The sequence below is a fragment of the Mustela nivalis genome (genome assembly GCF_964662115.1).
Source record: "Mustela nivalis genome assembly, chromosome: 8".
Lineage (NCBI taxonomy): Eukaryota > Metazoa > Chordata > Mammalia > Carnivora > Mustelidae > Mustela > Mustela nivalis.
The window spans coordinates 53,990,009-54,121,145 of NC_139027.1; the positions used below are offsets into that span (position 1 = coordinate 53,990,009).

Below are 131,137 nucleotides of genomic sequence, written 5' to 3' on the forward strand. Positions count from 1 at the left end.
TTGAAAAGAGCCAGATGGGTTGTGGTAGGTAGATGATGCCTACTGACATCTCTAAGATGATACCCATTGACACATTTCAGCATTCATGCCCTGTGAAATCCCCTCACCCTCAAGCAGGGGGTGGTCCGGCTGTCTCACTTGTAATAACTAGAATATGACAGAAATATGACATGTGTCACATCTGAGATTAGGTTAAAAGAAGACTACGGCTCCATATTGGGCATGAGTTCTAGGTGTCTCATTTGGTCTAGAGCCATCAAGCTGCCATATTGTGAGCTGCACTATGGAGAGGCTTTCTTTCTTTCTTTTTTTTTTTTTTTAAAGATTTTATTTATTTATTTGACAGAGAGAGAGATCACAAGTAGGCAGAGAGTCAGGCAGAGAGAGAGGGGGAAGCAGGCTCTCCGCTCAGCAGGGATGCTGAGGGAGATGTGGGGCTCGATCCCAGAACCCTGAAATCATGACCTGAGCCTAAGGCAGCGGCTTAATCCACTGAGCCACCCAGGCGCCCCTGGAGAGGCTTTCTTGACAAGGAACTGATGTCTGGCCAGTCACCACGCAGACCTAAGGCTTGCATCAGCCATATGAATGAGCTTAGAAGTGAGCCTTGAGACAACCTGGGCCCTATACGACCGACACCTTGACTGGAGTCTCGTGAGAGATCCTAACCCAGAGGCTCCCAGCTAAGCCATGCCCAGATTTCTGAACCCACAGAAATTTAGAGAAATAAGTGTTTGCTGTTTGGGGCAACATGTAGGCCGTGATCAATATTAACATACCCACAAATACTTGATTCCTTTGTTTAACCACCGCCACCTCAGTCTCATTCAGTTTCTACTGAAACTTAGAATAGAGGAGTCACGGGTTCTGTGAATTCAAGGTCGCATGAGAGTTAGGCTCCTCAGGACTCCTGCTTACTCCCAGGTAGTCAAACTGAGGAGTTTTATGTAGAAAAGCAGGTACATTCACCAAAGGAGTGGCCTGAAGGCTGCCGTTCCCTCACAGGGAAATCACTACCTTCCTGTGTTCGCAACCACTCAGGGTAGCACCTTGCAGCCTTGTGGGCTCCACAACCTGGTTTTGCAGCTGAACGAGGCCGGTCCACCTCTTAACAGAGGACTCCTATCATTCAGGCACATGAGACAGAAGCATTACACCAACATTTCCGTGGACAAGCTTAAACGAAGAACTCTAACTCCCGTGGGATCTGGAACAGGGAGATCCCCAGGAATCAGCTGCGCTCTCTGGGTAAACTTCTTGGGCAGCCATGGAAGTGGAGTAAGTTTGCTTGCTTGGTTGAAGGCATCAAAGCAAACATTCATTCCATCCATTATCGATTGCTGCATAAAAATTACCCAAACTGAGTAGCTTAAAACAACAGCCCTGAGCCTCTGAAGTGCTTCAGAACTGAAAATGCTTACGGCCGAACCTGGCGGCTCTCAGCAAACAGCGACGGTCACATTCATCCATCATCCGCGTTCCCGCTAGTGCTTCGGTGTAAGAGGGGCCGCGCGGAGCCTTGGACGGAGTGCCAGCCTTGGGAGCAGATACCCTGCGCTGCCATTTATTATCCGTACTGTCCACGTCCACTGCGGGCTGGGAGCAGCACTTGGCTTCTGTCAGAGGTATTTGAGAAATGAGTGGATGCCCTAAAGTAGTATTTGAAAGCATCCACATGCCAAGAGTTGTAAAAAAGCACTAGCAATCTAATACACACTTGCTCAGAGGCTAGAACTGGATGATTCCAACTGCTGAATAGAAAGGGTAATTAGGCAACATGACAGAGGCGTTCATTATGGCTACAGGGACAATCATATCACAATGTATAAATATATCCAATTAACCTGCTGTATGCCTTGAATTTACACAAGATTATATGTCAAGTACATTTTAAATGCATGTCAATAAATAAATATAAAAATAAAAATGAAAACTAGACAAGTCTAGTTAAATAATCACCTAGAGAAATCCAAGGATGATAAACAAAAATAGACCTTGAGGCTGGAGGCATTTTAGAACCAGGGGTTGCAAACTCACATGTCTGCCTAGAAGGCAGTGTAAACAAATGAATCCTCACAAGGGCAGACAAAACCAGACTTGAGGGTCATTTAACTTCTTCAGCTCTTCCGGTGGGAGCGGAAATCTTCAGCGCTGCTGTTCATGCTGGCTACTTGGTGAACAAGCCATCAGGGTAGCGCGGCTCGTATGCTGGGGCCTGTGAGATGCTCTACGCTTTCCCAGCCATCAGCTGCCAGTGTCCCCGGGAAACGGGAAATGATAGAGTGTTGGGAGCAGAGGCTGGGCTCCCTTGCCACAGAGTTAGAGAGGAGTCTGAATGCTGGTGCTACAGTGCTTTAGCCATTTAAGGTGTAATTCTAGATCCATGTGTTAACTCTAATATTTGTGCATCACAAGGAATAATTATGTGAAAGGGGGCTTTCAGACGATCAGTCTGTTATGGACATAGAATCATATGACAGAGGGGTGTATCAAAGTCAAAGAGAGTTATTAAATTCATAGGTCCTAAAAGAGGAAGGCACAATGTCTGTGGGGGACCACTGGCAAGAGCATCAAGGGAGTGAGCTCAACCGAACAAGTGGGGAGCCAAGAGAGGGTGAGGACCTGTGGACAAGTAACTTCACTGTGGTCAAGGTGAATTACACAGCCAAAGGCATGAAGGGATTACATCAATGCAACTGAATGCCACTAGCTCACAGGAAGGGAAGAAGGGGAACCTGTGGGTGCCTGGATGGCTCAGATAGTTAAGCATCTGCCTTCAGCTCAGGTCATGATGTCTGGGTCCTGGGATCAAACCCCGAGTTGGGCTCCCTGCTTAGTGGATTTAAAATTAAATTATTCTGTAATAATCTCCTTGGTAGCAATGAACTTACAGAAGGGAAAAGACTTACTCTCATTTTTTTAGGGATGTTGATGAGAAATGTCCACTATGGGGGTCATGGCATTATAACTGACCATGAAAACAACAAGATATATACCTGCCAGAAAGCATGAGAATTAGAAATCATTTTAAGAAGATGGGGAATTTGCTAAGTCTGAATGCAGAAGGTGCATTTCCTTACATTCTGTGAGGTAGGGCTTTTCGTTTACATCAAATGACCAATCTTCTAAGTTAACTTAACTCTATTTTAATTCAGGTTTTTTGTTTGTTTTTGGTTTTGTTTGTTTTATGTTTTTGTCTGTGCAAACAAATGAAGCAATAGCTATTAGTGTTTTGGCTCCATTTATAGAAGAAAAATTGTATATAAACATTTTATATTGGTGTCTTCAAAGGATTCTAATCGAAAGTCAGTTGAACTGATTCCAATAATGGTTTGATCAGCTTTTTTTCAATACTTACAGACTCATAGTAAAGCTTGTGGAAATTCATTCTGACAAAGGCAAACATTTGACATTATAGTAAATGTTATTATAAATTCAAGTAATAAGTTCAACATTGGTGACAAAATTATATGGGGTTTGTGTGTGCGTGTGTATTGATAATCAGAATTTCAATGCAGCACATTATCAAGGCAAAAACTATGTTCTTATTAAATAAAGAAACCTATGGAGTAGAATTCTATCTCCAGAATTGGTTTTGTTGCACACATAATTCAATATTATACTCAAATTTCAATATTTTACAAAACACATAGAAGCCACAGTTGTCAACGTTTATAAATATAAATATACATAGAATAGCAGGATTTTTAACATTTAGTTACTGCTAAATTAAAAAAATGTCTTTAGCGTAGCAGAATGTTCTCTACTTTGTGTTATCAATCAGATTTTAGAAATGTTTGTATCTTTAATTAACAACTTTGTCAACTAAAGTTACATAAAATTGTATAAAATCTTTTTAATAGGACCTCTAAACTTTGGTTGCATTTTGAGTATAAACAATTTCAGATCTTCTGTTAAAGTATTCAGTGACTGTAACAGCAAAACAGATTAAATCTTAAAGCTTTTAGAAAATTACAATTATTGAAAACAAAGTTTATAAGCAGAAATACTGAAGTTTGTCCCTATGAAAGCTAGAGAATCTAAAAAATTTGAGTAAGGGTTTTAACTGGTATTCTCTGATTGGGCTTTGGAATGTCTCTACTTCTAAGAAGGATTTTTTTTTTTAAATTATGATAAAATATATAAAATATTTACTATCTCAACCACTTTAAAGTGTACATTTCAGTAATGTTAAATACATTCACTTTGGGGCGCCTAGGTGGCTCAGTGGGTTTAGCCTCTGCTTTCAGCTCAGGTCATGGTCTCAGGGTCCTCAGCCCCGCATCGGGCTCTCTGCTCAGCAGGGAGCCTGCTTCCCCCTCTTTGCCTGCCTTTCTGCCTACTTGTCTCTGTCAAATTAATAAATAAAATCTTAAAAAAAAATACATTCACTTTGTTTTGCAAACCATCTTCAGAACTTTTTCATCTTGCAGAAGTGAAACTCTGTCCCCACAAAACAACAACTGCTCGCTTTCCACCTCTTCCCAGCTCCTGGCAACCACCACTCTGCTTTCTGTCTGAGTTTGACTTACTCTACCACCTCTCCTAAGTAGAAGCATAGAATCATATTTGTCTTTTTGTAACTGGCTTATTTCATTCAACATAGTGTCTTCAGGTTTCATCCATGTTGTAGGAGGTGTCAGAATTTCCTACTGTTCTAAAGTTGAATAATTTCCATTATACGTATATACAACATCTTGCTTATCCATTCATCTGTCAATGGACATTTGGGTTGCTTCCACCTTTTGGCTATTGTGCATAATGAGGGCATGGAAATGTCTTTAAGACCCTGCTTTCAATCCCTCGGGCAAATTCCCAGAAGTGAAATTGATGGATCCTATGGATATTGTATTTAAAATTTTTTGAGGGACCACCATAATGATTTCAAAAGCAGCTGTACCATTTTACATTCCCACCAAACGGCAAAAGGGTTCCAACTTCTCCATGTCCTCACCAAAATTTATTTTCTGCGTTTTTCTGCTGCTGTTTGTTTTTTGAAAGTATCCATCCTAATGGGTGAGAAGTGATATTTTCCTATGATTTCAATCTCCATTTTGCTAATGATCACTGATGTTGAGCATTTTTTCATATGGTTGTTGGCCATTTGTAAATCTTCTTTGGATAAATGTATATTCAAATCCTTTGCATGTATTTATCAGATTATTTGTTTTTTGTTGTTGTAGAATTGTAATGGTTCTTTATATTCTCAGGGTATTCACTCCTTAGTAGATACACGATTGATTAATAGGTATTTTCTTCGATTTTATAGGGTGCCTTTTCACGCTGTAGGTTATGTCCTTTGATGCACAGAAGCTTTACATTTTTTTTTTTTGCTTTACATTTTTATGTAGCCCAATTTATCCATTTTTAATTTTTGTTTTCTGGGCAGCTCCCCACCTGCTCGGTTAAACCCACTCCCTTGGCGCTCCTCTCTCGCAGCTCCCTGCGTGGCACAAAGTTGATGCATCACCCAGTCGTCCCCAGTAGAGGGCGCCGGAGAGCAATGAGGAAACCAGGAAAGAGCAGGTGAAGGCAAGAAAACTTGAGAAAACTATTTGTTCACATGAGCCAGCATAAACAAAGACCTGAAGAGGATATGAAAAATCTAGGCAGTTCAAAAGAAATGGGGTTCGGAGGCTCTTGAGAGCAGCGGTCTGCTAGAGCCTTCATTCATTCCCTCAGAAAGAAACAAGCCCTCTTGGGGGTGACACATACGCAAAGGGACAAAGCTGGGCGCTAATTACGGTGTGTCTGCAACGACCAGTCATCCTCCGGAAGTCAGCTGTGAAGTGGAATGTAGAAATAGCACAGGTAATCGGATCCACAGATTGCTGGGATGATGCAAACACATTATTCTCTCCAAATTAAAGCACTGTATTCGCGTCCAGAGCCTGAAAATGCATTTTCTCAGTAAAGGTCAAGAAAAGCAAACACTGCTTGAATTTAATTAGCAAGCCAGCTGTCAGTCACTGGCAGTGACAGAGGCAGGAAGACATTTTGAGGCAGGAAATGAGCTAACATTAACATGACAAGATCCTTGCACTTTTAATCAAGAACTCCTGTTTCAGAAATACTTGATTTGTTACGGACAGAATGACACCAAGTTGGCATATATTTTATTTCCTGAGTTCTCATCCTTTTAACTAGCATATCTATCAAAGGAGAATTTAGTTCACTGAAAGGAGGGATTCAGTAAGGCCAGTCACTGTATTAATCTGTCATTGATTGTCCATTCTAAATTAGTGCCCTGAAGCAAGATTAAAGCACAAGATAAAAATCGGACCTCCTGGCACTTTATTTTGTTTATGAGTTGAGGTGTGAGAGAGCCGGTCAAGACATCATGATGGTGAATGGGTTCTATCCTTGAACCCACTACTATTAACTAGCGGCAGCTTCAAAAGGTAGAAGGGACTTGGTAGGTTGGAAGGGAGTTGTTGAACTATCCACTTAGATTGAATGAGGAGAAGGCCTCAGTCACCTGCCATCCCTCTTAGAGCCACACGCTACTACTAATTTTTATTCTGTAACTTGGGAGAATTTGCTTAAACTCTCTAATCTTTAGTTTATCAATCGCAAGACAGAAGAATATTCAAAAAGGGGATTACTAGCAATGGTCTGAAGTTGGCAGCCCCTGTGGGTGATTTTTATGTTGTTCTTTCTGCTTGTCTGTTTTCTCTGTTTTTTTTTTTTGTTGTTGTTGTTTGTTTAAGAGAAAAAAAAATGAAGGACTCTAATTAATTATGAAACATTAAGTAAATACAAATCTCTGAGTACCTAGAGATACTGCTGCCATTAGTACTAGGTAAGTATTTTTTTAAAAATCAAAAGAAAAAGAAATTTAAAAATCAAAAGAAAGAAAAAGCTCATATTCACCTAACTTCTTCTTCTAGAAATTTTTGGAAACACTTATTCTACCTTTGGAGAGGAACTATATTTCATTTCCAGTAGAGAGAAAAATCTCTATAGTAGAATATCAGCTAATCAATGGGAAAAGAATGAGAGATTTAGGAAATCACCATTTTCTAATCCCCCCAGTGTAATAATTGATTCAGGTAAGGATCATCAGTAGATCCTGAAAAGCAACATCTCACAGATAATCTGCAAGTGAGAAAACATCACTTTGCAATGAAGAGATTAGGTGTCACCCATCAATAATGGGATGGCTTAACATGTGCTTCCTGAGGCAATGTTTTTGCCAAAAATGTTTTACTGAATCTGATCAAGCTTTTGAATCTAACTCCCAGAAGACAGGAAGTACAGTGGATAGAGGAACATGGTAAATGACACCACAGTAAAACAATGAGATCAATACAAAATGTGGGAGTTTCTACCTTGTCTCTTAAAAAATAGCTGGAACCACTCTAGACCTAGTATAAAGAATTTTTTTTTAAGATTTTATTTATTTATTTGACGGAGAAAGACACAGTGAGAGAGGGAACACAAGCAGGGGGAGTGGAAGAGGGAGAAGCAGGCTACCCACTGAGGAGGGAGCCCAATGCAAGGCTTGATCTCAGGACCCCGGGATCATGACCAGAGCCAAATGCAGACACTCAATGACTGAGCCACCCAGGTGCCCTTCACATAAAGAATGTAAACTACAACAAGCAAAGCATGAATCTTGATTTGATCCTTGTTTAAAAAACAAACAAAAACTATAAAAGGTGTATTTAAGATTATTGAAGAAATTTGAAAATGAACTAAATTTGATTAGATGATATTAGTAAATTATTATTAATTTCCTCAACTATGATAACAGTATTTTGATTCTGAGGAAGAATGCTCTCAATTGTAGAAGATAGACACTGAAGTATTTATAGCCAAAGTGGCATACTAATTTTAGCTTATTTTCTAATGGCTTTGTTTATACACATACACACACACACAGATAATGAAAATATGGTACAATGTAAATTAATGTTGAATTTAGGTGGTGAGTATTCAAATACTCTTTATGCTATTATTTCAACTTTTCTGAAAAGTTAAAATTAAAAAGATTTTATTTATTTATTTGACAGAGAGAAAGCAGGAGAGCACTAGCAGGGAGAGCAGCAGGCAGAGAGAGAGGGAGAAATAGGCTCCTCACTGAGCAGGGAGCCCAATGCGGGGCTCAATCCCAGGACCCTCAGATCATGAGCTTAGCCGAAGGCAGTGGCTTAATCGACTGAGTCACCCAGATGCCCCAAAATCTTATATCAATTTAGAGGAAGGAAAACATGGGGATGATTTCTTTTTTCCTTTTTTTTTTTTTTTTTTAAGATTTTATGCATTTACTTGACAGACAGAGATCACAAGTAGGCAGACAGGCAGGCAGAGAGAGAGAGAGGGAGAAGCAGGCTTCCTGCTGAGCAGAGAGCCTGATGTGGGGCTCAATCTCAGAACCCTGGGATCATGACCCCAGCTGAAGGCAGAGGCTTTAACCCATGGAGCCACCTAGGCACCCCATGGGGATGATTTCTTAAATGTCAAAAGAAAGTGATGAATAGCTCTATCCTAGTTAATCTGAAAACAAAAGAATCCTGTTCGAAAATATTGATTATTTCAAGTTGATCTCATCCTTTTAAATTTTTAATTTTGTTTGTGTTTTATAGTGTATATAATATATTAATATAGTGGTACATATAAATACTTTATATCAAGGATTTACATAAATACTTGATATTTACATAAATACTTGATATGAAGAAATGTGCATGCTCAAAATTTCCCGCTTGTGTACTATGCATCAATAATATTTAGAGACTCCTTCCATGCCTGCAGTTTCTCATGTTTCCAGGTCAACTTTTAAACTTCCACCAAGGCAAGTAAAATCATCCAGCTGCAGGATTGCAGAGCAGAGAGGATGTAAGCAGAGTGAGCAATTAGGATTTGTTAGGGAGGCTTCAGTCAGGATTGAGTGTTTTTTGGAGGGGTCCCACTTAAACATCAGAAGTTAGAAGGGTAGCTGCACCAAGATTGAGTAAAAGTTGGAGAGAGCTCTCCAGCCTGCATGTCTGTCTTCAAAGACTTTAACTTTGTCTAGGGAAAACTGGGAATCTGTGAAAGGTAATCGAGATGTTTCCTACAGCAAAGCTCCCCAGGCTCTGACTCTGACTGCAATATTCCCTGGAAGAGCACAATGATTTTCTGGGGGAAAGCAACAAGTGGCAGCGACAAGTAGATACGTCCTGACTCCTCACAGGGTCCTCCAACCCACACATCCTACAACAAGGAAGACTGATGTTGGGAGGAGGCTGGAACCGGAGCAAGATTAGAGAGTGCTGTCCTGGAGGTCTCAGAGATCTACATGAGATGGATTTGGGTGTCATATTGATGGTTACTATAGGGCTCTTTGGGTTAAAAAAAAAATCTCCAGAGTGGTCGTCAGCAGACTTCTTTTTCTCTCCTGTGAGTGCCAGATTGCAGGTGCTCTAACTGCTGAGAGTGAGGCTCTGTTTCTGGTCTAAGAAAGAAAATAGGAAATTGGAGGCGGGAGTTGGAAGAGAGGGAGCAGGGGATTGTCTAGAGGTCAGAAGATGTCACTCCTCCCTCAAATATCCTCAACAGATTTCTAGAACCAACAGCGGCCTTTCCCAAAGGGAATTCTGATATTATAGGATGTTTATTAGGTGAGGCTCAAAAAGGAGTACAGTGGTGATCAGTTTGTGAAATGTTGGACTACAGGGGCTTCTCAAAGACCCAGCATAGCCTTGCATAAGCAAATCCATATGGTTGAAATCTTCAAAGTTGGGCTTATAGTATTTACTATCTCTGGAACTTATATAAGCCTGATTTTTTTTTCCTTGGAGCATTCTGGAAATTCTAGAATATCCATTCACTCTTTCATTCAACAAATATGTGTCAATAAGCTATAAGTGTGGCAGACATTGTTCTTGGCACCAAAGATGCATAAACAAACAAGACAATGTTCTTTCCCCAAATGGAGTTTATATTTAAGTAGGAGGGCAGCAAGTAAACAAAACTGGAACTATGAAGCAGTATAATAAGGGCTATGAAAATAAAGTAGGGAAAAGAGACTGGGAATGGTGTGAGGGCTTGAGGGGGTGGCTATTTTAGATCAGTAGTCAGAGAAGACTCCCTGCAGAGTGATATTTGAGTAGAGACCACGAGTGAATGGCTGTGGCCATGTGAAGATCTAGGGGAAGAGTATTCCCAACACAGCATCAAGTCCAAAGACCACAGGCCAGGAGGGAGCTTGAGGAGTTCCAGAAACATCAAGAAAACCAGAGTGTTGAAGGTAGAATGAGCAAGAGGGAGACGAGGGGCAGAAGACCAGGAGTGTTAAGGGAACTCTACCTTTAGTAGAGGTAGGTAGAGCCCACCATGAAGGGCCAGGTCATGGGAATGTTCAGGGAAAAGCTGAGCAGATGCAGACTGTGAGTTCAAGGGCAAGTTCCTGACATTCCTCTTCTCCCTCTAACTCCTTCCATGAACCTTATCTTTCCATCCCTTAAAATAGTGACACTCAATATCTCCCCCAACTCTCTTTTTCCTAATATCACTTACTCCTTTGGTGATGGACATGACTAGTGTTCACTCCATTTGGTTCTCATCTTTTCTGGGCACCCCTTTCAGTGGGCTGGACCATGTGCCTACTTGTGGCCAACAGCCTGTGAGCAGCAGTGATGAGTTCTCTTCCAGCCTGCAGTGTTGGATTTGCAGGGCCTAATCCCCCACTTTCTCTACTCCCCTGGCAGTCATGGTTAAGAAGGTCCCAGGTTCCAGATGGTACAATGTAGGATGATGGAACCTCTGAAAGCCTGGGATGTCAATCTGTCCTGTGTTAGTGACCCAGAAAGTCACCTAACACAGGTAATCTTGGCTTAAAAAAACTTTCCTGTAATTAAGTCACTGAGATTTTAGGGTTATCCCACTATAACCAACCTAACTGAATGGTGCACTGACATAACAGAGTGGTTCTCAAAATTTTGAGCCTTAGGACTCCTTTTACTCATAGATTATGAAAGACCCCAAAGAGCTTTTGTTTATGAGGGTCATAGCTATAGTGATGTATCATTTGGGAAGTTATAATTGAGAAATTAAAAATATTTATTTACTAAGTCACTTAAAAATAACAAACTGGGGCACTGGGGTGGCACAGTTGATTTAGTGTCCAACTCTTGGTTTTGGGTCAGGTTGTGATATCTTAGGATTGTGTTGATATCAAGTCCTGTGTTGGGCTCTATGCTCGTGTGGAGTCTGCTTGAGATTCTCTCTCCCTCTCCCTCTGCCCCTCCCCCTCATGTTCTCTCTCAAATAAATAATAATGAAATCTTTTTAAAATATAAAATAAACAGGGGTGCCTGGGTGGCTCAGTGGGTTGATCCGCTGCCTTCGGCTCAGGTCATGATCCCAGGGTCCTGGGATCGAGCCCCACATCGGGCTCTCTGCTCAGCAGGGAGCCTGCTTCCTCCTCTCTCTCTGCCTGCCTGTCTGCCTACTTGTGATCTCTGTCAAATAAATAAATAAAATCTTAAAAAAAAATAAACAAAAATGTATTTTATGAAAAACAATTAGTTTTTTTTTTAATTTAGTGAGATGAGTGGCATTGTTTTACATTCTTATAAATCTTTCTAATGCCTAGCTTAATAGAAGATAGCTAGATTCATGGAGCTACTCATATGTTGTTTTGTTTAAAGGATATAGAGAATAGTAGACCTTACACAGATTAGTACTTGGGAAAGGAAGGAGTATTTTGGTAGGCTTTTCAGATAATTATGGATATTATTTTTGGTATGTCACCAAAAATAGAAAAATGGTAGCTTCTGAAAGGTTAGTTACAATATGCAGTCTAAAATTAAATTAATGAACCATACAAACAGGCTCTGTTACATTAAATTCTACTGGTCTATCTTATGCTTTCAATGGATTTTACCCAAGTCTGATTTTGTAATGTACTCTGGTCATTTGGAAAATATTGGCTTGCTCACTTCTGCAGCTCTTCCAAGTGTTGACACACTACATTATATTATATTGCCACAGTAACAGTTTCGAAAGCTTTGGGAAGCTATCAAGGACACAGTGACAAATCCAGATTTTCCAAAATTCTAACTTTTGCTTGAAAGCTCAAGTTTTACAATTACAACAAATAATGTGGTTGTTTTCCTTGAAAAACAGATTCTCTTCATACATTTTTGAGGAAACATCTGCCAAACACTCAAATTTGAATAACCATAGCATATCTGCTATGCTAAACATTCTTGCAAGTAAAAATTGTGTTCTATGGGAAAATCTACTAGTTCAGCTTGCAACTCGATCATACAAAGGCTCTTCCTCAAGATTGAGACTATATTTCAAAATGAGACAAGATGGGATATTTAGATTATAACTCAGCATTTCCTTCTCTGACTAGTCCCATTTATCCACTGTTACTTGGCTAATTGCCTCATTGCTTTGTAAGCTCTGTGACTGTAGATCCATGTCTTTTTCTCCCTTGTAGCCCCAATTAGCCTCAATTAGCAGTAGTCACTATTACTAAATTAATAAATATCCAACTTCCCGAATAGATTGTAAGTACATCAGAACAGGGATTCTATGCCATTCCGTGTGAAACAGGGTCTTGGGGCACAACAGAGCCCAACAATGGTTGCTTATAATAATAAAGTTTATAGGGGAGGAGTCAAGATGGCGGAGAAGTAGCAAGCTGAGACTGCTTCAGCTAGCCGGAGATCAGCTAGATAGCTTATCTAAAGATTGCAAACACCTGAAAATCCATCGGCAGATCGAAGAGAAGAAGAACAGCAATTCTGGAAACAGAAAAACAACCGCTTTCTGAAAGGTAGGACCGGCGGAGAAGTGAATCCAAAGCGACGGGAAGATAGACCCCGGGGGGAGGGGCCGGCTCCCGGCAAGCGGCGGAGCAACCGCGCACAAAATCAGGACTTTTAAAAGTCTGTTCCGCTGAGGGACATCGCTCCAGAGGCTAAACCGGGGCGAAGCCCACGCGGGGTCAGCGTGGCCTCAGGTCCCGCAGGGTCACAGAAGGATCGGGGGTGTCTGAGTGTCGCAGAGCTTGCGGGTATTGGAACGGGAAAGCCGGCTACAGAAACAGAGCCGACAGTAAGCTCACAGCTCGGTGTTACCTTGAACCGATCGCAGGCTCGGTGAGCTCGGAGCGCGGCCGAAGGTCAGGCAGACGGGAATAACTGGGCGCTGTTCTCTGAGGGCGCACTGAGGAGTGGGGCCCTGGGCTCTCGGCTCCTCCGGGCCGGAGACCAGGAGGCCGCCATTTGTGTTCCCGTCCTCCGGAAATCTACGGAAAGCGCTCAGGGAACAAAAGCTCCTGAAAGCAAACCCGAGCGGATTACTCACCCCGGCCCCGGGTAAGGGAGGTGTAATTCCGCCTGGGGCAAAGACACTTGAGAATCACTACAACAGGCCCCTCCCCCAGAAGATCAACAAGAAATCCAGCCGAGACCAAGTTCACCTACCAAGGAGTGCGGTTTCAATACCAAGAAGAGCAGCAGAATTCCAGAGGAGGAGAAAGCCAAGCACGGAACTCATGGCTTTTTTCCTGTGATTTTTTTTTTTAGTCTTGCAGTTAATTTAATTTTTTCTTTTCCATTTTTTTTTTTTTTCTTTTTCTTCTCGCCTTCGGGTAAAAAAAATTTTTTTTTAACTGTTACCTTTTTCTTTTTTAACGATTTTTTACTAGTTTATCTAATATATATATTTTTTCTTTTTTACATTTTTCTCAGGTGTTTTCTTTTTAAAAAAATTTTTTTTTTCTTTTCTTTTTTTTTTTCTTTCTTTCTTTCTTTTTGAACCTCTTTTTATCCCCTTTCTCCCCACTCACGATTTTGGATCTCTTCTAATTTAGTTAAAGCATATTTTTCTGGGGTTGTTGCCACCCTTTTAGTATTTTACTTGCCCCTTCATTTACTCTTATCTGGCCAAAATGACAAGACGTAAAAATTCAACGCAAAAAAAAGAACAAGAGGCAGTACCGAAGGCTAGGGACCTAATCAATACAGACATCGGTAATATGTCAGATCTAGAGTTCAGAATGACAATTCTCAAGGTTCTAGCCGAGCTCGAAAAAGGCATGGAAGATATTAGAGAAACCCTCTCGAGAGATATAAAAGCCCTTTCTGGAGAAATAAAAGAACTAAAATCTAACCAAGTTGAAATAAAAAAAGCTATTAATGAGGTGCAATCAAAAATGGAGGCTCTAATTGCTAGGATAAATGAGGCAGAAGAAAGAATTAGTGATATAGAAGACCAAATGACAGAGAATAAAGAAGCTGAGCAAAAGAGGGACAAACAGCTACTGGACCACGAGGGGAGAATTCGAGAATTAAGTGACACCATAAGACGAAACAACATTAGAATAATTGGGATTCCAGAAGAAGAAGAAAGAGAGAGGGGAGCAGAAGGTATACTGGAGAGAATTATTGGGGAGAATTTCCCCAATATGGCAAAGGGAACGAGCATCAAAATTCAGGAGGTTCAGAGAACACCCCTCAAAATCAATAAGAGTAGGCCCACACCCCGTCACCTAATAGTAAAATTTACAAGTCTCAGTGACAAAGAGAAAATCCTGAAAGCAGCCCGGGAAAAGAAGTCTGTAACATACAATGGTAAAAATATTAGATTGGCAGCTGACTTATCCACAGAGACCTGGCAGGCCAGAAAGAGCTGGCATAATATTTTTAGAGCACTAAACGAGAAAAACATGCAGCCCAGAATACTATATCCAGCTAGGCTATCATTGAAAATAGAAGGAGAGATTAAAAGCTTCCAGGACAAACAACAACTGAAAGAATTTGCAAATACCAAACCAGCTCTACAGGAAATATTGAAAGGGGTCCTCTAAGCAAAGAGAGAGCCTACAAGTGGTAGATAAGAAAGGAACAGAGACCATATACAATAACAGTCACCTTACAGGCAATAAATGGCACTAAATTCATATCTCTCAATAGTTACCCTGAATGTTAATGGGCTAAATGCCCCTGTCAAAAGACACAGGGTATCAGAATGGATAAAAAAACAAAACCCATCTATATGTTGCCTCCAAGAAACTCATTTTAAGTCCGAAGACACCTCCAGATTTAAAGTGAGGGGGTGGAAAAGAATTTACCATGCTAATGGACATCAGAAGAAAGCAGGAGTGGCAATCCTTATATCAGATCAATTAGATTTTAAGCCAAAGACTATAATAAGAGATGAGGAAGGACACTATATCATACTCAAAGGGTCTGTCCAACAAGAAGATTTAACAATTTTAAATATCTATGCCCCCAACGTGGGAGCAGCCAACTATATAAACCAATTAATAACAAAATCAAAGAAACACATCAACAACAATACAATAATAGTAGGGGACTTTAACACTCCCCTCACTGAAATGGACAGGTCATCCAAGCAAAAGATCAGCAAGGAAATAAAGGCCTTAAACGACACACTGGACCAGATGGACATCACAGATATATTCAGAACATTTCATCCCAAAGCAACAGAATACACATTCTTCTCTAGTGCACATGGAACATTCTCCAGAATAGATCACATCCTCGGTCCTACATCAGGACTCAACCGGTATCAAAAGATTGGGATCATTCCCTGCATATTTTCAGACCACAATGCTCTAAAGCTAGAACTCAACCACAAAAGGAAGTTTGGAAAGAACCCAAATGCATGGAGACTAAACAGTATCCTTCTAAAGAATGAATGGGTCAACCGGGAAATTAAAGAAGAATTGAAAAAAATCATGGAAACAAATGATAATGAAAATACAACGGTTCAAAATCTGTGGGACACAATAAAGGCAGTCCTGAGAGGAAAATATATAGCGGTACAAGCCTTTCTCAAGAAACAAGAAAGGTCTCAGGTACACAACCTAACCCTACACCTAAAGGAGCTGGAGAAAGAACAAGAAAGAAACCCTAAGCCCAGCAGGAGAAGAGAAATCATAAAGATCAGAGCAGAAATCAATGAAATAGAAACCAAAAAAACAATAGAAAAAATCAACGAAACTAGGAGCTGGTTCTTTGAAAGAATTAATAAAATTGATAAACCCCTGGCCCGACTTATCAAAAAGAAAAGAGAAAGGACCCAAATAAATAAAATCATGAATGAAAGAGGAGAGATCACAACTAACACCAAAGAAATACAAACTATTATAAGAACATACTATGAGCAACTCTACGGCAATAAATTTGACAATCTGGAAGAAATGGATGCATTCCTAGAAACATATAAACTACCACAACTGAACCAGGAAGAAATAGAAAGCCTGAACAGACCCATAACCAGTAAGGAGATTGAAACAGTCATTAAAAATCTCCAAACAAACAAAAGCCCAGGGCCAGATGGCTTCCCAGGGGAATTCTACCAAACATTTAAAGAAGAACTAATTCCTATTCTCCTGAAACTGTTCCAAAAAATAGAAATGGAAGGAAAACTTCCAAACTCATTTTATGAGGCCAGCATCACCTTGATCCCAAAACCAGACAAGGATCCCACCAAAAAAGAGAGCTATAGACCGATATCCTTGATGAACACAGATGCGAAAATACTCAACAAAATACTAGCCAATAGGATTCAACAGTACATTAAAAAGATTATTCACCACGACCAAGTGGGATTTATTCCAGGGCTGCAAGGTTGGTTCAACATCCGCAAATCAGTCAATGTGATACAACACATCAATAAAAGAAAGAACAAGAACCATATGATACTTTCAATAGATGCTGAAAAAGCATTTGACAAAGTACAGCATACCTTCCTGATCAAAACTCTTCAAAGTGTAGGGATAGAGGGCACATACCTCAATATCATCAAAGCCATCTATGAAAAACCCACCGCAAATATCATTCTCAATGGAGAAAAACTGAAAGCTTTTCCACTAAGGTCAGGAACACGGCAGGGATGTCCATTATCACCACTGCTATTCAACATAGTACTAGAGGTCCTAGCCTCAGCAATCAGACAACAAAAGGAAATTAAAGGCATCCAAATAGGCAAAGAAGAAGTCAAATTATCACTCTTCGCAGATGATATGATACTATATGTGGAAAACCCAAAAGACTCCACTCCAAAACTGCTAGAACTTATACAGGAATTCAGTAAAGTGTCAGGATATAAAATCAATGCACAGAAATCAGTTGCATTTCTCTACACCAACAGCAAGACAGAAGAAAGGGAAATTAAGGAGTCAATCCCATTTACAATTGCATCCAAAACCATAAGATACCTAGGAATAAACCTAACCAAAGAGACACAGAATCTATACTCAGAAAACTATAAAGTACTCATGAAAGAAATTGAGGAAGACACAAAGAAATGGAAAAATGTTCCATGCTCCTGGATTGGAAGAATAAATATTGTGAAAATGTCTATGCTACCTAAAGCAATCTACACATTTAATGCAATTCCTATCAAAGTACCATCCATCTTTTTCAAAGAAATGGAACAAATAATGCTAAAATTTATATGGAACCAGAAAAGACCTCGAATAGCCAAAGGGATATTGAAAAAGAAAGCCAACATTGGTGGCATCACAATTCCGGACTTCAAGCTCTATTACAAAGCTGTCATCATCAAGACAGCATGGTACTGGCACAAAAACAGACCCATAGATCAATGGAACAGAATAGAGAGCCCAGAAATAGACCCTCAAATCTATGGTCAACTCATCTTCGACAAAGCAGGAAAGAATGTCCAATGGAAAAAAGACAGCCTCTTCAATAAATGGTGCTGGGAAAATTGGACAGCCACATGCAGAAAAATGAAATTGGACCATTTCCTTACACCACACACAAAAATACACTCAAAATGGATGAAGGACCTCAATGTGCGAAAGGAATCCATCAAAATCCTTGAGGAGAACACAGGCAGCAACCTCTTCGACCTCTGCTGCAGCAACATCTTCCTAGAAACAACGCAAAAGGCAAGGGAAGCAAGGGCAAAAATGAACTATTGGGATTTCATCAAGATCAAAAGCTTTTGCACAGCAAAGGAAACAGTTAACAAAATCAAAAGACAACTGACAGAATGGGAGAAGATATTTGCAAACGACATATCAGATAAAGGACTAGTGTCCAGAATCTATAAAGAACTTAGCAAACTCAACACCCAAAGAACAAATAATCCAATCAAGAAATGGGCAGAGGACATGAACAGACATTTCTGCAAAGAAGACATCCAGATGGCGAACAGACACATGAAAAAGTGCTCCATATCACTCGGCATCAGGGAAATACAAATCAAAACCACAATGAGATATCACCTCACACCAGTCAGAATGGCTAAAATCAACAAGTCAGGAAATGACAGATGCTGGCGAGGATGTGGAGAAAGGGGAACCCTCCTACACTGTTGGTGGGAATGCAAGCTGGTGCAGCCACTCTGGAAAACAGCATGGAGGTTCCTCAGAATGTTGAAAATAGAACTGCCCTATGACCCAGCAATTGCACTATTGGGTATTTACCCTAAAGATACAAATGTAGTGATCCAAAGGGGCACATGCACCCGAATGTTTATAGCAGCAATGTCCACAATAGCCAAACTATGGAAAGAACCTAGATGTCCATCCACAGATGAATGGATCAAGAAGATGTGGTATATATACACAATGGAATACTATGCAGCCATCAAAAGAAATGAAATCTTGCCATTTGCGACAACATGGATGGAACTAGAGCGTATCATGCTTAGCGAAATAAGTCAAGCAGAGAAAGACAACTATCATATGATCTCCCTGATATGAGGAAGTGGTGATGCAACATGGAGGCTTAAGTGGGTAGGAGAAGAATAAATGAAACAAGATGGGATTGGGAGGGAGACAAACCATAAGTGACTCTTAATCTCACAAAACAAACTGAGGGTTGCTGGGGGGAGAAGGTTTGGGAGAAGGGGGTGGGATTATGGACAATGGGGAGGGTATGTGCTTTGGTGAGTGCTGTGAAGTGTGTAAACCTGGTGATTCACAGACCTGTACCCCTGGGGATAAAAATATATGTTTATAAAAAATAAAAAGTTAAAAAAAAAAAAAAAAAAAAGAAAGTTTAAAAAAAAAATAATAATAATAAAGTTTATAGATTGTATTAGGATAGCTGGTCATAATGTCAGCAGTCCCTTTTTAGTATCTATTGTAGAGGAGCCCTGGCAGGAGGAAAGTACATACATAGACACAGGCACACACACACACACACCATTTTAAATTCCTACTCAAGAAAGAGAACTTAATAGGAACAAGGTGGTCTCACAGAGCAGGGCAGCACGTCAGCATGTGGTTTCTCCCACCGTGGGGTGTGTTGGTGACATTGAACTCTGCACACATTAATTAGAAGAAAGTCACTGTCTATTTATTTTCAGCTTTATGTCACCATTCTTGGAAAACTATGCTCCCAATCTATTTGCTTTCATTACGTGAAATGAATGTTTTCAACCACAGGATCTTCCAGTTTTAGAAACCAATAGCACTGACAAGGCCATCTTCAACCTGGGGCAAAAATAGAATCAGTGTATGGGTGTCACTGAAAAATCTTCATGTCTAGCTTCCCAAGGTCATAGAAACCACACCCCACACACAAACACACGAGAGGTCAACAAAAAACATTTGCTTTCCATGACAAATCGGTGACAAAGGTCTATATGACAATTTTTGACTGAGATACAGTTTAAATTCTGTGAACACCCATGATAGGAAGCGTTGGCTCCTAAACACTGTTTAGGATGGCAATTATTGAAAAGAATCAAGTTTTTGTTAACACTGCTCTTGTACCCACTGACCAGCTAATGTCATAAGTTTTCCTTCTATTTTGTAAGTCACAGATTTAAATGTAGTCCAATTACAAGTGGCGAATGTTCACAACACCTTAGTCAATTAAGTTATGTATTTATATAGCATGCTGAAAAGTGTCTTCGGGATTATTATGGAAGTCACATCAAACTATCCTTAAAAACAGATACCATGAGGTGCACCTGTGTAGCTCAGTCAGTTGAGCATCAGACTCTTGATTTTGGCTCGGGTCATGATCTCGGGGTTGTGAGACTGAGACTGATGTTTGGTTCCACACTGGGCACAGAGCCTGCTTGAGACTTTCTCTCCTCTCCCTCTGCCCCTCCCTCCTCTTAAAAAAAAAAAAAAAAAAAAAAAAGCTACCATGAGCTATCACATTATTGCCAAGAACATATTCTGATTAAATGCTTTTTTCTTTCTGAAAAACTAGTGTCACCTTTTGCATTATCTTTTTATAGCAGGTTTATTAAAATACATAATCCCCATACCATAAAATCTACCCTTTGAAAGTCTGTGGGTTTTGGTATATTTACAGCGTTGTGCAACCATCCCCACTAATTCTAGAACATTTTTAACAATCATAAAAAGACCCTCTACCCACTAGCAATCACCCTCTATCCCTGCCTTCTCTGGCCCCTGGCCACCACTAATCTATTTTCTATGGATTTGCCTATTTTGGATAATTCATATAAATTTGTTCGTATAATATGTGGCCTTTTGTGGCTGGCTTCTTTCATTTAGCACAACCTATTCAAGGTTTATCCATGTTATAGCATGTATCAATCCTTCACTTCTTTTTTATTAACAAAAATATTCCATTGTAGAGATATGCCACACTTTGTTCATCATTCATCAACTGATAGGCATTTAGGTGTTTCCACTGTTTGACTATTATATCAATTTTATTTTTATTTATTTATTTAAGTAAGCTCCCTGCCCAGCAGGGAGCCCAACACAAAGCTCGAACTCACAACCCTGAGAACAAGATCTGAGCTGAGATCAAGAGTCAGATGCTTAACTGACTGAGGCACCCAGGTACCCCTACTTTTTGACTATTATAAATAATGCCTCTATGGACATTGTGTACAAGTTTTTGTGTGAACACATTTTCAATTATTTGGGGATATACCTGTGAGTGGATTTAAAAATGCTTTAAGGATTAAGTCAGTGCAGGGATGAAAATAAGTTCAAAGATTTTTTTCATTGGCCTGTCAAGCCCCCAAGAAAAAAGGGACATTAGAAGGGACAAATCAGTTCCCAAATATAAGAGAGAAAGTCAGAATAGTAGGTAATAATAGTCTAAAGAAATACTTATCTTGTCTCGGACAGTTTAAGTTAATTTTAACATTACATAATTAACTTCAAAAGACATTAAAAAACAATAAGAAAACAAATATAAATCTGCCTTGCTCTTTTAAGATATAAATTTCTAGGTTCTCTTAGAATAGAAAATATAACTGTTAGGATATTTTAATGTAAAGACAGAACATGGAGAGTTAAAATAACCATGCAAGACTTTAGTCTGAAAAGTCTGAAAAAATAGTCTGAGTCTATACACTGTCAAGTCATTTGGATTTTTCTACTTTTAAATTCGGACATAGAGTAAATTACAGATGTGGAGCACAAAATAACATTCCCTGCAGGGTGAACATTTCTATAGTCTAGCTGAATATATTTTCAGTATCCATTTGATACTCATTTCCCCAAGTTTCAAAGAACAAAAGTAGTAAATGAAATTGTAAAGTTCATATCCAGGGTACTAGAAAAAATCATAGCCATTATATGATGGCTGTCACTTTCTAAAGCCTGGTTCTGCTTAAAGAATGACTTCAATAATAAAAGAGGCATGCTCTCCTACCCATGATGTCATCAGCCTGGTTCTGCTTGCCTAGTGTTCAAGAAAGATAGAATCTTTGGAAAAAAGAAACAAGGCCAAAGTTTTGTGCAACCTATGGCTTTTACTTTTTATTCCCAACACAAAGTACATGAAAAGTATCAATTATTTCTCTTTAACTCTCTGTCTGCTTCCTATTTCCAGATGCTTTAAATAGGAGAGAAAAAGCAAGACAACAAAACAAATTCCATCTACTGCATCAAGGGCTGGCATGTCAATGTTTCATCTGCAGAGAGTCAATAGCAAAGTCACAACTATCAAAAGAAGAAAAACCAATTATCATATAAGTGCCTCGTTAGTACCCGAATTTTTTCCATAAAGAATAAATGTGAGCCATATATTACTGCAGAAAAAAGTTACTTTCTCCTTTTCATAAACTTTTTTGCTTCCTTCAAAAGCTCTTCCACATCCTCCTTCTCTTGGTCTTCCTGTCCTGGTTCCCAGTCAGAATCTTCATCTGTCGGCTCATATTCTTCTTCCTCATCATCGAGAAAGCTGTCATTGAGGTCATACTCATTGGGTTGCCCAACATTATCACTGTCTTCATCTGCTACGCTTCTCACTGGGAAAAAAAAAAAAAATTGGCACACAACATATTAACCACCACTCAAACCTGGGAGCAGAGATAGCCAGCTGTAAAGTGTCTTTCTCTAATGAGAAGAATTACTTTTACTTAAGACAGCACTAAGCACCACAAGTTTCTAGAAAGGGGGCTAAAATTACTTTGTTAGAATTCTAACTTTTCCTACCATGAGGCTCCTGAAACTAAAATGTCCTGTGAGAATCACAGTCACAGTTCCTTAATAATACCATAATCATATTCATCCTACCCTACCCTCGGGGTGGTTGAATATACTCTTGCTCCAGTTACTTTTTGTCCCTCCCTGTGATATGATTATATTTAATCAGCCCCAATGACATCACACTTGGTCAAAGGAAAGTGGGTGGAAACAGTTTGTGCCACTTCCCAGGGGAAGCCGTAAGTGCCTTTCTGGGGTTCTACGGCCATCGTTTTCCCTCTGCCACCGTCTCCCTCGTGTCCCAGCTCAGGCTGATCCTTCAGCCTGGATTCCAGGATGAGAACACACATTGGACAAGGCCACAGCTAACACGCAGCCATAACACGAAGGAGAAAAACACCTACTTATTGTCACGAGGCACTGAAATCTGGGGACGGTCTGTGATCACAGGACAGCTAGCACAATCTGATTAACACACCACGTTTGTGATCAAATGAGAAAACATGAGTCTCTACACTTCAGCAAGTGTGGTTTAATAGATCTTAGCTTGTTTCAGGGACTGTGACTACTGAAGATATCAGGATTGCTATGAGAACAGCCATTAGAATTTACAGATTTCTAAATAATATCATAGAATTTATAGATTTTTAAGTAATATTATAAAACTAGAATTATAACACTACAATTCTCTTCCTAATTCCACTTCTTCCCTAAGCCCACTCTGTTTTATTTTCTTTCCATGACAAGCAACAAGCACGTTTTCAAATGAGCAGCAAGAAACTCCAGGATGATGGGGAACATTTAAGAAACAAGTAGGAAGATTCTATCTGGAAATCTCTGAATGGCAGGGGACAATACCTGTGACCAACACCACACGTATGGTTTAAAAAAAAAATCACTGTTTGTACTTCTGTATATGCTCTACTTAACTTCTTAAAATGTTCATATGCAACAGACAGATGTAACTTCAAAGAAACTTAAGAAATTTGAGGAGGGAGAAATGAGGATGACAAAAAAAAAAAAAGATAATTTATCTGTCCTCTTAACTCTCACAGCCCATTTACATTCTTCTTGATATCTCCATTCATTTCCAGAGAGGATCTGAGACAGATTATAATGAGGTCATTAAAAAAATACAAATAAAAGTAGACATTAAGAACATAAAAACCCGAATGTTTCATTTTTAACATACTTATTATAAATTGAGCGTCAGCTTTCTCCCCAGTCTCTTGGTAGCCAAGGCTAAAAAGGCTAAACAATGATTTGCATGATTCTCATTAGCATAAAAGCAACGGAGTGCCTTAAGGGAAATCTATAACTCTATTTATTTGTAAACATTTCTTATCTCCTGTAAGCATCCTGAGGTTATGTTTTATGTCTAGCTAATCTCAGCTTCCCATAAAACTTTCGTGATGGGAAACACTGAAAACACATCTCAAGGGCAGTCTGCAGATGGCAAAGGAGGGAAGAGGAAGGACTGTCCACAGCTTTGTTCTTGGCCATTCTGCTTTGGAAGTTCTCTCTTATAAGTATGTGACATCTCAGTAAACCCGTCTCCTTTCAGATTCAGAAATTACCCTAGCAGATTCACAAGAAAAACACATATAATGCTGAAACAACTTCAGGTTCTCCTCCTGCTTTATTTGGCTATTCCTTCTCAAGCACTGGCGGGCTCTTGCTCGTCTTCCCAACCTCTAAATTTTGGGAGTGTTTGAGTTTCTGGCTGGGACCTCTAGTCTCTAACACACTCCAGTCTTATATCCTATATTCCGAAATGTATATTCCAAGCCTTGACTACCACCTGAATTCCACTCTCCTTTGTCTCACCGTCTATGGATTCTCTCTACTTGCATAAGGAACAGGCATCTTGAAACATCATATTCCCTGAACACAGCTCTTGAGGTGCTTCACCCAAATCTAGTCATTTTCTTATCAGTCTTGAGTCTGTGACTTCTCCAACCTTCCAAGAAACCTTGGAGTCACCCTTGAATATCCTCCACTGAAAACCCAATACCCAATATGTCAAGAGAATCCTATTGACTCTGCCATCAAAAAACTGTCTGCCCCTTCTCACTCTATCTACTCCATTGTCTGGTTCTCCACACCATCATCTTCTTTTCTCAGTCAATTCCAATGTTCACCTAACTGGTTTCTTGCTTCAACTCTTATCTATTCTCTACAGAGAAGCTAGATAGCTTCTAATAGCTTCCTACCTCACTCTGAATTTAATCTGAAGTTCTGACTTGCAGGTGCTGGCCTCTAAGAGCCTACACAACTAGATTTTCTGAACTCATCCGCCACTCCTTCCTTACTCTTTGTTTCAATTCTACCCTTTTTCTACCACACCTTGAACAGGACGAGCAGGATCATCTCCAGTGCCTTTGAAGTCACCATTTCCCTTGCCTGGCAAAGTCTGCCCTTAGATGATCACCTGTCTTGCTCTCTCCTTCAAGCCTCTGCTCTCATGTCAAACTATCAGAATCCTTTCACCATCCTATCTGAGATGGCACCTGTCCCTCCCCCCCAACACACCCTTGCCATTCTGTTCTCTTACATACTTTTTCTTCTCAGCAGTTTCACTATATGACATCACATAGTTGTTTACATGCACAATGTCCACCTTTGTAAAATTCTACAAGGGCAAGGCTTTGTCTCTACTCTATCCTCAGCTCCTACAACAACGCCTCTTACACAGAAGACACTTAATATAAATATTTGTTAAATATATGACTGGATGAACAAACGAACAATTTGCAAATCAACTGCTGAATACCTTTAGTTTTACAGAAACCCTTCTTATTATAACCTACACTTTTAATCACTAGCCTGTCAATATAATGAGTTACATTAAAGACTATTATCTAAATCCTGCTAATTGTAGGGGCTTTAAGCTTCAATGAACCTTGGAAATCTTCAGCAGTTTACTGGGAAGGCTCATTTCTCGAGCAATAAGGTCATGTTATTTATTTTCTCAAAAAATTATTTATATCTATCCAATCTTCATTGATATAAATATCACACCATATGATTCTTTTATTTTTTATTTATATTTTTAAGATTTTGTTTATTTGACACAGCTTGCGGGACAGAGAGCACAAGGAGAGGGAGCCGCAGGCAGAGGCAAAGGAAGAAGCACGCTCCCTGCTGAGCAAGGAGCTGATGTGGGGCTCGATCCCAGGACTCTGGAATCATGACCTGAGCCAAAGGCAGACACTTTACTGACGGAGCCACCCAGGTGGCTCTTTTAAATAGAAGGTTCAGAATCTAAAAAAACCCATCCATAATAGAACTCCATGCAGCTGATAGCAAATTTCATCCACTCTACTTCACATGAACAGGTATTCTGTGCTTTAAGTAAAAGCTCCTGAAGAGCCAACTCATGACAAAGGCGAAGTCAGCTCTCTGTCCTGTGTTAGCAGGGCCATGCCATGTGGACACTTCCTAACAGGGTAGTAAATGCTGACATGTGATTATCTTTCTGGAATCAATTACAATGGATCCTCTTTAGCAAATTCAGTTAGTGGCCTTAAGTATTCTACAATGTAAATGCCATCTAGATGGGAGTTTACCTTTTTTTTTTTTTTTTTTGCTGAAGGTGTTTTTAGAAAAATAACAGTTTCTGCCTTTCAGTGTAACTGGGCTACGCAGACAGTGAGACTTGACTTTCTTGGAAAATGCTTTGAATAAGCATACTTGGTGACATGAATTATTACATGATTTCCTGAATCACTGGAATAAACTCAGGAAGCAGGGCTCTGAACTAAATATGGCTAACACCTAATGTAGGAATAAAATGCCTGTCCTTAGCACACAATTAAGCTTTTATGCAAAAGGAATATGAAGAGCATTTGAAAGCAAGGAGAAAAAAAATCAACCCAAAACCCATGCATGTATTTTCCAACTGGGCACACTGAAACATACGGTATGGTAGCTGGGTATCTGGATTTGAAGTGATAAAACTAGAAAAGTTCACATAAACCTTGCTAGTAGCACTTTTTTGCTAGATAAAAACTTCAAAGAAAGCTCATACAAGGAAGTTGGCTGGTAAAAGAACCAGGCAACACTCGAGGAATCCCATCACAGACCATCCCAAGCCAAGACTTCAGTATTGTACAGATACTGTAAATTGGTGAAAGGCTTATTAAAGTGCAAAAATAATAAAAGAAGACATAGCAGGAGTTGTTTAATTTTTTAACTCAATAACAAAACATAATTTTATAGTTTTTTTGTAGATTTCCACAGAATTAATAATATAATTGCATTTAAAAAAAATAAGTGCCTACACATAACATTTTCCTATATAATAGCTAGCTGATTTGAAATATGATTTTTTTTTTTTAGAGGGAGAGAGAGTATGTGGGGGTGGGGAGAGGGATGGAGGGAGAGAGAGAGAATCTTAAGCAGGCTTAATGCCCAGCACGGAGCCAAGGAGAAGCCTGAAATCATGATCTGAGCCGAAATCAAGAGTCTGGTGCTTAACCAACTATGCCATCCAGGTGCCCCTGAAATATAATTCCTGAGTGTGTCTAAGAAATCAGAACTGCACTTGTTTCTTCTGAATCAAGGTAAGCTCAGATGAAACAATTTTTTTTCTCTCTATCTTCACCTAGAAGTTTCTTGCTATTTTTATGTGATTGTCCATCCCCCTCATCCAACAAAAAGTCTCTAAATAGCAGCAGTGGCTTAAGAGAGAAGATAGACTGGGGAGTAGAAACCCAAAGATCTATGTCATAACAAGCCCATAAACAATGCACAAGTCACTTAACTTAATGGCTTAATGGAATTTATGTTTTTTATCTATGAGTCAAAGGATGTTGATTAAATTACTTCAAAAATCTTTTCTGACTCCCAAGTTATAATTTTAAGTCCAAAGTAGGAATCATCATTTTCTCTACAAATCAGTGTAGTCATATGAAACACAGGGATGACAGCCTGACTGCATGAAGCAGCACAGGAGAAACAGGCGGGCACTTATTTTGAAGAACTGATGCGTAACGCTACATTTCTATGATGGAAAAGAACCACCTTTAGAAAAGTAACAGACTCTTTTAACATCTTTAAAGCAACAACGGATTAACTATTTGATATTAGGCTGTGGTAATTTCTTAATTTCTGCTCATGTAGAAGGATGTGTCACATCAGAATGACAATTTCTAAATTTGTGTCTAAACTTTTCTTTACAGTTAAAATTTCACTGTCAGTTCTTACCCTAAGAACATCAGTCTGAAGAGCTAGTGAAGAGTACACTGTGTCAAATGCATATTGGAAGAAATGCTGGATTTACAGAGAGAAAAAAATCGTTCCAAATTGCTGATTTTTCCAAATAGATTTCTGGTGTTGGGATCTAAGACTGTCATCTTAGATGACATCTAAGAGATGCCTCATAACAGATTTATAGCTTAACATCAATAATTCTTCAGATTTTATTGTCCTTTCTTTACCAGTAAATCTGAGGACTAATTAGGATATTAATTCTCATTAAGTAAAAACAAATTTTAGCTCAATAGTCTAAAGGTGAAAATCTACTACATACTACAAGAAAACACTTTTTCAAATACTTCATTTTACTACTAAAGACTCATCTTTCTCATGTACCAAGCTACTGGTTGGGTATTCATATTTTAGCCTTGGAAAAGCAGCTTGTATATTCCGGTCTACTTTATTATACATGAAGTTTATTCCTCTTTTTAAATTCCACTGCACTAGCCTTTTTTGTAACCCCAAATCTCTCTGCTTTCCCTACACTAAGCATCAGTTTATAGAATCTCATTTAAGTTCCATTAACTTCCATAATAGCTTTCTAGAACTTTTGGGTTCTACTTCTGGAAGGAAAGTATATATAAACAAATGTGTGCATACCATTGCAGAACCAGAGATAAATTAAAATAGCTATCAGTAGAACATTTTAAATTTTCAGCCATGGGTGGTACCAATAGCCTAGAATAATGCATATCACATAATAACAAAAGCCAGAATGACTCCAATAATCAAATAATAAAATGCTGATAATTTTTTTAATGTGTCAACAAGATAAGGTAGCTAAGAAAGTATAAAATAAAATTTTCCTGGCACTGATTGCTCTTGCATTCAGTATTTTGTGCCAAAACCAGAGTACTCTAAGAAGAAGTGTGGAAAGTTAGTGAAATTTTAAATCAATTAGATGTATAAGAAGCTTAATAGATGACTGCAGTCAAACCTACAAAAAAAAAAAAACACCTACAAAATTGTTACATGTGTGGAAGAACTCTGTAGACAGAAATGTTTTAGGAGTGCTACAATCAGAAGTTAAATATTAAGAGTTTAATGCAGTTATTTTAACATTGGTACCATCTTAAATTTTATTGTTTCATTGCGTAGTTATGATACATACCCCACCTCAAATTCAACATGTTTAAATTAAAGCAACAGCTACCTGTCTCTTCCTCCTGATCTCTATGATATGTAAATGTCATCCCTAGGCTCCTTATAAATTGTATTATAATTCCGAGTCATCATTATTTCCTTTATGTCACCCCAGGCTCCAAACCAATTAGTTTGCAAATCTGATATTTCTTTCAAAATCTCACTTGAATCTAATTCTATCTTTCCATTCTCAGGGTGGCCAACCAAGCTCTGGCCCTTTATTCAACTGCTTAACATCCAGAAATCTTCCCCTACTCTAACTCTGACTGTTCATTGTCACCAACTTGATTTGGATAAAATACTGCCTCCCCATTCCAAGCCAATGCCCCTGTATCTTCAGTATAGTTTTCAAGGGCTTCTGTAATCTGGCCTCAATACAACCTTTTAGTATCATCCACAGTTAACTACAGACACTCTCCATGTTAGTTAAACTGATTCACTTGCTAACCCCACACACCACTTACCATCTTCCTCCTTGGTGTCTTTCACTGATCTATTCCTCACTTTGTCTGGGATATCCTCTATCTACTGACCACAAAGCTAAGAAACACAGGTGATTCAAATCTAAGCACCTTAAAGACCAACTTAGCCTAGATTCCACATCAAGGTCTACCGTGATAAGACCCAGCAGAAAGTGCTTCTTCCCTTTCCTCAGAGATTTTAGACTGTCTTTGCCACAAGAATATATACAGCCAGAGCTAGTTCTCATGGATCTCTGTTAACTCTGCTTGTTTGGAAGACATAATAAATGAATCAATAAGTATATAATGAATCTATATAAATGAGATTAAGATCTTGGGTGATGTTAAACTTTAAGGATTCAGGAGATGAGAAAAACTAGGATGTTAGAATTCACTGTTAGATAACTCTAAATTAAGAAATATAATGAGACCCCAATATTTAAGATTAGAAATACTCCAGACACCTTAATTTATAAGTCTTAGAGTAGGAAGAGTGTTTCAACAATTTGGCCTTGAAAGTAGATTAAAAATATAAAATTAAATTTTGGAATGCCTGGGTGGCTAAGGAGGTTAAGCATCTGCTATGGGCTTAGGTCATGATCCTGGGGTCCTGGGATCGAGGCCCACATTGGGCTCCCTGCTCAGTGAGGGGTCTGCTTCTCCCACTCTCTCTGCCTCTCCTCTCCAGCTTGTGTTCTCTCTCTGTCTCTATCTCTCTCGCCGACAAAATCTTTTTTTAAAAAAATTAAATGTTGCTTAAAAATACCTACATTTATAAAAACTGGCTTTCCAATGAGATAAAAAGCCTTTCTAAAAGAAAGTTAGTTGCTATAAAAATGTTCTTCCTTCAGAAGATTCCCTAATGATAATTCAAGAGGCTTTTCAAAGAAAGCTCAGATTAAACTATTGTACCTGATGTGCATTGATAGTTTTTAGGAAATTGGTTCTTATTTTTATAAAGATACAGATGTGTCAAATGCATTTTCATGAGACAGTGTTAAATCTTGCTAATAAAATATGCTTTAATCAACAAACATTACATGACTGCTGGTAATAAAGTTTATTTAACCCCCAGAAATGCTACATCATTGGATACAGCCCCAGTAAAAAAATGTATAACACGTGACGTGTAACCTCTATAACCTATGAGCTCTGATAAAATGAGCTGTGTCTGAAGTACTAAAGTACGAAAATGTGTTTCAGTGAGAAATTTCAAATGGAATTCTTTAATGGTGAAATTCTTTACTTCTGTCACTTGGTTACAAAGGGGCTGTGTTTATGTACACACATGTGCATGTGCTAATAGCCTGCAGAATATGCATTTTCTTCTCTCATTCTGTGGGTAGAAATATTGTGTGCCAAAATGGCCTCTGCATTATATGAACGATACGAAGAAGCCAGAATTTGTTAAAGTTAAAAAGTATTCAAGTCTGGAACAGGGGAAAGGGAAGGTAGGACAGATGCCTGCACCTAAGACTGAAGGACATTTGATGGATGCTTCCCTGGTATCTGTACTCCCTGCCTCTCTTTCCTCCAAAACTTTAGTTTCTATCAGGGATCCCTGTGGTTGAAGAAAGTGACCTATCCTAATTCCAGGGGTAGTTCAAACTCATTAGTCGTCCTAGTGATTCATTCAAGAGTAACAATATGATCTAAATCAATAAAAAAAAAAAAAGTAAATTTCATGATTCTTTCTAGGAATAGTGAGAACTGAAGTTGTTCACTCTCTCTCTTGAGATGTAAACATGGGTGCTGAATAAGGATGCATCTAGTCCCTTTGTGGTGGGGAGGAGCCGGTCTTAGGATGATAATGACCCCTTTAAAGACAGAATGATGAAAGGAAATTGGGTCATCGGTGACATTACTGACATTACTAATGAGCCAAAGCAGTAAATGTCTAAATCCATCCACACTTATTCTATTTTTTCACTTAAATAAGTCAGTAAGTTCTCATTATCACTGAGGATAGTTTGAGATTTTGTTTTCAGATACTAGCCAACAAAAGAATTCTAAAAGATACAATGATAAATATATATTGTTGTGTAACGATTATAGAAAACATCTGGTATACAAAAAATTTACCACTTTAAAAAAATTTTATTTATTTATTTGAGAGAGAGAGAGAGCACATGAGAAGGAGAGGCAGACTCTCGGCTGAGCAGGGAGCCAGATGTGGGACCCGAAGCCAGGACTCCAGGATCATAACCTGAGCTAAAAGCAGTTACCTGAGCCACCCAAGCACCCCTACCACTTTTTTTAAATCTAAGAAAAACCATTAAAATCAGCAAATCCATAGAAGCAGACATTAAACAAAAATTCACATAACTAGAAATTGTATCTAGGTTTAACAAGAGAATCATCTGAAGATTTCATCTTGTTACCTGAGGTAAAATTACTTACCTGGAACTGCACTATGTCTGTATTCTATCTTGTGCTGGGGATTCTTCCTAAAAAAGGAGAAAACAAAAATAAGATCTAGATTTCCAATCACTAAAAATTAGTAGGAATATTTAATTAAAGTAGAACAAAAACAACAACAACAAAATAAACCAGAACACTCACTAACCTACAAATAAAATTAGGCCCCAATAAGCTTCTTACTGAAAAGCATTTGCTTTTTTCGTTGTTAATTATAGTCACTAAGCTGTACAAAACCATTTTTTTTTTCTTTAAGGATTTATTTATTTGAGAGAGAGAGCACAAGCTGGGGGAGAGGCAGAGGCAGTAGAAGAAGCAGAGTCTCCCCCTGGCAGGGAGCTCGACATGGGGCTTGATCCCAGGACCCCTGGATAATGACCTGAGCCGAAGGTAGATGCTTAACTGACTGCGCCACCCAGGTACCCCCAAAGCATTTGCTTTTTAATTACAACATTAAGTGCTTATTACATGGCAGGCATATTTCTAGATGCAAAGATATCCTGGTGAACCAGACAAAAGTTTTTCCCTCATGACTAACTGGAGAAAAATAGTATGAGATGAAGAATAAGATGTCATATTCCCAAAATGTAACATATTCTATTTCTAAAATGTCAATGCCATATATCACATACATAAAAATACAATGTATAATCGTGTATAAAACATAGAAAATGAAATATCAAATATGTGTGTATATGTGTTTGTAATCTCTAAAAGCATACTTTTATGGTCTTCTTGAATCCAAAGACAAAAGCATCTAAGTCATGTCTCTAAAGATCCCCAATTGTTATGAGAAAACAGAAAAGGCAATTTGCATTGAGAAATGTATATAACATACTCCAAAGTCAAACAGAAACTACTGTTTGGGTATCTATTTTTTATTATATGTACCTATGATCTTTCTATTATTTTATTAGTTAAATGAATGTTGGGATACGCTATATATATAAAAGACATTCTCCAGATAATACAAAACTGTCCAGGCAGCAAAAATCCAAACAGATCATGACCCACTTGATGGGTACCTCTCTTAGGGGATTCACACAGGAGAGCTGGGGTACAGTGACAATAGGCATGTGCTAAGGTACACAGCTCATACAAAGCTGTTGTGAGGATTCATGGAGAATACAGAGAAAGTCCTTAGTCTAAGGGCATGATAGGTTGTAAGTAATGAATGTTAGCCCTTGACACATCCACCATTGGTTCAATAAATAGTCATGGGGCACTAATTACATGTCAGACTCTGTCAGGTGTTAGGGATGTTTTTTACTGCTAGTATCTCTTCTTTCTTGGAATCACTTTTCATCTGTGAGCATTAACACACTACAAGATTGCAACCACACAGTTAATTAGGGTCATAACTCAACAGTTTTGAAAAGTGGAAAAAAGATTCTAGAAAAGATTGTGTATTTGGGATAATTAACCGAAATCTGACCTTTTAATGGAAAAGACTCTTTGAAGTTGAGAGAAAGAAACTGGACAGCTTCAACGTGGCCAAGAGAGCTGCACATGAACAAAGCTGCAGGGATGATCTGTGTGGGAAGACTGAACACACCAGCACAGCTCACTGACTTGTTGAATGCAGTCTATGAAAATGCAATTAATGCTGGATGTCAGAGGAGGAGGAGCAGAAACATAAGGGAGAGGGACATAAATATCAATAACCTAGAACAAGATTGTTGGTCATTTGGGAGTATTTTTGGTAACCTTTTACAAAATCTTTTTGTGTGAGTGTGATAAAATTAAATACACTGGAAGCTTTTTGTTTTGAAAAAAAAAAAAAAAAAAGGCAAACCTACTGAAAAGTAGCAAGATTAATACACTGAAATTTCGTATACCTCTGTTGAGATTCTTCAAGTGTTAATAATTCTATATAGATGTCCAATTGTTATTATTATTACTATTTATAGTCTTCTGATATTTGAAACTGTTTTTTTCCATTTTAATACATATATTTTTCAGGTCCCAAGCAGTCTCAACTTTTCCCACTTTGCTCTTAATAATTAAGAAGAAATTTATTGAACAGTTAAATATAGTCTTAACTGTTTGCTACTACAGCCTCTTTCAAAAGGTGCTTTTAGAAAGTCTCAAGTAAGTGAATGTCTGTCTTTAGAAATAAGTATAGAAATAGTACAGAGGACCTGAACAGAATTTTTCCAAAGAAGACCTATAAATAGCCACCAGACACATGAAAAGATGCTCACCATCACTAATCAAGGAACTGCAAATCAAATCCACAATGAGATGTCACCTTACACCTGTCAGAATGGCTAAAATCAAGAACACAACAAATAACAAGTGTTGGTGAAGATTTGAAGAAAAAGGAACTCATGTGCACTACTGGTAGAAATGTGAATTGGTGTAGCTACTGCAGAAAACAGCACAGAGGTTCCTCAAAAATTAAAAACAGAAATACCATATGATATTTACCCAAAGAAAGAAACACTATTTTGAAAGAATATATGCACCCCAATGTTTACTGTAGCATTATTTATAATTGCCAAGATATGGAAGGAACCCAAGGGTCTATCGATAGAAAAACTGATAAGGAAGATGTGTGGTGTGTGTGCGCGTGCGTGTGTGTGTGTGTGTGTAATATCATAGACCCATTAAAAAAGGATGAGATCATGCCGTTTGCAACAACATGGATAGCCCTAGAGGATATTATGCTAAATGAAATAAGTCAGATTGAGAAAGACAAATACCATATGATTTCACTCATACGTGGAATCCGAAAAAACCCAAGTGAATAAACAAACAAACAAAAACAGAATCAGACCTATAAATGCAGAGAACAAACTGATGGTTGCCAGAAGGGCGGAGGAAGGAGGATGGGGAAAATGGGTGAAGGAGAGTGAGAGAAAGAGGCTTCCAGTTATGGAATGAGTAAGTCAGGGGAATAAAAGGCACAACATAAGGAATATAGTCAATGATATTGTAATAACTTGTATGGTGACAGATGGTAGCTACCCCTGTGGTCAGCAGAGCATAATATATAAACTTGTTGCACTGTGTTGTACACCTGAAACTCATGTAACATGTATGTCAACTACACTCAAATTAAAAAAAAAAAAAAGATACAGAAATGGAACCAAAGAGTTTGAGAGACTCAAGTACAGTTTATGCACCAAATACTAGTTAAAAGACTGCTGATAACAGCTGTCACCACCACAGAGACTGAAAGTGAGAATAACTGTTTTTAAAGGCAAACAGGCTGGGGTCCTGGGTACTGATTCAACCTTCCGGTTGCGGAAGATAGTTCCTGCTTCTCCATTATCTTGAAACAGCCACAGGGGTTTGCAAGGGCAAAACCCTGCCTATATAATATCATCTCACATACTGCCTAAGAAAAGGCAAATCACTTCAGAAAAAAAGATGAGGAAAAAAGTTTTGCATTTGTATATTCCCAAACAGAAGTGCAGAAAAGCTATTTTGAAATTTTGTACCCAGAAAAGGAAGATTTTCAGCTCTATGGACAGATTCTTATCTGCCTTAGAAGGGTGGAATGTTTCTTAGAGGCTCTGATAATAGTTTCCATCCTTTCCTAGAAGAACTTGCTGTTTTCATTACAAGACAAGCATAGCGGCACCTTGGCGGCTCAGTTGGTTAAGTGTCTGCCTTTAGCTCAGGTCATGATCCCAGCGTTCTGGGATCAAGCCCCACATCAGGCTCCCTGATTGCAGAGGAGTCTGTTTCTCCATCTCCCTACTGCTCCCCCTGCTTGTGCTATCTGTCAAATGAATAAATCTTTTAAAAAAAAAAAGATAAGCGGAAGACCATAAAGGAAACCAGAATAAACTAGTTGATTTGATACTTTTCCACATTTAGAGGCCAAACTTCCAATTTCAAACAAAAGGATTATTATCAGTACAGTTTTTGCTTGAAATAAAACAAAAGGATTATTATCAGTACAGTTTTTGCTTGAAAATGAAGAAAAAATATCTTCTGTGACAAGTACAAAAGTTTTCTCTTTAGAACTTTAGGATGTATTTCCAAGTATATTTTCTTTGTTAATTAATTAATTTGTTAATTAATTAATACCACTAATCATATAAGTATAACTCTCAGAATGGACTTTAATAGGAAAATGAGCCAAAAAGAAAAGATAATATATCACATGCCAAAGCACATACTCAAAATAAAAACAAGTTTTAAACATGTCTTGTTCATGTAGCAATTTAAATGTTAAAAAAAAAAATCAGTATTCTGAATGTTAAATTCTTATATTATGCCCTTCTTCAAGGTGCCTTATAATCCCAGTCCCAACCTTTATTTGCAGTTCCAAGCCTTCATTTCTACTCCAGGAGAGTATTTTTGATTCTTTGCCATCAGTAGGTACTTGCTCACAGCGTTTTTGCCAAGAACGTTCTTCCTACTATACACTGCCCAAGTTCAAATCATACCTCCTTTAGGAAGGGAATTCTGATAATCACTAGGACACAGCTCTAGAACACATGGCCCATATCTACCATTGGGTGCTCACTACATAATTTTTTTAAAAAGATCTTAATTTATTTATTTGACAGAGAGAGACACAGTGAAAGAGGGAACAGAAATAGGGGTATTGGGAGAGGTAGAAGCAGGCTTCCCTTTGAGCAGAGAACCTGATGCGGGGCTCGATCCCAGGATCCTGGGATCATGACCTGAGCCAAAGGCAGATGCTTAACAAATGAGCCACCCAGGTGCCCCTCACTAGGTAACTTCTTACAGTGTCATCTAAATTTTCAACACAAGTGTGTGTGTGTGTGTGTGTGTGTGTGTTCTCTATCATCTATCAAATGAGCCACTAGAAGCCACGGAGTTTTTCTTGCACCTTTTAATATTTTTTATAGCACCTTTCACAAAGCGGTATTTATCTGTAGTTTTAACAAATTTACCTACCAAGAATATAGATTTTTTTTAAGGTAAAATTTTTTTTAATTAAGCTTTTACATGTTTCCAAATTCGTGAAATATTTTATATTTTCCTATTTAATAGGAAAATAAGAAACTTGTTTTTGCTAACTTTACTATTGTTTCTTAAAATAAGTGTTGAAAGGAACTTGACAGAATACTATCAATATTGTATTGTCAATACATACTGAGGTTTAAAATTTTCACTAGTTGGAGCACAAAAAGCAGTTTATAGTAATTTTGAGACTGGTAATAAGTGTTTTTGAGTTGATGTTAACACTTAACATTTTTATAGTAATCCTAATCCACGAATCCTAATGTTTTCAGAACCCTATCCTTTGAAAGGTGTTTTTTTTTTTTTACTGGAAATTTGCCAGAGAATGCCTATTCTCATTAGGTCGGAAAGAACGTCAATGTGCTGAAACTGCTTTATATTCACACTTACAAAGTTAATAATCCAAGTACTCACTGAATCTTTTTATGCAAACCTAAGACTAAAACATGTTAGAATTTCCTGCCATTAACAATTCATATTACTTCCCCAGGAAACAATGAAAATGTAACAATCATATAAAGCAGACTCCACTGCAATCAGGTTCCTGAGATACTGACTGGTCAGCATCACCAGACACTTAGCTCTAGTCAATCAATCATGCATGGAACACAGGAACACACAGTCCTTCACAAATGCTTAAGAGATAGATGGCCACCGTGTTCTGGATCTGTCCTCATTTGGCTGGTTGAACTTTGGACCACTGGCATTGCTATGGAAGGGGTTCAGGTTTCAGGATCAGAAGGGCTGATTATGAATTCAAACTAGACCTTTTACTGATTGTGTGATTCATGAAAGTCCTATAAACTAAGTTACCATTTACTCATCTGTAAAGCAGGGATAATACTGCCTAGCTCACATAGGGTTGTTCCCAGGGTTAAATGAAGTAATAGGTATAAACACTTATAGGCTAATTAAGTATATTCCACGTGTCAGCTATTTTTATAGAAACAGAAATTAATTTTACTTTAAGACAGCCAACAATGTGTGAAAATTCTATGTGCCAGTAAAAGTAACTGCCAATTAAAAAGTGCATATGGAATGAAAAAATTCAAAAAATTCAAAAGTCTATTAAATAACAAAATATGGGGGGAAAAGTATTGCCAATTAATACTAAATGGCTGAATTTTGTTTTTAATAATACATATTATTATGATAGGATATTTTCCTCATCATACTTCATATATTCATGGAATATTTTCTTTCTTTTTTTTTTTTTTTTAAAGATTTTCCTATTTGTTAGAGAGAGAGAGCATGTAAAAGAGAAAGCACAAGTGCAAGCTGGGGGAGAGGCAGGCAGAGGGAGAAGCAGACTCCCAGCTGAGCAGGGAGCCTGATGTGGGCCTTGATCCCAAGATGTCGGGATCATGACCCCAGCCCATGGCAAATGCTTAATTGACTGAGCCACCCAGGCATCCCTACAGAAAATTTTCTAACACTCAGCTGTGCATATTTCATTTTCAAAAATCAGTCATTTTATAACAAGGCAGAATGTCTTTTTCATATAACTCTGGGTTAAGGCTAAGTGGCAGTTTTGTGCAGCTCTGTGAGGGCACATGAGTATTTGAGATAACTTTCAAAGATAATGCCAAATTCCATCCAGGACTTTTTCCTAATGAATGGAAATACTCAGAGTTCATTCACAAAAGATTTACATCCATCATTTTTGCAAATGGCATTTTCTGTAACTTAGCAGACCTCAAAATCCTTTCTGAGTTTTTTTTTAATTACTCTTAATTATTAATGGCAATATTTGATTTTAAACATAAAACTATACACCCATAACCATACCAGGGTTCCAGGAGCTGTTATATTTTAAAATATACATTTTCCAAAAAAAATCTGATTTTAATGATATTGGTATTGGAATAAATACATATCTGAAGGAAGAACACTCCAGGAAAAGGAAATGGAAAATGTCTGTAAATTCACTAAGTCCCTGAGGTAGGAAACAAGCTAGAGTATTTGGAAAAACACACAGATTTGTAAAGCTCAAAGAGAATGAATGAGAAAGAAAACAGTACAACATGGAGTCAGAGAAGAACTTGCAAGCTACAGTAAAGAGCTTTGTCGGAAAATACTGGGAGATTTTGATTAAGAAAACATGATACAACTTAATTTTAGAGAATTATTCTGGGTGCTTATGGAAAATGAACCACTGGAGGGCAAGAGGAGAAACAAGGGTAACAGTTAAGAAGCAGTTAAGAAGTTAGTCAAGTTATGACTAACATGATAAGAGGTGGGGAAGAGAGAAGTGCTCAGTGCCTAATATATTTTCAAGGATGAAATGGCAAGAACTGCTGATGGACTGAAAGAGGGACGTGAAGAAAAGAGAAAAATCAAGGCTGTTTCCAGGTTTGGAGCCTAAACACTGTTGAAAACGGTGAAGTCATTTACACAGGTGGAGAGCACTTAGGAAAGAGTTGTTTTCATGATAATAATCCAGAGTTCTGTTTCAGATGTATTAAGTTTGAACTACCTATTTTACAACCAAGTGTATGAGTCTGGAGCCATTTAATTGAATCAGATGCTCTCAGGAGTAAGAACAAATAGAGAAGGACCTCATTCAGGGAACCGAGCCCTGTGGCTTGGTGCTAATTACAGGTGGGGAAAAAGAAGAGGAGGCAGGAGAGAAGGCTAAGGAAGAATTGGCCAGGAATATGACCGGTCTGGCTTTATGGAAATGAATAAATCACTCTCTGCTCTGGGCATTGCCATTACTGAGTATAGGACCCCGGAACACAAATGATCCAACCTCTGCATTTCCCATGTTTTCATGAGGAATTGAAGCCCAGGAAAATCAAATGACAAGCAAAGTCATGCTACAGAGTTGGTACAACTATCTAGAACCCAGGGCTACTGACATTGTTTCTCCACCATAAAGCCCTACCTTAAGATTAACTAGGCAATGATAACAAGAACAGACTCATACTTTTTATTTTTGTTTAATTCCAAAGATTTTGTAACTTAATACCAAAACTTAAACCCACAATTTAAAATGAGCCTGAAGTACATCCGCTCCTATAAATAGTGACTACTGGCTTGCTGGATGCTCAGTATTTGCTCAGTAAGTGATCATACTATATTTTTGTTTTCATTCCAAAATAATTTATCTTGCATTTTTGAAAGTCGATATCTATTTTAAAATCTAAAGCAAAAAACATGAATCCTATGTTATCAAATATCTAAGTCTCAAAATTTAGAGGAAAAAGAAGAGTTAGTTAATATAGTCTTAATTAGATAATAAAAGAGTAAGCCAGCATAAGATAATGGAAAGTAGCCACTCTGTTAAATGAACATCATTACATTTACTATCCATGCCAAAAGAACTCTGAAAATTCTTATATACATGCAATTAACACTAAACATAACAAAAAAATAAAATTTCTCATTATGAAAACAGATGCATATTCAAATAAAGAAATAAGAAAAACAAAACCACAAAACACATTCCAGTACATTTTTTCAAGGCTACATAGATATAGTTGATGTTGTCACTACTATTTCTAAATGTAGTTCAAAAAAAATTATAGCCAAGTCTGAAGTAAAACTGCATAACTGAGTCTTTGTATGTAGTCTAAGATACTTTCTTCAACGATGATATTCTTACATGTGATTAAAGAACTGCAAGCATGGCAGGCAATGATAGGTCACTTCCTCTATATGCGGATCCTATAAAAATGGATTAAAATTCTAACAACTTTGATTATTTGTAACCATAAATAAAATGACTAGGACACTTGGGTGGCTCAGTCAGTTAAGCGGCTACCTTAGGCTCTGGTCATGACCCCTCATCCTGGGACTGAGCCCCACATCAGGCTCCTTGCTCAGCGGGGAGCCTGCTTCACCCTCTACCTGCCACTTCCCCTGCTTCTGCTCTCTCACTTTCTTGTTCTCTCTCTCTGATAAATAAATGAATGAATGAATGAATAAATAAATAAATAAATAAAATCTTAAAAAAAAAAAAAGACTGTTGGCCTCACATGATTGATTCTGGGAATCTTAACTACCAGGCAACTAGTTTCCTATTAAAACCTACTTATTGGGGCACCTGGGTGGCTCAGTGGGTTAAGCTGCTGCCTTCAGCTCCGGTCATGATCTCAGGGTCCTGGGATCAAGCCCCGCATCAGGCTCTTTGCTCAGCAGGGAGCCTGCTTCCCTCCTCTCTGCCTGCCTCTCTGCCTACTTGTGATCTCTGTCAAATAAATAAATAAATTAAAAAAAAAAAAAAACCACTTATTTTGCCTCAAATAAAATAATACGGATTTATGTTAAACACACATTCCTAATTTTTATGAAGCAGCTCCCAAAAATCAGTATCCTCTGGTCTGAAGTGTACATCTGCACATATGATCAATTAAGATAACACTGCAATACGTTGGAATACTTTTCAAAAATAAAAGAGGAGAGGCGCCTGGATGGCTCAATCGACTGTGCAACTGACTCTCAGTTTTGGCTCAGGTTATGATCTCACGGTCCTGAGACTGAGCCCCATGTCAGGCTCCAACCTGGATGTGGAGCCTGTCTGAGATTCTCTCTCTCCTTCTCCTTCTACTTCCATCCTGCTCATGAGCACATGCATGTGCACTCGCTCTCTAAATAAAAAATACGAATAAATAAATAAGGAAATAGCAAAAAAATTTAGATCATAGCTATAAACTTGGATCAACAAATAACAAAAGAAAATGAATTTTCTTACTATCGAATACACTTTTTAAAAAACAAGTTATGCTTGTCGCAAAACACTGTGTTCCTTCAATTATACAGATCATGCTGCAGATTCCTGACAGTGAGAGCACTTACAGTTGATAACTATTACACTTCCTTACGCCATCCCTCTTAGAAGGTATTGCAATTATAAAAAAATAAAAAATAGGTCATTGGCTTCCAAAAAACATCAAGGCACCAACATTTTCATTTGCATAATACATACCTGCCTTAAGTGTTTAAATCTGAGGCAACGTTATGAGTTTGACTTCACATTTTTACACTAAACTGGTTGCAGATGGATTCCATTCATTTTAGCATATATATAATCTAAAGTTAGTGCCTAATTTAACAAACAAGAACAGGAGTAATACACTGCATAAAATCCTATTACACACCAGAGGAAGTGAATGAGTCAGAGGCAAACATAGCAATCACTGGGTTATATCAGACATTAAGTATCTAATATTCTATTTCCGACAAGTATTAAGCTCATCAAATGCTTTAAACTGAGCACCTCTTCTGACAGACTATAGAGCAGAGCACAAAAAGAATAAATCAGATTTACTAATGGGCAAAGTACTTAAAATGACAACATAAACTAGTTCTTTCATATTACCATTTTTTCAGGCTGATTTAATTTTGTGAGGTTTAAAGAAGTATAATGTCAGAAAATTTTAGTAATACTTGTAGTCTAGAAAAGAATAAAATTTAATAATTAAACATCTTTTTAAAACATCAACCTCTTATATGGGCTTTAGGAATCTTTGTTTTTACTATAGTATGCATTTAATATGTGATTCATATCTGTTTTTCTGTTTTACTCATGGGAATGAATGGCTGATAATTAAATATTATCCATATATGTGTACTTTGGTGTTTTCATATTTGCTCTATCATGATAAAAACTTTGACCATAGACAGCAATACTTGGAAATACACTATCACAAAAATGTAGGTAGCTGACATAGTATATAAAACTAAGATTATTTAGTGTATTGTACACAGCTGCGATCACTATATATTTCAAAAAGAGAAACTGAGTTGCACACATTCAAGGGATTAGAAGGTAAAACCAGAAAACAAAAAACAAAAAACCAACTCAGTGTTTCACTTGAGAGACTGTTTTCACTTGAGAATAATAATACTTATCCTGCTTTGTGAAGGCAAATTTTCAAAGATAAAAAGCAAACAAAAATGTTTCAGCAATAAACTTCATCTTCCTTCCAAATGTGTCAACAACCATCATGGAAAACAGGCTTATCACAGCTCTACTTTCAGAATACATATATTTTTTACTTTTGTAAATATAGTAATTTCTGGCTGATTTTTGTGGGTTATTTTATGATTTCTGAGACTTTAGTATTTTTCTTCTGTGGCTATAGGAAAAATCTACCATGCATTTACATAAAACCTTGTTTTTAAACAAACCAGATTAGAACATTTTATCATTCTGATACAGTAGGCTTATATGTGTAATATATAAACACTGTAGCAATAAAAAATCAAGTCCCAAGATTGAGTTGCTCCTGCCTGGGGCCATGTTAGCAAACCAACACTTAAATAACTTTCATGTCCCTACAAATGCTCTCTTTGACCAAAAACATAATATATCCAGTCTGCCGATCCCCAAATGCCATACCAACTCTGGGTTGTATACTTATTTCCTTGTTTTTTCTCACCTCTAATAAGGTTGAATCTGTGGCCCCAACTAATCAGATATTTTGTATTTTTCTCTTCCTTGTTCTTTATTCTTTATCCTCTAAAAGTTTCCCACTTTCCAACCTATTCTGCATCCTGGGATGGAGCCCAATGTAGGCTCCCAGCTCAGAGGAGTCTGCTTCTGCCCCTCTCACTGCTTGCCTAGTGTGTACATTCATGTTGCTCTCTCCCCCTCTCTCAAATAAATAAAATCTTAAAAAAAAAAAAGATATATTCTTGCAAATCAAGATTGTTAAAGAGTAAATTGCTAGAACTAAAGGAATGTTATATTATGATCAATGACATATCTACTAGAGCATGTTTTTTGCCTAAATAATAATAATGATGATGTGTCAAGAAAGGGTATATAAATGTATGTCATGCTTCCATAACTAGGGTTTCTTCTACCGTCTTGATGATCTGAAAAATTCACAATTTCTTCAAAGTAACTTATCTAGAGTTGCTTTTTTTTTTTTAACTCCAAAATATTACTTTGCCAACTGAATAAAAAAAAACACTCTAATACTTTAGAAAGTCATGAACAGGGGTGCCTAGGTGGCTCAGTAAGTTAAGCATCTGCCTTTGGCTCTGGTCATGATCTCCAAGTCCTGGGATCAAGCCCCCCCATTGGGCTCCCTACTCAGTGGGGAGTCTGATTCTCCCTCTCTCTCTGCCCCTCCTCTGTGCTTGTGCTCTCTCTCTCAAACAGATAAAATGTTAAAAAAATAAAGAAAGGAAGGAAGCCAACCAGCCAGCCAGTCATAAGTAACAATGGTGGAGTCCGGCCCTGCCACAGAGAAATGCTGGAATGGAGCAAAGAAGAGACTTGGTTTTCATCTCATTGGCTTTAGAGTCTTTGGCAACTCATTAACCTTTCTTATTCCCATTCCTTTATTCCTTTAGTAGTCAGAGTAAGCAATCATATCTATCATTCTCCAAGAGTCTCTCTGAACTATAATTAAAATTAACAAGGGAAAAAACCCTTCAGATTTTATCTCCAAGTTGAACCAACACACCAAGCAGCTAAAGAGATGAAAAAAAAAATACACTCGATGTATATATACATATATTTAGATCTAGATCTGAAAGTTTCTATTAGCATATGCAGGTCACTGGATTTGGAGTAATTTCTCTTGCCTACTCACAGTTCTGACCTCTCGTAAAGAGACTGATGACATGGAGGCAGCAATTTTTGACATTATTTTGACAGTATTTCACATTTGATGATTCTTAGGAAGGTTTTATATTTCACATTCATTCCTCTCAACAATAGGCACATTTGGATTTTGCTGCTAGGAAGGGCACAGGACATCATGGCAGGTTAATATCTTAACCACCAGGGAAAAAACCCTGATAAACTGTCAAAATTATTTTTATGACAGAACTGTGGAAGCAATGAGAATTTTGGGTTATCTAAAATTCCACAGAGAAAAAGCCCTTCCTAGGTTAGCTGACAATCACTGGTATTTTCTTCCCAAGAGGTCTTTGCCTGTTCTTGGTGTGGACTGAAGATTTGAGTCACCTGGAGGAACTCTAGTTGAAGAAAGAGAAACTTGTAGAGCTTTTCATGGGCTCATGGGGTTGTCAGGACAATTTGAAAACTAAAAGAACCCCAAACACGAGGCTGATTCTTCCTAAGAAATACCTGTTGAGTTCCTGGGAAGTATAAGAGGTTTAACGTTTGTGCCAGGAACTTCACATTGGTAGAATGAAATCTCTAATTCATGTTGTTATTTCAGAGATGAAGCCCCACTAGGGAGAAAGGATCTGCAACAAACATATAACTAGTCTCCTCTCAAGAAATGTGCCAGATTTTAGGATGCATGGGTAGTAGCCTAATTGGCTAAACTCAGAATGCCCGAAGGGAAGTTTCAGAGCTAAGAAGACAGAGACCTGCTTTTCTGTTAAATGTCTAGACAAGCCATGCCAAAGGAACACAGACAAACCAAAGACATATTGAGTTTTATTAAAATAACAACGTAGGTATTACTTATAATCCAAATCTCTGACTGGACAGAGATGACTAGCCCTATCTGCCAAACAGAGTGGGGGGGATGCTCACTAATGGAAAATAACATGCATAAAATGCAGTATCAGAAATTATGAACTCTGTAAACAGGTTTATCAGCAGCCTAGACACATGAGAAGAGAGAATTACTAAACTCTAAGACAAGCAACAGCAAATATCCAATCTGAGGCACAGAGGTAAAAAAAAAAGAAAAGTAATGGAAAGAATGAAACAATATATATGGGACATAGGGGACACAGTCAAAAGACTTAACATGGTTAACTGGAGTAGAAGAATGAGGGAAGACATAGAAAGAGGCAGAACAATATCTGAGAGATGAGATAATAGCTAAGCAATGTCTTCAAACTAACAAAGACAAACAACATGCAAAAAAGCTCAGTGAACCCCAGACAAGATAGATGTTAAAAAAAAAAAAAAATCATACCTAAACACAGGTTAAACAGTTGAAAGTAAAAGCAATGAAGGGCATCTGGCTGGTTCACCTGGTAAAACATGAGACTCTTAATCTTGGATCATGAGTTTGAGCCCCACATTAAGGGTAGAGTTTACTTAAAAAAAAAGGTCATGATCAAAATCTTAAAAATGGCCAGAGGAAAAGATGGTTAATTTCAAGACAATAAGACAAACAAGTAACTTTTAACAGAAACTACAGATGCATGAGTCAATGGAACATCTTTAAAGTGACGGACAAAAAAACCAAAGGTGCCAAGCTAAAATTCTACACCCAGTGAAAAGATGAAAAGAGCCATCAATCAATTGATCAATTAGGACATATTCAGATACACAAAAGCTGAAAGAATCCTTTTCCCGTAAGATTTTCACTAAAGAAATACTAAAAGAACTTCCTAAGCCTAAGAAAATGATTTCAGATAAATTCTTCGGTGCATGATACAGACATGCTATGAAAGGAAAGAGAAGAAGGTGCTTTTCTTTTAGGATCAAATTTCATGTGTTGGGAAGAATGGCAGAGTGGCAGAAGTTGACGAAAGCAGAGATAACATCCTGAATTGATTTATGTCACACTAAGGAGCCTGGATCGAGTGTATGTATGATGGGGTAACATTGACAGTTTTTCAATGATCTGATCTGCATTTTAGGAAGTTAGAAATGAGGAACAATTTCAGACATTTACAAGGCTAATAACTTGAACAATTTATAATTACCTAAAAGAAATATTATAGTCCCACCTATTAACAAAATGAAAACCTACTATTTATGGAAGTGTAAAGGCTTGAAGTGAGAAGTTGCCGGCCATTTCTTCTGAATATACCACAGAGACTAAGGAGAAAAGGAGCACAACCTAACATTTTGGTGTACATACCTGTAACAAGATGCTCCATAGGGACATTCAGGCCGGTCATCAGCCTCATCTTGATACATGACTTGGACACCTCCATAATCACTATCACCAGGGTGACTGAAGTGTTGAAAGTGAACAGGATTCTTCCTATGAGGGTAGCAAATATACTGTCAGAAAAAAACCATTAATAGGATACATGAGAGTTCTAGATATATTACAAAAAATAATTAATAGGATATAGCAGGAAACCAACTAATGCATATCTAATTATTCCAGACATTGAACCAATGTGCTACATTGTTAAAAATAAAGCTCATGACATCTGGTTGGCACAGAACTCTCATGGTAGCAAAATAAAAGCATCATGATGATTCAAAAGCACAATTAGAAAAATATAAAGGGAAAACACAAGTATAGTAAGACACCTTAAACACAACTTAACAATTCTTTTGAGAGTTATATTATATACGACAACTATTTATGAGGACATCTTTCTAATATCTAAATAAGACATTAAATAAGTAGGTATGGGTGGTTCAGTTCTCAAGTCTGGATTTCCTAGTTCATGTCCTTGCATTAATCAGCGTGTCTACATATGAAACAATTCCTCCACTGTATCTTGAAAGCTTCTAGCAAGATTTACAGCACTGAATCCTGAGAAAGTGTAAACAAGCAGAAACATGATAAAGCTCCTTACCCTTAGCTCAGTGTGTTTTACTAGGCTTTTAATACACATATACTACATAGCCACCTGCTATGGAAATAATGGAATTCCGGGCTACCTGTAATTTCATTTTACCTGTAGCAGTTTGCCCCATACATGCAGGACGTCCTCTTGATCTTGTTTTCTTCAGAACCTTGTGCAACTGAGTCAGTTGCCTTTGCATGCAAAGTTTCAGGATTGGAGAGTTCAGAGCTGGACTCAGAAGGAGATCCTTGAGACTCCTCTTGGTAGGACTTGTCCTGAGCACTCAAGTGACTCTCAGAAGAGCTCATCACCTCACCTTCTTTACTTTGTGTTTCTTTCACAATACTTTTATGTTCAGGAACCTTACCAAGTTCCTCTATTGGGATTTCATTTCTCTGTGTACTAGCCTTCATATCATTCACCTCTGTATTACTTAACGTGATTGCAGAACATGACCTTGGCATTGCCTACAAAGATAAATCAGAAAAAAGATATTAGAAATAAATGAAAGATGTTTTAAAAGAAATATGTAAGCTTAAGCAAAAAGGCATGAAACTGTAAGATTCATTCAACATGTATAACTTTTAAACTTTTAAGATTCACAATGAAACAAGATGGGATTGGGAGGGAGACAAATCATAAGTGACTCTTAATCTCACAAAACAAACTAAGGGTTGCTGGGGAGAGGGGTGTTGGGAGAAGGGGAGTGGGGTTATGAACATTGGGGAGGGTATGTGCTATGGTGAGTGCTGTGAAGTGTGTAAACCTAGCAATTCACAGACCTGTACCCCTGGGGATAAAAATATATTATATGTTTATAAAAAATAAAAATAAAAAAAAAGATTCATATTTTAAAGTTATTAAAAACGCCACTTTCCATGTCTGTAATTTGGTTACTTTAAACCAATTTACAGTTATTAGAAAAGGAATATACAGGGACACCTGACTGGCACAGTCAGAAGACCATGTGACTCTTGATCTCAGGGTTGTAAGATCGAGCCCCACACTGGGTGTAGAAATTACCTTAAAAAAAAAAGAAAATCTGGGGCGCCTGGGTGGCTCGGTGGGTTGGGGCCTCTGCCTTCCGCTTGGGTCATGGTCCCAGGGTCCTGGGATTGAGCCCCACATCGGGTTCTCTGCTCGGCAGGGGGCCTGCTTCCTTTCCTCTCTGCCTGCCTCTCTGCCTGCCTGTGATCTCTGTCAGGTAAATAAATAGAATCTTTAAAAAAAAAAATCTTTAAAAAAGAAAAGAAAAAAAGAAAATCCAAGCAGAAAATCAATAAAGAAACAAGAGCATTGAATGACACATTGGACCAGATGGACCTCATAGATATATACAGAACATTCCACCCTAAAGCAACAGAATACTCATTCTTCTCAAGTACACATGGAACCTTCTCCAGAATAGACCACATACTGGGTCACAAATCAGGGCTCAACCGATACCAAAAGACACAGATTATTCCCTGCATATTCTCAGATCACAATGCTTTGAAACTGGAGCTCAATCACAAGGAAAAGTTTGGAAGGAACTCAAACACCTGGAAGCTAAAGACCACCATGCTTAAGAATGCTTGGATCAACCAGACAATCAAAGAAGAACTTAAAACAATTCATGGAAACCAATGAGAATGAAGACACTTCGGCCCCAAACCTTTGGGATACAGCAAAGGCAGTCCTAAGGGGGAAATACATAGCCATCCAAGCTTCCCTCAAAAAATTTGAAAAATCCAGAATACACCAGCTGTCTCTACACCTTAAAGAACTGGAGAATCAACAACAAGTTAAGCCAACTCCACACACAAGAAGGGAAATAATCAAGATTAGAGCAGAGATCAATGAGATAGAAACTAGAGATACAGTAGAATGTATCAAGGAAACTAGAAGCTGGTTTTTTGAAAGAATCAATAAGATCGATAACCACTGGCCACACTAATCCAAAAGAAAAGAGAGAAAGCTCAAATTAATACAATTATGAATGAAAAGGGAGAGATCACAACTAACACCAAGGAAATAGAAATAATCATAAGAAGTTATTATCAACAGTTATATGCCAATAAGTTAAGGAACCTAGATGAAATGGATGTATTCCTGGAAAATTATAAACTCCCAAAATTGAACCAAGAAGAAACTGATAACCTGAATAAACCGATATCTAGTAACAAGATTGAAGCAGTGATCAAAAACCTCCCAAAAAACAAGAGCCCAGGACCTGAGAGATTCGCTGGGGAACTCTACCAAACTTTCAAAGAAATAACACCTATTCTCCTGAAGCTGTTTCAAAAAATTGAAGCAGAAAGAAAACTTCCAGACTCTTTTTATGAAGTCAGCATTACCTTGATCCCCAAACCAGGTAAAGACCCCACCAAAAAGGAGAATTTCAAACCAATATTACTGATGAATATGGATCCTAAGATTCTCAACAAGATCCGAGTAAACAGGATCCAATAACACATTAAAAAGATTATCCACCATGACCAGGTGAGATTTATCCCTGGGTTACAAGGATGGTTCAACATTCAAAAGACAAAAGGCTGATATCCAGGATCTATAAAGAACTTCTCAAACTCAACACACACAAAACAGATAATCTCGTCAAAAAATGGGCAGAAGACATGAACAGACACTTCTCTAATGAAGACATACAAATGGCTATCAGACACATGAAAAAATGTTCATCATCACTAGCCATCAGGGAGATTCAAATTAAAACCACATTGAGATACCACCTTACACCAGTTAGAATGGCCAAAATTAGCAAGACAGGAAACGTGTGTTGGAGAGGATGTAGAGAAAGGGGAACCCTCTTACACTATTGGTGGGAATGCAAGTTGGTGCAGCCACTTTGTAGAACAGTGCGGAGATTCCTTAAGAAATTAAAAACAGAGCTTCCCTATGACCCTGCAATTGCACTACTGGGTATTTACCCCAAAGATACAGATGTAGTGAAAAGAAGGGCCATCTGTACCCCTATGTTCATAGCAGCAATGGCCACAGTCGCCAAACTGTGGAAAGAACCAAGATGCCCTTCAACGGACGAATGGATAAGGAAGATGTGGTCCATATACACTATGGAGTATTACGCCTCCATCAGAATGGATGAATACCTAACTTTTGTATCAACATGGACGGGACTGGAAGAGATTATGCTGAGTGAAGTAAGTCAAGCAGAGAGAGTCAATTATCATATGGTTTCACTTATTTGTGGAGCATAACAAATAACATGGAGGACGTAGGGAGATGGAGAGAAGGGAGTTAAGGGAAACTGGAAGGGGAAGATGAACCATGAGAGACTATAGACTCTGAAAAACAACCTGAGGGTTTTGAAGGGGTTGGGGGTGGGAGGTTGGGGGAGCCAGGTGGTGAGTATTATGGAGGGCACGTATTACATGGAGCACTGGGTGTGGTGCATAAACAATAAATTCTGTTAGGCTGAAAAGAATTTAAAAAAATATATTAAAAAATCTTTAAAAAAGAAAAGAAAATATATACCTGTATCAAACATTTACAATCACATCAAGCATTCATTGAAAAAGAACCAGAAAAATACAAATGAAACATTAAGAGAATACAACTTTGCTTCCATTTGAATATAATTTTTCCCTGAACACTACTAGTCTTTTAAACTCCCTGTTCAATAATGTGTCATGCTCTTAACTTGTACTGTCTTTATAATTTCTGTTACTGAAATACTTATTTCTACCCTCTAAATATAATCATGACTTTTTCCCCTTCAGTTGAATGGTAAAATTGCTCCTCCCTCACATAGAAAAACTTGGATGAAGCTGTGTCACAACAAACTCAGAAAATAAATATGATTTCTTTGAAGTGGTCGGATAAAAGTTTCAGTTTAACCAAAAAGGTGTTTTGAACCAAGTAAACATTCTCATTAGCACTGCAGAAACTTTTTAATCCGTACTTACTACCAGGACAAACAGTAAGCCTATTCGTATCCTATTAAAAATGACTCCTTAATTACCTAACTTCCTGTGGAGTAGAAACATAGCTCCGATAAACTTCAGTCCTCCTGGTAACCACTACTGGGATGTGCTGACAACATAACAGGTACATGTGAAGGTTCAAACCCATTTATAACTAAGGATTCGTGTATGCTGGCTGCCACCTGGAGAAAACTGGTTTTGATATCACTTAATACCCAATGGCTCACATTTCCTGAGAAGATACTCATTAGCATGACTTCTTTGGGACTAATTAAATTTTTTTAAAGATTTGTTTTATTTATTTGAGAGATAGAGAGAGACAGCATGAGAGGGGAGAGGTCAGAGGAAGAAATAGACTCCCTGTCGAGGAGGGAGCCGGATGTGGGACTCCATCCTAAGATGCTAGGATCATGACCTGAGGTGAAGGCAGTTGTTTAACCAACTGAGCCACCAAATGTCCAATTACTTAAATGTTCTGATAGTCTTTTCTTTTTTATATATATATATATGTATATGTATATATATATATATTTAACCATTGCCATTTATCATTTACCAATTTTGCCATTCAAATATATATATATATATATATATATATATATATATATTTTTTTTTTTTTTTTTTTTTTTTTTTTTTTTTTTTGAGAGTTAGAGAGAGAGTGAGCATGAGCCAGGGCAGGGGAATGGTGGGCAGAAGGAGAGGGAGAGGGACAAGCAGACTTCCTGCTGAGCAGGCAAAGTGGGGCTCAATCCCAGGCCCCTGGGATCATGACTTGAGCTGAAGGCAGACACTTAACCAGCTGAGCCACCCAGGTGCCCCTGATCTTTGCTTTTTTAAGATACATAGTATGTAAGTTTTTTTAAAAGGCTATCCAAACTGACTAAAGATCTTGCAAAATGAACCTAGTTCTTACCATATTTCTTGAATGGTAATAAACAACCTATAAGAAAGGCAATCTGGCTACCTCTTGGAGCTAACCCTCACCTGGTGGTATTCATGCCACAATTCTCTAAAACACCTACTCTTTTCTCCCACACTGCTCAGTTACACCCTGATCTCATCTCCCGCCAATACAGGACCAAACTCACACATGCCAGGGACTGGAACTCTTGGGTAGGAATGGGACAATCCTGACCCACCTTCCCCTTGGCAGTTCCTAACCGAGTCAACTCACCAATTTTCTTTTTCCCTGTTTATGCAGAAACAGCGCAGGTTAGTAATCCCTTGGCTAAGCAAATGTCCAATAAAATGTCAGTCTCTTGTTCCTGTTGGCATCTCTAAACTCCACAGTGAATTGTTTTAGAGTGCTTTCTCTCTTGGTTTCAAAGACAGAACATAACATCTCCCCACAAACAGAGCACTCCCCCAAAACTTAAAATCTTCTGGCCTCTCGGATTTCTTTGTATAAAGCCTGGTGGGGGTGGGGGGCAGAGGTAGGATGATGAACCCTTCTCATTCCTTTCAATAAGCCTCACAGGGAAAGGCTTGACTCTTACTGCTGGGGGTCCTTTCAATCATGAGATACTTATACTTAGAACTTTTGTCCCCAGCTTTGGGCCTCAGTAGCAGTTTGGAATTGATAGGGTAAAAAAAAAAAAAAATCCCATTCAATATCCTGTCAATTATTATAGGGAAAAAAGAGACACAACTAGAGAAGCAGTTAAATAAATTAGAATCCATTCTTACCATGAAACACTATGCAAAGGTTGAAAATTAATAGATTTCTCTCTACATATAAGATTTTTTAATTAAAGAATCTTATATATATATATACAAATATATATACATACACATATACATATACATATACACACACACCCAATTCTGTTTAGCTTAAAAAAAAAAATCCCCGTCCACCTATGTATTTACTTGTATAAATTCAAATAAAAATGTTTAGAAGGATACAAACCAAAACAGTAGTAAGGCCAATGGGATTGAAGGATAAGGCAAATCAAGATTTTTACTTTATACTTCACATGTTCTAACATTCTTTTTTGAATAACCGCATGCATTTTTTTGGCCATTTAAAAAATAGAAAACAGGCCAAAGAAAACAAAAGATAAATGTTTAACATTATTTCAACTCTACTGTTTTTTTTTCAATCTTCACAAAGAATAATTAACACACTAATTTATTCTAAAAGAGAAAGAAATGATAAAGTCACAGATACCAATACTGTGGATCAGGGGTTCTCAAATATATTTTAGGAGGCACAAAAGCTGGAATTCATAATGTCCTTTATGGAACTTCATGAAATATTGATACTCAGTGGGCCCTTGGCATTCAAGAATTTAACATTCATGATTTCAATTATTTATAAAGGATCCCAAAAATCCATTACATGCAGTAATTTGTAAGTTTGCTGAGACATAAATTTGTCCTGTGCCAATTACAAAGCTCACTGAATTGGCAAGCGAGGGAAGAGAAAAGATGGAAGGTGTGTATTTAGAAGAAGCAGGAGAAAGGCAGAGAGGTCTGTGCTTTTAAGCACCTACACTGCTTGGACGCAAAGGTGAAGAATGAAATGTGGGTGACTGAAGGTTCATAATAGAGAAACGGGGTTCCCTATACTATAAAAATATATGCTACAGGCCTCAGGGATCAAGCTGGTGTAAGGTGACGTTGGTGCTTGGCAATGGCTGGAATGTACTATTAAGAGTATTAAATTGTCTGTTAACTTGCCCAGCAAGCCCTCCCTGGCCCCTCAACCATCTGAAGTTTTTAATGTACCACAAGGGACAGGCTACAGAACTTCTGCCCAATATAAGTTCGCCGAGGTAATTTGCTGCCCCTGAAAAGAATGTCTGTACTGATAAGTTGCCTTCAAAGTCCTGCCTTAGTCTCATTAGCACCCACATACTAAGGATTAAAAATCCCAACCTCCAGCCCCACCTTCACTCTTGAGCTTCAAACTTTGTCAACCACTAACTAGACATTTCTTCATCAATATCCTATGCACCTCAAACTCAAAATGTGAAAACTAAAATCCTCCCCCTGTATTCTATACCAAAGTTTGTGCCAACATAGCTTCTCCATTCTGGCCAGAACCTTGCAAGTGTATCTTTCAGTCCTTCTTTTCCCTCACTCTGCTCAGATCCAAGCAACAAGTCCTGCAGTTTTATTTCTTAAATATTTCTCTGACCTGATGCCTCTGTGCCATCCTTAATGCCACCAACCTGGATCAGAGTCTCTTTATTTCTTGACTGAGATGTCCTCATTTCCTCTCTCATTTCCCTTTCATTTTATTCTCTTTCAGTCTCTCCTCCAAAGAGCTTCCAGGATTACCTCTGCAGCCAAAATCCTCTCAAATTCCTCCCTCTATGACTGGTCCCCACTGCCAACTCCATACTCACCTGGCTTTACAGCACAAATTCTAAAAACAATAGTTCCCAGCAGGCTATCAGTACTTCCTCTGCTCCTGTACCTGCTGCCCATCTACCCGGATGGATTCCTACTTCTACCTCTTCTGTTAAGATTCAGCTCAGATCAGTTCTTTGAGGATCCCTTCCCTGAAAGTTGGCTTAGGCAGCCCCAAAGCCCCCAGAAAAATCAATGTGGTGTCAACATTATTTCATGATTTTGAATCATGTCCCCCACAGAACTATGAGCTTCTAATCAGCTATCTCTTACTCATGTTTTATCCCAGATTCTAGCACACTGCCTTGCATATAACAGAAAGACAGCTTAGTGTAAAGATTACTAGAATGATCTTTGAAGTAAAAAAAAAAAAAATAGTAAACTATTATCATGAATAATAGTTTAGCCATTTCCTAACTTTTGACTTTGAACAAGTTGATTCCAACTCTTGGAGTCTCAGGTCTCTCGACTGGTAAACTGGGGATATTATCAATCAACTTTCCAGGATTTTCTTTCTTTTTTTTTTTTTTTAAAGATTTTATTTATTTATTTGACAGAGAGAGATCACAAGTAGGCAGAGAGGCAGGCAGAGAGAGAGAGGAGGAAACAGGCTCCGTGCTGAGCAGAGAGCCTGATGCGGGACTCGATCCCAGGACCCTGAGATCATGACCTGAGCCGAAGGCAGCGGCTTAACCCACTGAGCCACCCAGGCGCCCACTTTCCAGGATTTTCTAAAAATGAAATGAAGTAAGTATAGTTGTGGGTCTAGCCCATAATAAGAGCTAGGTAAATGGTTATGTGTTTGTTTTAGTTAACAGCATTATCAATACCATGATATCACTACTACTTCCTTAATGAATGCTTGCTGAATAAATGAATGAAAAGATGTCTCTGTGGGGCTGAGGAAAGCCATGCTGTAAATGGTGTTAAGTGGCCCATCAGAAAAGCAAAGGATACAGAATTCTCTGATGTAGTAAACCAATACTGTGGAGCACTGGGGCAATACAGCCTTACCTAAGAGATGGCTGTGCAGTAAGAATTACATTCTTCATCTCCCCTGCTACTTTCATGAAGAAATAGAGGAGTAGGACTTCACAGCCGGCATGTGTATGGAAAGAAATGAGATGCCTCACAGCTAGCACACAGCATTAGCACAGCGGCATATACATACAGGGCAGGCAGCAACCCTGGAAATGGCTCTCGCTACCAAAGCCTCCATCTCCACATACACCTACACTCTAAATGCACTGTGTCCAAGTTTGCTTCCAAATAATGCAGATATAATAGAACTCTCTCCTTAGTCCTGATTTTTTTTTTTTTTTACAGAGAAAGAGTGTGTGTATGCACGTGTGCATGGGAGTTGGGAAGGAGGGATGGCAAGAGCAAAAGGGAGAGAGAAAATCCTAAGCAGGCCCCACACCCAGCCCAAAGCTCTATGCTGGGTTGGATCCCACGACCCTGAGATCATGACCTTAGCCAAAATCAAGAGTCGGACGCTTAACCTACTGAGCCAATATGCTGTTAGTCATCAGGCTCTGTTAGTTCTACCTTCAAAATGTCTCTCATGGCCCTCTACTTCTTTTTGGTCCAGTGCCACTGTCTAGCTCAGGCCTTCATTCCCTTCGGCCTCCCATGGCAGCTTTTTAGGCAGTTCCTGCCTCCATCTTATGTATGTTTGCTATGCCATCTTCCTGTCCCTTTACTCTCCTTCCCAAAACACTTCAGAGAGTCTCTGAGGCCATGAAGTACAGTCCTAATTTCTGTACAGTCTGGCATCAAGTGCCTCTGAGTTGTTCCCCAGTCTCTTGTGAAAGCTTCCTCCCCTCACCCCGCTCACCCACATCCACGCACCCGTCCATGCAAGAACTTGAGTGACACTCCAGCGCAGATGACATGGGCCACACACACTCTCCTGCCTCTATGTCTCTGCTCACGCTGTGCTGCTCATGGACTGTTTTCCTTCTCACTAACCCCATTTGCTAGCACCAACCATCTTTCAACACCTAATATAAAAATCTCCTTCAAAGAGATTAAATAAGCATCTCCCCTCCCCCCACCCTGAAATATACACCTTCCACCAAACAATAATGTAATATAAGCAACCAAGCCAAGGTGCTCAGGACAATGAAGATACTCTCAAAATAGCATAGATACCATCCCACCCCCAACCAGCTTTCAGGAATAAACAACCTTTTTGGTAATGTCTTAAAAGCTTCATTGAACACCTGGACAACTTTAAAAAAACCAAAAAACAAAAAACACAACAACAACTTTCTGAATAACCCTGATTGCAGTCTTTAAGTTGGAAGAAAAAAAATGATACATACAAACAACCAATAGGGGTACATGACACTCTACAATCAGTTCTCGGGATTCATACTTCCTGAGATAAACACTTGCTAAATTATTGGTTTTGCCAAATAAATCACTATAGCACCCTGATAAGGCAGAACAACCTCCATCTTCAAGACACGCTAAATTGGGTGTTTTTCTCCTCTTTTTATCTCTTTAATATCTTACTGCCTGAATGGACTTCTGGGCTGTTCATGGTTAATTAAACTAAGAGGCCCACTGTGACTTAGCGACTCATGACCCCTGTAGCTAGAACTAGAGGTCAAGATAATTTAACCTGCTATATCATCTATCACAATCAGTCCCAAGGCTCAAATAAAAACAAATTAATATAAATACCCAAAGACTTAAATGTGAAATTTAGATATAGGTCAGACAAGTATGAGGGGGGTGGAAATGGAGGAAAGATTATATTATTATAAATTGTTAGCTTACTATGCCACCTTCTACAATGTCTAGTCAAGCCTATCAAAACAGAAAGGCAAGATTAACTTTCTAAGATAGCAGAGTAGGAGATCTTAGTTCCATGTTTATGGGTTGGAAGGACAAATATTATTAAAATGTCTATGTTACCTAGAACAATCTACACATTCAATACAATCCCCATCAAAACACCATCAACTTTTTTCACCAAGGTGGAACAAATAATCTGAAAATTTATATGGAACCAGAAAAGACCCCTGAATAGTATGGTACTGACACAAAAACAGACACACAGATCAAAGAAACAGAACTGAGGGGTGCCTGGGTGGCTCAGTCGGTTGAGCGTCTGCCTTCAGCTCAGGTCATGATCCTGAGGTCCTAGGATCAAGCCCCACATTGGGCTCCCTGCTTAGTGGAGAGACTGCTTCTCCCTCTTCCTTTCCCTCTGCCTGCCACTCTGCCTACTTGGGCTCTCCATCTCTCTGTCAAATAAATAAATAAAATCTTAAAAAAAGAAAAGAAAAAGAAAGAAACAGAACAGAGAACCCAGAAATAGTCCCTCTACTCTATGGTTAACTAATCTTTGACAAAGCAGGAAAGAACGTCCAACGGAAAAAAGACAGTCTCTTCAACAAATGGTGTTGGGAAAATGGGACAGCCACATGCAGAAGAATAAAACTGGACCATCTCCTTACACCATACACAAAAATAGACTCAATCTTGATGAAACGCCTCAATCTGAAACAGAAATCCAACAAAATCCTTGAGAACACAGGCAGTAACATCTCTGGCCGTAGCCGCAGCAACTTCTTGCTAGACGTGTCTCCAAAGGCAAGGGAAACACAGGCAAAAATGAACTATAGGGACTTCATCAAGATAAAAAGCTTTTGCATAGCAAAGGAAACAGTCGACAAAACCAAAAGATAATCAATAGAATGGGAGAAGGTATTTACAAATGTTTTATCAGATAAAGGGCTAGTGTCCAAAATCTATAAAGAACTTGTCAAAGTTAAGGAAAACAAAATACAATTCTATACAGTTTAAAAAAAGAAAAAAAGAAAAGTAGATGGGATTCAAGGTAGGGGGGACTCTAACTCATATTAAAAGGAATAGACAGGGGGTGCCTGGGTGGCTCAGTGGGTTAAGCTGCTGCCTTCGGCTCAGGTCATGATCTCAGGGTCCTGGGATCGAGTCCCGCATCGGGATCTCTGCTCAGCAGGGAGCCTGCTTCCCTCTCTCTCTCTCTCTCTGCCTGCCTCTCCGTCTACTTGTGATTTCTCTCTGTCAAATAAATAAATAAAATCTTAAAAAAAAAAAAAAAAAGGAATAGACAGAAGCGGGCTGTAGGACACTCAGGCCACTTGGTCTGCCTGGAACTGATGTGGTTCAGCAGTCAGCAGGGCAAGATGCAGACTGAGGAGTCTGGCGCTAGGCCAAAATCCTATATATGATCCTTCAGGCCCAAGCTTGGACAATCACAAGGCTTTGGCCAGCAGGCCTCATGGGGGAAGTTGCCCTCCCCACAGCAGACATGGTGCACAGCCAGTGTGTTACAGTTTTCTGGAGGGAGTTGCAATCAAGGACTCAAGCCTCAGTGGGCTAGCCATGTTTATGGTGCATTCCTAGCCCAGGTGCCTCCATCTAGAGCTTCTTTGGTAGGTGTGGGGCAGGGGTGTGGGCTTAGGCCCTTCCCATCGATCTTCAGTGATTCCCCTATGTGGGGCTTCAACTGAGGCACTTTTCTGTACTTTGACTCAGTATCTTTTCACTCCTCCTCTCCTCTTCTCCTTCATCCTTGTCTAGAAAGAAGCAAAGCCTTTGGTCCAAGGCTCCTCAGAAGTTAGAGAATTCTCTACACCTATGTGCTGATTCTTGCCAAGTGCTGTTCCCTGGAACAAAATGGAACACTGGGGAGCTGACAAGTCAGTTCCCCTTTTGCTTGCACTGTCACACTAACTGAAGAAAGGCTTGAGTTACTTTCAGGTTGGCTCTCTGTCTTAAACTGACCACCCTGACACCTGATCACTCAACAGAGGCCAAGCCAAAACAAGAGAATCCCCTCTAGGTGCATGAAATTCTGCAAGTCTCTTCTTCCTCATATCAGCTCTTTCACCTTACGGTATATCCCATGTGTTTCCAACCATTCCAAACCTCATTTGTTAAGTTGATGTCGACCAACTTAAAAACTACCAGTTTCTGAATTTATCCGGATCTAACTATAGTATTCCCCTGTCCAAAAATACTACAATACCTATTATTTATTCTTTCTAGACCCCCTTTCCTCCATCTGTCTGATAATGGGTGTATATATGACTACCAAGGGGTAATGATACTACTTCATCTGTCTGAGCACTGTGAATGGTCTAAGTAGAGATTTCATGATCAAGTCCCTAGAATTTACCACAGAAGCAACCACAGAGAAACTCTCATTTTTCCTCTTAAGTTGAAAAACGAGATGACATGAGCCTGGAGCTACCAGCGCCCACATTTTATACCGTGTGAAACAAGCCTGCCATCAGCAGTGAAGGATGATTCGAGAGGCAAAGATGGGAAAACCATAGACCAATAAGATTTTGGTCAAGTCCCTTTTACCAGGTGGTCTTTATAATCTATAGTTCCTGCTGTTTTCCTTTCCATTCTGAAAACTGAATTATTCCTCTATGTTTGTGTGCTAATAATTATCAAAGATGATGTCCAACAATTCCTCCCATCCCTTTATACACAAATTACTCCTGTCATCAAGCAGTGGAGTTCTTATCCGCTCTCCTTGAATCGAGGCTGGCCTGGTAACTTGCTCTGACCAAAAGAATGCAGCAGAAATGATACTGTACCAGTTCCAATCATACGCCTTAAGAGAAGACAGGTTCTACTTTGATACCCTTGGAATCCAGCTTTCAGGTAAAGATATTTGGCCTAGACTACTTACTGGTTAAGTAGAGAAAGGGAGGCCTAGCCAGCTGCCAGCCATTCAATCAATCCTCATGGAGACACTATTCACACAAGGGAAGCCATTTCAGATGCTCCAGCCTCTGCTGAGTTCCCAAATGAATGCAGCCCAGCTACACCATAAAGATGTTAAAAAAGAAATGCCCAACTGAGCCCAGCCAACCCACAGAAGTATAAGAATAAAATATTGTTAGGTCACTAAATGTTAGGGTAGTTGGCTTCCCAGCAACGGTTAATAAGCTTTATAACACTATTTGCTTCAGTTGTTTCAGTTAGGCCTCCTTCTGTAGTTTATAACCTAATTAGATTATATAAATTATGTAGATTATTTTTTTAAAGTTAGTAGATTCAAGCACCTCATGTTCACTTCCAAACTGGACAGTTACATAACCCATAAGGAGCTGCAGAAAGATACGAGAAAATTAATGAGAAATAGGGACAATTTCAGAGAAATTATCTTCATGACCACACATTAGTAGAGTCACAAAATTGTAGCAGTCTAACCTGTGTGTCATCAAAATCTCATAAATACCTTGAATATCTTGGATCTATTTACTGTTCCTCTCTGCAATCTATCAATTAAGAAAAGTGTTTCTTAAGTTTTACTTGTCATTGGCAAACTTGGGTAATGGGTTGGAATAAACATAGCAAAATACATATACTACAGATTTTCTTCTGGGGAAAAAAAAACAAACAGAAAACTTTTCTTTTTTGAAAAAAAAACAAGACAGTCATACTAATATGTTCAGAGAATATAGCATATTAGGACTCAAAGTTAAACAAGTTTTTTTTTTTTTTTTTAAAGACTTCATTTATTTATTTATTTGACAGAGAGAAAGTGCCTAACAGGGGAGAGGCAGAGGCAGAAGGGGAGGGAGAGGGATAAGCAGGCTTCCCTCTCCCCAGCAGGGGGAATCCCCATGCCAGGCCTGATACCAGGAATCCTAGATCATGACCAAAGCCAAAGGCAGATGCCCAACCAGGTGAGCCACCCAGGTATTCCTGGGTTAAAGTTAAACAAGATTTATCTTAATAACTTGTTATGGTCAATACATGTGAGTCAGAAAATGTTGTGTTTTCATTTATTAAACCTGACTCCATAAGTAAGTCAAGATGTTGACCCTATGGGGATTAGACCCCACTTCCCTAACTAAAAGAAAGGATCCAGCGAGAAGTTAGATCTTTCCTAATGGGAGAGGAAGCTGGAATGAAGCGAGTACTACAAAAGGCCCAAACCTCCGGAAGAGTAGACAGCAATTCAATCATCCCAGTGTACACTACTCTAAAACCAACCTACTCCTTTGGTGTTCACTGACACTAAAAAGATGGAGACCCATGAAGCTGGGCCATAGGTCTGTAACAATCATAAAAACTATTACCTAAAGCCACGTCTCTCTAAAGAGGAAAGATACCTAACCTTTCTGCCCTGGGCTTGCTCACTCATTTGTGCAATCTCTCTCTCTAACTCCCTCTTTTTTTTTTTTAAAGGCATCCAATAATAGGCCCCATTTTCATTAAGTACCCAGTGTTAAAGAATGCTTAAGTCAGCCAAACTATTCCAGTGAGTTAGCAAAAACTGAAAGAGGAAAGAGAAGTTTTTCAAATACTGAAATTAGCCCAGAAGTAATGCTGCAACAGGCTATTAAGAACTAGCCTATATCAGTTGTTCTTCATAGGTATCAAGAAAAAGGTGATTATATGTAGTCTGAGAATGACCAATAAAAGAACCCAGGTTTTCAGAATGGAGGCACCCATTACAACCGTCAAGTCTCCACTTTTTTTCCAGTCTGAAAAATTCTATATTAAGTAGATTTGTTTTCTACAAAGTAAGTACTATATTAATTTTAGTAAGCCAAAAAAATTGGGGCTAGATTTTATCTTCATAAACTCAGTAATAAAGAACATCTTTGGTTTTTCCTTGCTGTATACAGCATATAATTAATTCTTATCTAGAACACTTGATGAAGAAAACAAATGATCAAATAATAATTTTTTTTTTAAATTTTATTTTTAATTTCTACACCCAATGTGGGGCTCAAACCCACAACCTCCAGGTCAAAAGACACATGCTACCAACTAAGCCAGCCTGGCACCCCCAAATAATACATTAAAAAAAAAAAATCACCTTGGATGAAGTGATAGTCTCTTCTTGATCAGCATCTCTGCATTTTTTCCCTGTATCTTGTTCTGCTGATGTACTGTCTGAACCTCCTGATGAAATTAATCGCTTTCTTCCTGGCTGTGTTACGTTTACTTGAATTTTATCTTTGCAGATTTCTTCTTTTCCACATTCCTGGATTATATTATCTGAAACACACAATGAAAAAGAAGAAAAAAATTACCTTCTGTATTTTCAAATGTCAATAATCCATTAAAAGAAAGAAGAAAAAGAATTAAAGGACAATTAAAAGTAAAGTTCCATTCAGATTAATGCCAACTTGAAAACACTTATTTGCATATCTCATAAAAGAATTAAGCAGCACTTTGGCCAGGAGCTCCAGCCCTGGAGAGAGCCACACCAATATGCTAATATGAACAGATGTCATCTTTGAACTGCTTCACCTTACCTCTCTGAACTCTGGGCTTTATCATTCCAATGAAAGGAATTATAATAATAACAACTCATAGAGTTACCAGGAGTAAATGAGGTACAATATATAAACTATAGCAGAGCATCTGATATGTGTTAAATATATATTTTTTTATTTTAGCACTGAATTTCTCTAACAGAAAATTTAATATCTACCCAATGAATTTGACATATAATTATTGAGCTCCTAACATCCACAGTGAGGAATTCAACTTAGTAACAGATTAAGAACCCAAAATAAAAATGGAAAAAAAAAAACCCAAAATAACCCCAAAACAAGAGTGATCATCACAAACCTCACCAATTTCGAAAATAAGTCTCAATAACAATGGACACTGTACCCCATATAATATTTACCTGAGGTTCAATATATATGGCAAACTCAAGTCAGTATAATATTTTCTTAATAAATCTATGATTCCTCTCATCAGAAAAAAAATCTATTCTTTTTTTAATTAACATACAATGTACTATTTGTTTCAGGGGTACAGGTCTGTGAATCATCAGTCTTACACAATTCACAGCATTCACCATAGTACACAAACTCCCCAATATCCATCACCCAGCCACCCTATTTCTCCCCCCTCAAAATCTACTGTTTTTAAGAGGACAATTTTCACTTTTAATTATCTGTCTCCCCTACACTCAAATGACAACTTCCTGAGGACAGAAACTTTATGTGTCATGTTCACCATTCTCTCCTGGTGTCTCCAGCACCTAGAAATGTGTCTAGCATAAAACTCCATAAATGTTTGACTAAATGAATTGTGACCATAAGCAGAATTGGTCCAAAAATTCCCTGGAGAGTCTGAATATAGGTATGTAAGGCAATCCATAGTCACTAATGTTCTAAAGCAAGGTTTGGCAATTTTTTCTACAAAAAGCCAGAGCGTAAATATTTTAAGTTTTGTTGGCCATATAGTGTCTGTCATAACTACCCAACTCTGCCTCTATGCCGTAAAAGCAGCCACAGACAATACATGCAGGGATGAGCACAGCTGTGTTCCAGGAAAACTTTAGTGACAAAAACAGGCAGCATGCTGGATTTGGCTCATGGGCTGTAGTGTACTCAAATTTGTACGAAAGGATATTCAAGTGGCCCGAAATAATAGTCCTTCATTAAAGTTAGGAAAGAAATACTGTCTACATTATTTAATAAGAAAATCAATTGAACCAATATAAACATAATGTATATACATAAGAAACTTATGAATAAACTATTCAATAACTAAACTTTGCCTAAATTACTTAAATATTTCCTTTGAATCTAAATTAGGAAGATTTCATATCATTTTAGAAACTGTCAGGACTATACAGCTTCATGCAGCAAATGTCCAAATGCTACAACAAATATGAATTATTCAAATCAAGAGAAATAATCAACTTACTATACTAAGAACTAAAAATGTAAATTAAGACACAGCATTTGCCCAAACACCAGTTTACTATATTCCAAGTGCCACACATGTACATAAAATCAAAAACAAGGGGCACCCGGGCAGCTTAATCAGGTTAAGCATTAGGCTCTTGGTTTTGGCTCAGGTCATGATCTCGGGGTCGTGATACTGAGCCCCAGTTTGAGATTCTCTCCCTCTGCCCCTCCCCAACCCCCAGCATGTTCTCTTGTTCTCTCTCTAAAATAAATAAAATCGTCTTTTAAAAATCATAAAATTAAAAATATATATTTAAAATATTCTTCAATATTCCAAGTTCTCCACTACAAATATTCCTTCTAGGGACCAGAGCTCATTTCTTTTTGCATAGGAAGAAGCCATTTTGGTATTGTTGTAAAGATCCTCTTTACAAAGAGTACATAAAATAAAGAGCTTAATTAGTTCATAATAATCTTCAAATCTGGCATACCAAACACTTTTCTAAATCTGGAATAGGTACTTTGGGCTCTCTGCTCAGCAGGGAGCCTTGCTTCCCCCTCTCTCTCTGCCTGCCTCTCTGCCTACTTGTGATCTCTGTCTGTCAAATAAATAAATAAAATATTGATAAATAAGTAAATAAATAAATCTGGAATAGGTGCAGTTAAATGGCTGCAGTAGGATAGAAAATCTGCTAAAATCAATCACTTCATTTTTAATATTACTAGTTGCACTTACTTATATGAGCTATTACACTAACAGTATCTGAATGACAGATAGCTCAACTACACACACGTCATTCCAATCACATCCATCCAACTTCATCCTCTGAAAGAACCCCCCAACAGTTATATTAACAATTCAAAGTGTATCCTTCCCAGCTTGCTAAGGTTAACCAAATATACCTACAAATATATACATATATATGTAAACACACACAGGACCAAAACTATAAATGCTATTATTCTATAAATGCTATATTTTACATAGAATCTGTAGATCAAAGAGTGCTGTATATTTAAATATGTAAGAAAGACTGGCAAAGCAGTCATATATTTATTGCCTACTTTTATTTATTCTTCTGTAGTATGTCATATACTAGGTCCAAAATTTCTGAGTTTTACCTTCCTTTTTGTTGCTAAGTAATAATTATTAACCTTCTATGTTTTAGAAGTGTGACAGATAACATCACCCAGTAGGTTTGGCAGTCTGCTACTTGCCTCTGGCTTGGTTTTTGGTGTCTTCTGCACACAAAGCTTTTGTTCTTGTTTTTGTTTTTTCACTTTTAACCTAAATGCACCTGTTAATTTTCCCCTGATGGTTCCAGGTTCCCTCTCATCATAAGAAAGCCTCCCAGAAGTAATAAAAATATTGTTCCCATATTTTCTTCAAATGCCTTAATAGTTTTAATTTCTACATTAAGATTATTAATTCAATAAAATTTAAGAATATGGTATGAGGTAGTGCTCTAACTTTGTTTTCTTTCAAATGGAAAGTTAATTTTCCCAACATCATTAATAATAATAATTTACCCTCTCCCTATAAATTTGAACTGTTAATTTTTAATATATTAACTATATGTTAATTTGATCTGTTTCTGGATGTTTCATTTCATTTTTTACTGGTCGAACTTAACTATTCCTATTCCTGCTAGAACTATCAATTACTAAAAGTAGGAACCAGGCTCAGATTGTGATATAAAAAGATCCTCTAAAGGAACAGGTATTCCTGTTATTCAAACTGTCCTTGAGCGTATAAGGAAAAATCTAACTTTGTTCAAGACTAAAATCTGACATAGATGGCACACATGGAGGAAAATAATAACCACACTTACGAATACAGACGCCAATGTTCTAAACTAAGTATCAGCAACTCTGATCTAACAGAGCTTAAAAATAATAAACCATCATGACAAATCAGACTTACTCCAGGACCCCAAGCATGGTACATTAGGAAATCTACCAACATCACTAATTACACTGACACATGAAAATGCAGGAGTATTTCTTTTTTTCCTTTTTCTCTTTTTTAGGCCCACCCCCACCCCACTGCTTGCCTACGCCCTCCCTTGCCTGCATCCCTATCTACCCCTTTGCAGGACTATATCTATACTAAAAAATTCATCAAAGAATTCAATAGTTATTCCTAAAGGAAAAAAATAAGAAAAAAAGAAAACATCCTAAACATGGTAAGAGTATCAAAACTGAATACCATTTTAATGCTGAAATACTAATAGAATCCCTATAAAATTCAGGAATAAGATGGAGCTGTCAATTTTATCCATTTTTAAAATTACAGGGTCTAGGGTGCCTGGGTGGCTCAGTTGTTAAGTGTCTGCCTTCAGCTCGGGTCATGATCCCAGGGTCCTGGGATCAAGTCCTGCATTGGGCTCCAGGCTCAGTGGGAAGCCTGCTTCTCCCTCTCCTACTCCCCCTGCTTGTGTTCCCTCTCTCATGGCGTCTCTCTCTCTGTCAAATAAATAAATAAAATCTTAAAACAAAAAATTACAGGGTCTAGTTCATGAAATAAAAATTTTTAAAGACAATAAACGGAGCAAAAAAGTCAGAACTACCATAATTTTGTAGATATGACTGTACAGCTAGATAATCTGAGAGACTTAAAAACTATTAGAATTACTTGGATAATTTAGCAGGACTGCTGGAAATTAAACAGAATAACTACCATTCAAGTAAAATTTAAGTTACAGTCAAATTAACAGAATGTCAGTTCAACATTTATCATCTGCCTTGAGTGGTCATGTGGAAAATATTCAGAGTACAAAATTAAATGCAAACCAAATGATTTGGGGACTACTTTAATCTTTTTCAGCATGTGATACTTTTCATTACTCCATGTTGGAGGGTTAGTAGATGGGAGAATAAGCGTTCTACAGAGCAGAATGATTTAAAAATTTAAAAGCTCCTTTTGCAATCCAGCACAAGTGTCATATCCCAGAAATTATGACTTGTCCTGGAGCCTAGGAGGCTAAGGGAACAGAAATGACTGGAAGCCAAGAGAAGAGAAGAGAAGTTCTGAAAGCCTATGCCCAAATATATTCACTTGTGAATCACTAAGGGACATGAGGAAAATTTTAGCCCAAGCCTGAGAAACTCATGATAACATCCAATGGCTAGTATCTGGGAACCCAGAAAATAAACTAGAACTATAGTGGCTGAGAAACAAAAAGGACAGCCTGATCACAGCAAAAATTCAGATAGATTTATGGATTAAATCAAGAATTAAACTAAGAAGAGATCTAGGAGAGCATGCAAGGGCATATTAAAACAAAAAAGCATAAAAACACCACAACACAGAAAAGGTAAATTTAGGTGGCTGCATAGTGACACAGCTCAGCATGTGGGCTTTAAAGTCGCACAGAGCTAGGTCTCAATTATGGCTCTGGCTTTTATTACATGATCCTGGATAAGGCATTTAACATCAGTTCATGTTATCTGTTTTGTACCTAGTAACACAAAAGGTTCCAAAGTATCAAGTTAATCAGATAATCTTAATAGGTATCAATGAACAAAGTATAGTACTAAAAAATGCAAAAGACATAGGAAAGTAACCTACTTCTAAATGAGTCCAAAATGCGTCCTAGAAATTGATTTTTTAAAATCTCTAGCATCGGTCTATTGATCTGGACGATTTATTACTTAAACAAACAAATAAAACAACAACAATGATAATAAAGTACAGGGCAGAAAAAGTCAAATTATTTTGATTTTTAATTAGCTGGATTCAAGTGCTAAACTATTCCTATGTGTATTTCTCACTCTTTCTATTTCTAAAGGAATTAAGTAACCTAAGTTTTCTCTTACATGTACCCCCAAAGTCTGCTTATGAGAAAGAAGACATGCTAGAATCCAAACATTTTTCTATCTTATTTTGAAGCTTTAGCATTTTAAGTACATCATGTATTACATAATATTCTTATCCAAATCAATGGCAAATTGTTATCCTTTGCATTTTTAAGGTGAAGTACTCAAAAAGGTGCTTCATATTTTATTAGGGTACTTCTGGCTAGTGAAAGTTAATAGTTATTTTTAATTTGAAGCAAAATGTATTTTGGACAATTATAAGCAAGCTAATAGTGGTAGCACAGAAGCAGTTACCGCACAGAACAACTCTGAAAGAAAAGGACTTGCTTGCAGGGAGGCAGCTGACATTGTTCCAATCTTTAGTCAATTGAAGTTATTCTTTCTATATTTGAGAAACTGGTCTACTAAGAGAAAGTGCTAGCTACCCCTTCTCCACCACCATTCACCACTCCCCATTTCCTTCCTGCAAACTGAGGAATTACTGCAGTTAATGAGAAATGTTACTGATAAAAATGTTACATATGTAATGGTGGGTGGTGGAGGTTTGAAAACCACTATACTGGAATAAAATTCTTACCAGGAAATCTTGGGTTTATATATGAAAATTCTCCAGATCACATCTCTCACAATATATAATATATAACCTACTTTTCCCAAGAGGTCACTCTGATCCTACGAAATTTCAAACTCGAATTAAATAAGGAATGTTTGGTATATAACATATGTGATCCAAATCTTGAGACTGCTTCTATGACCACGATGCTGAATATGAGAAGCAGTGAGAGCAGTAACAGTCAACTCCAGCACGTATTCAGTTCTGCTCAGGGTATAATGGCAGAGTAGTATGACTGAACTATTCATGCCAAATAAAACCAGTATAAATTTTGGACAAAATATTAAAAAACAACTATTTGAAGGCATTGCAGAGTGATGAAAAGGCAGAACTGGAAAAATTAAGTATAAGCCGGTTTGTGAATCTGTAGCTTCCCCCTCCCCATCCACCCAGGGCATCTCCCAATCCACAGGTGGCAGAAAACAGCCTTATTGGTTTAACCGGCCAGAGCACAGACTCTGAGGCTTGGTAGAGCAGTTAGAAAGTTAGGAAGCCTCAGAGGGCCATGAACCAAAATTTACATTTAAAACTGACCCAAGTCCTTCACTGGCTGCTGAGCCACATGTGGAAGGACAAGCAGCAGATAGAAGCTGCTAGGACTAAGCAGAGGCTGTGGCTGGTGACTGCAGCAGGGGAAAGAGCAGGCAGGGTCCAAATTAGTGCCTATTAGAAGAAGATTGCCTAGTAGGCCAAATTAATCACTATTAAAATAAAAATATTTCTTCAGACGAACATAAAATAAAAAATCTCTATAATATATCATTTATAATATCCAATATCCCATAGGAAGTTACTGAACTTGAGAATAAACAGAAAATGTGACCCATATAAAAGAAAACAGGGGTGCCTGGGTGGTTCAGTGGGCTAAGCCTCTGCCTTCAGTGGGCTAAGCCTCTGCCTTCAGCTCTGCCTTCTGCCTTGACCTCAGGGTCCTGGGATAGAGCCCTGCATTGGTCTCTCTGCTCAGCGGGGAGCCTGCTTCCCAACTGCTCCGCCACCCCCACCTGCTGCTCTGCCTACTTGTGATCTCTCTGTCAAATAAATAAGTAAAATCTTTAAAAAAAAAAGAAAGAAAGAAAACAAGCAGTAAATAGAAACTATACCCAAGATGGCTACAAAGTTGCAAATAAAAGACTACAACAATGCAGTGAACATTATAGTCTCCAATGGGAATGCCCAGCAGCTGGCATAAATCCCCACGGTATCTGCCATGACAGTGAGCTATACTGGGACAGAGGTCCTCTTCTTTGACTCCTCCAGCACATAACCATGTGTGCCTGGCAGTTTTTAATTTAATTAAATTAATTTAGAAAGCTGTGCTGACCTTTTATCACTGACATGACACCAACAGGTATGTTTGAAAATCTACATTATCAGCACATAAATCTGGCACATAAATCAAAGGTAATTAGCAGGATGGTGTATGATAAATGACATAATGCAATAGCTTATGTTTTAAGTTAGACTTCATGTACACATCTAAAGAAATGTTAGGCTAAGTGATACACTTATAAAACCACTAGTCTATCTCCATTTGTTCAGAAAAACTTCCAAATTCTGCTTAATGTTTTCAAAACAAAACCTACCCCCCTTGCTGATTGTTGCTGAAAGATTTTGGTCACCGAGATTTTCTGTTAACATCCATGCTGGAAGGATTCTTCTCCTCTGCTCAGGATTTGACTGTTGCTTACTATGGTCTCTACATTCACCTAGGAAACACTAAAAAGACATCTATATCTTAATTATTAAAATAATTATGCAACCTTAATGAAATTGTAAAATTATTTACTTTGCAGGAAACTACCATTAAAAAAACCTATCTGCAAGTATGGGCTGAATTGCTCAAATTTCTCAAAGAAAGAAATTCATTATCTCTATTAGTTGACACGGTAGACTACTGTGATATTCTGTACAGCTTAACATAAAAGCAGCAATGCCGGTAATATTGTCATGATATAGTTCACTTCAGTTGTCTTTTCTCTCCTTGAAATAAGGAATATGTTACAAATGGATGAGATCTTAAATTTCTCACCTCACTATTTGCAGAAGTAGTTTGGGCCTTAGCTATTTCTGTGCTTCTTTCCAGCTGTGGGGCACGAGTTGTCTCATCAGGCGAGTGAACGGAGAAAGATTTTGGTGTTTCATTCAGTATATTATCTTCATCAAGCATTTGACTATTTCTATAAAATAAAATAATCATTAAAACACTTCTATTACACCATGTCATTATAAATGTAATACTCCTAAGTACATTTAACTAATGAATTGTGCTCCTTCTCTTGGCCTTAGCAAGACAGATGACGAAAAAAGCAGATGATAGCATAGAATAAAATATATAGACTAAAATTATATGTTCTTCAAAAAATACATTTATCTTTCCAAATGATCAGCCTAGAAACCACTAGGTATTTCTAAGATGGATAGTAACCATCTCTCTTAAGGCTTAAGAGCTCTGTCCTTACTCAGTTATTTGTCTCGATAGCCCATAAAAGTTAAGATGGCCACCCAGCACCCCAAGAGAAATGCAAACTGTGAGAATAACAGATAAGCTCGTATGACTTTTGAAGAAAAAAATAAGATCCTGATGTCATGTGCACATGCAGCTGCTACTGGAGTTCTGGCCAGTATAGCCATTTGTGAAATCTCCCCAAACCTGTAGTCCAGTCGGAAGCTAACTCTTCTGACACAAGAACATCCATGGTCACATATGGAACATACTAGCAGAACCAGCTACCTCCCACTTGGCTGCAAAGTGCAGTAAGATCATCCAAAGTTGACGGATTATTATTTACTAATCATACATAAAGACAGGCCAAAAAATGTACTTTTTTGAACATTTGATAAGTTGGAAATACTATTCAGAAATAAAAAGGAATAATCCACTGATACACAACAACATGGATGAATCTCAAAGAAGCCAAACTCAGAAGGCTACAAATCATATAATTCCATTTGTACCACATTCTGTGCTTTTGGTGTTCTAAGAAACCACTGCCTAATCCAAAGTCACAAAGATTTATACCTGTATTTTTTCCTAATTTCACAGTCTTAGCTCTAATATTTAGGTCTCTGATTCATTTTAAGTTCATTTTTATATGGTGTGAAGTACATTCTTTTGCAAGTGGATACCCAGTTATCCCAACACCAATTGTTGAAAAGACTACTGTTTCTCCCATTTAATTGTCCTGACAATCTTGCCAAAAATCAGTTGGTCATACTGTAGGGTCTTTATTTCTGGACCTTTAATTCTATTTCCCTGATCTATATTCTTTCTTTATGCTAGTACCATACTGTCTTCATTACTGTAGCTTTGTAATAGGTTTTGAAATTGGGAAGTGTGAATCCTCCAACTCTTTTTTTTCAACTTTTAGGAACTGTTTATTTTCCATCAACCTTATTTCCATTTTGTTTGCCTTTGTGGAAGAGCACCTCAGTGGTTGTTCCTACCTATTCAGTGGCCTGAGAAGTGGGAGCTGCAGACAATCTTCACTGGCAGGCTGAGCGCGCCAGTCTTCAGCAGGAACTGCTGAACAGACACAGAGGGCACCTGCACACCTCCAGACCAGTCTGCAACTTCACACTGAGTAGAAGTGAACTCAGAAGCTGGAGCATTTGCTTACCCTGAAATCCCTCGTTGGTCATAGCCTTTCCAGCAACAGCCTGCTATTCGTTTTCAGTGTCTTGAGGATCTCTGGAGAAGCAGAGCTCAGGCACGACCTCCCAAGGGTATTCACAAGAAATGGTACCAGGTATGCACAGAACTTCCCATGCCAGCATTCACCACATCAGACCCACTATTGAGCTCCCTTGTTGCAACAGATGGCAATGTCCACATAGTGCAGAGGAAAGTCTGCCTTACCCAGAGCGATGGTAGGAATCCTGGCAGGTTAACGTGAGATGCCTGAGAATCCAGTCCTTAGATCTGTGACCACCAGAAGTTGCCTGGATCTGGTTAGTGAAGGTTTCAGGAGTGATGCAGCCAGCAACAGGAGTGGCTCCAGTTGCAGCAGCAAACTTCAGCACAGCTCACTGGGCAGTATTCCTGGATGATATGACACTGACATCAACTGGTAACAATGGCACGAGCTGCCAGCAGAAGCTTCTCCCAGGTTCTCTTCAGATTTATGATGTATATGCCATCACTTTTCTTTTTCAGATATACTGTTCCATTTGGAAGTCAAGGGTGGTGCCAACGAACTGGGTTCCTGCTGCAAGGAATTTGAGGACATCCTCTTCCTTCATTGCAAGACATCAGGGGCTCCAGACATTGTGCAAGTTTCCCTTTCAGTTAGAACAGGAATCCCTCAATCCAGCAGGAAGTTTGTTCTGATGGCTTTGGGGGAGTGCTAGGTACCCCACAGGGCATTCATGCAGAACGCCATAGGGACCCTCTTCCCCCGGGGTAGTGCAAAAAACTCTTCTTCTTTTTAAAGACTGTTTTAGCAATTAAGTTATTCTTTGGGAATTATGCTTTGGGATTAATTTGCTCCTGTCTGCCTATCTTCTTAAAGTAGAAACACAGATCACTGGGCTTACAGCTTTCTTCTAATACAGGCATTTAATACAAATTTCCCTCTAAGAACTACTTTAGGTTCATCTCACGAATTTTTATTTTGTTTTCAGATTTATTTTTTTCAAAATGTTTTCTAATTCCCCTTGTGATTCTCTTTGACCTAACAGTTATTTAGAAGTGTGTTTAATTCCAAATTTTGGGAGATTTTCTATTTTATAGTTATTAATTTTTTTAAGTAACCTCTATGCCCAACATGGGGCTCGAGCTCATGACCCCAAGATCAAGAACTGCATGCTCTACCAATTGAGCCAGCCAGGCACCCCTATTGTTACTGACTTTTAATTTAATACTACTGTAATCACAGAACACATTCTGTACACTTTTGTCCATCTACTTCTGTTAGTCCAGTTTATGTAGACTATAATTTAAAAACTGACAGCACCTGGGTGGCTCAGTTGTTTAAGCGTCTGCCTTTGGCTCAGGTCATGATTCCAGGTCCTGGGATCGAGCCCTGCATCAGACTCCTTGCTCAGCCGGGAGTCTGCTTCTCCCTCCACCTCTCCCCCTGCTCCTTCTCTCTCTCTCTTTCTCTCTCACACATACCCACATACTCTCTCTTGAATAAATAAATGAAATCTTTAAAAAAAAAAAAGCCGAAACAGTGGCAAATAATCTGCTAATGACTGCCTCAACAAAACTAGTGTATTAACTTTACATTAGATGTTTATTATAATACCTCATTTCCTCAGTTTCCCAATTCTATATTTTCTGTTATTTTTACAAGGAGTTATACTAAGCCAGAGGGATTAAATACCTTAATAAAATTTAAAAAGCTAAAAGAAAATATTAAGAAAATGTACTTGGTTTCAAATTACCTATCCTGGTTACTATTAGATGGGAAATACGTTCTGAACACAATGGTAAAAGACACCACATATGCGAGCAATCACTATTGAGGTGTAGGTTTCCAATGTCAAATGTTTGCTAGAGAAACACACACGAACACATATACCATACATACCCCATGTAACTCCTATACTGAAACATAGTTTAATCCTAGAATGGTTTCTACTGAAGCATTTGTGGATAGCTGAGGAATTAGGTTACAATTACCATTTTTTAAAAAATTGTTTTATTTAAGAAAAATTTATTTTAAGATTGTATTGATTTATTTGACAGAGAGAGAGCACAAGCAGAGGGAGTGGCAGAGGGAGAGGGAGAAGCAGGCTCCCCACTGAGCAAGAAGTCGGATATTGGGCTCAATTCCAGGACCTGAAACAAAGGCAGACACAACCAACGGAGCCACCCCGAGGTTACAATTACTATTACTTGATCTAATTTCATCAGGCAATCTTACCTTAAAGTACATTCCATTTCTGTTTCACAGGGTGTAGAGGAAACAGAGAAAATGTATTTGTCGACTAGCAAAGAAAAACTGTCTCCAGGATTCAACCAGCGCCATAGATTTCTCTTCAAGGGTAAGAGCTGGCTCTTCTCGGAAGACTGATAAAAACATGGATTTGTGTGTATCTAACAACAACAATAAAAAAAATAGGGATAAAATTCTAAATTATGAGAATAATACAACTAACATGAACTGATCCAAAACTTGGGTATCAAAACAATTTCATTGCAAATTTAGATTAAAAGTCTAATAAATCTTGTACTTATAAGTACAATAATTATTATCTACACAATAATTATCTACATATAATTGTTATCTATCTAGATTATATAGATAATATCTATATTATCTAATTATTATCTATAGATATATCTGTATTATCTAGATAATAATATAATTATTATCTATATATAATTATTATCTATTATCTCTCCTATCAAAATGAGAAGGAGCTAAAACATACCTCTCACTTCTGTAGGAATCAAAGAAAAAAGCAAAGTTATCAATTAACTCGTTAGAAGATATTTCTGCTTTAAGAGGGACCATCAGACATTAGAAGGAGAAATACAAAAAATAATTCTCAGTATGGAAACTGAGTCCCCCAACTTTCAAATCCAATTTCAAGGAATTAGTGAATTCAAAGAATTCACTAATTCCTTGAAAATGGCTAATTTCTTTCATATTTATTTTCTTCCAGTAAATTCTTACTATGAGTAAAAAAAAAAATGAGATATTATAGGAAGAGAGACTTTGATCAAATCTCTCAAGCAAATAACATAGCTTGTTTGGATTGTTTTTGCTCTTCACTGAGGAGTTTTCTGACATAGACTAATAAAGAAAACAGAGCATTAAAACAAAAGCTGCCAATAAAAAATAAGCATTGTTGCCTACATGCCCAAATTAAAAATAAAAAAAAGACAATGTTGAAAGCTATAATGAATACAATCTATCCAGTTCTGGCAATTTAATTTCATGAAGATCTGGCCATAAATTTTTCCTATGTGTATCTGCAATTGAAAACAGTTCTATTTCCTTTAAATCTGTTAAAAGAAAGGAGTGAAATAAAATTTGGAGATAAAGAGCAGAAACAGAAATTTAAAAAGAGACTTTACAAATTTGTTAGGCAATCATTTTACAGTCAGAGTTATTTTACAAATTACATATAAGACTTCATAAGAATGAACAGGCAACGGAACACCATATTTATGTAACACCATATTGCTAAAAAGAACTGTGAATGTTTGATTTTTAAAAATCAAGCTATAATTTAAACAATGTTTATAAACCTTTCATTATGCTCTCAACCACTCCTAATTTATCTCCCAGAGTGGCTCTGGCTCATGGTTAGAGTTTTTGAGGCAGGACAAACCACCAGATTCTAAGCTTGTGTACACTGTTGGGCTTGAAAATTGTTCCGTTATTCCTCAGACTTTTAAATGAAGCCTCCCCTTCCTTGAGTGCACCACAATCATCAGGGTCTGGAATGCTGAGTAGCAGGAAGGACAAGAGTTGGAACAGAAATATCCATAGCGGGCGCCTGGGTGGCTCAGTGGGTTAAGCCGCTGCCTTCGGCTCAGGTCATGATCTCAGGGTCCTGGGATCGAGTCCCGCGTCGGGCTCTCTGCTCAGCGGGGAGTCTGCTTCCCTCTCTCTCTCTCTCTGCCTGCCTCTCAGTCTACTTGTGATTTCTCTCTGTCAAATAGATAAATAAAATCTTTAAAAAAAAAAAAAAAAAAAAAAAAAGAAATATCCATAGCTTCTGCCTGAGCCTTGAATGTTCTACAAATGAGGCTTGCTTCTAATAGGCTAAGATAAGATCATGTTCTTATTCCTAAGTATTTTAAAGATTCAGATGAATCTCTAAACAACATTAAATTAACAACAGTGCTAAATTTTCTTTTTTTTTTTTTAAGATTTTATTTATTTGTTTGACAGATAGAGATCACAAGTAGGCAGACAGGCAGGCAGAGAGAGAGGAGGAAGCAGGCTCCCTGCTAAGCAGAGAGCCCGATGGCGGGGCTCGATCCCAGAACCCTGAGATCATGACCTGAGCCGAAGGCAGAGGCTTAACCCACTGAGCCACCCAGGTGCCCCAACAGTCCTAAATTTTCAAAGGTCAAGATGTTAAATACAAAGGCATAATATTCTAAGGGTAGGAAAAGTAAAATGCTTTTTAAAAAAGGAAACGAATTACATTCCTTTAATAAGGCATTGCAAACCCAAAGCCAAAGAAACATTCATTTTCAGTATTTTTTACTTAGTTGGATGTACTTAACATTTAAATTTTAAGCAGTAAAATATTTGGTATTTAGCAAATCCAAAGAGAAAGTGAACCAATGTATGTTGTCCATGATCATCTTTTTCTTTTCCAAAAACTGTTCATACAAGGGATTCCAGAACCAAGAGCAAAAATGACATTCCTATAACTAACCTAATACTTGATCCTATAATTTATTATTTTTTAAAATTATGATCCTATAATTTAAACCTAAATAAATATCACTCATTGAATAAGTTTTTAAAATCTATGTCAAACTACGAATGCTTCAGGGCACCTGGGTGGCTCAGTTGGTTAAATATAACGACTCTTGATTTTGGCTCAGGTTGTGATCTTAGAGTTATGAAATCAAGCCTGCTGGGCTCCATGTTGGGTATAGAGCCTGCTTAAGATTCTCTCTCCCTCTTTCTCTGCTTCCTGCCCCCTCTCCCTCTATAAAGAAACAAAACCAAAAGCAACTATATGTACTCTAACTAAAAAGCCACACAGACATGAAGACCAAAATAAAGGATAGTTTTCTAAAAGTTATGAAGAAGACAAAAGCTTAGCAATATTAATAAACAAAGAGGGAAAAGATAAACACACACACACAAATTTTGGAATGAAAACAATGACATAAGTACACATAAAACTTGGCAGAATACTACAAATATTTCATGGCAATGTATTTGTAAATATGGCCAAAATTGACAATGATCTTAAAGAATATACACCAAACTTACTTAAAAACAAAAAAGTGTGTGTGTGTCTTTTTGAATTAGACCTATCTTTTAAAAATATAATCAGTAATTAAAAATCTTTCTGATCTTTCCCCAACCCAGACCTAAATGGATTTAAATTTTTTCTGAATATTCAAGTCTCCCTAAGACCAGAAAAAGATGGAAAGCTCTCCAATTCCTTCAGTATGGCTAAGTTAACTTTGATTCTAAAAGCAGATAAGGACAGGCAAAATACTGGCAAACCTAAATTCACAGTGAATAAAGAGATATGATCCACCTATATGAGAAGCATATTTTTGGGAAGTGCCTTTTAACATATCCATAGGATTATAAGTGCAAACTTAAATATATTATGTTACAATTTTAGAAGTGGTGCAAAGGATGCATTATCCCTAAAGAAATGGAACTAAAATACAAATTAATTTTCCATAGCTTTCTCTTATAATTATCATAAATATTAAATGATTGATGTGCACCACCCCAAAAAGTTCCTCTTATTTTCAATGTTTTCTTTTATTTAATTTGGAAGGCATTTTTTCTTTCTTTCTTTCTTTCTTTCTTTCTTTCTTTCTTCTTCTTCTTTTTAACAAAATGAGCTGTGGAAGAGGGATTGCAATATTTTATAGCCATTTTCCAAGTATACTCATAATTTCTGAGGAAGAAAAACAATCACAACTCGGGAATTTTACTACGCCAAGAAAAAACACAGTCACCCAAAGATGTATATTTTGAAGATTAAACCAAGTGGCAAAAACATATCTAATCCTTTGCAACTTACATGTAGTTATAGAACTACTCCCTCAATCACCCAAGAAACAAAAAGAGTTTCTTAAAATGAAATAAAAGCATTGACAGCTATGAATTTACCCAGAGGAAATAACTAACCACTGGTGATGCAGTGATTTACAGACAGCACAGTCGCTTTGCCTTTATAATACATTTTCTCCCGCTGATACCAGACAGTAGATTAAATTTAAATGACACACAAAAAAGCTAACATCATCTCCTCATGAGCTAACATTATCTCCTCATGCACTATTTCCAAGAACTGCTGAAAGCTAGAGCTTTTTTAAAAGGAAATGTTAGAGGAAAAAAAGACAAATTCATCCAATTTAAAAGTACAAATTAGTAAATGCCCTAATCGCATTCATCAATCATTGTCAAAGTTACATTTCTATTTGATTGGAATTCTAATTTGAAGGAAAGCAGAAAATATTTAATTACTTAAACATAATTTGGAGGAGTACACAACCTACAGAAAGGATTGTAACAAAACATTTGCTCTAACTCATTTAAAGAAGTTTACAAAAACTTTTTAAAGTAAAACTTGTCTCAAAATTTTATCACAGTTGTATACATAGCCTGCTTTAGAAGACCAATTTATTTGTGACTGATTAGAGAACAGAGAATAAATGATATTTAGCACACATTAAGGTAAAATTAATGAATTATTAGTCACTCGTCTACCTCATTATTTTCAAGACCTTAACATTTCCATTCACAATTAAGGTCAGTTTAGAGTTTTTCTAAAATTTCTCTAAATCGCACCTTGAAGGTATAGGTACAATAAGCAGCTATATAAATCAGTATAAATAAATAAATAAATATAATTTCAAGGAGAGAGGCATTTTGTTGAAATTACATTAACATAAAAAAGAAATCAAGCATTACATAAAGCAAAGGACCTATGCATACATCACCAAGTCCAAGAAGCAGTTTTCCTTCAACTGGTAAGGTATAAACAATTTGTGGGATAAAATTCAAAACCCAATTAAATATTGTTCTAAATGCAAAATCAAATTCTAGTACTAGAATTGTACATATCTTTAAAAAAATACACTTTTTCATGCCTCCCAATGTTTGGTAGTTTGGCATTACAGAACGAACTGCAACCACACCATACTATTCTCTACACCTTCTTCATGTCATAAGGATTCCATCATAAATTTTTTTAAAACATAATACATTTTAGATACTATGTGTGGACCCACCACACAGTTTCAGAAAATGTGTATTAACTTTTGATGTCCCTTTCGAGTCTTTCCATATCCCAGTCTCTTCTCAGTTCCTCAGAGATAATTATTATACCAATTGTTGTATTTGTCACTTCCTTAGGCAATTTTCTTCATGGTTTTATCACCTAAGCTTATGACAGTGAATGTAATGTTTTATTTTGTAGAATTTTTAATCTTATATAAATGAAGCTATACTGTATATATTCTTCCAAGGTTGCTTTTATCATTATCATGTTCCAACTCTAATCCATATTTATGTTTTCACTATAATTTATCTTCATTGTTGTAGGATATTTCATTAAATGAATATATCACAATATATTTATCAATTCCATTGTCGATGGAAATTAATGTTGTGTCTAGTTTTTGCTATGATATAAGCAATTTTTTTTTTTAATTTATTTGACAGAGAGAAAGATCACAAGTAGGTGGAGAGTCAGGCAGAGAGAGAGGAGGAAGCAGGCTCCCGCTGAGCAAAGAGCCCGATGCGGGGCTCGATCCCAGGACACTGAGATCATGACCTGAGCCGAAGGCAGCGGCTTAATCCACTGAGCCACCCAGGCGCCCCTATGATATAAGCAATTTTGCCCTTCAGGTTCTTGTACACATCTATTAGTACATATGTGTGTGTGAGGTCTGACTTGTAGGGAATGCATTCCTTCATCTTTAGGAAATAAGTCAAGCTACTCTCTAAAGTGGCTGCAACATTTAAGCTCCCACCCAAACTTTATAACTATTCTACTTCTTCTACATTCTCATTAACACTTCAAATTGTTAGACTTCTCATTTTTGCAATCTGTTGGGTTTTAGTATCTCACTGCAGTTTCAGTTTCATTTCTCTATTTAATAAGAGGGCGGAGTACCTTTTCCATGTTTACAGTCAGATTTCCAACTCTATAATGTGCCATTCAAGTCTTCAGCCCATTTTTCTATGGGATTGTTTATCTTTCTCTCACTGATTGAAGGCATTTGCTATATATTTTGAATATAATTCCTTCGTCAATTATATGTGTTTTAAATAACTTCTTCCTGTTACACTTATCATTTTTATTATAATCCTTGATAAGCAAAGGTTCTTAATTTTAATGTAACTGGATTTTTAAAAAGATTTTATTTATTTATTTGACAGAGAGAGAGCACGCACAAGCAGGGGGAGCAGAAAGCAGAAGGAAGGAGAAGCAGACTCTCCACTGAGCAGGGAGCCCAATGCAGGGCTCAATCCCAGGATCCCAGGATCTCAACCTGAGCTAAAGGCAGATGCTTAACCGACTGAGCCAGCCAGGTGCCCCTGTAATTGGATTTTTTTTTCAGTCTTTCTTTTAAAACTATTCCCGCCTTTATTTTTTTTTTAATATTTTATTTATTTATGTGACAGAGAGAGATCCCAAGTAGGCAGAGAGGCAGGCAGAGAGAGGGGGAAAGCAGGCCCCCTGCTGAGCAGAGAGCCCGATGCGGGGCTCAATCCCAGGACACTAGGATCATGACCTGAGCCAAAGACAGAGGCTTAACCCACTGAGCCCAGGTGCCCCCACTTCCCTCCTTTAAGGCCACCAAGATTTTTTCCCATATATTCCAAGAGTTTTATAGTTTTGATTTTCACATTTAAACCACCTAAAACTGATTTGTATGTATGGTTTGAGGTAGAGATCTAATTTTTTTCCCTCAGACAAATAACATACTCTCCCAGTACCATTTCTTGATGAAAAGTCATCTTGTCCAATGATAAGCAATGCCAGCTCTGGCCCAAATCAAATTCCCACATACATAAGACTGAACCCAAGATTGCTTTCAGTTGTAAAATTCTGTTCAACTGAAGGCACAAAAATTTCTTGTGGGGGGGCCTGAGTGGTTCAGTGGGTTGAGCCTCTGCCTTCAGCTCAGGTCATGATCTCAGGTTCCTGTGATGGAACCCCATGTCAGGCTCTCTGCTCAGCAGGGAGCCTGCTTCCCACCCCCTCTCTCTCTGCCTGCCTCTCTGCCTACCTGTGATCTCTGTCAAATAAATAAACTCTTTAAAAAAAAATTTCTTGTGAAGAAAAATCAAGTTACTTTTAACTACAAGAAATTTTTTTTTATAGAAGAGAATACCAAATGGCAAAAGAATCCGGAGTTGGGAAATATAATGGGGAAAAAAACAACAACAAACAAACCTTAGATAGATTTCAAAGAACCTCAGTTCGAAATCCCATTTGACAACTTGCTGACTATATAATATTATGCATTCTTCAGAAGGCCTTAATATTCTATGCTGTCAAAAATAATGCTACCAAGAAAAGGGTAAAAAATATTTATCTTTCTCCCAAGTATATAAGATTACATTTACTAGAAAGTTCACGTTATATTAAATAACATTTAAAAGAAAAGTATAAACAAAGGTGTAAATAAATAATTATAACAAATTTTAGTTTCATATCTATAATGTCATGCGGAGTTTTGGCTCTACCTTCTAATTTTGTATCTACCACCCTGTGATACTCAAAAGATACTCGTTGACTTCCTATAGTTGTTTTACATTAGTACAGTCTAATTCAAGACCAAGTAAATAAAGAAGAAAGGTGTTCTCTAAAAGATACCTTCTTTTAATTAAAAATTGTTAAACTCTCATGTAGAAATTTGACCCATTTCACAAAAAATAAAGTTTAACTCAAAGAAAGAATTTTCTATTAACAAAGTTTTAAGTATACTTATATTATTACTACTTTTTTGAATAGTCATAGAAGATCAAAATAAATCTGAATACTTTTCATCCAAGTATAGACACAACTCCAGTTAAGCATCTTTATTAAGCCAATCTGGAAAAAATTCTAGTTTTTAATATAAATGTCCTGATTAACACTGAGAAAAAAATATATGTAAGTTTTTCAATATTAACACTTTAGTAAAAATGATGGTTTCCCAAATGGCATACCTTGTATACATAAAAAATTTAAGGCTGTGTAACTTTTGTTTTAAGAAGGGTTTCTTCTGGGGCGCCTGGGTGGCTCAGTGGTTAAAGCCTCTGCCTTCGGCTCAGGTCATGATCTCAGGGTCCTGGGATCAAGTCCCACATCAGGCTCTCTGCTCAGCAGGGAGCCTGCCTCCTCCTCTCTCTCTCTCTCTGCCTGCCTCTCTGCCTACTTGTGATCTGTCTGTCAAATAAATAAAAATCTTTAAAAAAAAAAAAAAGAAGGGTTTCTTCTTAGCACTGAGTAAATAAAAATGTAAAAAGAAATCTAATAGTTATTCAATTCTTCACAATTCAGCTGATTAATCTGCTTACAAATAAATGTGCTGAGTTCTCAAAATGGATCATGTCATTGTCTACAATTCTTCTGCTACGACAAATCTTGCAGATATTATTTGAAACAAAAGCAAAGCTTCGAAAATATCAGGAATTACAGGTATAAACCAAGGATCTGTCTTATAAGTTGACTAAAGAATAGTCTTGGCTTATTGATTAATTTCTGTGATATATGTATACGTAGTAGGATTTGAATACTAATAATGCAAATCTAGAAAAGTCTACAAACCTACTTGCAGGAGCTGATATTCCCTGCTTTGGTATCAAAAATAACTAGAAATCTAATCATCAAGGACTATTTAGATGTTACATTTTCCAAAAAGTACATACTCACCAGAAGGTCTCCATTTCGTTAATGTGAATGATAAAGAGTAGTAAATCTAAATAATGTAGTAAGTATTCAGTTGTAGGTATTCTTTGAGGAGCCAAGTGTATTTTTGCTGTAATTACTATTTTGAAAAAAGTAAATATCAAGTAATGATATGCTTTATCAGAAAAGTCAGGATGGGAATTTAGAGACTCCTATATACTCTACCTCAATATGCTTCAATAACAATAAAAATAAACTTGTTTATTTTAGGTCATAGTTGTTCATGGAAATAGTGTTAGAAATTATGTGCTAGAACTAACATAATTTTGTAAAAATTCATGCTATCTCCACTTTTAAAAGTGCAACATATAGTTCTCACTGCAGCATTTCTTCATGCATTCACAAATATGAATTAAGTACCTATGATGTGCTCAGCATACGCTAGATACTAAAGATACAAAGATGGGTCAGTGTTCCTATATTCAACAAGTTTATGATCTAGAAAGTCATCTAAGAAGAGGATAGTTGGAGAGGATTCAGAGATGAACAGCTAATGGTAAATAAATGGGCTCCCACAGGAGAGATGACTGTAGCTATCAGCACTTTTCAAGATAAGACAATGCAGAATGATATACAAACCTTTTTTCAAGTATCTATTTAATCGAGATGGGGTAAATTCAGCTTTATTCAAAACTTTTCCAATGCCAGAATTAAAAGGATACTTCTCATGTTTGGAAACAGCTCAACATAGGATAATAAAAGTACTTTTACATGTAAAAGAAAGAACTAATGATAAATAAAGGCAGCTGTACATATATAAGATGGAAATACAAATAGGTTTAAAAATGTTACAAATTAATGAATTTCATTCCATAATAATTTTACCACCACAGTATCTACTCCAAAACAGATGGACCCTGGTACACATATTCTATTCTCCTATACAACACACTGTGCAAATGGAAAGGAATAATCACATAGTATATCCTCAGAAACGGATATCCCTACAATATATCAGTGCTTAAACTATAAAGCAAGCAATTAAAATGTAAGTCCTCAATAAGAACTTTCAAATTAAAATTATTTATGCAACCCTAAAATTTAATAAGGTCTAAATTTTAGAATTATTCAATTCTACACACAGAGGTACAGAAATCTATTAAGGTACAATCCTGTAACATTTAAGTGACTTCAGTCACTACTTCACCTCTTTCAAACAAACCATTATATAGTTATAGGCTTTCTTATAGGATCTTAGTTGTAATACCCAGTCATAATGTATACATGAACTGGTAGTTAGCTTTCACTGAAATTCTTTTTTTTCTTTTAACGATTTTATTTATTTATTCAACAGAGAGAGAGATCACAAGTAGGCAGAAAGGCAGGTAGAGAGAGAGGGGGAAGCAGGCTCCCTGAGCAGAGAGCCGATCCCAGGACCGTAAGATCATGACCTGAGCTGAAGGCAGAGGCTTAACCCACTGAGCCGCCCAGGTGCCCCTTTCACTGAAATTCTAACTAGATAAATGTAGCACTGCCTTACAGGAAAATAAATAAATAGTTTAGATATTTAACTCCCAATTATCCTCTAGAAATAAGGATATATTCATTCTGACATCACTCCCTATTTCCATAACCTTAAAAATAAGCCACTTTAATCAGGAACTGAAAAAAGGTGAGAGGCAAAAAGTTAAAAACAATTCATGAATAACATATATACCGGTTTGATTCGAAGCTGACCACCAACCACCTCAAGAATGGCATGTCTTCTGGACACTCTCTTGTCTGTTACCTATGGGGGAAAAAAATTAACATTTCAAATACGACTACCTCCATAAAAAAACAACAGTAACAACGACAACAACAACAAAACCAAGAGCAAAGTTTCTAAAATTAGTAGGTTAGATATGAAATAGTCACTTAGCAACTGTGTATTAAAATGATTGTCTTCACTGAACAGATGATGAAACAACTCTGGGATTAAAGGAATTGCCCAAGGTCTTAAGAAGAATAAATGGCAGAGCAGAGACTCAGACTTGGAATCTAACACATTCCAAAGCCTTTTATCATAGTTTCCATTCGAGATAAGTATTCTGTGAGGATTCTTATCAATAGAATTCATAAAATGAGAAAAAAAATCTATATATGGTATATTTATTAGAAAACCTTTTAAATACAAGAAATACATAGTATGTTATGATGACAAAAGGATTTAAAGAGCAGCAGTCTGGTAAATATAAAAGGGTGACTGCAACTTTTAGGGTCAGGCAGACCAGCAACAGAGCCCTAGAGCCATCAGTTAAGTAGTTAAGAGAACAGGAGGGTGGGAGGGAAAGTGATGAAAATCAAATATTTACAGTGAAGGAGAGATTATCATTTACATATCCGTGTGTGTGTGTTTATAATACAATATATACACATATACTAATATATAATAACATATATTGAATATATTTGCTTCCTGTTTTGAACCAAGAGTGTTCTACTTATGCTCACAAGCATTTCTGCATACCAAAGATTAGAAATCACTTGTACTTTAAATGCTGAAATTGCCAATTGAGCCTTCCCTGCAAGGCTATAAACATAATAGTTAAGATTTCCTTTACTATTTCTGGCAGATACATAATAATAACATTTTATGCACAAACTTTCCTTAATGTCATAATTATCTGGCCCACCTCTTGATCACTTCAACTCTGATATTATCCATTTCAAGACCAAAATTATCGGTAAAAACAGACTACAGCAATGCCTAATTCAATTAAACCCATCAGTTCTGCAAAAACCTGAAAAAATGTGAAAGTGCCAGGAATCAGTACTCATTCATTTTTCTTAAACAGAGAGCAGTTCTGCATGTAAGACAATGACTGTATAAAAATAGACCTCACAGTGGAATGAATTCCATATAGGTGTATTTGCAATAGCTACAGTTAATTTTTAGAACATTCTCTAAAATAAAGTATCTTAAAAGTAGCCCACTTAAAATATACACATTGTTGGCCACAATGGCTAGTTCAGAAAAGTAAATATATTACTTTTTTTTTTTTTTTTAAAGTAGGCCCTGCACCCAAGGCGAAGCCCAAAACAGGGTTTGAACCTACAAACCTGGGATCAAGACTAAGCTGAAATCAAGAGTCAGACGCTTAATGGGCTGAGCCACACCACCACTCCTCAGAAAAGTAAATATAAACTAATAATCTATTCTATCAGAAAGGAGAGAAGGAAACTGGAGGTTCCTATATTCTCCCCCATCATGTGCCTTTGCGGCCAAAAACAACAGCAGTTGCCTGATAACCCACTTTACCATGTGCACAGATTCTATCATTTACACAGAACATTCACTTAAATGCTGAGATTCACTATAATATTGCCATAGGTTTATTCACATTTTACAAATTTGGAAATTGAAAGTCTAGAGAACTGAAACTTAAGTAACTTGTGTAGGCCACTCCTCAAGCAGGTAGCACTCCAAATCTATACTCGTTAATAAAATAAGTATGTGGGGAGAAGTCATGTATGATTCTATACCTGCATATAATCATTTAGAAACAGTTTCAAGAAAAGAAAATTACTCTGTGTCAGGGAGTAAGAAGCTTCTAATTCTAACTTGGGTAGTAAGACTCAATAATACAAATTGATTTTCTAACCAATTGAGCAGCAGACTGTCAAATATAAAACCATGGTATGCAATGATGGTTCCTTTAATAGTACAGCTTCAGTTTCTTTCTCTTCCGAACTATATTTTTGCAGGAAGCAATACTGGACTTTTCCTATCTCAGTCTTTCTTTGAAGGAGGCTTTCCTGACACTGGCATGAAAAAATTATGAAGGCATAATATGCCCTCTAGTGGACATTTCATTCCACAACAATGTCATTTCATGGCAAGCTGTGCATTTCTATAGAACATTTAAAAAATGTTCTTTAAAGAGTCTTTAAAGTTAATATTGTTTGGGCATTTACCTATAACAGTCCCTTTTAAACTGTATGGCTAAATCATGAATAAGTTAAAAAATAATAATTTATGTTCCCTCTATGGTAAACTTACAGTTTTAACGAATTATCATTAGAGCTTATGTTGATTTCAGGATGGTTGTGGGGTGGTAGAAGGTAGAGGGTATGTGAAGGCTAGGTCATAAATAGATTATCCTAAAGATCTGATGACCTGCTTCATTTTCTTTAAAGGTTTATTTATTTTTTAAAGATTTTATTTATTTGACAAGACCACAAGTAGGCAGAGAGGCTGGTGGGGTGGGGAGGGGGAAGCAGGGCAGGATCCCTGCCTAGCAGAGAGCCTAATGCAGGGCTCAATCCCAGCAAAGATCACTGCTCCTTAAGCAGAGTAAATATCCATATATTCTTAACTACTATATTAACTGTAATAGTAATTGTTTATCGAGACCAAGGTGCTGTCCTATCATTCATCAGGTATCATTTTTTAATATCCACAAAACCTGCAGAAAAGACACTATTATCTTTATTTTATAAGTGAGAAATGAAAGTACAAAGAGGTTAAGCAACTACTCAAAGTTACACAGCCAATAAGCATGACTAGACTTTAACAGAAGGAATCTGATTCTAGAGACAATCTTCCTTTTAACACTTTATTGCCTCCCTCATTACATAAAATATATTTTTTAGAGTATTTACCACCAGCTTAACTGTCTAAACTAGACAGTAGTAGTAGTAAACTAAACTACTAAAGAACTGGAAAAAAGGCAGAATGACTATTTATTAAGCAAATAGACATTCTGAGAAATCAAGCCCTAAATAAAACTCCAGAAGATCTTCAGGTTTCATTTGGTCCTATTTATTCTAATGTCATAGCCAAGTCTAACAAGATATGTTACTGGAATTCCCAAGAGTCTATGGCCATACCGCCCTGAATGCACCCAATCTCGTCTGAATTTCTAATTCTCTACTCCCAGTAGACAATGAAGTGGATAGGGCTTAGTAGATGGTGCATTGGCTGACAATGGGGAAAAATGACTGATGTTGGTCTGCAAGTGGAACAACCAAGCTATAGAAAACCGAAGAAACCCAAAGACTCAAAAAGATTGCTCTGGCTAGAAGCTAATGAGTCTAGGGACAAAAGGCATTACATACTTCATATGTTACTAAATATTTAACCAAGTTTACTTGTTGATTATCGTGTTTAAATGAAAACTTCATTTGAAAATGAGACACTTCACATTTTAGAAAGCCACAAAAATAATTAAAATAGAGGAATTCCAATTTCCTATCAAATAACTGTAGCCACCTAAATACTAATTGCACCACATAAAAAATCAGAGATCAACAAATAGAACAAATAAAGTCACCTATATTCACATCTAAAGCGCAACTAGGAAACAGAGATTACCACAAGTTTTACATGTAAGAGGGGAAAGAAACACGAAATGCAACCAAATTTTACTATGCTGGAACAGAAAGTCAAGTGAACTGGGAGAAAAAAAGAGAGGGAGTGGGAAACTAGGTGTAGTGGGGCACAGATAAGATAACTCCTCCAAATAGTGACACCTTGATTGGGAAATAATGAAAATATATCTCACATCCAGCAGCTTAACGGTCCAGCAAAACTGGGAACAATCTGGGCACCAATACGAATAATGATAATAATGGAATACAACACACTTTGAATACAAAATAATCCATGAGTTCATACTGAACTCAAGAAAGGATGGGCGCCTGGGTGGCTCAATGGGTTAAAGCCTCTTCCTTCGGCTCGGGTCATGGTCCCAGGGTCCTGGGATCGAGGCCCGCATGGGGTTCTCTGCTCGGCAGGGAGCCTGCTTCCTCCTCTCCCTGCCTGCCTCTCTGCCTACTTGTGATCTCTCTCTCTCTCTGTCAAATAAATAAATAAAATCTTAAAAAAAAAAAAAAAGAAAAAAGAAAAAGAAAAGAAAAAAAGGAGCTGGGGCCAGGGCTGGGAGGAAAAGCTCTTATTCATAAAAGAATGCCAACTGATGAAGAAGAAATGATGGAATCAGAAGATCACTATTTTGTAACTACAAATATAATAATTGACTCAGTAAAGGATCAATGGATGTTAACTTTCAGGTGAGTGCTTGATGGGAAAAAGAATATTCTGAAGTCTCAAAACGTCACTGCAGAAATTACTCACAACAAGAACTGTGTCTTCACTGAAGAAGTCTGACAAACTCCACCTTCCCAAAGTGACCACACAACAGCGTCAACAATTTCAGGGCACCTGGGTGGCTCAGCCAAGTTAGTCCTCTGACTCTTGATTTCGGCTAAGGTCATGATCTCAGTTGTGAGAAATGAGCCCCACATAGGGCTCAGCATGTGGCCCCTCCCTGCGTGTGGAGCTGCTTAAGATTATTTTCTCTCTTCCCCAATGCCCCTCCCCCTGTTCACACAAGCATGTGCCCTCTCTCTAAAAATAAATAATCTAGAAAATGTAGTATGTGATTGCTAAATAACATAAATGAAGTATAATTTTATGTACAGTAACTTCAGTAAAATTAATAAGCCTCCTATTTAGTTGTAATTTTGTAAACCTCTTTGTTTTAGACTAGGCACCATAAACTGGTAGTCAGGCTTTTCATTCAGGTTTTTGTTTCTTTTTTTCAAGTTTTGCTTTGAAAAGTATATGTACCTTCCATCTCACCACAGTCCCCAGCACTCCCTACAATCTTCCCCTGAACACACTTCACTACAGTATACCTGGCCTCTGCAGGCATTTGAATTTGCAACTTATGATTTAAACTACACCTATACTGTTAGATGCCTTTTTCTTCACATGTGACATTGTGTACCAGTTGCTACTAGTTGCTTCATCAATAGCTATTCATTTCTTCTTCAGTACTAATATTTATTCCAGTTTTATTTAGGATAACAATGTACTCATTTAAAAATATCCAAATGCCCAGAATTCCCTGTAGCTATGGATGGCCAAATGACAGGTTCTAACAAAGGATGTTAAGAGTTGTGTATTAACCAGATTTTCTAGTTTCCGCATCTAATGTTTTGATATTGGCATCTTGGACTAAGGAAAGACTATCTCTCCCCAGGGTTATGGGCTTCTTAAAGACAGTAAATGACTCACCTGCAAGGATACCTTTCATAAGCAAACTAACCAATCTGAAGCCTGTACTCCCAATTATGGCTCTACCTGGCTCTTATGCTGCCCCAATCACCCCAGGACTAGGCATCAGACAACTAGGGACAGGCCCTACAGCTCAGAGCCCCATAAAACTATTCAAACTAGACCATCCTATACCTTCTAGCCTTGCCCTGCCCATCCATTGCTGAGAAAACCGTAAGAAAGTTTTTCCTGCAGTTCCCCTGCTCTGCCTCTACCTTCAACCAACCTCATGTGGCCCCACATGACACTGTGTGTCTTTCTGTCTCTTGGGAACTGTGAATAATAAATTATCTTTTCAATGCCAATCATCTTCTAATCTGTTGGCCTCACCATTCCTAAACAAAACAACAAAATCTATGTTATTTTAAAACAGTGGAGCTTCTGGAAAAATTACAGTCTTCATGATAACAAGGAACAGGTTCACCTGGCATGGACTTTTTTTGCCCGCTGACTTTCCCTTTTCTTACTGTGTAAATGGGACACTTTAAGGTACAGCCTGCAGGCATGAAAGCCACCTGCAACGGATGAAAAAGGAAGAAAGCAGAAGAGCCCATTCTTTGAGTATCTGCACTGGCCCTGGACTGACTGCTCCAGAGATTCTCTTACAAAAGAAAACTCAGTTTGATTAAACTGCTGTTTGTCACATTTCTGTTCTTGTTGCCAAAAGCAATTATGATTAATATCCTTTACTCTGACAATAGTTATATTGATACTAGACATCTAATAATAAATTTATGTTCAGCTAGTCAGAGAAGGAATATTAGAAAACAGAGAAGCTAACCAAATTGAACATTCAAGCCCCCCCCCCAATTTTTTTAATAGTAAAAAAATTGCATAGCATACAGCAGGAGCTAAAGAATACACAGGCTAGCAGGTAATGCTGAAATCACCCCATCCTTTGTTTTTGTTTTTTAAAATATTTTATTTATTTGACAAAGAGAGAGAGCATGAGCATAAGCAGGGAGAGTGAGAGCTGCAGGCAGAGGCAGCAGCAGGCTCCCCACTGAGCAGGGAGCCTGCTCTGGGCTCAGTCCTAGGACCCTAGGATCATGACCTGAGCTGAAGGCAGCCACTTAACCCACTGAGCCATCCAAGCACCCACCCCTAGCCTTTGTTAACAACAGATAAAATGACAGCAATTCTTCTTCAGATACTACAGAACAAACCAACCCTTTTTATTTGAATTCTTCATATTGTTTCTTGAATGGGAACAGGACTATTTTTGTATCACTGTTGTATCAATAAAATGTAGATCTCTTATCTCTGATTTTCTGGTTCTAAACTGAATGTTTCATGCATTATGATAAGGACAGGTCCTTTCTCTTTGTCTTCATGCCTCGCTTTTAAGACATGAAGTTTGTGCTAAAATACAAGACATGAACATAAAAGAACTGTGATTTGTTTGCCAAATATTTATTTTTGGCATTTACTGAAGTCAAACAAAATGAAGATATCCTTATGCTACTAGCAGAAATGCCTGGATGTTTTGAATCAAGGTCTCTGACCTATTTGTTTATTATTTCCAACATTCAAAAAATAAAAAACAAACCTGAATAAAGTAAAAGTGAAAAGCTACTGGAGCCTGAAACAGAATACAATGGTACCTTTCATTTCACTTTTGCCTCTATATATTTACTGAAAAGCCAACAGCAGTTAATTTTTCTTAAAATGCTTCCCTAAAGAAATTTCTGAATATCACAGACAGGTATAATATATCTCATAAATACAATGTCCCCAGGTAAACTGGCTCCTATAAACATAAATGAACAGAAAAGAGGGAAGATTCATTTTTTCCAGTATGAATTACATAACACACCAAAGGCTAAATTTTTCTTGTATAATACTTTATAACTTATAGTGCTATCACACAAAATTATCTGGTTTGCTCTATCAACAACAGACAATAAATAAATAAATAAATACATAAATACAACAGAGAAATTAAAAAGTGACAAATTCAAACTTTTGTGGTAGAGAAAAATAAACAGCCCTCTGGTGTGGGATTTGAGTATTATGAGAAAATGCATAATCCTAAAGAAGTACAGCATCTATTTCAGACATAATTTACATAAAATATTTTCCTCAAAGTTGTGTATGTGGCAAGTAAAGAAAATCTAAAATTAAGACTTGAATTAAGTGGAGACTCGTTACTATAGTCTACGGCCATACCACCCTGAACACACCCAGTCTCATCTGATCGCAGAGGCTAAGCAGCGTGGGGTCTGGTTAGTAACTTGGATGGGAGGCTGGTTACTGTGAACCAGCTGACAAACCATGTAATTTTCTTATCAAGAGTGTTTTAAAGTTATCAGATGAAGGACACACTCCAGAGCTCAATCAAACTGAGACTCTGTCATAACATTGGATAAGTCCATCTTATTCCTCAACAGGGCAAAAGTTAGTTGATACAAAGTGTTTAATATTATTACACTTCAAATGTACCAAAGGTCATTTTTTTTAAATATTAACAAAGGGCAATTTTGAGGAAACAAACTTGATTTTTGCCAGAGGCTTTCTAGACAGATTCCAGTAAGCTCACTTTAAAAGGTTATAATTAATGAAATGGGTCTTTGAAACTTGTGAAATACTTTCCCACAAGACTAATGGTATAATAGTAGTTAGGTTATCAGGCTATCTCACAAGCATCTATTTAATCCACAATACTGGTGAAATATGGATCACTTAGATTTTAAAAAGTAAAATCCAATACCTTCTGAGCTCCTAAGTCAAGGTTGCTGAATGGTCAGCCAATATGATGGACCTGTGCTGACCCGATATCACTGAAATCTGAACTCACCCAACCTGTCTGGCTTGCAATGCTACTTGCAAAGTGAATGCTACACAAATGTGAGAATCGTCCTTATCAAGAATCGTCCTTATCAAGAATAACATAATGAGTAAAAACAGAAACAAAACTCAGACAAAACCGGGTTTAAATTCCCTCTTGAGACTTTGGTAAAGTTTCTGCAAAGTTATTTAATTCAGTTCGGCAGATATTTCTTAAGGAATTACTCTGTGCGAAGCATTCTTCATGTGTCTACAAGAGGTTTCCAACTCTGATTTTGCAACAAAATCATCTTCAGAGTTCTTAAAAATACAGATACCCAAATGCTACCAAAAGAATCAAATTACCAGAGGAAAGAGCTCAAACAGAGGTATGGAGGCATGTGAGAAGATGGTATATTCAGGTTGAGTAATATCCAGGAGACAGTTTAGAGAGACTGATTTAGAAATAAATATATATGTATGTGTGTGTGTGTGTACTTACGTACATATATATATACACACAAGAAAAGTAATTCACTATACACCTATCAGAATAGCCAAAACCCAAATCACTGACAACACAAAATGCTGGTGAGATTGTGGAACAACAGGAAATCATCCATTGATGATGGGAATGCACAACGGTATATAGCCACCTTCAAAGACAGTTGCAGCTTCTTACAAAACTAAACACACACTTACCATATGATCCAGCATCTGAGCTCCTTGGTGTTTTTACCCAAATGAACTGAAAACTTATGTCTACACAAAAACTTGCACATGGATGTCTATAACAGCTTTCATTCATAATTGCCAGAACTGGGAATAACCAAGATATCCTCAGCAGGTAAAGGAATAAACTAAAGAACATCCAGATAATGGACTATTACTCATCACTAAAGAGCAATGAAGAACCTTATACACACATTACTATTTGAAAGAAACCAATCTAGGGGCACCTGGGTGGCTCAGTCAGTTAAGGTCGGCCTTTGGCTCAGGTCATGATCTCAGGGTCCTAGAATGGAGCTCCTGCTCCACAGGGAATCTACTTATCCCTCTACCTCTCCCTGCCCTGCCCCCAGTCTTGCTCTCTCTGTCCCTTTCTCTCAAATAAATAAAATACTTTTTTTAAAAAATGAAAGAAACCAATCTTTAAAAGTCTATATATACATACTGTATAATTCCAACTATATAATATTCTGGAAAAGGTAAATCTATGGAGACAGTAAAAAGTTCAGTAGTTGCCAGAGGTTGGGAGAGAAAGGACAGAACACAGAGCACTTTTAGAGCAGTGAAACTATTCTGTGTGATACTATAATAGTCAAATGAGTCATTACACATTTGATAAAACCCAAAGAATGTGTACCAAGAGTGAACCTTAGTGTTAAACTATGGACTTTGGATGATAATGACAAGTCAATATAGGTTCTTCGAATAAACCACTGTGGTATGAAATGTTGATAGGGAAGTTATGGGGGAAGAGGTATATACAGAAACTCTCTGTACTCTGCACTCAATTCTGCTATGAACCTAAAACTAAGCAACAATGTCCCTAAAAGTTAAAGGGGAACAGTGATGTAATGTGATTATCCCACAAGCCTAGTCAGGACTTATCAAGTCATCCAATGTCATACACATTCCATCACAGAGCCGGGAAACCATAGATCATACATTCCCTTAGACTGAAGGGCCTTTCCCTCTCTACCATCCACTCTAACCTACCAAACTTCTAACTGTTCTGACACTTCAAATTCAGCTCAACGTCACTGAGTTCACGAAACCTTCCCTGAAGCCTCATCTTAACTGAGAGTTTCTTCTTATACCTCTTTGTATCATGGAACATTCTTTTCTGTTTGGCTCATGATACTGAAACAAACTTTTAATTAAATGTGACCTTTCAAAAGTCAGAGGTTATGCTTAGAAATCCAGATTTCTTACTACTCTTGAAAATAACAATAGGACACTGTTACCAGTTAGGCATGGGGTGAAGAGCAGGGACCACATTACAGATCCCTTTCCTTGTGGCCTTCCCAAAACTGAGGCAGTTGTCAAATATAACACTGCTTTTAGTTACCATAATCCCTGTTTTTCTCCCTCCCTCCAATTTCACTTACTCAAGGTGCCTGCCTGGCTCCGGTCCCCATTCCCATTTGCAACCAGTGTTTAGTTACCTGTTTCTCTGTCTCTCATACCTATGAAACTGTAGTGTCTTGAGAGTAACAACTTCTCTTACATCCCTCCATTCTGGGGGTATATATTCAACTATTTTCTGAATTTACCAAGTCATTACTCAATAAAATAGAAAAAGTGCTAACATCTAATCCATCATGAATCCATCATGAAAGCATTTAATCCATTGCTTCATAGGCTTTAGCAGTTGGTAGCACCACTTCTTTACTATATAAATTCTGTATCCTTTTCACACCTGAGTTACAAGTAAGCTCTTCTTGAGGGTTGGTAGAATGAAAAAGAGAGACATGGAAGAAGGCCTACTATGTGCCAGGCACTGTACTGGGCTCAATAACCAAGGCAGTTGGTGGTGGGAGAGGGGAGGAATATCCAGCAGCTAGGGGTGCTTAGCACATCCCTGGGAAGTAGGACCAGCATTCCAGAACAGCTAGTGAGCTTCTGCAACAAGCAGAAATAATGCAGAGTCCAGGCCAGAGTAGTTACTGGTTACTTTGTGTAAACTTTGTAGGACACTTAGAGCATTCTTGGGGTGGTGAACTGGTGCCAGGAAAGAGTCTATACTAGAGCACCTGACTATCTCCACTGACAACTGAGGGCCTCTTCTCTTTTCAGTTAAAGCAGTCAATTCCATACACCAGCCATTAGGAAGACTACCTAGACAGCTATGTTGTCCTATTCCCTTGGAGGAAAAAGATCAGAAAGAAATGCGTCATATAAACCCTATAAAAACAGAAAAAGGAAAATTTGAAATCAGAAATAGTAGTTTTCTTTTAAGGGTAATTTTCTTTTAAGGCTTTTAAAAAAGAGACTAATCAGTTTTATTTAAGAAAAATCATAAAACAGGGGCACCTGGGAGGCTCAGTGGATTAAGCCTCTGCCTTCGGCCCAGGTCATGGTCTCAGGGTCCTGGGATCGAGCCCCACATTAGGCTCTCTGCTCAGCGGAGAGCCTGCTTCCTCCTCTCTCTCTGCCTGCCTCTATGACTACTTGTGTGTCAAATAAATAAAATCTTCTTAAAAAAAAAAAAAAAAAGAAAGAAAAGAAAAAAAAACCATAAAGCAAATAATTGGGCCTAAAGGTCCTCTGTTGCTTGAGATGCTGTACTGTAAAACATTTTTTTAGAAATCTATTTTTTATTTAAGATAATTGTAGGTTCACATATAATTAGAAGATACAATACAGAAAAATCTCTTGTACCATATCCCCAGTTTTCCCCAGTGGTAACATCTTGTAACACTATGATATGATATCCCAACTAGATATTGATATTGATACAGTCAAGATACAAAACATTTCCATCACCACAAAAATCCCCCATGTTGCTGTGTTATAGCCATACCAACTCCCTCCTACTCCCTTCCCCCCTTCTTTTAATTCCTGGCAACCAGGAATCTGTTCTCCATGTTTATAACTCATCATTTCAATAGCATTATGTAAATAAACTCATACAATAAGTAACCTTTGGGACTGGCTGCTTTCACCCAGGATAATTCCATGGAGATTCATTCTGCCGTAAAACCTTTAATTGGTATAGATCATAAAACAGAATTACAACCTAGTAAACAAAGACCCTGGGTTCACTGTAGACTCCCACTAAAGCAAATGGCACAAGAAAATTAAATTTCACTGTGCTCTGTTATCTTTGTCTTCTTGCCACTGTAAAAATGTAAAGACATTCTTATGAAATTGTTTCACCACCAAATCCATTTTAAACACTGGAATCATAAACCTTTATGCTTGTATGACCATGAAGGCTTGAGAAACTTGTCTCCAAAAAACATGATTTGTTAAGTGAGTTACAAAATCATCATTATGATTAATCATCACATATTAATAATCAATCATTATGAATAACTTGCAATGAGCTACCTGAATTTTCCTACTTTAACTAAGTCTTTGCTCTCTCACACTACAAAAAAAGCCTCACTGGAATTTCTGCTGTTTGAAACAGTGCCTTCATGTTGCATCGTTGTTTGTTCATTTTTTAAGATTTTATTTATGGGCGGGGGCACAGAAGGTGAGGGAGGGGAGGAAGCAGACTCCCCACTGGGCAGAGAGCCTGGCAGGGCTCAATCCCAGGACACCCTGGAGATCAGACCTGAACTGAAGGCAGATGCTTAACCAACTGACCCACCCTGTCGCCCCCTCATGTTGATTAACCACTGCAAAGGAAGAAACATGTCAGTACCAAAATCTTTAAAACCACAACCTGATTTGTTTCTTCTTCAAATTTTTCCTGCCAACACAGTTAGGACATTGTTCATAACCACTTCTAACAGCTGCCAAACTTGGCAAGAGAATCTCATCACTGAATATTTGAAAAGGAGAAGTAAAATTCTGACCAGATAGACTAGCTTTCTACTCCTTTCTACTACTCTTAATACTCTTTCTACTCTACTGTCTTATTTTAAGACAGAAACCAACTATGCTCATCTCACCTCAGCAAGCCTATAATACAAAGATAAAGCTACAAACAATGAAAGGGTCTGTAACCTGTTGCTACGTTTATAAAACACAGACCTTAAATTTATCAATCTTTTCACCAGATTCACAGTACTCTGTACTGGTGATACAATTTGTTAAGCAAATCAAAACTCAACTGTCACCAGATGTAACATTTCATATACAGAGAGAGAGAGAGACAAGAGTGGGAGAAAAAAAAAACAAACCTCTCAGGCAGTTCTCTCAAATGTTTGTATAAATTAAACTATGGAGAAACGTAACAGAATGTTATCGAAACATTTAAGTAATTACTTGTCCAGTTAAAAAAATAAACAGCACCATAAAAGACTCTTAATCTCAGGAAACAAGCTAAGAGTTGCTGGAGTGGAGGGGGGTGGGAAGGATGGGGTGGCTGGGTGGTGGACCCTGGCAAGAGTATGTGTTGAGGGGAGTGCGGTGTATTGTGTAAGACTGATGAATTGCAGGGCGCCTGGGTGGCTCAGTGGGTTAAGCCTCTGCCTTCAGCTCAAGTCATGATCCCAGTGTCCTGGGATGGAGCCCCGAGCCCCGCCTTGCATCCCCCCGCCCGCCCCCCCCCATTGCATTGGGCTCTCTGCTCAGCAGGGAGCCTGCTTCCTCCTCTCTCTCTGCCTGCTTCTCTGCCTACTTGTGATCTCTCTCTGTCAAATAAATAAATAAAAATCTTAAAAGAAAAAAAAAAAAAGACTGATGAATTGCAGACCTGTATCCTGGAAACAAATATACAATATAGGTTAATAACAAATAAAACAAATAAACGGCAAGTAAACTTCAACTTTCTCAATACCTTACTTCATGTACACACATGCACACGAACACATATACACACACAGCTTTAGGACTGACCTCATCAGAACCCCCAATTACCACTCCTTTTCCTGCTCAGAGAAGGGTCCTAAGGCCTAAGGGTTCCACTTGGGCACTGGAGATGAACCCGGGTAATAATCCACACTCTTTACTCTGATACTAGTTCACTGACACCGGTTTGTCTCCACAGCCTGAGAAAACTCCTTGAAGGCAGAGACCCACATCTCCACCACAGTGCTACCACCTGCAAATGTGCTACACAAAGTAGGCACTAAACAAGATACGCTAAATGTTAAGACAATAATACATGTTTTATGTAAAGACCTATGTGATTCCAGAACGCAACAGGAAAATTTTCTAACTCTCAAACATCCTAAGGAGGGTGGAGAATATATAGCTCAGTGGCACTATGTGTCCTAAATCTTTAAATAACCATTCTAGGGCTCCATTTTCACACCTGAACAATGAAGATAGTAAGAGCACCTAACTCACAGGATTTTGAATGGGTTATAAAGTTGGTATAGGTTAAGTCCTTAGATCACCGCCAGGAACATTACACAGTACATAAGGGTTAGCTGCTGGTATTATAGGAAAAGACTTACAGTAAGGCTCATGCAGTCCCACAAAAGGCCAAAAGCTTAAAAGAAATTATTGTAGGAAAGCTAAGATCAGAAGTTGGCAAACTTTTTCTGTAAAGGACCAGAGTCTACTATAAATACTGTACCTTGTCAGGCCAAGAGACAATATCCTCAACCCTTGCTTGGGTCAATGATTCTCCCTGAAAGGCTAGCAAGCTTTTGGTTTGTTTACATTTCACGTTTTAAAACTTAAGAGCCGTTCTTACTACGTGGGCCGGTAAAAAAACAGGCTGTATTGGGACTCAGGGACATGAGCTTGCCGACCTCTGGGTAAGACTGTAATAACGATAATACAAGTCAGTGCTTTTTAAAGGCAACATAAGGAAACGTTTGTGAGTTGGTTAAAGTTGACTGAAAAACGTGCTGCTCGCAGACTTCTAAAATCCAGACATGCAGGGCCGTAGTAGCGGGGAAGCCAGAAACGGGGAGTAGGGCTTCGAGAAACAGCGAGGACCTAGCACGGCTCTCCGGGTCCGGCAGAGCCCCCCTGCCACACTTACTCCCAGCAGCGGCCCGCGGCCGATCACCGTCTCCCCGGGCGCCAGGGCCACCCGGGGGCCGCCGTCCCGCGGCTGCAGCTCGAAGCCCCCAGACATGGCGGCGAGTCCTACACCCCTTCGCAAGGAGACGGTCCCCGCAGCCGTTTCCGCCTTCCATGGACACGCGCGGGTCCTAGGAAGGCCCTGAGAAAAACGCAGGGGGAGGGGGAGCACAGGCTCCGCTCGAACGTCTCCAGGCCTCGCGCAGCTGGGGCCCCAGCGCCGCGTCTGGAGTCCCGCCCCCTCCCTCCGTCCAGTGACGCGCGGCCGAGATTCTTCCAACACTCCGCCTCAAAATTATTTTTTAAAAGCCCGGGCTAACCACCCCCACCCTTTCTCACCGCGCCGTGAAGTATGTCGGGGCTTGTAGTCCTTGACGTCTCCTTCTCCTCTCTTGTTGAACTGAGGCACCCTGGTAAAACTACCACTCCCAAAAGGCAACGCGCGCTTCTCTCTACGCCTGTGCGAAATCCGAGTCAGCAAGGCGGGGCCAGCAGAGGGCGGGACTGAAGGGACTATGGCGAAGGATTCGAATTCCAAAGGAGTTAATTCGCCGGTGGAGCTACGGTGGCACTGGAGGTAGGAGGGTCTTCCCTTCCAGCCCACGTCTGGACAGCTCAGCCTCTGCTCAGTCAGCCTCTGCTCAGTCAGCCTCTGCTCAGCCCTCTGGAACTGCGGTGACAGTCGGTGCTGACGGTTGTTATCGTCGCTTATTTGTCATTGCTCCGTGTTCCTGGGACTCGGGCAGCTGCACCCTGCGCGAGACCCTCAAGGAGGGTGGCTCAGTGGGATGTGGGTCATTCCTTCCGACCCGTGGGGTTGATCTGCGCTGCCTCCCGATCGCTTGCTCCCTGTGACACCTGAAAAGGGACGAGCTCTTATCCAAATAGAAAGGTAATTCAGCATAGTATGGTTCAGGAAGAAGAAGTGGCAGAAGAGGGATAGTTGTCCAGGTATCCAATCAAAACTGGACTTAGAAGAAGATGCCTAGTGGAAGTTTAGGAACCTCACCAAGGCACCCCCAACTGTTAAATTCAAAAAATTAATTTGCCTCATGAGGAAGAACAATAACGAGAGGACGCATTTTATTCTCCATTGAGATTCCGGGAAAAGTAACAAATGTCTAAACGCATGGTAATGTTCTCTTAATATGAGATTTTTTTTTTTTTTCAAGAATATAGTAGGTTGGCTTGGTTTCTATTGACGGGGAGTGATGAGTTCCCTGGCAAAAATTTGTTCTTGACTCATGAATTTGTTTCTATCAGTTTGCTTCCTCACTTCCCCAAAACTTCGAGAGGAAGTCCTCTGTTGAGCAGAGACATTAAAATTCTAACCACCATAGCCAATTCGGATCATAAACAACCAAATGAATGGGAGCAACTGTGGCCTTGGCAAGTCCAGAAACATAGGTGAGTAACAGGTCTAGAAAAGGGAATAATCACTAAAAAGAAGTATTAAACATAATAATCATTAAAAATAATCATTAAAAAGAAGTATTTAATAATCATTAAAAAGAAGTATTTAACAAACCCCTCCTCCTGCATTGTCACCCCCCCCATTATAAAAGGAAGTACAATATGGAATAAGCTGATTTTAAGTAATATGAGCTGTCTTTATATGCAAAAATAGCCCCGTGCTTTGAACTGATTTTGGATATATATATCCATATATATATATATATATATATATATATATAATCTTTAATTATATGTTGTACCTAGCTGAATCATAAACATTGTTTATAGTTGTTACTGTTGCTTTATGGCCTCAATGACTTCTTAGTTCATAATTATGCATGTAGGATAGCTTCAAGAGGCCATTTCTAAAACACTAATCTGAACTGAATACTTGAGTCCTTGTGTTATCATTGTAACCTGGACTTTGACCTCTTGTCTATTTCAGGTATTATTTATGTTGACTGTGAGCACCTACCTACTAGTAGATAAATCATTATATATGCTACAAAAGTACATCAGATTTATGATTAAGTCACAAAGTGTAGATAAAGAACGTAATGACAAGGCATCAGTTCCCACAGACAACTATTCAGAAGTTTAAGAGAATTGAATCATACGCATTTTCAGAAATATTTTGGGCAAATGCTTATAATCAAATATGCTCCTACAACAGTCATTTCTACTACTAAATTCAAATTATAGTCTGTAAAGAATCACTTCTCTTTATTAGCTAATGTTCTTTGGGAGGAGAAAAACAAATGTTTAGAAACAAACCCATTTACCAAAAACATTTAAAAAGAAGAAGGGAAGTAACGTGTTGAGTTCCTCCCATGTGCAATTCAGATGTGAAGCTAGGTGCTTTACACATAATCCTTGTTAATCCTCTGTTAATCCTTGTAAGAACACACAGGAGAGATGCATCATTGGCCCCATTTTACAGATTGAAAAACTCAAGAAAATTACGATTCTTTAAATCATACCCAGAATGTATCTGGCTCAGAGTAGGTTCTGTAGTTTGATCTGAAGAGACTGAGCATGTTTAAACTTTGCCTTTTAGGTTACACATGAGGATAATTTGCTAAGACATCAAGCTATGCAGAAAAACTCCGAGAGGAACCATAATTCAAGAATTTCTGGCATAGAATTGAATTCTGTGGATGCTGAGAAGGAAAAAAAAAAGATTCAAAATAACTTTGTTGAACTGCTACCTCCAGAAGTTACTTTTAAAATTTTCAGTCAGCTAGACATTGGGAGTCTGTGCAGGGCTTCACTAACCTGCAAGAGCTGGAATAACATAGTAAGAAACAGTGACTCCTTGCGGAAACCTCATTGCTTGACTCTAGGAACTGTATGCCAAAGAGAAATAGACGATGATCTAGAAAGTGGATACTCCTGGAGAATAAGTTTAGTCTTTGTAGTCTGTAGTGTTTTTGACAATGTGGTGGTAGGCCAACTCCACCTTCTGCATGAGGAGGTAGGATTTACTAGACAGAGTGGCATACAGAGTGTGTTGGCTTTTGAAGTTACTCTTCTCTTACAAACCATCCCGTCCATTCTTTTACATTTTTTTTTAATCCTAAATTTGGGCATATTCCTCTGTTAGCTACTTCCTTCTACTTTATCCAAAACTCACAGCAAACTCTGTGGCTCTCCTTGCATGTGTACCTGTATGCATATGCCCACATGTAAGCATACACACACAACACATTTATTAGTATATGTGTTTATCAGTGTAAATACTTAATATTCTTTTCAGCCCTGTCAACCAACTCCTCTGGTTTTAAACAAACTCACTACCTACTACATTCTTTAACAATGATGATTTACCTCTTTCAGGTAACACTACTGAGGAATTACCAGAAGAGTAAAGTGAAACACGAATGGCTAAGTGGCAGATACAGCAACATATGTTCTCCTCTGAGCCTACCAGAAAAAATCATGTACCCAATGGATGTAGATACATGGGGGGAAATTCTAGAAGCAGAACTGGAAAGAAAAGCTGAAAAATTACCAAGATCTTATAACTTTGAGACTTTGAAACTAAAATGACTCTTAGGTTCATTTTTTTTGTTGTTGTTTACCATTTTAATGTTTAACATTTAGAAGAAAACTAAGTAGAAAATAATGAAAGTCAAACTTTGTTTTTATTCTGCACTTTCATAAAAAATTTTTCTGGTTTTATTGTAAGATAAAAAAATCATGAAATGTCTGTGTAGGAAATGCTATACTGATGGAGTGATTTCAAAATGTGTTGCTTCATGTATTTATAACAGCATATTGCACTACTTTAATGACGAGAGTTGATTCGTATTTTCTACTGAGTAGTAATTCAAAAATTCAGAAAACCATTTCAAGAAACTGATTAGAGATTCATTCAGTAGTAGACCTAATTAGGCTCATAACAGGAAGTAGACCACTAGGAAGACTATCTAAATGAAATTAATCACAACATGTTTAAATGTAGAGTATAATTTATATTTGGATAACTTTAAAATGTCCATTTCAGTGCAATCAGATTGAATTGTCAAACACTGAGCCCATCTTAAAATGTACTAAACTTGAGGTTTAGTTTAAAATTAATCTGACCAGAAGGCTAAAACTTGTGAGAGTAAGATTCCCATCACTTGCCTACTGACCTAGAACTGCTCTCAGGGACATATGGAAAGTTTCCAGAACACTTGAACTGCCAGTTTTTCTTGGCAAAAGCTTTCTTTCTAACAACCTTTTAGCACCATCTAGTGTACTACTGGTAGATAACCAAGACAAAGGACTTGAGGTCCTTTTTGTTTTCCTCACATTTCAAAGAAAAAAATATATATATTATTTTAGAGAACCCCATATACCTGACTTGTTGGAGTTTATAGCTCTCCAGGAACCTTCAGTTTAAGTTTTGTTCTCTTTTTCTTAAAAGTAGATTGTATGGTACTTACTCTACCAGATTGTTCATTCTGAATCTGTGGTTAGCACCATGGTTTAAAAAAAAAAAAAAAGTATCTATAAAACTAGTTAGTATAGCATTTTCTTTTTAATTGTGCTCCATAGCACAAAAAAGAATAATCCATGGAAGCTGTATTTTAAAAAGACACACAGTATCAGAAAGATGCCTCACTCTATACAAATGCCCCTTGTTGGATCAAGCAGGTGAGGATCAACTAGAAGGGGCCTTGAAGTGCCATCTTTAAGAATAATTAACAATCCCTTCTAGAGAAATTCCTCTCACCTCCCACCCACCCAACTCTCTTCTTGGCAAATTTTCTTGTAAAACTTACCCTCTTTACCTGGAAATCATCCCTATATTGTACCATTCTGGATTAAGTGACCTTCAATAGAGTTCCCGTAGTTCTGTGTACATACCACTCTTAAAGCTGTCTACCACATTAAATTGTCTGTTTTGTTTGTCTCCCCCGTTAGACTGTGAGCTTCTTGAAGGCAGGGACCATTTATTTATTTTTATGTTCCCAAACCTGGAATATAATAGGTATTCCACAAAGATTTGTTAAATTATTTCTATATTATTTATTTTAATCCTTCCCAGACAGTATAATAAAAATAATTTGCTATATTATTAGCAGACAACACTGTACTGAAATGCAATGTACAACCCATAAGATAGATGGATTGCTTACTATTAATGCAAATACATGAATAATTGTTTTAGTCTTCTCAAAAGCTGTAAGAGAGAAACAGGGAAATAGAAATGTTTTGTTTTATGTTCTGGAATAAACACTTGAAAATAAACTTAACCCAAAATTATCACTTATTTTTTAAAAAGATTTTATTTATTTGAAAGAAAGAAAATGAAAGAGAGAGAGCATGAGAGGGTACAGGGGCAGAGGGAGAAGCAGACTCCCCACTGAGCAGGGAACCTGATGTGGGATTTGATCACATGACTCCAGGATCATGACCTGAGACAAAGGCAGTTGCTTAACCAACTGAGCCACCCAGGTGCCCCAATATCAATTATTTTTAATTATTGGATCATCCTAATGAGTTTTGGTGTTTTTTCATGTGTTTTTTTTTTTAATTTTTAAATTTTTAAAATTTTTAATTTTTTTAAATTAACATATAATATTTGCTTCAGGTCTGTGAATCATCAGTCTTAACAATTCACACCACTCATCATAGTGCATACCCTCCCCAAGGTCCATAACCTAGCCACTCTATCCCTACCCCCGCACCCACCAGCAAACCTCAACTTCTTTCCTGAGATAAAGAGTCTCATAGTTTGTCTCCCTCCCCAGTCCCATCTTCTTTCTTTTTTCTCTCCCTACCCTCCATGGCCCCCACCCTGCCTCTCAAACTCCTTATATCATAGAGGTCATATAATAGTTGTCTTTCTCTGATTAACTAATTTCACTTAGCACAATACCCTCTAGTTCCATCCACATCACTGCAATTTGGAAGATTTGGGGGGTTTGATGGCTGCGTAGTATTCCAGTGTGTGTGTGTGTGTGTGTGTGTATGTCACAACTTCTTTATCCATTCGTCTGCTGATGGACATCTGGGTTCTTTCCATAGTTTGGCTATTGTGGACGTTACTGCTATAAACATTGGGGTGCAGGTGCCTCTTCAGATCACTACATTTGTATCTTTAGAGTAAATACTCAGTAGTGCGATTGCTGGGTCATAGTGTAGATCTGTTTTCAGCTTTTTGAAGAACCTTCATACTGTTTTCCAGAGTAACTGCGCCAACTTGCATTCCCACCAACAGTGTAGGAGGATTCCCCTTTCTCTGCATCCTTGCCAACAGCTATTGTTTCCTGACTTGTTAATTTTAGCCATTCTGACTGGTGTGAGGCGGTATCTCACTGTGGTTTTGATTTGTATTTCCCTGAAGCTGAGTAATGTGGAGCACTTTTTCATGTGTCTGTTGGCCATTTCGATGTCTTCTTTGCAGAAATGTCTGTTCATGTCTTCTGCTCATTTCTTGATTGGATTATTTGTTCTTTGGATGTTGAGTTTGTTCTTTATAGATCTTTATAGTTCTTTATAGATTTTGGATACTAGCCCTTTATCTGATTAAGACATTGGCAAATACCTTCTCCCATTCTGTTGGTTGTCTTTTGGTTTTGTTGACTGTTTCCTTTGCTATGCAAAAGCTTTTGATCTTGATGAAGTCCCAGTAGTTCATTTTTGCCCTTGCTTCCCTTGCCTTTGGTGATGTATCTAGGAAGAAGTTGCTGTGGCTGAGGTCAAAGAGGTTGCTGCCTATGTTCTCCTCAAGGATTTTTATGGATTCCTGTCTTACATTACGGTCTTTCATCCATTTTGTGTCTATTTTTCTGTGTGGTATAAGGAAATGGTCCAATTTCATTCTTCTGCATGTGGCTCTCCAATTTTCCCAACACCATTTATTGAAGAGACTGTCTTTTTTCCATTGGACTTTCTTTCCTGCTTTGTCGAAGATTAGTTAACCATAAAGTTGAGGGTCCATTTCTCAGCTCTCTATTCTGTTCCATTGATCTATATGTCTGGTTTTTTTTTTGTGTCAGTACCATACTGTCTTGATGATGACAGCTTTGTAATAGAACTTGAAGTCTGGAATTGTGATGCTGCCAACTTTGGTTTTCTTTGTCAACATTCCTCTGGCTATTCAGGGTCTTTTCTTTCTTTCTATTTTTTTTTTTTTTAAGATTTTACTTATTTATTTGACAGAGAGAGAAATCACAAGTAGGCGGAGCAGCAGGCAGAGAGAGAGGGGGAAGCAGGCTCCCTGCTTAACAGAGAGCCCAATGTGGGACTCGATCCCAGGACCCTCAGATCATGACCTGAGCCAAAGGCAGAGGCTTAACCCACTGTGCCACCCAGGCGCCCCTCAGAATCTTTTCTAGCTCCATATAAATTTTAGGATTATTTGTTCTATTTCCTTGGAAAAAATTGATGGTATTTTGACAGGGACTGCATTAAATGTGTAGATCAGTCTAGGTAGCATATACATTTTCACCATATTTGTTCTTCCAATCCATAAGCATGGAATGTTTTTCCATTTCTTTTTGTCTTCCTCAATTTCTTTCATGAGTATTTTATAGTTTATTGAGTACAGATTCTTTGCCTCTTTGGTTAGGTTTATTACTTGGTATCTTATGGTTCTGGGTGCAATTGTAAATGGGATCAACTCCTTAATTTCTCTGTCTTCTGTTTTGCTGTTGTTATATAGAAATGAAACTGATTTCTGTGCATTGATTTTACATCCTAACACTTTACTGAATTCCTATATGAGTTCTAGCAATTATGGAGTGGAGTCTTTTGAGTCTTCCACATAAAGTACCATATCATCTGCCAAGAGTGAGAGTTTGACTTCTTTTTTCCCTATTCAGATGCCTTTTATTTCTTTTTGTTGTCTGACTGCTGAGGCTAGGACTTCGAGCACTATGTTGAATAGCTGTGGTGTTAGTAGACAGCCCTGCCATGTTCCTGACCTTAGCAGAAAAGCTCTCAGTTTTTCCCCATTGAGAATAATATTCGCTGTGGGTTTTTCACAGATGGCTTTGATGATATTGAGGTATGTACCCTCTATCACTACACTTGAAGAATTTTGATCAAGAAAGGATGCTGTACTTTGTCAAATGCTTTTTCAGCATCTATTGAGAGTATCATAGGTTCTTGTTCTTTTATTAATGTACTGTATCACATTGATTGATTTGCGCATTTTGAACCAAACTTGTTGCCCAGGAATAAATCCCACTTGGTGGTGGTGAATAATCCTTTTAATGTACTGTTGAATTCTATTGGCTAATATTTTGGTGAGAATTTTTGCATCCATATTCATCAAGGACATTGGTCTGCAATTCTCTTTTTTGATGGGGTCTTTGGTTTGGGGATCAAGGTAATGCTCGCCTCATAAAATGAGTTTGGAAGTTTTCCTTCTATTTCTATTTTTTGGAAAAGTTTCAGGAGAATAGGTATTAATTCTTCTTTAAGTGTTTGGTAGAATTCCCCTGGGAAGCCATCTGGCCCCAAACTGATGACTGTTTCAATCTCCTTCCTGGTGATGGGTCTGTTCAGGTTTTCTATTTCTTCCTGGTTCAGTTTCGGTAGTTTATACATCTCTAGGAATGCATCCACTTCTTCCAGAATGTCAAATTTGCTGGCGTATACTTGCTCATAATAAGTTCTTATAATTGTTTGTATTTCTTTGGTGTTGGTTGTATCTCTCCTCTTTCATTCATGATTTTGGTAATTGGGGTCATTTCTCTTTTCCTTTTGATAAGTCTGGCCAGGGGTTTATCAATCTTATTAATTCTTTCAAAGAACCAGCTCCTATTTTTGTTGATTTGTTCTACTGCTCTTTTGGTTTCTATTTCATTGATTTCTGCTCTGATCTTTACGATTTCCCTTCTCCTGCTGGGTTTAGGCTTTCTTTGCTGTTCTTTCTCCAGCTCCTTTAGATGTATGGTTAGGTTGTGTACTTGAGACCTTTCTTGTTTCTTGAGAAAGGCTTGTATTGCTATGTACTTTTCTCTCAGGGCCACCTTTGCTGTGTCCTAAAGATTTTGAACAGTTGTGTTTTCATTTTAATTTGTTTCCATAAATTTTTTCCATTCTTCTTTAATTTCCTGGTTGACCCATTCATTCTTTAGCTTCCATGTATTTGAGTTCTTTCTAACTTTCCTCTTGTGGTTGAGTTCTAGTTTCAAAGCACTGTGGTCTGAAAATATGCAGGGAATGATGCCAATCTTTTGGTACTGTTGAGACCTGATTTGTGACCCAGGATGTGATCTATTCTAGAGAATGTTCCATGTGCACTAGAGAAGAATGTGTTCCTGTTGCTTTGGGATGGAATGTTCTGAATATATCTGTGACATCCATCTGGTCCAGTGTGTCATTCATGCCTTTATTTCCTTTTTGATCTTTTGCTTAGATGATCTGTCCATTTCAGTAAAGGGGTGTTAAAGTCCCCTACTAGTATTGTATTATTGTCGATGTGTTTCTTTAATTTAGTTATTAATTGGTTTATACAATTAGCTGCTCCCATGTTAGGGGCATAGATATTTAAAATTTTAGATCTTCTTCTTGGAAAGACCCTTTATGTATGACATAGTGTCCTTCCTCATCTTTTATTATAGTCTTTGGTTTAAAATCTAATTTGTCTGATATAAGGATTGCCACCCTGGCTTTCTTAAGATGTCCATTAGCATGGTAAATTGTTTTCCACCCCCTCATTTTAAATCTGGAGGTTCTTTGGGTCTAAAATGAGTTTCTTGAAGACAGCATATTGATGGATCTTGGTTTTTTATCCATTCTGATACCCTTTGTCTTTTGATTGGGGCATTTAGCCCATTTACATTCAGGGTAACTACTGAAAGATACAAATTGAGTGCCATTGTATTGCCTGTAATGTGACTGTTACTGTATATTATCTCTGTTCCTTTCTGGTCTGTTACTTGTAGGCTCTCTCTTTGCTTAGAGGACCCCTTTCAATATTTCCTATAGGTCTGGTTTGGTGTTTGCAAATTCTTTTCATTTTGTTTGTCCTGGAAGTTTTTTATCTCCTATTTTCAATGACAGCTTACCTGGATATAGTATTCTTGGCTGCATATTTTTCTAGTTTAGTGCTCTAAATGTATCATGCCAGTCCTTGCTGGCCTGCCAGGTCTCTGTGGCTAAGTCTGCTGCCAGTCTAATATTTCTACCATTTTATGTTACAGACCTCTTGTCCTGTGCTACTTTCAGGATTTTCTCTTTGTCACTGAGACTTGTAAGTTTTACTGTTAAATGATGGGGTGTTGACCTATTTTTATTGATTTTGAGGGGGAGTCTCTGTACCTCCTGGATTTTGATGCTTGTTCCCTTTGCCAAATTAGGAAACTCTCTGCTATAACTTGCTGCAATATACCTTCTGCCCCTCTATATCTTTCTTCTTTTTCTGGGATCCCAGTTATTCTAGTATTGTTTTGTCATCTAGAATCACTTACCTCTCGAATTCTTCCCTCATAGTCCAGTGGTTGTTTATCTCTTTTTCTCAGCTTCTTTATTCTCCATCATTTGGTGTTCTATATCACTAATTCTCTCTCCTGCCTCATTCTTCCTAGCAATAAGAGCCTCAATTTTTTATTGCACCTCATTGTTTGTTTTTTTTTTTTTTAGTTTAACTTGTTTAGATTTTAGTTCTTTTATTTCTCCAAAAAGGGATTCTCTAGTGTCTTCTATGCATTTTTTGAGCCCAGCTAGCACCTTGATAATAGTCATTCTGAACTCTAGTTCTGACATCTTACTAATGTCCATATTGATTAGGTCCCTAGCCATTGGTTCTGCCTCTTGGTTTTTTTTTTTTTTTTTTGAGGTAAGTTTTCCCACCTTGTCATTTTATCCAGATAAGAATAGATGAATTCTATGGTCTCTCTGATAGGAGGAATGTGAGGGGCAGAGTGGGGGGTCATGGCAGGGGCACGGAGGGAAAAAATGAGATGGGAGCAGGGAGAGAGAATAACCATAAGAGACTCTTTTTTTTTTTTTAAAGATTTTATTTATTTATTTGACAGAAAGAGATCACAAGTAGGCAGAGAGATAGAGAGAGGAGGAAGCAGGCTCCCCGCTGAGCAGAGAGCCTGATACGGGACTCGATCCCAGGACCCTGAGATCATGACCTGAGCCGAAGGCAGCGGCTTAACCCACTGAGCCACCCAGGCGCCCCCCATAAGAGACTCTTAATCTCAGGAAACAAAGTGAGGGTTGCAGGGGGTGGGGGTAGGGATAGGGTGGCAGGATTATGGACATAGGGGAGGATATGTGCTATGGTGAGTGCTGTGAATACTGTAAGACTGATGATTCACAGACCTGTACCCCTGAACCAAATAATACATTATATATTTTAATAAAATACTTTATAATAATAAAAAAAAAAGAACAGATGAATGAGAACAAAATACTAAAAGCGTAGCAAGGACCCCAGAAAAATATACAGTAACCAAATCAGAGGAGATCTAAAACTGGGGGGAGAAGAAAGAAGGGGGGAAAATAAAAATATATATATGTGTGTGTGTGTGTGTGTGTGTATACATATATATGTATATGTGTATATATATATATATATATATATATATATATATGATATATGTAGGTATGTATTAGCCTGGTGAATACAACAGAGCGACACACTTGATTTTAGATGTATTGTTTTGGTCTGTTAGAAGAAACTGCCTCTTAAAATCTAAAGAAAGAAAAATTTATATATACACAAAAATAAGGGTAAACATGATGAAGGGATGGAAAATGACTGTAAAGATAAAAATTTTAAAAGATTCTTAAAAAAGAATTGATAAGTTGATTGAAAATAGAATAACATAATTTTTTTTTAAAAAGAGGAAAGAATGTGATCAAACTAGAGACTAGAACAAAGCCATGTGCTAGATTTATGGTATATTTCGATCTGCTAGAAGAAACTATATCCCAAAATTTTAAAGAAAGAAAAACCTATATGTATACAAAAAATAAGGTTAAATGCAATGAAGAGATAGAATATGATGATAACAATGAAAATTGTAAAACATTTTTTTAAAAATGTATTGATAAGATAAAATTGTTTAAAATGTTAAAATAGGAAAGAGGAAAAACTTTTAAAAATAGAATAAGAAAAAAATAAAATTAAAAAAATTTAACTTTGAAAGACGAAAGAATCATGGGGAAAAAGCCATGAATTCTATGGGCCGTATTCCACAAGCTCTGAAGTTTTGTAGTTCTCATTGATTGGAGAACTTGGTCTTGGCTGGATGTTCTTGCTGATCTTCTGGGAGAAGGGCCTGTTGCCATGATTCTCAAATGTCTTTGCCATAGGCAGAATAGCACTGCTTTTGCCAGGGGCCAGCCTAAGTAATCTGCTCAGGTTCGCACTCCAGAGTTTTTGTTCCCTGAACACTTTACGTACAACTTTGAAGGACTGGAATGAAAATTATTATAGTGGCCTCCCAATCTCTGGTCTGTAGGAGCAGAGAGCTTGGGCCCCACTTCTCAGTGTGCGCTTGGAGAAAAGCAATCAATTCCTCCCGACTCCCTGGTCTCCAGCTGCACTCTGTGCTCACCCAGCCTGTGACCAAGCATTTCTGTCTCTGGCACACAGCCCCATTTGGAGTCTCCAAACCTAGCAGATTCCTGAAGCGCGCTCCTGTGCCACTCCTTTCAGAGAAGGAAAGAGGGGATCTCCCCGGATTTGCTGTTTGTGGGGTCCTTGCCTGAAGAGTAGTGGCCCAACTGTGCCTTGGATCATGATTTAAGGTAACCCTGAGCTAACAGCCCCTACCTCGGCTCCGTCTCTGTAGCAGACTTCTCTGCTCTGATAGCTGGGTGCTCTGCCACACTCACACACCTGATCTTTTTGTGACCCTGCGGGTCCTGAGAGCACACTGTCCCCGCAAGGGCTCCACCCCCGCTTAGGCTCTGGAGCAACATCCCTCAGTGGGACATACCTCTAAAAGTTCTGGTTTTGTGCTCTGCTGCTCCACCCCTTGCTGGGAGCTGGCCCCTTCCCCCGGAGTCTATCTTACCATATATCACCTCGGATTCACTTCTCTCCACATCCTACCTTCCAGAAAGTGGTCGCTTTTCTGTTCCTAGAATTGCTGCTCTTCTTTTCAATCTCCTATTGGGTTTGTGGGTGTTCAGAATGCTTTGATAACTAGCTGAACTCCTGGGACCAATAATATTTATCCTCCACCATCTTGTTCCTCTCCACCCTAATGAGTTTTAAGTATTATTTTGCAAATTATACGAATAACCTTTATTTGGTTGCTTTTAGTACAATAGCATTAAAATTATTTTGTATAATAAATTATAAGCTATGATCACAGTCCACACAGAAAGGAATATTTGGGAACTTAATGATAAATTTTGTGGCAAGGGCTTAGAATGAACTGTACCTTTATCAGAGCAAGCCATTAGCATCTGAGAACATGAGTGGGTGGAGTAGAATGGAGGGAAGGAGTGCTCTTACTCATAGATAAAATAACATGTTACATAGACACAGTTTCATAAAGAGGCAAGATTGTTGGCGTAGAATATTAAGGAGTTTCCAGCATTATTTAATATTTAATCAGTTCAAGATCTAATATTTTTTAAATTTAGAAAACTTTCTTTAGTTTCTCTAGTCTATAACCCAATCATAGACCTGAACATAATCATCAATAAAATCTGCATGAATAAGAACTTCAGACCTTAGAATACTCAAGCAAATAAAAGCCTAAATTGAAAAATATATCTCTAACCACTTTAATTTCATCTTTGCTTTGATTTCATTAATACCTTCTCTCCAAAACTTCAAATGTCATAGTAATAGTAACAAAAATAAGACAACTAGTAACATCATAGGAAGAATAATACATAAGATGAAAGAGCACACATTTTTATTTAAAGTAGAATTGAAAGACGAAAATCATCAAATAGATGAAATTAAATCAACAATGGAGAACACTGATTAATTTTAACAGCCAACATTTATTGAGTGCCTACTCTGAACCAAGCATAGTGCTTGCTTATATAGGGGACACTATTACTCTACATCCTTTCTATGGATGAGGAAACTGAAAATTAGAGAATGAGCTCATCTATCTAGTTCATCACCACTCCCAGCACCTATGAAAATGTAACATGTAGTGAGTGCACAATAAATTTTTATTGAATTAATTAAAAACTTACCTGAGACTGAGTAACTTGAATGAAATATCCAAGAATGTTCCTCCAACTTTTTATTTTAAAAAATTTCAAACACACAGAAAAGTAAACATAAGACAAAAAGTCTTACATACATCCTCACCTACATATATCAGTTGTTAATATTTACACATTTGTTTTGTTTATTATTTATTTTCTTTGAAGCATTGGAAACCAAGTTGCAAACATAATGGTACTTTACCCCTAAGTACTTCGACATGCATCTCCTAAGAATATTCTCCTATATGCAATACCATTGTCATACCTAAAATTTTATATTGATTCAATAATATAATCTAATTTACAATCTTTATTTAAAGTTTCTTAATGACCCCCAAAAATATATAGTTTTTTTTTCAACTCAGTATCCAAACAAGGTTTATAAGTGCATGTAATTTTTTTTATGTCTTCTTAATCTCTCTTAACCAGAAACATCCCTCTGCGTTCGGTTTTGTTTTTCAGAATATTGACTTTTTGGGTTTCTTTAAGAAATATGTTGATCATCTCTTCATGATTTGATTTAGCAATTATACATAGGTGGATTTAATAGACTTCTTCATGTACCACATTGGAAGGCACATAATGTCTAATTATTTTACTGTGTGACAGAGTAAGTCTGATTATCTGCTTGAGGGGGTAATCATCAAATCTCTTCTTTCAAAGAGATATTTTCCCATAGAACCAAAATTTCTTTTTTCAAGAACCTGTTTCTAGAGTATTCCCCTTTGACTAAACCTATGCTACATGGATTATAATAGCTATAATTTATTGTATAAATTATTATATAAAATTATATAATATTTATTACATAAGTATTTGCATAAAATTTATTAAATAAATTATATATTATAATTTATTATATAAATTATTATATATTATATAAACATAATTATATATAAATTATAGATCATAAATTATATATAATTTATTGTATATGTATAACTTATTATATAAATTATATTTCATCTTCATAATTAGACTTTCAAAGAACACAGGAAATCATCTTCAAGTTATTTTCCAGTTAGTTTAAATATCAATATATGAAGATGTAAAGCCACTATTTAAACACAAATCATTTTGATTTCAGAGACTAAGTTTTAAACCACTAGAGTATAGTGCCTTTATAATTTTGACACTTAGTCCCTACACTGAAGCAACATAAAGGACTAAGACTAACAGAGAACGCCTCCCCTACAAATATCTAGAAAATCAGAGGAAATCAATATTAGAATCATAGAACTTAACATTTCTAATAGAACAGTTAATTCTAAGCCTTCCTACTTAGGACAACTTGAAAACCTCAAGCAAAAAATGTACTCTACCAGAAGGCATCATGGAGCTAACCAGATAGTAAAGAAATAGCAGACCAGTTACTAGAAAAAGAAAGAGAACCAGAGAGGTAAGTCCATGATTAAGATTAATCTTGCCGTGGAGCATTTGCTAATTTCTGCAAGAGTAATTGAGAGGTTAAGTAGATGCTTAAAAGCCTCTTGAGACTATGAGGACAATGAGTGGGATCTAGGACTCACTCAAAGTAGGGGAATGGGGAAACCCTCTCCTTAGTAATTCCCTCTTGTAGTTTGGGACCCAGAAGGACTGCACTCTAGGAATGGGAGTAACCTGGAAGTACATAAAATCTCACAAGTCGGGGCGCCTGGGTGGCTCAGTGGGTTAAAGCCTCTGCCTTCAGCTCAGGTCATGATCCCAGGGTCCTGGGATCGAGCCCCACATCGGGCTGTCCGCTCCGCGGAGAGCCTGCTTCCTCCTTTCTCTCTTTCTACCTGCCTCTCTGCCTACTTGTGATCTCTGTCTGTCAAATAAATAAATAAAATCTTTAAAAAAAAAAAAATCTCACAAGGGAATCAAGCACTTTCAAAACACCTCAGTCTCTGAAAGTAGCATGTAAGGATTCCAGAATAATAATGCCTTAGACACCTGGCAGACGCAAAAAAAAAAAAAAAAAAAAAAAAAAGTCCTCCCTAGAGAAAAAGATCAACATTGTAGGCTTCACATTATGTCTGCAAACATTTTTTAAAATCAGTGTCTGATGCAGATACACATACATACAGACACACATATAAATAAGGAGTCATGGTAACATGAATAAAAACAGAAAGACACAATAGAAAAGACCCACAGTTGGAGTTATCAGATGAAACTTCCAAAACAACAAAGCTTGGGGTAATCAGTGAGATAAAAGGTATGCTGAAAATTTCAACAAAAGGACTGAAAATAATAGAAAGAGCCAAATGGGAATTTTACAACTAAAAAGAATGACATATTAAAAAAAACAAGTTAAAAACGTGATCTGCTGGGTGCCTGGGTGGCTCAGTCAGGTAAGTGGCTGCCTTCAGCTGAGGTCATGATCCCAGGGTCCTGGGATCGAGCCCTGCATCAGCCCCCTGCTCAGCGGGGAGCCTGCTTCTCCCTCTCCTTCTGCCTGCCTCTCTGCCTACTTGTGCTCTCTGTCTCTCTGTTAGATAAATAAAGTCTTTAAAAAAAGAGAGAGAGAGAGAGAGATCTGCTGTTTAACAGCAGCTTAAACCCAGCTGAAGAGAAGGGGAAAGCATTTGCGAATCTGAAGATAAGAGCAAACAAAATATCCAGAATAAAGTAAGGAGAGGAAAAGAATGAAAAATACAGAGAAGAGGACAGAGGGAAAATATTAATTAAGTGAGAAATGCTAATATATGTGTACTTAGAGTCCAAGAAGACAAGGAGGGATAGAATGAGGCAGACGCAATTTTGAAGCAGTGACAGCCACAAACTTTCTAAAACTGATGAGAAACCTCAAGTCACGGATTCAAGAAGCCATACAATCTGCAAACATGTTAAATAAATCATATACTCACTCAACTGTAACACATTAATCTGCTAAAAAACAAAGACCAAGAGAAAAATGAAAGCAGCCAAGGAGAAAGGAAAAACTACCTCTGGATGATCAATAATTAAATTGAATGATTTTTTTCTTAACAAGAACAAAGAAATGTTATCTTCAAAGAAACTTTTGGAAGAAGGAAACCACCAACCTAGAATTCTGTATTCAGAGGAGATACTTTGCAAGAAAGAAGGTGAAGCAAAGACATGCTCAGGAAAACAAAAACCTCGAGAGACAGACTTCTATTCAAAAGGTAAAAGGAATATGTTCCAGATTTCCCTGGTTCAGGTATAGGAAATACTAGAGAGCAAGAAAAGTGGTAACTATGTGGACAAATCTCAATGAAGAGCAAGCATGAGACAATAATCGAATAGAGTGAATTAAAATACAGGATAACAATGGCATTTAAATAAGGAGGACAAAAATGGGACTTAAAACTCAAATTTCTTGCATTGTCTAAGAAGAAAGTAAAAAAGCCAATTAATGTTCTGCTTTGGGAAGTAATGGGTATGCGAAGCAATCTCTATGGTAAAACCTGAAGGAATTGTAGAGGAATATATAACTATCAAGCCAACAGGTAACTACCAAGGTAAAATGGAATTTTAATTTAAAACAAAATCAATTTAATTTAAAACAGAAATCAATTAATACAAGAAAAGACAGAGATAGTAACATGGAACAAGCCAGATAAACAAAAAATAAGTAGTGAGATGGGAAATTTCAACCAAATATATTTGTGATTATAGTTAATATAAGTACACTAAATGCTCTAGTGTAAAGATAAAGAGATCAGACTGCGTTTTATAGGAGATACATCAAAACATAAGGCTAAGTACAAGCATAAAGTAAAAAGATGGAAAATTTTATGCTGTGCAAACATCAACGAAAGGAAAGTTGGTATGCCTAATATCAGACAAATTAATTTTTTAAGGGAAAATGCATTACTAGAGTTTTTTTTACAAAACTCTATAAGGATTAAAAAAACAATTCATCATGAAGATTATTTTTTTCTATTCATATGAATTTAATAACACAGGGGGGCCTAGGTGGTTTGGTCGATGAATTTAATAACATGGTATGAACATATGGAAAGAAAATCTGATTTAACTACAAGATGAAGTAAAAGAATCCATGATTATAGTGGGAGATTTAAATCACACTGTCAGCAATTGATAGGAAAAACAAACAACAAAAGACAGTAAGGATATATAAGACAATGCTACTGCCTCAAATAAGTAGAAAAACTATAATAAAACAGAAAACATCTACTTAATGGCATTGGAGAGCCCCATAGCAACCAGGATGAGAGAGACCAAGATTCTGGAGAAGGGTGGTCCTCAAAAGGCAAGCTGATATTCTGCAGTTTTCTTTTCCATGGAAGCGTTTGGCAACTGCAGATGTGATACAAAAACCTGAGAATCAGGACTTTGTCAAGACAGAGGGCCCTGGTGGGGGAGCAAAGCTGTGGGTGGTCTCAGGGGTGGGGTGGGGGGGCTACTGGAGAGATAAAACTGGAGATTTGAGGGCTCCCCAGAAGGGGTAAGTGGAGAACGAAATCTGACACATGGCTAGTCTCCTTCACACATTTGCCAAATTCTGGAGCTCTGCTGAATTGGAGACTAAGAAGTTAAGCCAAGAAAGCCTTTGGGAAGCAGAGTGGAGTTTCCCCAGTGTCTCACTCTGCTGAGGAGACAATGATTAGAGCTGAGGACCCACCAGAGGGAGCAGCCCAGGTGAACAGACCAGGTTCTCAATTTTAAGCCCCTGGAGGGTCTTACAAAAAGGGCTCCAGCCTCAATTCAGCTACAACCCTAACATGATTAAGGTGAGCAAACCACTCCATTTTCCTAGAGCACAGGGTGAACCCTCTCTGGTGGGAGATGACATCGCCTGGAGCCTCTAGCTGGTCTTATGCAATGTTCGCCTCCAGTAAAAAATGGTCAGGCATGCAGAGTCATAGAGAAAAGAAGAATTACTGGGGCTAGAGATCTAGTACAGTAGGGAAGGTTACCAAAATGCCAGCCCATTCTACACCCCCTGCAACATAAAACAATGCTGAGCAAGGAAGAAAGAGTAAGGACTACGAAGAAAGGCAGAGATTGAATGACACTAAAGAAAGTAATAGCGCAAACCAAGGGATGCTAGTCAGGTCTCATAAAAGCCCGGTACCCTTATCTTCAGCCCTGCCGCAAAAGAAACCCAATCTTCTAGTAAATCCATTTTGCATTTTCCAACACCTCCCAGTCTCTTCCCAATCAGGGCAGAATGGGTGATAAAATCAGATAAAACAGGAGCCTTGCAAACCACTCCAATGGCACTATGTTACCATAACTATTAAGTTGTCAGGGAAACTTTTTTTTTTTTTTGTAACTATTTTCTGAGACTCATTTTTCAGCTGGGTGTCTTTGGAGCCATGTAGGGAAGAAACTGGCTGCTAGTTTCCCAGTTTGCTCATTTTGATTTAGTTTTAATATGACAACGTTATGTATCTGATCATTACACAGTGAGAGCCTAGTTTAAAAAAAAGAAAAGAAAAGAAAATACAAGGGCACCTGGCTGGCTCAGTCCATGGAGCATGCGACTCTTGATCTTGGTGTCATGAGTTTGAGCTCCATGTTTGGTGTGGAGGCTACTTAAAAAAAAATTAAAAATAAAATATTAAAAAATATTTAAGAATATATATATATATATATATATACATATACATATATATAAACATGAAAGAAGCTTCATAAAAACCACATTTGAAAATCTCTCAACTTAATGTGGTGACTGTGGTTTTATTGCCAATGAGTAGACTAGGGACAATTTTCTGTCTTTCCTTTATTCTTGGGTTAATTTAAAAAATAAAAAACTTTTAGCATTGTTTTCCTATGTGCGGCTTATTGTTTTATTAATGCAGCTTCCTTTTTCTCTCATAGACTCCTTTGATTATATGTATTTTTTATTTTTTTTAATATTTTTTAAATTTTTAATCTATTTGACAGAGAGCACAAGCAGGGGAAGCAGGAGAGAGAGAGAAGGAGGCTACCCGCTGAGCAGGGAGTTGGGAATCCTAGGACCCTGGGATCATGACCTGAGTCAAAACCACTTAACCAGTCACCTAGGCACCCCGATTATATATATATATTTTTTTAATTTTCTTTTTCCTCTAAATATTTAATCTTGGGTGGCTAAATATTAATCTTGGGTGGCTCAGTGGGTTAAGCCTCTGCCTTCAGCTCAGGTCATGATCTCAGGGTCCCGGGATCGAGGTCCGCATCAGGCTCTCTGCTCGGCAGGGAACCTGTTTCCTCTCTCTTTCTCTCTGCCTGCCTCTCTGCCTACTTGTGATCTCTGTCTGTCAAATAAATAAATAAAATCTTTAAAAAAATATATTTAATCTTGAAATTGTCAAATATACAGGAAAGTTGAAAGAATAATATAATCATATAATCACCTAGATTACCCAACTGTAGCCATGTTTGCCTTCTTTCTATCTATATGAGGTTTCTAAACCTTGGCACTATTGATATTTGGAGTAGTTTAAGGGGCTTTCTTGTACCTTGCTGGATATTTCACAGAATCTCTGGCCTCCACTCATTAGAGGTGCCAGCAGCCTCCTTCCCAAGTTGTGACAACCAAAAATCTCTCTAAACATTGCCAAATGTCCCTGATTAAGAACCACTGGTCAACAGTAAAAATACTTTTGTTTGAGTTGTATTTGAAAGTGAATTCTGAGGTCTCATGGTATTTTATTCATAAATACTGTAGCATATATTCCCCAAGAGCATGCATACACTCCTACATAACCACAACACAATAATCACACCCAGGAACTATAACCTTCATAGAATAATGATATCCTCTAATACCCAGCTCAGGCCCAAATTTCACTCAACTGATTGCGGAAAAGTGTGCTCTCAAGCTTGTGAATCCTTGCCAGTCTGAGAAATGATATCTCAATGTAGTTTTTCCATCATTTATTATGAACTTTTTCAAACATACAGTAAAGCTGGAAAAACTTTTTCCCTGCAGATTTAATTTGATTTTCTCTTGTCATAAATGAAGTCCATAGGTTTAAAGGCACTTGTGTTTTTTATGTGTATGAATTTTTACCCTTCTCAATTTTTGAATGCTTCATCTATGATATATGTTGCAATTTTATTCTTCCTAGTTTGTCACTTATCTTTTGATTTCGCTTGTAGAGTTTTTTCATAAACTTTCTTATCATTGTAGTCAAATGTGTTGATCTTCTCTGTTATTGTTTCTGGATGATGAACCTATTTTAAAAGGTTTTCTGACAGCAAAATTATAAATAAATTCACTTGGGTTTTCTTCTAGTACTTGTATGGCTTATTTTCTCCATTTGGAAAAAATACCCCTGAAGCGGAATGTGTGTTATGGATTCAAAATTATTTTTTTCAAATGGTGTATAGTTGTCCTAACACTATTTATTAGCAAGTCTATCTTTTCTCCAGTGATCTGAGTTACCATTTTATTCATATTGTAATTTTTTCTTTGACTTGGTTCTACTTCTGAATCAGTTATGCTCCAGATCTGTCCATTTATTCATGCCATGCTGCTTTAATTATAGAGGGTTTATAGTGTATTAGTAATTTCTAGAGTTATCTCTCCTCATTAATCCTTTTCCCTCCCCCCAGATTTTCCTATATATGCATGTATACCTGGGGCAGGGGGTTGCCATAAGAACTTTAGAATCAATTTTCCGGAAAATTGATTTCAGGAAAAGTACTTGTTGAAATTTTACTGGAGTAGTGTTAAACTAGGGATGATTTACATCTCAATGATGTCGAGTGATCCAAGACCAAGGAATATTTCCACTTGTCTTTCAGGAGTGTTTAAAATTTTTCCTCATTTGAGTTTTGCACATTCCTTTTTAAACTTATTTCCAAGTATTTTTATCTTTTATGTTGCTATTATAAATGGAATTTTCTCTTCCTTTATCTTCTAATTGATTATCATTACGCACACACATACTGCTATTGATTTTTGTAGCTTGATTTTCTAGCCTGTTTACCACTGTATTCTTTTGTTCATATTAGTGTTATCATTGAGTCTATTGAGTTTCCCAGATATATTATCATATCACCTGCAAGTGGAATTTTACTTCGCTTTCAGTCTTATGTCCCTATTGTTTTTCCCTTGAATGAGTACACTGATTTATGTATCCAGTATGATGTGAAATAGTAATGGAGATTGTGGACATTTTTTACTTGTTCCTTACCTTAATGGGGATGCTTTCAGTGTTTCTTTCAACAATCTTTCTCTCTCCCATATATATATATATGTGTGTGTGTGTGTGTGTGTATATATATATATGTATATATATATACATGCATATATGTAAATGCCAACATTTTAAATAATTTGATAAATCTTTGTAGCTATTCAGCCACATATATATATATACACACATATATATATATGAGAAACGTTAAAGGACAATATATGATAATTATATAATTTATAATATATAATATATTAATCACATTAAAGGGACATCAAGGGATCCCTGGGTGGCTCAGTCGGTTAAGTGTCTGCCTTCAGCTCAGGTAATGACCCCAGGATGCTGGGATCGAGTCCCCCCTCGGGCTCCCTCCCCAGTGGGGAACCTGATTCTCTCTCTGTCTACCTCTTCCTGTGCTAGTTCTCTCTCTCCCTCTCCTGGACAAATAAATAAATAAAATATTTTTAAATAGGAACATCCATTAATTTCTATTTTATCTAATACTTTTACTAGCAATGGATATTGAATTTTATAAAAGGACTATTTGACATTTATGATTTAAGTTAGACATTTCTCACCTGAGAATTTTTAAGAACTTTACAAGTATTATGTTACTATTCTACATGCTATAACAATAGCTTCTTAGGTTGCTATAACACATGCATGTTTTCTCATATCCAGAAAATCAACAGTATTGAAAATCATGTTTTACAACCTTGAGAAACTGGATGAGCAGCCTTGCTTTCTTCCCCCAAATTGTCTCGTAATAATAATATCTTCCATTGATTTACTTTTACATAGCCATTTACTCATCAAATAGACTTGAAAGCTAGTGCGCTAACATTAATATTTTAAAGATGCAAAAATTGAGATTCATGGAGGCAAAGTAACTTGAGTAAGGTCAAGGAGCTTGTACCTGGAGGAAGGAACTTTGACCCCAGGACTGGCAGAGAAACTGTCTCTGCTACACCATCCTGGAGACCTGTAGATGCTACCTGGTCGCCAGCAGGGGGAGCAATGCCTCTGTTGAAACTCTGACAAGGAGTTTAGGAATAAGAGGACAGAGTTCCTCATTTCAGCCATGTTAGCTAATTGGAAAATCTCAGAAGTCAGAACTTATACAAACCTTTTTGTTGTAAATGACAGAACTGAAACCAGTCCTGCCCATCTTCTGGGCATTTCCCAGAAGAGAACACTGGAGATAAATAAAAAATGACAAGCAGTTTTTCTACTTAGACAGTTAAGATGTCAGGGAATAGAACATGCCAACGAAAAGAATTCTCATTCTATGCTGCCCTCCACTCCTATCCTGACCTCTCCATAGATTTCTGTCTTGATTTCCACGAGCACAATAAAGAAGACATGAATTCAGTTTTGCAGTTTTTTCCCCAAAGAAGTATGTCCACGTCATTATTCTGTGCAGATGTTTTTACATAGGGATATTACTTCTTTTTTTTTTTTTTAATAGGTTTTTTCTCCAGATTTTCAGCCCTGTGTCCATGGATACTGTAGTTCCATGAGGTTAGGCTGTTAGTGTGAGTATATTCTACTGAAGTGACAGATGTGACCTCTGAAGTGGTCGCATCCAAGACTTAAAATTTCTGGTTTAACAATCTTTAGGTGTCAAGAAGTTTCTTACCCTTTTACCAACATTGTCAATAAATTCTATTCTCTTATATGAAGAGACTATAAAAGGAATTCATCCAGCAGTGAAGACTCCTCTAGAAATATGTTTTTAGTTTCCCTTTGAAACTCATTTGGGCAGAAAGAGTGAGCCAGGGGCCCTAAGTAGTTGAGTAAGGTAACCAAAATTCATGTGCAAGATTCCATTTCATTTACAAATAAATCTGTCACTTGTCCACTTCTTGGATTACACATTTTATTATGTATATAAATATCCTTATCTCAAAATGGAAAGCAAAACGTTTGTTGTATAATTTTATCTCATATCACTTAGTTTTTTTAATTCTATTTTACTGACCATGCCTGAAGAACAGTATGTTTCTGATATAAAAATCACCACTCAAGATTAATGCCTATAGATAATAACTGCTACCCTAGGATGAGTGCTCCCTATGTACAAGATACCTTTCCAACAATCATTGGACATAGTTCGTTCCTACATCTCCTCCTATTTTTAGTATATGTGCTGCCGAAGCGAGCACCCTACATCTTCTCCTTACTATGTGTGCAAGTTATCCATGCCTTAGATTTTCATCTGTAATATGATTACAAAAAGATTCATCTCACGGACCTGTCATGAAAATCATGTCCCATCTCCCCTTTTCCCCTTTCCCTGCCTCAGTTACTGCTTATCTACTTTCTGTCCCTATAGATTTGCCTATTCTTTTCATTTGAGTCAATTTTTATAAATGGTGTGAGGTAAGGCTTCATACTTTTGCATTAAGCTCTCTACTTGTCCCAGCACTCTTTGTTGAAAAAAACTGTTCCTTCCTCATTGAATGATTTTGGGACCCTTGTTGAAAAATCACTTGACCATAGCTACATGGGTTCATTCTGGAATCTCCATTCTATTCCACTGAACTATCTATTCTTACTCCCGTGCCTCTTTGTCTTGATTCCTGCAGCTTTGCATTAAGTGCTCTCAGGAAGTGTAAGTCCTCTAACTTTGTTGTTTTTTAAGATTGTTTTGACGATTCTGAGTCTCAGGAGGATAGTTTTTTAACCTTACTCTAGCTGGGGGAGTTTTCCAAAAGGAAGAGAGAGAAAACTGTCCTGGGTGGGGTGTGGGAGTGGCGGAGACTTCTGAGTGATTGGACTGTCTTTTCTCACAATCTCAGCATGGAGTAGATCTCTTGTAGCTAAAGTGGCAGAAGGCATTTAGTAATACATTAATACTCAAGACATATTATCCCTCTGGTATTTTCCATATTACATACTTTTGTGCAGTAGCAAATACTAACAAAGATAAAGCAATAGATTTTTTTTTTTTTAAGATTTTATTTATTTGACAGAGAGAGCGAGCATGAACACAGACAGGGAGAGCTGCAGGCGGAGGGAGAAGCAGGGTCCCCACGGAGCAGAGTGCCCGACATGGGGTCCCATTCCAGAGCCCTGGGATCATGATCTGAGCCAAAGGCAGACACCCTGCCCGCGGAGCCACAGAGGCGCTTCAAAGCAATAGAGTTACTAACACTGGTTTTCAGTGATGCTCCAGGCTGAATCCTTCTGTTGACAAACAGGCCTGCTGTTGGCATTAAAGAGGTGCTTGAGAGAACACAGGCCCTGGCAGTCTGGGCAATCTCTGCTCTCAGAAAACTCTTCCGGGGACCCCAACTCCTAGGAGTTACTTAAGTCCAGAGGTCACTTTGAGAGGTCATGCTGAGTAACTCATGTCACTGTCAGCCTTGTTTCTTTTTAAGTAATGGGAGCTTATTTTTCCTGACCTTCATTCCACAAATACTTGAGGATTTGGAGTTAAATTTAGTAAGGTTTAACATTTTTATTTTATGCACTTCCCGCTCTAGTCTTTTGTCACCTCTCTATTTTTATTCTCTGTATTTATCCTTTAGCTTAGTTTGACTTTGTTTTTACTTTTCACCCTATCTATTCTTGACTTTACAGTGTATATTTTACCCTTCTTTATATCCTTTTTATTTAGCTCAAATGTTTATCCTTAATCCTTGTTTCTTTAATTTTTTAGTTATATCCCTTTTACTATTTCCTTTTTATTTTACTATTTATTTTTGAGAGAGAGAGCAGATGGTAGGGAGGGGCAGAGGGAGAGGGAAAGAGAGAATCCTAAGCAGGCTACACACCCAGCACAGAGCCCAACACAGGGCTCGATCTCATGACCCTGAGTTCATGACCTGAGCTGAAATCTAGAGTTGGACACTTAATCGAGTGAGCCACCCAGGCACCCCTCCTTTTTCTTTGTTTAACCAAATCTATTACTTTATTTTTCTGAGTTATTCTTGGCTCAGTCCTGGTTTAAAAAAGGGGGGAGTGCTTACTTTTGTAAGGAACCATATAATGTTTAACCCTCCCCTAACTCCCTATGGAATAAGGCAAATTCATTCTTCACAAGCCTGCTTCTATGTATTTTTAATTGGATTTGTGTTCATTTTTCATGAAATTACTAAAAGATCCTTTCATTCTTACATTCTGTGCGTTTAGCAGGTGAATTTTCTTTTCTCTCTTCCCTTTGTGTTCCTTTCAGAGTCAGGAAGTTCCTAAAGAAATCAAAGAGTCATTTGATTTCTTTAAATACAGGAATACATAAATGTCAAATGCCTTCAGGGGTCAAGCTGGCAACAAACAGGAATGAAGCAAGCTGAATATAAGAAAAAGTCACCTAAGGAGGGGCGCCTGTGTGGCTCAGTCGGTTAAGCGTCTACCTTCAGCTCAGGTCGGGATCCTGGGGTCCTGAGATCCAGCCCTATATCTAATCTCCCTGGTCAGTGCACAGTCTACTTTGCCCCTCTCCCTCTGCCACACTCCTTGCTTGTGCACTCTCTCAAGTAAATAAAATCCTTAAAAAGAAGAAAAGAAAGTCAGCAGGGGAAAGAGAATCAAATTTGCCTTATTTTTGCATGATTGTGGCTTAAGCACATAATCTCATACACATTTATACAATATTAGAAGATTTATTGTGAAGATGAAACGGAATACAAATAAAAAATATAAATATTGAATTTTCCTGAATACTTTCATAGGTTTTCTTACACAACATATACACATAGAAAAGCATTTTTCCTTTATTTAGCTGACATGACTGATCAGGTGTTCACTGGAAGCCTCCAGCCTCTGAGTTTCAGCAGAGGAAGAAAGGTTTACTATTTAATCCATTTCAAACCTTAGACCAATCCAGTGACATAAAGTATTACTAAATATCAAACTTTTGAGAGAAATGCTCACATCTTATATTTCCTGCTCTCTATCCTGTTCTCATTCAAAATGGTGAAGAGCACTGGGGGCAGAGGGATACATGGGATTTTGCACCAGAAGAGATCACATGACATTTATTCTTCTATCATCATGTGGGCTTATGGCTGCTGAAGCGTAGTTGGCTGGTACTGTCCTGGGCTGCTTCTAGCCTCTGCTGCTGATTTACATGGGCTTTTCTCCACTGTCTCGTGCTAACCAGGCCTGCCTTTAGTGATTGGTTTGCTATAGACATGACTCTCCTCCGGGTCTTCCATTGGTCTCATAGTCAGTAGCTCTCCCTTCTGTTCTGCTGTGAATGACTGCTCCTACCAATGGCAGTCATGATGACAAGCCTGCTGGCTCTCAGCCTGGAGCCAAGATAGGATTGGTGTCTAAATGGGAGCTGCTCTCTTCATGGTCAACGCACAACAGCTTTCTTGGCTATGCTGGTTTACCTATACTGACCCAGAGCATTCTACCCAAGAGTCCCTTCCAGAATCTCCAACTGTGAGCAGGGAAAGCCACTCTCCCTTCAATTTATCTGACTCTGCCCATTCTCTACACCAAGGCCCAAAGATGGACAATCACAACACACTTCTATTCCTTCTGATTCTTTCTTTCTGTCCTTTCCCACAATCCCAGAAATAGAATGGGCAGATGTCGACCACCACCACCCCTTGTTGTGCTCTAGCCTCCCTACCTCGCCATGCCAACGGAAGTCCGTTCTCTACATTACCTCTACGATCTCAGTTTGCAAGACTTAGAAAAAGGTTAGCCCTTTCTATCTCCCCACTAACTGGATTTCAAGCATATCATCTCACTGTAAATCTCAAAGAATGTCAAAAAAGGAGTATTACCTTATTCTTGCTCTCACATCGCTTCTGTAACAGATCTAAATCTCCTCCAAAGCTAAGCAGGAAAATGGTCACATACTTGGAAAGGCACAATTATACTTTTCTCTAAATATCATCACTGTTACATTTTCCTTCTTTAATTGGTTGCTTCTTTGATTTGGAACTAAAATATCATGCATTTTCTTCTTCACTAAGCTGTCACTGCCAGGCTTGTATTTTTTGTTATAGTTTGCAATGCAGAATTTAGTCTTGAATCATTTAGGTGAGACAGATAATTATTTTTATTCATAATGAAATCAGCTGATCACAAATGTAGGTACTTTGAAATATGGGTACGATATTTGCACCATGGTTTTTATACCTAGACTAGCCATTCTTAGGATACTTGTAAAATTCTGCTCTTCTGAAATCACTTGATTTTTTTTTTTTTTTTTTTTTTTTTTTTTTTTTTTGCTCTTGCTTAACTGCATTTGGTAACTTTCCTTTGTAGCAATTTTCTACAATATCAATACTCAGATGATAAAAAAGAATCATCCTAGCTCATTTTCATAAATTTAAAGTCAGAGAACTTTTTGAAATTTAGTTCTTAGCTTCACAATTATACTTCATACCATGATTTCTATTTTTGGAAACTGACTTCAGTGTAGCAAAGTGGGTCAGATTATTTTCCACCAGTTGAATTTCCTTGACACAATTTCACTAAGAATGAGTAGGTTCCATGTGATATGTTTATGTCACCACATATGAATGCCCATGCAAGGTTATATTCCCTATGATGAATTGAAATGTCAGGCAAGGGGCACCTGGGTGGCTCAGTGGGTTAAGGCCTCTGCCTGCAGCTCGGGTCATGATCTCAGGGTCCTGGGATTGAGCCCCGCATTGGGCTCTCTGCTTAGCAGGGAACCTGCTTCCCTTCCTCTCTCTCTGCCTGCCTCTCTGCCTACTTGTGATCTCTGTCTGTCAAATAAATAAAATTTAAAAAAAAAAAAAGAAAAAAGAAATGTCAGGCAAATGACCAAGTATTTGATCTGATCTTGTCAGGTATCTAAGGTAGGGATTTTTTTTCATGGCATAAAACAAACTGGTTGCTTTGTTTTGTTTTCACATTTTAAGCAATCTCTTCAACATTTTGCAGAACTAAGTCCTTCAATTGCTGCTACCACATTGTGTAGCAATTTACTAAGCAGAACATAGAACTGTCTGGGTATTAAGGAACTGGGCCATATTTAGTTCATAGCAATACATCCATAATGTTTTAAATGATAATTTGCCCAAGTTAATTCTTTAATAAACTGTAATTGCCACATTTTATTTTGAGGCTTCACTTTTTAACTAGCCCTTTCACTGATTTTAATTTCACTGAAATTTTAGTTTAAAGAAAACTTCAGGCTTAGTAAGAGAAAGTATACAACGCATTCTACCAATTAGTATTTGTAGCTGACATCCAGGTGCCTGGATGGAGTAGAAAATGTAAGTGGATGCCTTCTCTTGTGTGCACCACATACACAGACACTGTGCACTTTGGGGCAGCATCTCTGGCACCTTTGCTTCCTTATGATGTTGAAACACATGAAACAAATCAAGTAAGGGGATATTTGCATCTTTGCTGACTCACGACATAAACAAGCAACCAGCCCCCAAAGGTGAATGCAAATGAGGAATGAGGAGATAGAGAATGTGGGAGGGAATCAACTGGAAAGATATTTTTCCAATTCGTGATAAGACCTTGAGCCCTGAAGAAGCATCCACAGGGAGAGAGAGAACATTTAGTACCGATATACGAATGCATAATGATAGCCACACAAAGGTGTGTAAAACTTACAGGTAATAGGTTAGCATTCTACATATTAATCCACAGCTCCTCGATCAAGTTATAGAACATTCCAGCATCCTACAAGATTCCCTGTTGCTATTTCCCAAATTATATCCCATGCCCCCCCTAAATAATCCATATTCTGACTTTCAAAACTACTAATTTTGCTGGATCTTAAAAGCCACATAAATGGAATCGTGCAGTATGTATTCTTTGGGGGCTGGTTTCATGTGATATCCATGAGAAGAATCTATATAGGGTAACAATTTGAAATATTATCAGAAACGCTTTTTATTCTTGGCAATTTGCATTGCTCCCTTAGTCTGTTCAAAGGGGTGAGCAGAACCCAGCTACCAAAAAAGGAAACACTGTTTGACTTTTAGTTCCAAACTAGGCATTGATACCATTTTAGAGATAAATAGTTATGAAAACCAATGTTTTCATTAGCGAGTGCTAAGTTTTATTGGGAGAAGAAAGGAATTTTATGTTCAGTTGAGCCAAAGCTATAGGATCAGATAGAGTTCATTTAAAAGTTAACTAGACACTAAGGAAATATTAAAATAAGATATGTAAGGACACTTTCTGAAATACAAGAAAGGCTTCTTTCCAAAAATACATACCAATTCTGTTTGAGGTTAGTGATTCCACTTCTCGCCTGCCGATCCCATGACACGTGGAATTCGAATAGCCCAGGTGTCAGCAATAACTTGTAGTTTACTAGCAACTTTGCTGGGTCCTCTCGAGAGACTATTCTTCCTGGGGATGAGGACCTCTAACTTGCAGCATCCAGAGTTGCAAGGACCAGTAGCCCAAAATCACCTGGTGCATCGTTGGGTATGATGGTAAGTGAGGCTACTCCTGCTTCCACCCACTGGTTCTCAGACACAGTGCCACATAGAGGTCTCTGATTCAGTTGACACACTGCACCCTTGATCTCTGCAGAGTACTGCTCCAAACTGTCACTTTAGCTGTGCATCCAGTAGGCCATTCCAGAACATTCTACCACTCCAGAAGTCTCAGGATGATACAGTATGTCATATGACTAATGGATCTCATGGTAGTAGGCTCATTTCCTCACCTCCCTCATTGTGAAGTGGGTTGGCTGTTTGAATGCTATGTTGTATAGGTCCCATGCCTTAGATCAGGCACTCTATAAACCCTTAGATAGTGATGCTGCCTGAGGACTCTATGGACAGGAAAGGAAAATTCATACCCCAAATTGACGTCTGTTCCTATCACTGGCTCTTCCAGGATGGAAGGTATTCGATGTAGTCAACTTGCCAAGTGGCTGGTTGGTCTCCTTGAAGAATAATGCCATACAGGGAGCTCAGCATTGGTCTCTGCTGCTGACAGGTTGGGCATTCTGAGGTGGCAGTAACTAGAAGAGCCTTGGAGAGTGGAGGTCTATTTCGTTGGGACTAGTCATAGCCCCCATCTCTGCAACTGTGACTACTCTATTCGTGCGTCTCCTGTGCCCATTCACCCCTCAAGGAATAAATGAGAGCCCAAGGACTCGCTCACATCAACTGACCAACTTTTAGGGTGAATGCTTTTTGTGGGGTATTAACAAATGATACAAACACCTTCATACTTGAGGCCTACTTTCATTATGTCCATATACCACTACCCTAGAACTTCTTGGCTATGATCTTTCTCTTTATAGCCCATTGCCACTTCAGGAGTCCATCTGTATTACCATCCTGGGCCATCTCTCCTTCCTCACAAAACTCAAACCTCTGTCCACCAGGAGGATTATCCTTTGTCACTGACTTCCAAGGCCACCCCTGTCAGATCAACATCACAGTCTAAAAGGCTTTCTCTACCGAACTTCACTTCCTTTTTCTTTTATCTTGTGTGGGATTAACGACCCCCGCCCCTCTTCTCAAAAAGCCTC

General features: G+C 37.8%; 2 protein-coding genes and 1 pseudogene across 3 annotated transcripts; 1 reads left to right on the forward strand and 2 right to left on the reverse strand.

Annotated features, from left to right (window-relative positions):
- Positions 1-21,679: 21,679 nt before the first annotated feature.
- Positions 21,680-99,791, reverse strand: APLF (aprataxin and PNKP like factor). Its single transcript, XM_082744117.1, has 10 exons — positions 99,444-99,791; positions 84,677-84,748; positions 74,310-74,482; positions 70,472-70,619; positions 70,026-70,158; positions 62,171-62,352; positions 47,137-47,492; positions 46,359-46,484; positions 31,639-31,685; positions 21,680-22,197 (listed from the first exon to the last, which is right to left on the reverse strand). The coding sequence occupies exons 1-10, from the start codon at positions 99,537-99,539 to the stop codon at positions 21,992-21,994; spliced, it is 1,539 nt and encodes a 512-aa protein (XP_082600243.1). The 5' UTR covers positions 99,540-99,791; the 3' UTR covers positions 21,680-21,991.
- Positions 71,887-72,707, reverse strand: LOC309871257 (small ribosomal subunit protein uS2 pseudogene; annotated as a pseudogene). The gene has a single exon. The product of its transcript is annotated as a small ribosomal subunit protein uS2 pseudogene (transcript).
- An 86-nt stretch (positions 99,792-99,877) lies between the features above and the next one.
- Positions 99,878-104,689, forward strand: FBXO48 (F-box protein 48). The gene is given in 5 exon segments (XM_082744134.1): positions 99,878-100,061; positions 100,748-100,891; positions 101,997-102,338; positions 102,776-102,945; positions 102,947-104,689. Coding segments are annotated over 3 exon segments (507 nt in total). The 5' UTR covers positions 99,878-100,061; positions 100,748-100,891; positions 101,997-102,032; the 3' UTR covers positions 102,978-104,689.
- The last annotated feature ends 26,448 nt before the right edge of the window (positions 104,690-131,137 follow it).

Coding starts and splice junctions, on each gene's coding strand:
- APLF (XM_082744117.1), bottom strand. CDS start 99,539: ATGTCTGGGGGCTTCGAGCTGCAGCCGCGGGACGGCGGCCCCCGGGTG. Junction 74,483..84,676: donor GTCAGCTTCGAATCAAACCG/GTATATATGTTA, acceptor TGTTGTTGTTAG/ATACACACAAATCCATGTTT. Junction 70,159..70,471: donor CTACTTCTGCAAATAGTGAG/GTGAGAAATTTA, acceptor ATGTCTTTTTAG/TGTTTCCTAGGTGAATGTAG.